General features: G+C 41.2%; 5 protein-coding genes across 10 annotated transcripts; 2 read left to right on the top strand and 3 right to left on the bottom strand.

Annotated features, from left to right (window-relative positions):
- Positions 1-365: 365 nt before the first annotated feature.
- SHROOM1 (shroom family member 1) lies at positions 366-6767 on the bottom strand. Its single transcript, XM_055302758.1, has 7 exons — positions 5778-6767; positions 5645-5685; positions 5209-5418; positions 4438-5010; positions 4208-4334; positions 3838-4110; positions 366-3730 (listed from the first exon to the last, which is right to left on the bottom strand). The coding sequence occupies exons 1-7, from the start codon at positions 6765-6767 to the stop codon at positions 3398-3400; spliced, it is 2547 nt and encodes an 848-aa protein (XP_055158733.1). The 3' UTR covers positions 366-3397.
- A 24635-nt stretch (positions 6768-31402) lies between these two features.
- On the bottom strand, positions 31403-35830 carry GDF9 (growth differentiation factor 9). 5 transcript variants are annotated; one of them, XM_055302816.1, is made up of 3 exons: positions 35557-35830; positions 34280-34593; positions 31403-32727 (listed from the first exon to the last, which is right to left on the bottom strand). In XM_055302816.1, the coding sequence occupies exons 2-3, from the start codon at positions 34410-34412 to the stop codon at positions 31763-31765; spliced, it is 1098 nt and encodes a 365-aa protein (XP_055158791.1). In that variant the 5' UTR covers positions 34413-34593; positions 35557-35830; the 3' UTR covers positions 31403-31762. The 5 variants fall into 5 exon arrangements, with proteins under 5 accessions (XP_055158791.1, XP_055158792.1, XP_055158790.1 ...); XM_055302817.1 differs by having other exon boundaries at positions 34280-34457; XM_055302815.1 differs by having other exon boundaries at positions 35659-35830.
- Positions 35831-36413: 583 nt separating this feature from the next.
- Positions 36414-37984, top strand: LOC129495294 (cytochrome b-c1 complex subunit 8). Its single transcript, XM_055302819.1, has 3 exons — positions 36414-36553; positions 36689-36855; positions 37819-37984. The coding sequence occupies exons 2-3, from the start codon at positions 36702-36704 to the stop codon at positions 37911-37913; spliced, it is 249 nt and encodes an 82-aa protein (XP_055158794.1). The 5' UTR covers positions 36414-36553; positions 36689-36701; the 3' UTR covers positions 37914-37984.
- Positions 37985-43364: 5380 nt separating this feature from the next.
- Positions 43365-44502, top strand: LEAP2 (liver enriched antimicrobial peptide 2). Its single transcript, XM_055302813.1, has 3 exons — positions 43365-43643; positions 43792-43931; positions 44223-44502. The coding sequence occupies exons 1-3, from the start codon at positions 43587-43589 to the stop codon at positions 44257-44259; spliced, it is 234 nt and encodes a 77-aa protein (XP_055158788.1). The 5' UTR covers positions 43365-43586; the 3' UTR covers positions 44260-44502.
- A 627-nt stretch (positions 44503-45129) lies between these two features.
- Positions 45130-138871, bottom strand: AFF4 (ALF transcription elongation factor 4). 2 transcript variants are annotated; one of them, XM_055302812.1, is made up of 22 exons: positions 138713-138871; positions 106798-106889; positions 106201-106327; positions 102946-103740; positions 100498-100542; positions 96873-96959; positions 74939-74975; positions 73340-73385; positions 70977-71031; positions 70487-70524; positions 69944-70106; positions 68371-69288; positions 65183-65271; positions 64344-64584; positions 58921-59015; positions 58261-58324; positions 58010-58146; positions 57678-57749; positions 56465-56558; positions 55629-55672; positions 54152-54372; positions 45130-50918 (listed from the first exon to the last, which is right to left on the bottom strand). In XM_055302812.1, the coding sequence occupies exons 3-22, from the start codon at positions 106321-106323 to the stop codon at positions 50791-50793; spliced, it is 3492 nt and encodes a 1163-aa protein (XP_055158787.1). In that variant the 5' UTR covers positions 106324-106327; positions 106798-106889; positions 138713-138871; the 3' UTR covers positions 45130-50790. The 2 variants fall into 2 exon arrangements, with proteins under 2 accessions (XP_055158787.1, XP_055158786.1); XM_055302811.1 differs by lacking the exon at positions 106798-106889.
- Between the last annotated feature and the right edge of the window lie 5308 nt (positions 138872-144179).

Below are 144179 nucleotides of genomic sequence, written 5' to 3'. Positions count from 1 at the left end.
TATTTGGCCTTTCATAATAGTTTGATAAATAGACTTTTTATTGCTCTCCACATAGCTTTTTGCCTTGAACCTCTGTCCTGGCCTTACCCTTCCAGAACTGCCACACCTCTGGACTTGAACCTGTGAAGCCCAGGTGGTCTCAGTCGTTTCTGTAGGGAAGAGATAAAAAGGAGAAGGTCCCGATGTCTCCTCCGGGGGGGGGGGGGGACCCACCATTTTCCTAGGGGGTAGGTGATGCTGATTTAAGTTTCAACGACAACCGATAAGCACCTGCCCTGCCTGTAGCCAGGATGTGACGGTAACACTGCGGGGTCCTTGAGGGCGTTTGCTTTAGAGCAGTCGCTGGCCCCCACCTCTCCCTCCTCCTGCCCCCACGCTCCCCTTTCACCTCGTCTCCCGGCGGCGCTCGAGCACACGTGACCCACATTGCCACCCAGGCTCCCGATTCACACGTGAACGAACAGCAGCGCGTTTCGCTCCCGCGAGGATCCCTGAGGTTTACAGCAGCCGCTCCGGCAGGTGCGTGGTGCGCGGAACGCGCTGTTCCAGACAGAGCGGGCGCCGTCGAACGCTGCTTCCCTGTTCGGTTTCCAATTGACAGTCTGAAGGTAAAAAGTACCCTAATTAAATCCATATTAGGAGGAGCAGCGGGGGCGGGGCGCGGCGAGCGCGGGAGGCGGCCACGCGGCCGCCCGTTGCCTAGCAACAGCGCCAGCCACAGCCTCCCCTCCGCAAAAACCCGGAGGGCCGCGCGGCGGGCAGCGGGGATGGGGGCGGAATCAACAGGCGGGGGCACCTGTGGCTTTGAGGAGGTGGAGGCAGAAACCCCAACAGAGACCCATGAAACCCTCTTTTCCACCCTGGGAGACTAAGTAAGGCTCTTTTTGATACTGATACTCCAGATCATCGCCCCCGGCTTCCCTCCTCCCCCACTTTTCATTAACCAACAACTTTCCAACGAAGGCCTGGTGGCAAAGGAAGGCAAGCCAGCCTCGCCGTGGCTGGCTGGACAGAATTTGTTTCCAACAGAAGCAAAAAGGCTCACATCGAGTCTTCAGGCCTAACTAGCACTGCTCTGCAGGGAAAGCAAAGCCCCTGGGGTTAGCCCAGAGGGCCTACTGGGCTGGGGAGGAGGCTACGGTGAAGGGTAGGAGCCTTCATCACAAGGAGAACAGTGCCCTCTGCTGGGAGCGTCCTGGAGGGTGGAATTCACCGGGCTTCTGGCACCTGCCCACATAGCACCACCAAGTCTGAGTCTGGAGCCGCCTGGGTGGTTCAGTGGGTTAAGGTCGCCTTCAGGTCAGGTCATGATCTCAGGGTCCTGAAATAGAGCCCCTTACGGGGCTACCCGCTCAGTGGGGAGTCTGCTTCTCCCTCTTCCTCTGCCCCTTCCCATGCGCTCTCTCAGTGCTCTAATACTTAAAAAAAAAAAAAAAATCTTAGTCTATGGCATCAATACTGAACACCTGTGGTGCTCATTCTTGCACTCTGACGTTATAATGGTGTGGAAAGGACATTAAATGGGGCAGGAAGAACACAGAGGCAAGATGAAAGGGTGGGTGCAGGAGGTGTGGCCCTACTCTCCCCATCTGATAAGGACAAGCACAGGAACCTCATAATTCCCCCATGGAAAAACCCAGCACAGAACCAAAGTGCAGTTTAGCAGGACCACAGCAGACAGTGCTCCTCAAGCCCATCCAAGGCTGGAAGTGCTTTGTCCTAACAGCACACAATTTCTATTGGCCTAACTGATGACTGTTGTTTTTCCAAGAATATCACACTGGGAGAACGAGTGTGGCGGGGGAGGCTGTACAGGGCAAAAGGCAGAAATAAGTTTATTCCATCCGGACTATCTCAAAGAGAACTGCCCTGCTAGGCTGAGGACTTTGGAGTGGAGGCCCCGCCCACAGCATTCAAAGGAGAAAAGCAAAAGCATAATGTTAGAACCCGCAACTGCCTCAGCAGGAGTCCCATATGTTTTTTATAAAAAGGCACAATGTTAGCATTGTTCTGTGCTCAATAGTTCGACTGTTGGAACTAATGCTTTTGGTATGAATACAACCATTTAAAATTCCCAACCAGTTGCACTGAGTGACAATACGCATCAGAAAACAAGCCCAGAAGCAGAGATTTCTCACTTTGGGGTCAGTTGGCTTTAAATACACATACACATGCCTTTTAATGTGCCCAACTTCCAAAAATACACTGAACATTTGCATGAACAATGTTCTTGGCCCTGGCCTTTGCAGCTGCAAATACTAAAGCACATTTTCCCATGTATATTTGAGAACTTCACATTGACTCTGTGTACACAGGCCTGATGCACAAACTGAAGGGAGTGTGTGGCCTCTGTTTCATTCCACACCAGCACCTAACTCTCCACTCCCAACCCCAGCTCACCCCCAGCTTAGCCTGTTCGGCCCACAAACAGAGCGGTCTCTCCACACCTCAGCCCCCACATTCTAGATCTCCAGGTCTCTCACGGCTCACCTTCAGCTCCCATGCCCAACAGCCCTCCTCAAGCCTGGTGGATCCAGTGGGGTTTCCAAAGAGAGCTGGATAAACTCACTTTTGATAAGATAATTGTAAGACAAAGTTCCTTCTGAGTCTTGGAATAAATGTCCCTGAATTCGTCAAGGTTTTTAGGCAGTGAAGCTACTGAATCTATTTTGTGTATGGGGATATTCCCTATCCCTTAAGTCTTGAAGGAAAGCAGTTACCCTCACTTCTGCTATTGAGCTTGGAGGCTTGGGTAAAAACCAGCAAAGGAGCAGGAGTCGGCCAATCAGGCCTAGGCTTTTGTGATAGTGATGTGATCACCAGAAGTGCTAGGGATTCCTGGTGGCAGTGGAGCTGGAAGGCCTGGCATCCTCTTGGTCCCTCCTGGTTTCAAGCCTGTATCCCAGTCTTCCTAAGGATTCTCAGACCTGACTGATGTCCGCCAGCAAATCCCTCTTCTGCTCTAGTCAGGCAAGGTTGGTGTCCATTGTCTGTAAACAAGATTCCTTCCCCAAGCTAGGCTCCAGGTGACACACATACTTCCCACATCTATTATTAGTAAGATAGAAAAGAAAAAACTGTTTTGCATAGTAAGTTCAGATGCTCCTCTAATTTGTCTCCTCCTCCCTCCGATCAACCCAGACAGAGCCTCTCTCCTCACAAAAAGGGGGAATACTGTAGTTTTAAAATTCATAAATTAATCACCAAATAATCCACAAGAAATGGGTAAAACCACATGAAAACACTTAGAAGTGTCCTAGGAAGCCCTGGCCTGGGTCTTCCACACTGGCCCTGCCCCATCCCCATTCCTCCGCCTCGCAAAGGGAAAGCACCAGCGTCACCCCCAGTTAGGTGGGTGAGGGGCAGGGGCACTGCTCCCCACTCCCACTGCCTGTCATTAGATGAAGGGTGGCAGGAAGGGCGGTTTATCAGGAAGACAGGCCTCTGGGGGCCAGGCCAGCCTGGGAGGCAGGGGATGAGGGCCAAGGTCGCTCCTGACTGCGTCGAGCTGGTCCTGAAGGAGACGGACCCGCTCATCCAGGCTGCGCTGCTGGGCCAGGACGGCCGCCTTGCCGACCAGCAGGGAGTGATAGGCGCTCAGCTCCTCGGGGGGCAAGGCCTGCACCAGCGCCTCACGCAGGGCCCGTTCGCGCCGCGCCACGTGCTCCTTCAGCTCCTTGGCATCTTCCTGCTGCCGCTGAAGGAGCCCCAGGCGCTGCAGCAGAGAGGCCTGCAGCCAAAGGGAGAGCGTGCCGGTGAGCAGGGCGGTGAGCCGCTGTTCCGGGGATGGTCCCAGACTGAATAGGCCCCTCACCGCCCCACTCCAGCCCCTGTCACCTGCTCGTCTGGGTCGCTGTCTGCACCCGCCCGGGCCAGGGCGCGCCGCACGCGGGCCAGGCGACTGCCCAGCAGCAGCAGCAGGCCAAGCACACGCTCTATGTCGGCCATGAACCTGCTGAACCGCTCTAGGTCACGGGGAGCGCAGGCCTGCCCCACCGCGGCCTCCAGAGCAGCCCCGCGCCTGGCCCAAGCCTGGGCCGCCTGGTGCAGCTGCTCCTGCTCGGCCCGAAGGTTCCGCAGCATCGTTTGGAGGAGGTCGGCTAGCTCCATCTGCAGGGAAGGTGTGGGTACTTAAGGGTGAGGCCAGACCACCTTTCTCAGCCCCTACTCTTGCCCACCCCATCTCCACTAGTCCCTCCACACTCACCTTCTTGGCTTGGATGCTGCTATTTGGATCAGGGAGATGCTCACCACAGGCCTGGTCAGGCACAGAGCGGGTGGTCTGGTTTTCAAACCTTGTCTCCCCCTGAGAAGTTGGCAGGAGCTGGCTGGAGCTAAAGAGACAGAACTTGAGGACAAAGCCACAGCTTCCTGGGCTGTCTTGCCCCAAATTGCAGGGACTTCGAATCCCCTGAGTCCCTGGTGCCCCCAACTCACCTTGGCTCAGGACTACCAGCAGCCTCTTTCCCAGCCTCCTTACAGGCTGGCCTCATTGCAGCCCAGACCTCGGCTAAAGGAATCAGCCCATCTAGCAGGTCCAGGGGTGGCTCTGGGCTGGGACAGGAAGTGAGAGTGTCACTCATAGAGGGATCCAGTCTGGCCAGCTCCTGAACCAGCTCCTCAAGGCGAGGACTGGGCCATGTTGGCCTAGAACCAGGCTGGCCAGTGGCCAAAGCCTCGGCAGTACAGCCAGGAGCACCTGGGGTATTGTTGCTTGGAGGTCCCAGGACATCAACTGGGAGAGGTTTGAGCGGGTCACTCTCTGTAGCTGCAAGTGAGTCAATGGTCAGCAGTCCATTGGTGTGAAAGGTTGCTATGTCACCATTTGCAGTCCCAGAGGGCCTAGAGTATATGGTCCCAGAGACACCCACAGAACCATGTATCCTCTGGTGGCAGTCATCTGCCCTTGCAGTCTCTGGGTGTTCATGGAGGGGATGCTCTGGGGGGACTGTAGCCTGGTCAGCCCTCTGGCCTGAGCCAGTTCCATACCGCTGGTCAGAGACATGGATACTGGAAGTGGAAGAGACACTGAGTCAGAAAAAGCTCTGTCCAAAACCAAGCAGTAGCCTCCAAGGGCCACCTGTCCCCATCCCCACCAGCCAGGCTCCCAGGGTCCAGCTAGGAGAGGGTTCCCTGCCCCTCTAGCATTGGGTTGATATGTGTAGAGAGGAAATGTCTCACTCAGCTTGGAAGCAAGAGGCAACTCACCTGGTTGGGCTTTCTGGGCAGGTATGGGTGTCTAGAGGGGATCTCATTTTGGCCAGGGGGACTTCTTCCAGGAAAACCTCATCATCTGGAAGGGATGGGAGCCGGGTACACCCAATGCATGTCTCTGAGGCCCTCTGTTCACAGTCAGCAGGACTACTTTGGGGATACACTGCAGAAAACACCACTGCAGCTTCCTTCTGAGTCAGGAACCTGTAGGAAGGGACACCTCAGTGACCAGGAAGGGAGCTCTTGGTGCTGCACCAGAGACACAGTGGTGTGGCACTGGGGTGGGGGTGGAGGGCAAGAGGGGATATAGTTGGCAAAAGACAGAATTAGAAGGCTCAAACTGAGAACAGGTGAGAGGCCCTCTCTGTCTTGGGCAAGAACTATGAAAACTGCCTTTGTCGACCACTCCCTGGTGGTCCATGTCTCTCACCTGGCAAGTTGGGTGGGGGTTTCTGCTCCTTGGGGAACAGCCTGGAAAGGCAAATCATTGCTTGAAATGTAGCTCAAGTTTTCATTCTCCCAGATGTCTCCCCCCCCAAGCCCGCAGCCCCTAACTTCCACACCTGGACAATGGGCATGACCCCTCCTGGACCTCCCCAGGGAGCCAAGACTTCCCCTGACGCGCTCTGACTCCGACCGGAGGGCCTATAGGCGTCACCAAGCTTCGCGGACCCCGGTTCTGGGTCCTCTGTGCCTCGGGGCGGCGACTCAGGCAGCCATCTGGTCTGGTGGCCTTGGAATTCCGCCAGCACCCTCCGCTCCTGGGTCCCGGGCCTGGCGATGCCCGAACTGCAGGCGGCCTCACTGGAGCGTTCCCCTGCCGCCCCACCGCCCCGCCCCACGCGATCTAGCTTCCCCGGCTCCGAGAAGCACCACTTCCGCTGCTGGGTGGCGAGGCGCCCCCGGCCCACGTTTGCCCTGGCGGCGGTGGCCCCGGGGCGCGCGGGCTCCACCTCCCCGCCCCCGCCCGCCGGGTGGCTGAGCGAGGCGGAGCGCGGGTGCGCCGCGGGGGGCCGCGCGGGGGCCGCGGGCCGCAGGCGGGCGGGCAGGCTCATGCGGAGCTCCTTGCGCTGGAAGGACGTCTCCCGGAGCACTCGCCGCTGGGCGCCCTGCAGCCGCTGGCGGTAGGCGGCCCGCGAGGCCGGTGGGCTGGGCGGCTCCACGAGCCGCGCCGCCGCCGCCGCCGCCGCCGCCTCCGCCTCGGCCGCCAGCGCAAAGAGCAGCGGGGTGGCCTGCCGGCTGAGCGGCCCCGGCGTGCCCTGGACCTCGGGCGGCCGCGGCCCACTGCGCGCGGCGGCCGCGGGCCGGGGCTGCGCCGAGGTGCGAAGGCTGCCGGCGGGGCCCGGGCCACCCCACACCACGCGCACGTAGTCCCAGTCTAGGTAAGGGAGGAGGTCGGTCCCAGGCGACGGCGTGCGCGGCTCGGGGGCAACGGAGGCCGCGGAGAAGGAGCTGTAGGCCGAGTCGGCGCGCGCGGACAGCCGCCGCAGGTCCAGGCTGCGGGTGGACGAGGCTGGGGAGGCGCGGTCGCCCCCAGGCCCTGGGGCCTCCATGGCTGCGCAGGTGAGTGCTGAGGCGGGCTCCGTGGGGCCTGGAGGCACACAGATGGCGAGGTGCGGGAGGAGCCCCGGGTAAGGCTGGCCCCTCCAACAGGGACAGCCAGGGGCTTACACATCCCCTCCCTGGTCACACGATCTTTAGCGCTGCCGGTCTCCTGGGTCAGGGACGACATAGGTAGGGCTAGCCCCTAGCCTCTGGAGTTTGAGGGTCTAAGCTCTTCCCCTTTGCTTGCAGGGGAGGGGGGGACGGGGTGCACTAGGTGGTGGCTAGCCCATTACCTCCAGAGGCTCTCCAGGAGGCCAGCCCTCGCCTCTACCCTGGCACCTCCCGGAGCGCTGAGAACGTACCCATATTCCTTCCCTCCCCAACCCAGTCCCACCCAGGCAGCTTCCTGGCAGCTTTGTTAGCTTCTCCCTGTGATCTTCCCCCAATAAACAATGGTCAAGAACATTCTGAGATCACAGGGGAGTCAAGAAAGGAAGGAGCAAGACCCAGGTCAGGTGACAGAGGCAGCTTCACAGCCTTCCCCCACCTCTGTGTCAGTTATGTTCCAGGTACATTATATAAATATTTATCTAGATCCTCACAACTACTATCTGCATTTTACAGATGAGGACACTGGAGTTTTAAGGGGGAAATGATTTGCCCAAGGGCACACAGCCTGTAAGAAGCAGAACCCTATCTGGAATTTGGGCCTGCCTCCAAGCTTACTGCAGCCAGAATCAATTTCCTAGAAGCAAACACTGCTGAAAGCTAGTTTACCTCCGTCCCTCAACTGCCAGAAGCCTTCAACAAAACCTAAACTCCACTGTGGGAAATTTATCCCCACCCGCTCTCAAAATACTAGCAGATTCCAAAATAATATGGTCTCTGCTTTGCAGCCTCACCCCCCTGACTTTGTCCTGCTGTTCACACTCCTCCTACTGGGCCCAGCTTAGGGGGCTCCTGACCGTTTGGGATCCCCTACAGTGTTCAGAGCTTCCCTTCCATCCCCACCCCCCAACACAGTACTCATCACCTTGGAGTGTAATTGTTGGCAGGCTTGCGATTCCCTCTTCCCATTCCCACCCCTGAACTTCCTGAGAACAGGCCCTGTACTTACTAATCTCTGTACCCTCAGTGCCTGGCACGTAGTCGATGTTACAGAAATATTTGTTGAGGGGTGCCTGGACGGCTCAGTTGGTTAAGCAGCTGCCTTCAGTTCAGGTCATGATCACAGGATCCTGGGATCCAGCACTTCGTTGGGCTCCCTGCTCAGTGAGGAGCCTGTTTCTCCCCACTTCCCCTGCTTGTGCTTTCTCTGTCAAATAAATAAATAAAATATTAAAAAGAGAGAGAGAGAGAGAGAGAGAGAGAGAGAGAAATATTTGTTGAATAGCAAGGAAAGGAGTAAACTTGCAATGAGTGGATGAGGTGGCTTTGGTGGAGAAGGAAGAGGGCTCCTTTGCTTCCCCACTCTTCTCTCCCTATTCATCTTTTTTCTTTTTCTTTTTTTTTTAAGATTTTATTTATTCATGAGAGACACACACACACACACACAGAGAGAGAGAGAGAGAGGCAGAGACGTAGGCAGAGAGAGAAGCAGGCTCCACACAGGGACCCTGATGTGGGACTTGATCCTGGGACTCCAGGATCATGCCCTGGGTTGAAGGCAGGTACTCAAACGCTGAGCCACCCAGGCATCCCCCTATTCATCTTCTCTGAAGAAGACAGAATGAATGCGGCTGCTGACACTGTAGAGTATCTCATGCATTGTTACTCATGCATTGTTAGGAACCAAAAGAGCAGGCAAGCACAGGTGGAGCAGGACAGGCCAGAAATCAGTACCTCCCCAGGGCCAGGGAGGGAGCAAAGGGAGTAAGGGGAGGAGATGACCTCTAGCCTCTGGACTTCAGTGCTATGTCCATGCATATGGGTATGCATGGGTCAAGGGTGAAAGTAGCTTTGAGTCTTAGGAAGCTGGAGCTCCAATATGGACTATGGGAACTTTGGGAAGTGGGGAGGGCTCACTGTCCCTGAGCTGGCTTGTTGAGGAGTGCAGAGGAGGGCAACTGGCAGCTGGGGTGGGAACTGAAAAGCAGGCTCATTTGAGCCTCCTAAATACTATTTGGAACTCAGGGTCACCCTCTACCCCCTTCCCAAAGGCTGCAGACGCTACAGATTACAGGTCAAGGAAGGTAGGGGAGATTAGTGGTGTGAGGATATGGTGTTTCCCACAAGGGAGAGGCAGTGCCTGCAATATTCTCAAGGAGGGGCTCTCAGCTGATCTAGGACCAGAACGGTGGTGCCGACTTGGAGGTATCTTTATGCCCATCGACACCAGCCCTGCAGGTTGGTCCTCACAGTCAGGTTTGGGGACCTCTCTCCTTTAGGAAACCCACCCTAGACACCCAGGCACTAGCCCTCTCTCTTCCTAGTCTGAGCCCATCTTGGAGCATTGTTTTCCCTGTTCATGCCACCCTTGCCTGCCCATTGTTGGCTTCTTGCCTCTACAGGCACCAGTGATTGTTCACATACGAAGAAGTTTCCTCCAAAAAGGCCTGAAAATTTCTATCTTGGGGACACCTAGATGGCTCAGTGTTTGAGCCTTTGACTCAGAATGTGATTCCGGGTTCCCTGCAGGGAGCCTGCTTCTCCCTCTGCCTGTGTCTCTGCCTCTAAGTATTTACTTATTCATGAGGGACACAGAGAAAGAGAGGCAGAGACACAGGCAGAGGGAGAAGCAGGCTCCCTGCAGGGAGCCTGATGTGGGACTCGATCCTGGGACTCTGGGATCATGCCCCGAGCCAAAGCCAAAGGCTTAACCGCTGAGCCACCCAGGGTTCCAATAAATAAAATCTTTTAAAAAAAAATTTTTTTTTTTGAATCTTGTGAGTTACTGTGTTCACAAAGGATTGAGTTTACCAAAAGAAACAGCTTAATGGATAATAAAACTGTGTGTACATATGTTTGCTTTTTGCCCCTCACTTGTCTTGAGGATACTTCTGCAGTGGTGGCCTCAGTAGGCCAGTAACCCTGCAGGATACTCACATTGTGCCTTCTGCAGAACCTGTTACACTAGGAGGGTGCAACTCCGTTAATGTGTTTTGGGGCCTCAGCACAAAGAGCAAGGAGTCTGCAAATGTATCTGGCTGCAGGGAGCCTCTTGCAGTACAGCTAGCCACTGTGGCTGTGGGTGGCAACACCCCAGAACCCTAACATTAGCCTCAGCTATAGGCTGGGCTGCAGAGCCAGTGCCTACAGAGCACTGAAGTCCAGAGGCTAGAGGTCAAGAAGCTCTTTAGGCCTTTGGCCAAGCCCCACCAAAGCCAGGGAAGCAGCATGGAATCCCTGCCGGAAGAGTGCCAGATTGGGATTGGGCAGTAGAGTGGTGGGGGGAGGTCACATATACTTGTCACCTGAATGAAAGAGCAAGAGAGGAAAAGGAGACAAAGATGACTTCGGTGTTCAGACTGGAGGCCTGGGAGGTAGGGATTCGGGTCCTCAGGAAGGAGGAAGCCGAGATGGGGTCTGGTCCAGGGTCCAGGGCTCATTCAGTCTGGGGCCTATAGGCTTTGCAGTGTTTGTGGCAAGTCTGGGAAGCTGGGAAGTTGCAATGTGGGTCTAGACCTCAGCAGTTTAGACTAGGCAAGCAGGCCCACTCAGGTTTTTAGTGAGAGGTTAATAGATGAGGGCAGCTTCGGGCTGGTAAAGTCACACCCATGCAACGGGGGCAGATGCAGGTAAGATTGCCAGAAAGGCGGGCAACCTCCAATGATGCGCAACGATGGGGAGTGAAAGCATACCCTCTGAAAGGCCACCTCCCGTCACTCCTCCCCGTGGAGAGGTCGTCAGGCCGCCCGGCTCCGCGGTCTCCCCGGGTGGCACGCTCTCTGGGGGGCTCCCGGGGGGGCAAGCGTCCCCGCCGGGCGGGGCTTTGAGCGGGCCGGGCCGCGCTTGGGCGCCGGCACCGCAGGCTGGTCTGGCCAGGCAGGCAGCGGGGAAGCTGCGCGGCTGCCCCGTCCCCCTCCGGCCCTTTCTCCCAGCGCGGTCCGCGCGGACCCGGCAGCCCGCGGCAGCCCGCGTGGCCTCCGCTCCGCGTCGCTGTCGCCCCGAGGTGGTCCCCAGGGCCTCGAGCTCCGCGCTGCCTGCGCCCGCGGGCGGGAGGCGGCGGCCCCGGGCGGACTCGAGCCGAGGCGGGCGACCGCAGGGGGCGGCAGAGTCACGCGGTGCGGCGCGACGGCGGGACCCGCGGACGCCGGGGGAGCCGCTGGCCGCCGGCGGGCGCCTCGCGGGGCCCTTCCCGCCCGGGTCACGGTCGGGGAGGCCTGGACGGGACGCGGGCGGGCGCGGCGCGGGCTCAGGCGCGAGGGCCCCGCCTCCCCCCGCTGCTCGGCGGCCGCGCGGCGGGGAAGCGGACAGAGCCCGCACTGTGCGCCGCCGCGCTCCCCCGGCAGCCCGCCGCCCCGCGGGGGAGCCCCGCACCGGCCCGCGCACGGCCCACCAGGCGCGCGGGCTGCTCCGCGGCGCCCCACCCCCACCCCACCCCACCGCCCCGGCCGCGGGGCTCGCCCCCCCCCCAGGGCGATCCCGCCGCCCGGCCCCGCAGCGCACCTGAACTCCAGCCCGAGACGCGCTCCCGGGCGCCGGCGGCCGCGCGGTGACATCAGCGCCCGGGGCCCGGGCTCCCGACCCCACCTCCCGGCTCCAGCCGCCGCGGGGGAGGTGCCACGTCCGGCCGCGGGGAGGGGAGGGGAGGGGAGGGGGGGAGAGGGGGGAGGGGAGGGGACGGGGCGGTAGCGCCGAGTGGCCGCGCGGCCCCGGGCTGGGGGCGGGGTGGAGGGCGAGGGGGTGGACGCTCGTGCTCCCGCGGGACAGCGGCCTCCGGCTCCGGGCGGGAGAAGCGGGAGAAGAGGAGGATGGGAGGGGCGAGCCCGGCGCTCGCCCGCGCTCCTCCAGGCCGGGCGAGCCTTCAGCTCCCGGGGTGCGCCGGCTGGGGGGCCCCGGGGGTCCGGACGGCCCCCATTCCTTTCCGGTTTGGCGAGTAAGCCTGGGGCTCGTGCCTCTGTTGCCGTCCCTCCTTGACCAACTCTGCCTCCAGGTCCCCCAGTGCCCACACCCTTCCAGCTCTCTGACGCCCACTGTAGACTCTTCTCTCCCATTTTGCCCCCTCGTCTCCTTTCCTGCCCTCCTCCCACTATCCCGCATAGCCGAGGCCCGCGCCCTGAACCCCAGCCCGGGTAGCTGCAGCTATGCACACCCCCTACGGCTGGGACAGCGTTCACTCCAGCCTGGAGCCTGGCTCTCAAGGTCTCTGCCTTTGGGGTTCTCCAGACCTCGGAGAATGCTCTAAAGTCATCTGCCACCGTGCTTTCCTCCCAGCCATGTCCTCAGCTTTCCCTGCCCCGACTTCCCAAACCTCTATCCTCTGAATCCTGGCTCCACCAAGAAATGCTCCATCCCTTGCAGTTCTCCAGTTCCTCTGCCCCCTGGTGTGGGCACCCCTTGCTCTCCCACAGAAGCAGCCTGCATGAGGGTGGGGACTGCAGCCCCCATCCTGGCATCCTTGGATGACAGTTTTTGTTGGTGGCATTAACAGGGACCCAGAACTCAGATGAGGGGTCAAAGCTGCCACTTTCTGGGCACATGGGGAGCCTGGAGAACCCTGTCTGCTTGGGTCTTCTAGGGGTGGAGACAGCAGGCACCTGAGCCTGGCTTCTGCTTGGCGCCCTCCTGTCTCTGCTTCTCCAAACACCACTCCCACTCTGGCATCAGCTTCAGCTGGAGCTGGATCCCTGGGCTCTAAGACAGTGGCTCAGAACCTCTTGGCTTTGAAGGCCCGCTGCGTTTAAGTTCCTGATCCCCCTGGTTGGGCTCAGAGCATTATCACAATAGAGGGAACACAATCCAGCAACCAAAAGCCAATTAAAAAATGCTCACGTTTTGATGTATATTTTCAATTTTATATTGAAAAAAGTATCTTGAAAACCACAATGTGGACACCGTGATCACAGCAATTCTTATTCTCTCAACCTTCCTGCTCCCTTACTTCTCTTACACACTCTACAGAAGCTCCGCCTATCTCCCAGAAGACTGAAATCCTGTCTATCCACTTCTCTCCTGCCTGCTGTCTTCTGAAGAAAAGCAGCCCCCTGACATCTGAAAGTTGACCTGTACTAGGAGCTGAGCTGACATTCATAGTCAAGGCCTTGGTGTTCTCCTGTTGCACATAATCGATTTCATAGGACACCAACGTTACATAAGGCTCCTCGGTAACCCTTTTGTAGTCACAGCGGAACACAGACAACCCATGAACCTTGTCCACATCATAAAAATGACCAAATAGCTTTCTGTCCTGGCTAATATGACTAACTCCAGTTTCTTTACCAACTGTGGCTTTATTTTTGGTTTTAAAGATTTTGTTTATGAGAGACAGAGAGAGAGGCAGAGACATAGGCAGAGGGAGAAGCCGGCTCCCTCTGGGGAGCCTGATGCGGGACTCAATCCCAGGACCCGGGGATCACAACCTGAGTCAAAGGCAGCTGCTCAACCGCCGAGCCACCCAGGTGCTCCCCAACTGTGGCTTTAGCTTCATTCTCATTACTCTTCTTTCTGGATAAGACTTATTGATAAGCCCAGTCATGGACTTACTCGTCCTTCCTGATGGCATCAAACACTGAGAAAGGTCTTGTCTCCAAAGTCACTACACAAGCCCAAATTCTGTAAGTCCTTTCTAATGCCCTCTTACTGACATGCCTGAGCGTTTCCCTTCACTTTGCTCAACTACAGGTGTGTTCCTGGTGGTCTTCAACTGGAGAGCATTAATTTTCCTAGTTCTTATCTAGTGGGTAGAGACCAGGGATGCTGCTAAAAATCCTACAATGCACAGGACAGGTCCCCACAACATAGAATTATATAGCTCAAAATGTCAGTAGTGCTGAGGTACAGAAATGCCGATTTATACCCTTCCTTTCCCTGCCACAGGTGACAATTCAAATGTATTTGGCACGTATCGCCTTGTATTTATTCTAAGGTGTGTATTGTTGCTTTCTTGCTGTGTATGCTTAATGTAAATGACATTATGTTAAAATCTCCAAAACAAAACAAAACAAAAAAAAAAAAACCCTACTAGATCTTTATTATAAAAGTGAAAAGAAGGGGCACCTGGGTGACTCAGTGGGTGAAGCAGACAACTCTTGTCTTCAGCTCAGGTATTGATCTCAGGGTGGTGGGATGGAGCTCCAAGCTCCATGGGGCGTCCCTCACTTTCTCCCTCTACTCCTGCTCTAGCACCTGCACATGCGCTCTCTTATAAAATATTAAATGAAAATATTTTTTTAAAAAGAAGCTCAAAGAATCTTGGGATGGAGGGGAGGAGAAAAAACACTGCAAAGTTCAAGTTCACCTTTAACGGTGATGGCTAGGGAGGAGGGGCTCTGAAGAGGATGGAGACATCCACATATTTATCACATTTTTCTACAGCATAAGAAAACAGATGTCTGTGTCCCTTAGTATCTCAGTATTTTCCCAGGCTGGGGAAAGGTCTTTTTTAAAGAGCCTCCTAGGGGGAATCCCTGGGTGGCGCAGCGGTTTGGCGCCTGCCTTTGGCCCAGGGCGCGATCCTGGAGACCCGGGATCGAATCCCACGTCAGGCTCCCGGTGCATGGAGCCTGCTTCTCCCTCTGCCTGTGTCTCTGCCTCTCTCTTTCTCTGTGATGACTATCATAAATAAATAAATAAAATATAAAAAAAAATAAAGAGTCTCCTAGGTGACAGGGCTTAGTCAGGATTGCAGTGCCAGCCAGGCCTTAGCTCAGGGAACTGATGGGTGGGGGAAGGTGATGGGCCACATTCCACATGGCTTGGCATCTGTAATCTGAACTGTTGAAACATACCTCAGTCACTGACCCCTCACAAGTCTCTGTGGCTGCTTGCTTTGATCCCTGCACCCCTACCTCCTTAGATTTGGTGATGTGATGTGATGTGATGTGACAAGGGTATAAATACTACACCATGTCTTTGCGGCCAGGCACTGTGCTCAATCTGTGCTACTTACCTTTTTAACCAACCCTGTTATTCCTGAGAAGTAGGTATCATTATACAAGTGATGAAACTGAGGTTTGGGGAGATGAAATATCTTGTCAAGGGTCAGGTAGCTCATAAAAAGTAGACGTGGGGTGCCTGGGTGGCTCAATCAATTAAGCAACTGCCTTTGGCTCAGGGTCCTGGGATTGAGCCCCCACGTCCAGGTCTCTGCTCAAATGGGGAGCCTGCTTCTTCCTCTTTCTGTGCCTCCTCCCTGCTCATATGCTGTCTCTCTCTCTCTCTCTCTCTTAAATAAATAAAATCTTTGGATACCTGGGTGGCTCAGCAGTTGAGTGCGTCTGCCTTCAGCTCAGGGTGTGATCCTGGAGTCCCGGGATCGAGTCCCACATCGGGCTCCCTGCATGGAACCTGCTTCTCTCTCTGCCTCTCTCTCTGTGTCTCATGAATAAATAAAATCTTTACAAATAAAAATAATAAAATCTTTAAAAAAGTAGAGGTAAAATTTAATGCCATGATGGCTGGTTTCAAAGGCCATTTTCACATAACCAGCGAAAAGAATTGCAAGATATGGATGTCCATGCATCCTTCCGCCCCATGTAGGAGAGCAGATTTTTGACTTCAGATTGAGCAGGACTAGAAAGTAAATGGGGAAGGTGAGAAATGAGCAGCAGCAAGATCCCAAACAGAATCCCTTCACTCTATGTCCTGAATGGTCTAATATACATCTGGGCTAAATTTCACATAGTTTCCATGGGTTTATTATAAAGGGCTGGTCAAAACTTTTCTTTCAAGAGATAACTTTTCCAGGTGTTCTGGAACTTGATTTTTTTTTTCCTTAAGAGAGAGAGAGGGGTAGTGGGGGAGGTAGATAAGGAGATAAAGAATCCTAATTACAGGTCGCCTGAGTGGCTCAGTGGTTGGGTGTCTGCCTTTGGCTCAGGACATGATACTGGAATCCCGGGATCAAGTCCTGCATCGAGCTCCCTGAGGGGAACCTGCTTCTTCCTCTGCCTGTGTCTCTGCCTCTCTCTCTGTAGTCATCGTGAATAAGTAAATACAATCTTACAAAAAAAAAAAAAAAGTATCTTACTCAGCCTCCACACTTAGCATGGAGCCTGACACCATGCTCCATCTCATAACTCTGAGATCAGGACCTAAGCTGAAATCATGAGTCCAGTGCTTAATCTACAGATATACCCAGGTGCCCCTGCACCTTGATTTTTTAAATTTGAAGTTATATCTTGGAGCTCATTCACTATCTGTACATAGAGCTGTATCATCCTAGAGCTGTATCATCCTATTTTAAAAGGATTTTGTATTATTTATTTATTCATGAGAGACACAGAGAGAGCAGTAGAGACATAGGCAGAGGGAGAAGCAGACTCCCTGCAAGGAGCCCAACGTGGGACTCGATCCCAGGATTCTGGGATCATGCCCTGAGCCAAAGGCAAACACTCAACCACTGAGTCACCCAGGCGTCCCTGTAGCATCCTTTTTGATAAGTGCATAGTTATCCATTACGTGGGCATAAATAAATTGGGTTATTGATGGATATTTAGGTTAACCCTGTATTTTGCTATTAATTATTTTGTATCGAGTACCCCTGATCATATACCTTTGCTGACATTTGTTTGTAGGATAAATTCCTAAAAGATGAATTGGAAATGGATCCTCCCAGCCACCCCAGCTGACACCATACAGATCAGAGAGGAACCAGCCAACCTAGCCTTTCTTCAATTTCTCACCTTCAAAATCACAAGCAAAATAATTGTAAATGTAGTCATTAAGCTTTGGAGTAGTTTGTTATACAGTAAATTTCTATTTGAAATTTACAAATTACATTTGAAAATGTAAATTTTCAAATTTGGTTGATACTGTTAAATTTCTTACAAGGAGGTTGTACCAATTTGCATTTCTATCAATGTAGGAGAGTGACCATTTCCTACATGCTCACTAATAAAGATTATTGTCAAAATTTGATGCCTGCAATCTGAAAGGCAAAAAAATAGTACCTCATTACTTTAGTTTACATTTTTAATAAATGAAAATACACACCATTTTGTACATTTAGAAGCCATTTGTATTCACTTTCTTGATCTGTCAATTCCCTTTACCCATTTTTCTATTTGATTATTGGTCTTTTATTGATTTGTAAGATCTCTTTATATATTAAAGCAATTAACTGTTTTTCTTATGTGTGGCAAATATTTTCCCAAGGCTGTGTCTTTTGACTTTGTGGTGGCAATATACCTGTAATAAATATATAATCCCTTGCTGAATTAAAAGATTTATCTTTCTTTTAGACAGCAGCTACATAGCTGTCTTAATCATTTGAGATAGCCATGTATTGGTTAAAATACAGTAGAGTCTAGAAAGCTTTTGATAAAATCATGTTGCCTATTTTTAAAAATCCAACAAAACATGAATCATTGCTTATACACAAATCTCTACTTAAATTGTAAATGCTCCCTTGCAGCAAGTTTGTTCACTTTCTAATTATGCAGTGAATTCACCACACTTGTTTAAAGATAAGACTTCACAGGAAGATAGCCATGAGATAAAAGCCCCCCTCCTGTGGGGGCTTCTGACAGGTAAGGTCTCTTGACAAGGCTGAGTAGGGACTGTCATGGATTAAACCAAAGTTCCCTTTCAGGTCAGCAGGAATGTTGGGCTGTCACATTCCTATTAAGTTCACATATATCAACTTTTCTCTACAGAGAGTGGGTGACATCTCAACCTCTGTTTGCTCTAACCATAATAATTCAGCTTTTCTCCTCTAGCCTAGCCCAAGCCTCAAGACTGGGACTGTTCCATCTTCCTGGTCTGCTTTTGTTCAGATGTTGCCTACATACCCTTGGACAAGAGAGGATAAATGAGATAGATGGATAGAAGCCTCTCTTCTTTTCCTGCCCAGTGGATCCAGGACAGATGAGTAGTGGTCAATTAAGCATTTCTATTTTGCTCTTCTGGTCTCCTGGGACCCAGAGGAAGTGTCAGCTAAGCTTCATGCTGGTCTTCAAGAATATAAACTCAGGGCGGTTGAACATCTGCCTTTGGCTTGGGTCGTGGTCCCAGGGACCTGGGATTCAGTCCCACATCGGGCTCCCTGCTTGGAGCCTGCTTCTCCCTCTGCCTGTGTCTCTGCCTCTCTGTCTCTCATGAATAAATAAAATACACACACACACACACACACACACACACACTCAATCTCTGAACAAGACCCCCAACAGAATTGCCCAGAAAGGGCAACAGGTGGCTCAAGCTCAGAGATGGCTAAACCACCTCTTCTGTGCTCAGGCCCTGACAAAGCCATGAGATGCTCCCCCAAAAGGCCCTCTCCTAAAAGTGCCCTCTCTTTGAGCTCGATCTCCAAGGTCTCCGCTTGCCAAGAAGTTGCTGGGTCAGCATTTGTAAGGGGAGAGTAATCCAATTCTAGAGCCCTGGTCCCAGAGCTGCACACAAAAGCCGCGTGCTGGACTTGGGCAGGATTGGGTCAGAGCATGCCATGTGCATGTGGGAGAAATTGTGGTCATGGTTGGCTCTGGAAGTGGATCATGCAGCTATTTAACATTCAGGTAGGAAATGTTGATTTTAACTGATGTATCTGACCAGTTACTCACACGAAGGAGACTTCGTTCTAAAACCTATAGGTGCCCATGTCCAGCATCCATCATGTTCCATGCATTTTTAGAACCCTGTCGGGGGTAAATGTGACAACACACACACCCTCTAGTTGGCCGCTCTTTGTACCTCAAGAGAGGATTGAGTTAGAAAAGAAAAACCAAGGTAGGAAGTTACTTTTGACTTTTCTAGCAAATCAGCTAACAAGGTCATGGGGGAATGTACCTATTGATTGGGTACATTCCCAAAGGAATTCTGGGGTTAAATAGCAATGAACAGTAATTGCCTGGAGGAAGCAGAGATGGATTTAGAGGCAGGCTTTTGGCCACCCCTTGGTTTCTCCCCACAAAACAGGGATATGTTCTCCAATTCAGTGCGTCCCAGGTATAGGAAAACCGGGAAGTGGGAAGAAGGGTATGAGCTTACAGCCCGGGAGACTCAATGTGAACGCCAGTCTCTGTATGACCCCGGAGAGACCCCAACCTTCCTGGTCCTCCATTTCCTCATCTGTAAAACAGAGATATGACTGCAGATTTGCTGGGTAAAGATTAAATGAGATTTCATCACATATATTCAGCAGCAGGCTTGCAGCAGGCCATCAGTAAATGACGTCAACTACTATTCCTCACTTCAGCCTCCCCTTTGGGGAATACAATATCACCTAATCCCAGCCTCAATTTTATCTCGAAGGGTGGTTTATGTATCACCAGAGGCTTCCCATGAGTGTTGGTCATGCTATTGGTTGCTTACTACTAAACTTTGGTTACTACTCCCCCCAAACAGGGCTGCAGTGGACAAACACTTCCCTCTTGGGGGAATCCCACATTGTGATGTAAAGACAAGGCCCCTCCTCCAACTCTGAAAGCCTCAGATCAGGCCTGAGACCAGGGCTTGACCAATCTGACATCCCTGCCAGGATTCTCATGTGAGTGGCATAGAGACACAAGGACAAGTGAGAAGCTACCAAAAGTCTGGGGGTACAGTGACATTGGAGGTTAGGACCAGCTGTCTCCTGCTCTTGTTGCCCAGGCTCTTTTGGTTACTGTCCATTTTCATAGTCTGGTCCTCCTGCTTTCTAGTCAATTCTATGAACTACCACACTTCCTTCTAATACATTCCTTTTGTTGAGTGAGTCAGACATAACTGGTTGCTGTTGCTTGAAACTAAGAAGTTTCTGATACGGAGCCAAGACCTCTTTCAACACTGGGATACCAGTGCTAGGCAGGAGGAAATCTAGTCAGACTTGGGTATTGCAAGCTACTCTTTCCCTGGAAGAAGTAACTACCAGGCAACGGAGCAAGAGAGCTCTCGCACAGCTGCTCTGGGGCTAAGGGGAGGCCATCCCAGGCCTTTGATGTGGCTGGAGACCCCTGAGCAAGTCTTACACAACCTCTAAACTACCAACTCAGGAAACAAGATAAAGCAGTGCAGGAGAAACACAAGGCAGGCAAGTTCCTGGTTCAAAGTCACAAACATTCACTACAAAAGTGAAAACAAGATTTCCCTTAACAAACATAAAATCAAAGACGGGAAAATTTCAATGTTTCTTTTTCCTATTCTTGCAAAGAGGGTTGACCTGGATTCTACCTGTTTCTTCATACCAGAATGGACCAAAGGTCCAAGCTGAGGTCAGGCCAAGCTGGGCTTGCCTTTAGACCCAGAATCATAGGCTCCCTCCCATAGCTACTTCCTACAGAGAGCTGGGCATATGTTCAAGTTTCTTCTTTTTGTTCCTCCCCCACTAGCAAACATCCCTAGTGAAGACCCATCTTGACACTGAATTACACAACCCTCGAACAAAGTATCACCTCCTCAGTGAAGCTTCTCCAATATCTCTAGGCAGAGTTCATTGCTCGCTGCCCCATCTAATGCTACACTGTAGAATAGTCATTTGTCTGCCCCATTAGACAGAATATGAACTCTCAAAAGGATGCCTGGCTGTGCCAGATTCAGAACTACTACCAGCACTTGTTGAACAAATGCTTCTAGGAACCCTGATCTGGACAGATAGCTGTGTCATTCCTCCATTCTGTGAGTTCACAGCTGGTAGCAACATCCAAGGATGTAGGTCTTGGTTTCCATGATCTAGTAATTAGCATGTATATGTGTACATGTGTGTACGTGTGCTTCAGGGGAGGTGTGAGGGAATGCCCACACAAGCAGCATTCTAGGTATCAAGTGGCCCTCCAGTGGAAGTGATGGTGTAAAAAGTAATCACTTAATAAGCAAGCAAGTTATTGTGTGTACCAACTGGCTCATAGCTTAAAATTAGAGGCAGGAGACACAAATCCTAGGAGCCAAGAGCCAGAAAGAAAGTCAGCAGCATCCTTCCTGCCACAGAGAGCTGTTTTCAGTAACATGTATCCACTCCAGCATCAGCATCCTTCAGAGGGGCTGCCGGCTATGCTCATGGGCAGACTGGCTGGAAGAATTTGTGTTAGAACTACCAAAAGGAGAAAACACAATGAGAATTACAGAGACCTGAAGGAAATGACCAGTCCAGGATCTAATGTTGCTTTAAAGCCTGTTCTCCCAGTGAGGGCTGGACTCCTAGCCACTCCCCTTGGGCTGGCCAGCAAGGTCTTGGATCATCTGCTTCTTCCACCTCATCTGCTCAGTGGGGGGAATAAGCAGGTATCTACTATTCTTGCTTTGCTTTCTCCTTTTGGTAGTTTTAACAAAAAAATATGACTTACCATACTAGAAGGGGCTAACTTTCCTTTCAGAGTAGATTGCTTTACTCATTTGCTTGGGCATAACAGAAAGATCTGGGACGCTGTGCCAAGGATGGAATCAAGGATTTCCAAGAGCATTCAATAGAATTTCCCAACCCTCTGTTTGATTCTTAGGATTAAATAATCTTTATTAGTGGTGGAAGTAGGTACTATTTCAGTCTCTAAACAATGGTGGTTTCTGGGCGCCTCAGTGGCTCAGTTTTTAAGCATCTGACTTTGGTTCAGGTCATGATCTTAGGGTTCTGGGATGGAGCGTTGGGCTCTGAGCTCAGTGGCGGTTGTCCCTCTTGCCCCCTCCTGTGCTCTCTCTCAAATAAACAGAGTATTAAAAAAACAAAACAAAAACAAAAAAACAATGGTTGTTTCCAAAGACTTAAACATGCCTGCAAAGAATTAAAAATAAAGTCAAACTGCAACCATCTGGTCTCCCTGGAGCAGTGAGTGCTTTATCTAAAGTAAATTTACCTTAATAATACACTTAACGGCTTACAAGTCAACAATAAGACAAATAATCCACCTTTTTTGTTAATAGGCAAAGGATTTGCATAGACATTTCTCCCAAGAAGATATACTAATGGCCAATAAGCACATGAAAAAGATGCTCAATATCAAATATAAATCAAAACCACAATAAGATACCACTTAGCACCCACTAGTATAGTTAGAATCAAAAAGACGTTTATTAAAACGTTGGTAAGAACCTAAAGAAATGGGAACCTTCATGCACTGCTGCTGGGAACGTAAAATGGTGCACCCGTTTTGGAAACAGTTTGTCAGTTTATCAGTTACCCTATGACTGGGCAATTCTACTCTTAGGTATATAACCAACAGAATTGAAAACATTTACATACAAAAACTAGTATGTGTTTATAACAGCATTATTCATAATAGCCAAAAAGTACAAACAACCCAAATGGCCATCAACAGATGAATAAACACAATGTTGTATATTCATACTATGGAGTATTCAACCATAAAAAGTAAGTACTGATACATGGATGAACCTTGAAAAGATTATGCCAAATGGAAAAAGACGAAACAACATATTGTGATTCTATTTATACGTAATGTCCAGAACAGGCAAATCCATAGAGGCAGAAAGCAGAGGGGGGCTGGGAGGAGGGGGATGGGGGAGTATTAATTGGTATGAAGTTTTTGGAAGAGAGGATAGAAAAGTTCTGGAGTTAGATAATGGTGATAGCTGCATAACATTGTGAAAAAACAAAATCACAAATGGTACAGTTTTTAACACTGAATTTTATAGTATGCCAACTTTTCTTTCTGTATGTGTATGTATATACACAGAGATAAATAGAGGATAAATACACATATACACATGGAGTTAACAGTTGTTGCTGACATTGGCCAATACTTGCTCAAGATCTTCATATACAAAACAAGGGTTAGGGGATCCCTGGGTGGCGCAGCGGATTGACGCCTGCCTTTGGCCCAGGGCGCGATCCTGGAGACCCGGGATCGAATCCCACATCGGGCTCCCGGTGCATGGAGCCTGCTTCTCCCTCTGCCTATGTCTCTGCTTCTCTCCCTCTCTCTGTGACTATCATACATAAATAAAAAAAAAAAAATTAAAAAAAAAAAAAAAACAAGGGTTAGCCTCCAAGTGCTCTAACCACTCTGCATTTTGAGTGTTAATGTTTAAAGGAAAAAAAAGGGGGGGGGCACCCGGGTGGCTCAGTCAGTTAAGCAGTTAAGCGGCTGCCTTCAGCTCAGGTCATGGTTTCAGGATCCTGGGATCCAGCCCCATGTGGCTCTCCCTGTTCAGCAAAGAGTCTGCTTCTCCCTCTGCCCCCTGTTCCTACTCTCTTGTTCACGTGCTCTCTTCTTAATAGTCTTTAAAAATAAAAGCAAAAATAAAGTTCACATACTCAACCTCTTTTACTCACTTAGTTCACAGCAGAGATCTGCCCAGAGACCTAAAGCATCTTGCAACCCAGGCGATCTGAGGTTTATCTGTGGGTTACATGTTCTGATATTCATAGGCATGGAAGTCTTAGGACTTTTAAGAAACTACTATTGAGGATCAATTAAAGTCTACTAATTACGTAAAAACGGATCTTTAGCAGTAATACAAAAGCAGCCTGTTTACAAGTATATAGCCTTGGGATGCCTGGGTGGCTCAGCTCAGGGCATGATCCTGGAGTCCCGGGATCGAGTCCCACATCAGGCTCCCTACATGGAGCCTGCTTCTCCCTCTGCATAATAGGAGGGAAGTGTATCAGATTAATAAATATATAATGCAAGTACTTTAGAAGTGTCATGAGCTCTACCTTGGGAAACAATGTCAGTTTGGAGTGCACAGTGAAATCCTATCAGGAAGAGATTGTTGTTCTGTCCAGTAAAAATACTACGAGCCACACATGCAGTTTTAAATAATCTCATAGCCTCATTTAAAATTTAGATGAATTTTTATAATACATATTTAATATATCCAAATAGATCCAACATGTCAAAGTCATCACTTTAACACCTAATCAATATAACATTTAGATATTTTACATCTTTTCATAGTAAGTCTTAAAGAGCTGTTGTATATGTTACATTCACAGCTTGTTTCCATTTTGAGTAGCCTTATCTTAAAAGCTCAATAGTCACATATGGTAATGACTTGGACAGTACAGCTTCAGAGCATCTTAGTTATGGTACTAATAAGAACATCATGCACTGAGAATTTATTTGCTGGACACTGTTCTCAGCTCTTTACACGTATTAACTCATTGAATCCTCCCAACAACCCTATTAAATGGGCACTCTTAGTATCTCCATTTCACTGATAAGGAAGCTGGGTTCAGAGATGTTAGCTCAAGTGCCCCAAGATACAGCAAAGGTGGTTCCAGGGCTTGTGGTTTTCATTCCTCTCTTGCCTAGGTCTACCGTTTCTCTCTACGGTGGGATTTTTTTTTTTAAGATTTTATTTATTCACAGGAGACACAGAGAGACAGAGACATAGGCAGAGGGAGAAGTAGGCTCCTGGCGGAGAGCATGATGGGGAACTCGATTCCAGGACCTGGGGATCAAGACCTGAGCCAAAGGCAGATGCTCAACCACTGAGCCACCCAGGCATCTCTCTCCAGTAGGATCTTGATGAGCGGTCAAAGTGCTGCTCTGCTGGGGATCCCTTTTGCCCCACTTGCCAGTAGAGTTGTTGGAAAAAAAGAGCTGAAAAAGATGAAGCTATGAACCCTTTGGTTCCAGGGAAAGGTCCCTGTGTGCCATCACTTTAGTCCATCTCCAAGAATCTTTCATTGCCACCAGTTGGCTTTAGCCCTTTGTAAGTATTTCACAAACTGACAATGGTCAAGGGCATGAACACAATGACAACTTGTGATCCTGAGCATTTTCTTCTCCAACCATGCAATGATTTGCTAAGTTTACAGCACAAATTTTCCTGGCAAATGACACAATGAAAGTTGGGCACATTAATCTTTATTTTGACTTTAACAAACTGTTTTCCTCTTTTTAAAACATACAAATGAATTCAAATTTTCTACATTGAGGCAAAACTTTCAATTGCTTATTGACAAGTAGACTAGTCTTAATACTATCTAATGAGGTACTTTAAAAAAATCTTAAATATGGCATGCAGTCCACATACTGGATATTCTCCTGCCTTAGAAATAAGTCCACTTTTTTGTATATATTTTTTAAAGTTTTTTTCATTCATGAGAGACACAGAGAGAGAGGCAGAGACACAGGCGGAGGGAGAAGCAGGCTCCATACAGGGAGCCTGATGTGGGACTCCATTCCCAGACTCCAGGACCACGCCCTGGGCCGAAGGCAGGCGCTAAACTGCGGAGCCATCCAGGGATCCCGTAAGTTCACTTTCTTTACCCAAAACTGACCCAACCTCAAGGATGAGGTAGAGAAGTCTAAGGAAGCTACCAAACAGGAACATATAAAAAGTTCTTTGCAGATTACAAAGGGATTAGAGTTTGCTCTAGTTTTCTAATCAATTTTCTCTAAGTTTTGAACAAAGACTTTACATGGGACTTTTCATATGCCTTCATCTCTACTCCCTTCCACTGCCATTAGAGCAAGTGATTACCAAATATACTCCCAGGGACAAAGAATAGGAGAGGAGAGTTTAGAAGATGAGTGTGAATAAATTTGGGGGTAGTAGAGATTGGCTGCAAGAGCCAGCAGCACCCATGAAAAAGGAAACCTAAACCTGCTATGGATGGGGATGTCAACAAGACGCTATCTGAGGTGCAGAGAGAAGCCCGGGAAATATCAGGAAATAAAGATGCTGTATACCATAGCAGGCAATGGTGCCTGCTAGGATGCTGAGTATTGACAGTCTGGAGATACCACAATTAGACTCCAATGTACACTCCCCCACTCCAAGCAGCTAGGTGAACAACTCCACCCCAGTAGAGGAGAATGAAGGTTGATTCTGTGTAAGTATGTAATCAAAGAGGCTCCAGACAAGTCAACTCCAGTTGTGGTGGAGATTGGGCGAAGGCGGGTGGAATCACCATATGGGGATAAGAAGATTAGGTAAAAGCCCATAGTCCCTTGCATTACTGAGGTCTACAACCATCAGCTGCAGTCTGTATTTTGTCCCCTCTTCCTCCCATCAGAAGAAACAGTAATTCTTCTGTGCAGAAGCCTATAGAAACCATTAGAAGCCTCAAATGCACAAGCCTTAAGTTAAAACAATTCCTGCCCTCTCACCCAGATATTCCCACAGCTTTCTAGGGCCTTGGACTTCTAGATGCACAACAGAAGATTTCTTGGGAACACCTCTAACACGAAAGGGAAAGACCAAACACACAGAACTTTTAGTATTTTTTTTTTTTAAGATTTTTGAGAAAGGGTGCAAGCATGCATGAGTGCATGGGCAGAGGGAGAAGCAAACCCCCACTGAGCAGGGAGCCCTGGGATCATGACCTGAGCTGAAGGCAGACCTTAACCGACAGCCACCCAGATGCCCCCAAACCAATAAAACTCTAAGAAATATGAAGAAAACCAAAAGAACCAACAAAAGTTATAATTAAGACACAGCTCATGTGGATGGGAATATGAAGCCAGGGAATGGGAGAAGTTTTATTCTCTTGCGTCATCACATGCACCAGAGTTTCTTCTGTCTAGAAGATTGCAACCCTACAACCTCAGAGGGATGTGCCCAGTAACAAAAATCAAGAACCCACGGAAAAACATGCCAAGTTTTTCACCTCTGAATCCCCATCTCCACTGCCATAATCCAAGTCAGCATCATCTCTCCCTTGGATGCTGACAAGAACCCCCTAAAGCCATTTTCATGCTTCAGACTAGGTTCTGCCAAACAACTGCACATGTGACATAAAGAGTGATCTTTAAAAAAAAAAAAGTGAATCCAACTATTTCCGGTCCCTGATTTAAGATTGTCAGTGGCTTCCTAGCCAATCCCTTTGTGCTGGCTAAACAAGGTCTTTATCATCTATCTGGTCAGTCTGCTCTTCAATCTCCTCTCCTCCCACTCCACTTGGCATTCCACCCTTCCCTCCTCCTTTCCTACTTGCCAGTCACACCCAGTTCTTTTGGTTCTTAGAACATAAGCTCATTCTCACCTCAGTTTGTTCTGCCTAGAAGCTCCTGATGTTTGTATGTTGCCTGTTCCATTCCACTGTAATATAAGCGTCATAGGAACAACTACCATGTTTATCTTATTTACCACTATTAAACCACTTAGAGGAGTACCTAATGTGTGGTATATGGTCAATATGTACTTCCTGAATAAATAAAACTATAAAGGATTCCAAGTTTCAAGGGTAGGACTGAAATGGCAGAAGATGAAAAATTATTCAATCATTAATATAAACATATTAATATAACTAACACCAGGATCTATTAAGACTTTGATGTTGGTCTTCAACCAGTAGGTTTCAATGTGTGTGTGTGTGTGTGTATATATGTGTATATATATATATGTATATATATATATAAAATCTATCAACAATATCCTTGTTGAGATAGCATGCTACAGTTTCACAAGATATTATTGAGAAAACTGGACAAAAGATAAACATGGTATCTCTGGTATTTCTTACTATTGCAGATTTATCTACAATTACCTTAAATTTTAAAGAATTCCAACCTAAAAATACTATTCATTCAGCCTGATTATGTAGTATCACCTCAAAGTATATTCTTCCAAAGAATGTTCTCTGGTGATAAAAGCTCACTTTTGGAATTTAGAGTAATAAAGGAAGTTTCTGTTTCCGGTACGTGATGTATTTTTCCTGCAGCTGAGAACATTAGACTCCGTTCTTAACCACACATAGCACCTGGCCCATAGTCTGTGTTCAATAAATATTTATTCAGTGAGCTATTTCTGAGAAAGCCAAAATGACCGAGGCACAGACTGTGAACTCCTAACAGTGTCTGTCATAGCATTCCAAAGGGAAAGACACCAGCACCAAAGACAGATCTGTATAAAGAACTCTAAACTGTTCACGTAGCACTTCTCAAGCAATGTCTAAAATACTGTTGACTCTTACCCACATATATTACTCAATAGTTACATGCTAGTTGCATTACATATTCAAAAGGGACACAAATACTTGTAGATGACCTAAAAAAAAATCCCATTCTTTAAGTACTGAAATAGCCCTGGTCTAACATATTAGGGCCCTTTCTAAAGATTAATAAATCTGTGCTTTGGGAAAGACAACTGCATCAGGAAGTAATTAAACACACAGCCTACTTGACCTGTCAATTCTGGTCAAGAATGAAGTGTTTGAATCCTCTAGTTGTGTTTTTTTTTCCTTCTATTTAGAGAACAGCTAAAAAAAAAAACATGCTGTTTGATCCATTAAGATTTTATGTAGTTATTCATGAGAGAGAGAGGGGCAGAGACACAGGCAGAGGGAGAAGCAGGCTCCATGCACAGAGCCTGATGTGGGACTCGATCTTTGGATTTCAGGATCACACCCTGAGCTGAAGGCAGACACTTAACCGCTGAGCCACCCAGGTGTCCCGAATAGCATGCTTTTGGCCAGGGTTATTGTGTTCGTTCTGTCAAATAAAATCTTTTTTTTTAAAGTAACAGTGATTTTTTTTTTATTTAAATATTTTTATTTATTTATTCATGAGAGACAGAGACACAGGTAGAGGGAGAAGCAGGCTCCATGCAGGGAACCCCACGTGGGACTTGATCTGGGGACTCCAGGATCAGGCCCTGGGCTGCAGAAGGCACTAAACCGCTGAGCCACCTGGGCTGCCCAGATAAATAAAATCTTAAAAAATGTTTTGGGGACTAACATCCTCTAAAATAATATCTGAAGTATTTTCATTTCACTTCGTTTATCATTGTATAACCTACAATCCTCAAATTACCAATTTAAATGGATTCCTTACAATTTGGATATAAATCAAGTTCTGAACATTTTGCTTTTATCATTTGTATAACCATGATCACTTCCTCCTTTACCCACCCCACCACAGAGTAGCTTTATCCCCACCCCCCCACCTGTCTAAACTGAGTCTAAACCAAGTCCAGTGGCTGCCACCCTTGAACCTAGTTAGTAACACACCAAGTATTCAGTGTAACACAGGAGTTGATTTAAACAGATAAGGAACAGGAAACCCAGAGCTGAAGTAAGACTGGCTCCTGACATGCCCCATTGTTCCTTGGCATACTAAAGCACCCATCCCATTAAGTGACCTCCTATCTCATCTGGACTAAATACCAAAGCTGAATGCATCTCTTTAAGGCACATGTAGCCTCATCCTTGAATTTCCAGATTTCAATCACCATTGTCCTTTCTCATTTCTTTTCTCAAGCAGCAGCTTTTCTAAGAGTAACTAAAGAAAAACAGGTTTCATTTGAAGGCGGTACTTGGGAAGACTAGTGTATATCCTCCTGTGCTGCGCAGAAGAGAATTTTTTCAAGTTTAAATTGAGCAGATTTATCATCCCTTAGTATTAGCACTGTCCCATGAATGAAGAAACTAGATTAACAAGCAACCCCCCCCACCAAAAAAGCCCAAAACAACAGGGAAGCCAAACTTACAGTTCATGCTATCACAACACCATTGTAGCATCTAAATACTATACACAATTAAGTCTCCTTTAGAACTTCCCTCTAAAGATGAACTACTTTTCTGCCCCTAATTTTGGCTTTGACCCTAACACTTAGCATCTATCAGAACTTTTTTTTTTTTCTTCTAAACCTTCAGGTTGCAAACCATAGCCCTACTCAACCACAGAACTAGACCATGAGGAGATCCCTGGGTGGCTCAGTGCCTGCCTTTGGCCCAGGGCATGATCCTGGAGTCCTGGGATCGAGTCCCACATCAGGCTCTCTGCATGGAACCTGCTTCTCCCTCTGCCTGTGTCTCTGCCTCTCTGTCTCATGAATCAAACACAAAACAAAAGAACAGGGGATCCCTGGGCAGCTCAGCAGTTTGGCACCTGCCTTTGGCCTAGGGCGCAATCCTGGGGTCCGGGGATTGAGTCCCACGTTGAGCTCCCGGCATGGAGCCTGCTTCTCCCTCTTCCTGGGTCTCTGTTTATCATGAATAAATAAATCTTTAAAAAAACAAAAAAAACCAACTAGGCCATGAATAAAAAAAAAAATCCCTTTTTTTGGGGGGGGGGATTTTTAAGTTTAGTTTGAATAATGAGGAATACTTTAACATGATACATATTTTATGTGCTCCATTGGAAAACAGCCGTCTTTAAGGGAGACTTAACCTTCAAGTAAGTTCAATTGTATATCGCCACCATTACTCATGCCTTTTTTTTAACACCCTCAAGAATGACAGAGGACCAGACAAAACCCTTGAAACACCATCTCTTAGACTGGCCAGCCTCATTTACGACAGAATAAGGACGCCTTCAGGTTAAACAAGATGGCAAAGTTACTTGGAAACTGAGCCACCTAAAACTTCTCCCCTTGTTTCAGTCTTTTTCCTTCACGTTTTTGAAACAGAATGTATGCACATAAGCAGGGTGAGGAGCCGAGGAGAAACAGATTCCTTTAGCAACTTAGCCACCCAGATGCCCCAGACTCTTTTTAAAAAAAATGTTTTTGAGAGGAAGAAATCATGAGCAGCTAAGAGCACTCCTGTCCATTTATGCAGGCTTGTGACATGTATGGAAGATGGCACCACACCAGGAAACAGAAAAGGAAATTAAAAATTCTATTCCCAGTCACAGCAAGAATACTTAGAATTTAACAATATCAAGTGCAAAACTTACACTCGAAAAGTGCAGAACATTGTTGAGAGCAATGAAAGTCGACCTCAATCAAAAGGAAAAGCTTCCCATGCTCAGGGATTATAAAACTTAACATTGCTAAAATGCTAATACTTCCCAAACTGACAGATTCAACACAATCCCGATCAAAATCCCAGCTGGCTCCTTAGGCAGTAAGCACTAATTACTAAGAAAAGATTATTCACTACTAAGAATGAGAGTGCAGGGTGGTTGGCTGGCTCATTTGGAAGAGCAAGCTACTCTTGATCATGCAGTTCTGAGTTCCAGCCCCATGTTGGCTGAAGAAATTACTCAAATAAAACCTTAAAAAAAAAATTAAAAGTACATCTCGCATTTAGGAGTTACTTTGGTTTGTGTATTAGGGTGTTAGAAATGCTGAAACAGGCATCACTGCATTAATCCTAACTCTTTACCTCTAGGGCTCTCCCAAGGTAGGATTTATTGAAAACCTACATGTAAACCATCATATCCAAGTGGGCCTGTTCTGTAATGTAACCTCATCACTCCCAGGTTAGTTTAATGGCAACACTCCCAAATCCACCTGGAAAAAATTTATGGGGTCAGTGATGGTAGCTGAGGGAAATCTGCAAAAACAAACAAAAAGGAAAAAATGTTCCTTGACTTCCTTCCATGAGGTCAGAGGTTTTAAATACATAAAAGAGAAAATATTCTAAAAATCTTCAACATTGTCATCTTCTTGTACAAATCTGCAAAACAATTTGTTAAAAAAATAGGACAAATGTTGGGGTTTATGTGAGCCACCCTATTTATACGTGCCACCTGAAGAGCTGAAACAGCATATGGTACACCCATCACACTAACAAATGGACATAGGTTATGTGCTTACAGTCCCAATAAATACCTTTCAGGTGGAGAAGCTAGCTTCTCTTTTACTCTAAAAAGACAAAATTAAGCCAAAACTAGCTTATAGGTATGCTTCTCCCTCCCAAAAGACCATTTGAAAGCAATCATTTAAAACAAAAAAGGCACACACACACGGTAAATTTATGCCACAGAGAGGGATTTATTCTTCCAGGAAATAAAACTATAGCACTCTGAACTATTTAGAGCTGCAATTCCATCCAAGATTTATGTTAAGATTTTTCTCTTCACTCAAAAACAAGACTCCAGGAAAAAAAAAAATCGCTCAGGGAAAAAAGTTGAAAGCCCTCCAGAATTATTTTGTTTACATCTGGAAATAAAGGCAGATGTTACCATTTTACACTGACAAGTGCCACACCATGGGTTCATCCACACAGGCTCCTTATACAACTCATACTGCACTTAAAGTGATTTGACACCCAGAACTCTCCCTTGAAGGCACAGATAGGCGCTCAGGACTTCCTCTGCCGAAGAGGCTCAAAAGCTTTAATTTCAAGAAGCCTATGTTAACGACAAGTGCACTTAGTGGCTATCATGTCTTCATATTCTTTGTAAGCAATTGAGCCATCTGGCTCAATGGTCAAAACACTGAGAGGGCTGTATTTGGCAGGTACACACGATGGCCTTGGCACTGACGAGTTGAGCTTCTCATGGATGATGTTCTGCACCATGGTGTGCACTGGTGAGCCATACCGATGTCCAACTGCCCTTGGACAGTCCCCTTTACAGTATCGAGGGTTGTATCTGTGTGGGGCCACGATCCAGTTGTCCCACTTCAGCTGACTAAAGCTCAGCCTGAAGTCGTGGAGCTCACACTCGTGTTGGGGGAAAAGAAAGTGTTTTAAGTATTCACTCAGATTGAAAGAAGCGGGAGCCAGAGGCTTGTTCAGTTCCAAGCTGACGGTGTCCTGACCTCTCCGGTGACGGGAAGATCTTCCACCTTCAGTCGATTCCTCTCCCATGGGACAGGCAGACAGACCTCCCTTCTGGTCAGCCCTCTGTGAAGATCTCCTTTTATAGTGAAGGGAATCCCACCTGTGATGAGCCTGAGCACTTGTGTCATTCAGATATAAAAGCAGGGACGGGGGTACCAGCAGAGTCATATTCCACGGCCCATCATGTGCCACAGGATCCTGCTGCTGGTTTCTCACACAGGTAAAATTTACAGACATGTGAAGACTTCTCTTGTGCGAGGCCACTAGAGGCCGGAGAGCAGTGGTCACATCAACCTCAAACCATTTGTATTTCTTTTTCAATTCAAACTGTGAGTTAAAGGTCAATAAGGATGGAGCTCTCTGGGGGGTCCAGCTAGAAAACTCTGGCTCTTTGATCACCAGGTGGCACAGACATTTAACGGCAGAGGGGAAAGAAATGGAATTGCTGAAAGAGTACAGCAAACCCGACTTCAGTAAGTGTTCAACGGCAGGAACACGATCCAGGTTAAAGAGCAGGTCCACAGGTGGAACAGAGCCTGAGAAGAAAAACAACCTGCCAGTAGTGCTTGCATACAAACACAACATAACAAGCAGTCAAGGCATTTGTCCTTGTCATGTGCTTTCTCCCTTCTCTTTCCCCACTTCCGCCAGCCTTAAAGAGGGGGGGGGGGAGGTGAGTCAGAGAAAATACCTGCTACAGGTACCACGCTAACTGTCAGAATGTCCAACCTAGCTATTTTATCAACAGAAAGTCTGAACGGCTTTGGTGGTGAACAACCATAGAAAATCATTGTTTCCCAATCTCAATCATTGGCTCCAAACCTAGAAGCAGCTAATAAATACTATTTTTCTCCTGGAGAGTCTCTAGAGAGAAAACTCAAACACATTTATTGGTCTTGTTAAGACGACTTTTTAAGCCCTAATGAACAGAATCAACGAAGAACTTAATGGTCTAATTGGGAACACTTGAGAATGATAACAAATGGAGGCTCTAAAGCCACTGTAGTAAGACTTCGAGAAAGGAGAAAGGTTTTTTTTTTTTTTTTTTAAGATTTTGTTTATTCATGAGACAGAAGGGGGGGGGAGAGAGAGACAGAGAGAGAGAGAGACAGAGACACAGACAGACAGACACAGGCAGAGGGAGAAGCAGGCTCCATGAAGGAAGCCTAATGTGGGACTCCATCCCGGATCTCCAGGATCATACCCTGGGCTGAAGGTGGCGCTAAACCACCAAGCCACCTGAGCTGCCCAGGAGAAAGGGTTTAAAACAGCCACAGCTGACCTGTTGGGTTAGAACCGTTTGTGTCAGGGGCACCTGGGTGGCTCAGTGGTTGGGCATCTGCTTTTGGCTCAGGTCAGGATGCCGGGGTCCTGGGATGGAGTCCTGCATCAGGCTCCTCTTCAGAGAGAAGCCTGCTTCTCTCTGCCAGTCTCTCATGCATAAGTGAATAAAATCTTAAAAAAAAAAAAAAAAAGAAAAAAAAAGAAAAACAGTTTTGGTCATGAGCTAGTAAGAATGTAGAGGGATTTTTGTTTTGTTTTGTTTTTTTAAAGCACTGCTCCTTTCTCACATAGGACTCCAAAGTGCTGGGTCAGGTTGATGACTAACACCTGGTTCTTCAGAGGACCTACTGTTCCAAATGCAGACTTCAGTTTTCCTCATAGAAAGCAGTAAAATCCTATTTAACACAATAAATACTTCAGTAGCTAGGAGATGTTTTAGACACAGTTCCAGGTCAACCTGATAGAATGGTAAGAATAAGCCAAGAGAGGTCAAAATACCTGGTTTCTAGTCTGGATTTTGTGACCCTGGATAAGAAGCCAACCTCCAGCCACACTCTGTTCAGCTTTTAGAGCTGTTAAGTCTCTTCTAGCTCTAAAGTTCTACCATAGGAGCCCACCTTATTCCAGGAGAGCATTAGGAAGAAACAGTAAGATCAAGTACCAGATTTGTTGCAATGTGGACACTGAGGATCATGCAAAGTAATATGTAATTCGAGGAGCAAGGCCCAGCTCCTTTCTAATAACTGCAACACAGACAAGTCTATCATCTTCCCGCCACCCGTTAACCAGTCTGCTCCTACACACCTGTCGCCTGGTCCCCAGGAGCCTGCGTGTGCTGGGCACAGGACGTGAAGAGCCGAACAGTGTTGTAGAGAGGACTTCTGTTGGATTTAGGGATCCCCTCCTTGGTAGCATAGGCCTTATAGAGCCTCTTCATGTAGCGCAAAGCTCTAGGTGTGCCACCTTGCCCATCATATAGAACCTTGAAAAGAGGAGAAAGGAAGCCAGATCTGTCTCTTCCATCTGGAGGCCGCAGCAATGACCAAGGTTCAGCCACAGATTCCGACTCAGCTCCAGCTGCAGCCCGAGCTTCTCCTCTCGAAACTTGAGAACCAAGACTAATAGGAAAACACAGCAACGTAAAGCAGAAAAACCAAAGGAAGAAGTTGCTGAGAAGTGCCATGGCCTGGAAGAGCTAGCCAGGGATACATTTCCCCATACCAGTTTTCTTCCTAAAAGCCCGGAAGTGCCTAGGTTGGTCTCTTAAATAAATTTTAGGTGTGGGGGTAGGCTAGGGTTACTTCTGTAATCAACCTCAAGGACGCCTAGCTGAAGACAATTTTTATCAGCTGTGCATCAAACTGCTGATAACGTCCTATTTATCTAATTTGTCCTCATTAGATACAAATGTATCTGTTATTTCGCTTTCCTCTCCCTCTCTCCCTTTTAGAGGCATTTATTTAAAACCTCTTCAGTTATTGTTATGCCAATGGACTAGTTATGCAAGCTGAAAGGCCAACAGAATTGAGAAATGATCATAAAACCACCCATTTTTTTTGAGATTAGGATTCTTAAAAAGTTCCTTAGGTACTTGCTGGGACTTCCAAAGCAAGTGGGAAAGCTAATTATTCATGATGATATGAAGGTCTGTTGCTATGTAATTTATTGGGTTGTTCCCTCTTCCTCTCCCTTCATCCTCATCACCTCCCCCACTGCCAGGTGGTTAGAATACTTACTTACTGCACATTGCTTTGGAGAGTGAGAAAAAAGTCACAACTGACATTAAAACTCCAGAGAGCAGAGAACCGTTGGGTTGCCCAATTCTCAGGGAGCTTCCTATGGATTATGTACTTGGAATCCTGCACTATGTTTTAATAAAGGACATCACTTTTAACCTTGACTCATCTTTAAATGTAAGATCTTGATCCTTTACTTTGGTCCGCACATTCATCTACATAGATTTTGGTTGAAAGATTTGAAGATGTTTGCAGGGTTTTTTGTTTTTTTTTGTTTTTTTTTTTTAAACCTAAATTCTAATTTTTAATTTAACTTGCTAGGGTGTTTTTGTTTTAAGGACTCACACGTTCTTGGAGCTGAGACAAAGCTAGAGCTGATGTTTTAGGAACAGGAGACTGAGCTGTGCCGTGAAAGGCTGACACGAGGGCTTATCCGGGGCCACCCACCCGTAAGGAGGCCGTGCTGGAAGGACGTCAACCCGCATTCACGGCACAAGATTCACGAGCACTCTGTGCGGTGCCTACTAGGGTCATGAAACTGAGGCATGCCTGCGAGTTTTCAGTTCGATTGCGTGCCAAGGCGCCCTGAGCCCCGGCTGGGAGGCAGGGTTCCATAAAACACCTGCCACCTGTTGAGTGACAGCGCGCTCCGACATCATCACACGCGGCGGGCAAGTCACAGACTCCGCGCGTCGCGCAGAGCGGCCGGGCCGGCCGCAGCCCCCCGCAGAGGGCGCTTCCGGAAATCCCGAGGCGGCCGCCGGGGCAGAGGAGAAGCGGGGGCGCACCGCAGCGCGTCGGGGCCGGACTGGCTGCGCGGCTCCGAGGTGGCCTCGGCCCTGCCCCCGCCATTCCTCGGCGGCCCCGGGGGCGCCACCGGGGGAGACGTTTCTACCCAGGCAAGCGCCCGCCCGCCAGAGGCCTGTCGGCCCGAGAAGGCCCCACATCACGTCCGCGCTCCTGGTGCTGGCGTCGCCGCTGTTCTGGAGAACGGAGCCCCTTCAACGCCCGGACTGGAGCGCGGAAGGTCGCGGCCGGAGGTCACTACATCTCTTTGTTCCCCTCGGCCCCGGCCGCTTCCAGCAGGGCAGGAAGCAGAGGGGAAGCGCCCCCGGGCCCCAAAGCCCGCTCCGTACTCCGCGTCCCGCGCCGGCCCCGCCCACTCCCGGGGCCACCGGGCACAACACTTCTCTGCAGAACCGGGAGCAACGGCGCCTCCCCCCGGAGACGGCCGGAAACTGGTATCCCCCGGAAGTGACTTCACGGCCTCCCGGAAGTGACGGACGGACGCCGGCGGTTCCCGCGACGGTGGAGGGCGAAGTGACCCCTGTGTGGGAGTGAGGTGGGTCGCGGGGTCTGGGTGGTCACCAGGGAGGGTGGGGGCGCCGCGGCGGCGGCGGCGGCGGCGGCGGCGGCGGGGGCGGGGGCGGCGCGTGCGGGGGCTGAGGCAGGCGCCCGTCCACCCTTGGTCTTGCAGGGCCGCCGCGACCATGGGCCGCGAGTTTGGGAACCTGACCCGGATGCGGCATGTGATCACCTACAGTTTGTCGCCCTTCGAGCAGCGCGCCTTCCCGCACTACTTCAGCAAAGGCATCCCCAACGTGCTGCGGCGTACGCGGGCGTGCGCCCTTCGCGTCGTGCCCCGTGAGTGCCTTGGCCGGGTCGGGGGATGCTGAGTGACAGCGGAGCCCTCCCTCGGGGAGCCCTGTCCGTGGCGCCGGCGCCCTGCAGCCTGCCCCTCACGCGCGGTTTCTCACTGGAAGCCCTCGCCCTAGTGTATTCTCCCCCCCCGCCCCCCGCCCGTCCTACAAGGGAGCAAACTGAGTCACAGACCAACACTTGGTCCTTTGTGTGGTGCCAGCGTCTCCCTCCGAGGTGGCCACTTCCCTCCGAGGTAGCGATGAACTAACTGTTAGGTGTTAGCGGACAGGGATGGCGGGAGCGCGCGCGCGCGCACACACACACACACACACACACACACACACACAAGCCACAGAAGTGACCACTAGTTGTTAAATGGTGAAGTACAAGTTACCTGAATTATCTCATTATCTCGTTAACGTTTTTTGTGTGCGTGTGTGCAATGGAAGAGAGAGGAAAGGTTGGGTGACAGATTTTCCTGGGCTGGCCCTTTCTTTCGGTCGCCTGTAAAATGGGTGTGTGACGTAACCTTAAAAGATTTGGGCGGCCTGGGTGGCTTGGCGGTTTAGCACCGCCTTCGGCCCTGCGCAGGATCCTGGAGACCCGAGATCCAGTCCCACGTCAGGCTCCCTGCATGGAGCCTGTTTATGCCTCTGCCTCTCTCTCTCATGAATAAATAAAATCCTTTAAAATTTTTTTTTTTTATCCGTGAGACACAGAGAGAGGCAGAGCCACAAGGTAGAGGGAGAAGCAGCTCCCTGCAGGGACTCCATCCTAGGCCTCCTGGATCACCACCTGAGCAAAGGCAGAGGCTCAACCACTGAGCCGCCCCCGTGCCCCAAACCTTCCTCGACCATCTGGTTTCAAAGTGGCTTCTTGGAAGCTAGGGACAGTAGGGTGGAGCGTGCAGTGAGTGGGAAAAGACTGACACCCTGGGCTCACTCCTGTCATTTTTGATTTTTAAAGCGTTCATAGCGTTTTACCTTGTCTACACATGGGGAACCCAGGAGTTTGAGAAATCCAAGAGGAAGAATCCAGCTGCCTATGAAAATGACAAATGAGCCACTCATCTGGATCGTAGTTCCCAGTGTCTGGAAGACTTGAAGAAGTAATAAACTTATTATGGACTGCACTGTTGTGATTTTGCATTTTTGTGAGCAAGTCCTTGGTGTGACTGCTGCTGCTCAAGCTCATGAACTCCCCTTGTCGCAGGAGTCCTGAAAAGTTTGGCTACTCTGTGAGCTGGGTGAAGGATTTGGGCTTAGTGTTTGTTCTATAATCTGCAGGAAATAAGTAGCAGCTACTCCTGCAGCTGGTCACTTGTGGGTGGCATCAGCTTTGCGGTTGGTTCCCAGGGGTCTGCTCCTATAGTAACCATAAGATCCGGTAACTATATTGTAATTACCATGTGTCAGGTACTCAGCCCTTTACACAAATAAGTGCTTTTAAACTTCACAACTGCCTTTGAATTAAGTATCATTGTACTCATTTTGCAGATGAGGACACAACGAGCACAGTGAGAGTAAGTAATTTGAGCTAACGAATGGTAGAGTCTGTTTCTAAAGTTTTGGCTTTTTTAAAGATTTTATCTATTTATTCATGAGACAGAGAGAGGCAGAGACATGGAGAAGCAGGCTCCCTGTGGGAAGACCGATGCGGTTCTCAATCCCAGGACCCCAGGATCACAGCCTGAGCCAAAGGCCTACTCTCACCCACTGAGCCACCTAGGAGCCCTTGAAGTTTTTGCTCCTAAAGCTGTCCTAGACAGGCCTTTCTTAATCTGAGGGGAAGGAAGTCAGCTATAAAGGAGGGGAGAGGTCTCCCCTTGGTCTCTTAAGTTAAACTGCCTGTGTTTGTACCAGGTTGTGCTCATAGTGGGTTTTAGTCACATATGGTCCATGTTTACTCTGGCCCTTTATTGAAAAGTTTACCCTGTTCTAGAGCCTTTGAATTACCTTTTTAGTAGAAAGGTAAACCTTTTTCCATCATCAGGAGATGGTAGAAGTAGGTGTTGGTAGCTTTATACTTCTGGTTCCCTGCTCCATTTCTAGAAACTTCCTCACTTCTGCAGACAACTGCTTGCTGGGCCGGAACAGCAACATTTACAGTGTAGTTAAGTTTCTGTCTGTATCTTTTTTCATATTCTAATGATTATTATCTTTTAGGAACCAGAGTTAAAATACTTCAAAACAAAAAGATGGTGCTATAAATTGCATTGAGGGGCACCTGGGTTGGTCATTCGATTGTGTCTGCCTTCAGCTCAGGTCGTGATCCCTGGGTCCTGGGATCCAGCCCTGCTCTGTGGCTCCCTGCTCAGCCGGGAGTCTGTTTTCTCCCTTTCCTTCTGCCTCCTCACTGCTCATGCTGTCTCTCAATCTTTTTTTTGTTGTTGTCTAAAGATTTTATTTATTCATGAGAGAGAGAGGCAGGGACACAGGCAGAGGGAGAAGCAGACTCCATGTAGGGTGCCCGACGTGGGACTTGATCCCACACCCTGGGCTGAAGACGGCGCTAGACCGCTGAGCCACCCGGCTACCCTCAAATAAAATCTTTAAAAAATTGTATTGATTGGGAGGTAGGATAAAGAACTTCTGAGTTGGGTGACCTTGGGTCCATACCCTTTATCCTGTGCTTCACTATATGATACAAGTAACCTGCATTCCTGAGCTTTGACCTTTTCACAGGTAAGGTAATCTTAAAACCCTAGGGTTGTGGTAATGGTGAAATAAGTGATCTGTAGGTCTGGCAGGCGTCACAAAGGACCGCTATGTGATAAAAACTCCAGCCTCACCCAGCATGGTCTGGCTCTCTTGGGCTCCATCCAAGTTTGTTGCCAGGGTTTACCGCATGTTTGTGTCATAGACTTGAGAGTCCAATGAAGCTGTGGACCTGAAGATGTAAATGTACCACCCATCCTTCACTTAGTTTGAGCAGGTTCAGGCACCAGGGGAGGGCCCTGCCTTGACGGGACATTATTCTTTCTCTCTGATTAGCCCCAAGCTTCGGGGAGATGGCTACCCTCTCCCATCTTGGCTTCATTTTACCCCAAGACTATTCCTGGTTCCTTGGTGCCTTTGGAGATTACAGCTCAAAAGCAAACATACCCTTTCTCAGCTCTGACCAGGCATCGAGTCCAGGTCTGAATCCATTTTCTCCCAGGAGCATGCTGAGAAGACCCTGCTGTAAGCCCTTTTACGTGCTGAGCTGCTTTAGAAGAAAATGGTGAAAGTCAATCCTAAGCCTGTCTCTCACCAAAGGGCTTTGTTCTGAGCTGGGGGGAAGGGGGGGCATGGAGCCTGTGTAGTGGAATAATGAAGTGGGTGGGAGGCTAGAATGTGGGGAGTTGTCCTAGCTTAGTGCTCCTGTACGTGATAGGGGATCTGGGATTATTTCAGGGACCAGTGGATCTGGCAAAATCCATAAAGAAAAAAACATAGGTGAAGTCTCAAGGAAGAAGGGGACCACTGCTGTGGGTCCCAAAGCCTAGAACCCTGCACTTGGAGCCTCCAGGCTTGGGTGTGGCTCCTTTCTCTGCTCCCGGCCACAGCCACTTACTCATTTAGCCCGTTTTGACCTCAGCAGCACCCTGCCCCCAGCAGGGCTTTTATCTCTGGGCTGTACAGGGTGGCAAAGTGAACTTCAGTTTGCCAACCAAGTTCTTGCGACGCAGGCATCGCCTGTGGAGGCCCTGAAGTCTGTGCCAGGTCCAACCAGCAAAAAAGCAAATACACTTTGACCCTTGAAGTTTTACTTGGAAAAGTTTTTCATTTCAGAGTCTTTAATTTTTTATTAGGCATATCCTGCTCAGGGATAGCAAAAAAGTCTCCAGTTACTGCCAAGCCTTTAATGGTCTCCTCTCCACCTGGAATGTGTTTCAAGCTGCTCAGGTAGCTACACCCTCTTCCTCCCATTTCATCCTACGCACTTAACAGCAGAAATCCCTGGGTGTTGTCCTAGAGTTACTAAGCTAGAAGCTATCAAACATGCTTCTCATTTCCTTCCTGTAAATTAATTAGTTGAACACCTAATGTCAGTGCCTGAGAGGCCTCAGATCTACTCCCATGTCGTTGAGAGAACACAAGACTAAAGCTCAAAGGGAAAGGGCTGGCTTGTGGTCAATTAACCTAGACCCCCCCCCCCTTGCCTCTCAGCCAGGCATTCTTTCTCCTATGCCTGAAACTGTTAAAGGCTGCTGAGACCTTTCTGCTGGAGGAAGGTGTATGTAGCTGTGTTTATTCATTCAGCAAAATACTTGACTGTGGAGAGCCCATGAATTCTTCATATTTATTAATTTCAGGAATAGGATTTCACAACTATTCAAGGGCTATGGGATGGCTGTAGACAACTGCTGTTATTTCAGCTAATACTGTCTGGATGCTACTTTGCTTTTAAAGCTTTGATTTTTGCTCCATGTTTTTTATTTTTGAAGATTTTATTATTCACGAAAGACACAGAGAGGCAGAGACACAGGCAGAGGGAGAAGCAGGCTCCATGCCGGGAGCCCGATGTGGGACTCGATCCGGGGTCTCCAGGATCACGCCCTGGGCTGAAGGCAGGCGCTAAACCGCTGAGCCACCCGGGAATCCCCTCCACGTTTAATTTAAAACAATGACAGGTAACATAGACATATGTTGAAATACTTTTCCTAACTGCTTCCTTCCTTGGACAGTAACGGGTTTTTTCTTTTGGGGATTGGGGCGGCATGCAAGATAGAGGCTCAAACCCCAGAGGCTTCCGCAGTGTTGTCACACTTGTGAGAATGAATGGTACTTCTTTCCCCCTATGCATACCATAGCCTCAGGCCCTTTCCTTGGCTGGGGTACTGGCTATATAAATGAACACAGAAGGCTACTTTGGTTTTGCTTGAAGTACAGGAAGGCAGAAAGGATTAAACATGGGGAGAAAGTACCCGTTTGGAACTAGTTTCCAAATGCCATTTGGCATCTCCCTCTCTTAAGAGCAAGCTGGCACTGTGGCCGCAGACCCAGCTGTGTCTAGGACATCACGTTGTTCAGTTTTTTATTTATTTTATTTTTTTAAAGATTTTATTTATTCATGAGAGACGGAGAGAGGCAGAGACACAGGCAAAGGGAGAAGCAGGCTCCATGCAAGGAGCCTGATGTGGGACTCGATCCCAGGTCTCCAGGATCACACCCTGGGCTGCCCCTCAGTCTTTTATCTAATCGGGTTTGTGTTCTTACCCAATGTTCATTAGGTCATCACATATAGCTTCTCCACCCCACAAAGGCTCCTAGTTAAGCCCCTACGTGGGGTGATTGAGCATCCAAGCTCAGGGGTAAAGAGAAAGCAGTTGACTCCTCCTACCTCTCCATGTTCCTTAAGTGCAAGCAGTGGTGTCTGCCTCTGGGCTTGGCTCCGCGGTCCTAATGGACCTGAACCAGGACAGACAGAACTGTGGAGTCATACAGTTCTGAGGTCCACCTTACCAACCTCTTCTCCCTTGACAAGAGGACTGGTGACCATCCTGTTCCACCTTCAATTGTGCCTCATCTCCTCCACTTCACCTTGTGGAACAAGCAGGCTCAAACTAAATATCCAACTTCTGAAAATGATAAGGGCTTTGCGAAGAGGTTATCAGTCAAGCTTTGAGAGAGACACCAGTTAGAGAAATAATCTTGTTACATTTGTCTTGTTGGCTCATTCTTCCAGGTCATAGGAAGATCTGAAGTCCTATAAATCTTCCTGAGAAGTTACACCTTTCCCTCAAATTTATTAAAATGTCCATGTGATTTAATGAGTACCCACACCTCCTCCTGACTTAGGTACATGCACTTTCTTGTTTTAGCAATCTGCAGCACTTCCTACTTAAGTTGATGGATGTTTTGGGCTGTAGTGATTGAAGTTCAGCCCTACGTTAGCTCCCCAAAGCTGCTAGAAGGCTATGCTCCACAGGGGACCCCAGCCAACTACTGGGAGGAGAGCCCATAATCCAAGGATTGCACTGTGACTTGTCACCGTCAAACAATCCCACTGGTTTAGGAGCTCCTTAACTCCTCGTTCACATTTTTAAAAACAAAGAATCCACCAGTACTCTCATTCTATTCACCCACAGTTCAAGTCCCACACCACTCATGATGGCCTTTCCCCTGGGAGAAGGCAGGTAGATCACACTTTGAACTTGCCACAGCTGGGTCCATTCTTCTAGGGAGACGATCTGGAGTAGGTAACTAGCATGACAGGCCATCTATACAAAAGGGGGATCTGCGGCACTGTTCAATCACACTGGGCTGGCGTAACGTCCCACAGAGGGGAGGTTAAGGCCCTATCCAGTTGCCTACAACACAAGAGATTGGTGCTTCTTTCCCAGACAAGGCTGAAAGGGGTCAACCTCATTATGAGAATTCTATTTTGATTACAGTGATCTCACTGAGCTATTTTGGAATCAAAATGTGGCTAGGTGCCTGGTTTCCCTCAGTGGCTTCACGTGGCTTTCAAAGGTAAGAAGGGGGTTGTGCTGACTTTTGGTGAAAGGGTCCAAGCCAGCAACACAATCATCCAAAGTCCAGATGAGGGATCAGTAAATACAACGTGCCTGAAAGGCAAGCCTTGAGCACATTCTTCTGGTAGACATTAACTTATTAAATCGACCCTGATGGCAAATATAAACTTTGCCCCATCTCACTTGGCAACCATAAAAGAAGTGAATTTCAGTCTATAAAAGGAAGTGGGAGCTGCTGCTGGATTTTGGGCTCCAACAACCTCCGACTGTCAAGATGTGGCACCTCAAACTCTTTGCAGTGCTCATGATCTGCTTGCTGCTGTTGAACCAGGTAAGAGATGGATGTGCAAAGACTGTGGTTGGGGGGAGGAGGGGACTCTGCTCTGGAGTCTACAGCCTCCTGGGGGTGATCCTTTTCCCAGGGTGTGTGGGAGGGTGTAGGTTTGCATACCTGAGGCTGATTGGTCTTCGCCCTACAGGTAGATGGCTCCCCCATAATGGAACTGAGTTCAACCAAGAGAAGGCCACGGAGAATGACCCCGTTTTGGAGAGGGGTTTCCCTAAGGCCCATTGGATCCTCCTGCCGGGATGATTCTGAGTGTATCACGAGGCTGTGCAGGTATTCTACAAACCTGAGAGCAGGGCAGAGGAAAGAGCAGCACACACACAGACCTAAGAATAAACTGGGCTGGCGATTGCCTGGGCTTTAGTGGGGAGCTCCATGGCAAATCCCCCAGGACTGCAAAACCAAGAACAGCTCCATACAGATACCACCAGAGTGGTGCTTTTCCTTTCTGCAGTTTGTCCTGAGGCTGGATAGAGGAAACAGAGGAAGGAAATGCACCAGAGGTGGCTGGCTCTGGGCACTGCTAAACCATTGTCTTAAAAACCACCTTTTCTTTTCCTTTAGAAAAAGACGCTGTTCCCTAAGTGTGGCCCAGGAATGATGTCCAACCAGGGGAAAGGAGGACAGCACTTACCTACCACAATGCTCCGTTCTATGGAATATTGATTAACTGCATTTTAGCTGGAGACACTTAAATGAAGCAATCTTGTATTTTTAATATTTAAAGACAGATATGTGCTTTAAACTGGTTTCCGTTTCTTCTTAGAATGTTATGTAGATATGCATTACTAAACTTTGTTAGAGTTTATTTTTCTATGTATACCATTAAATGTCTCAAAATTTTCACAGTCTGGAATTCAAGCTTTTTAGGGGAAAATGATTCATTTTGTATGTTACAGAAAAAGAAAAAAACAAACCCATCATTGCCTAATAGCAGACTTCTCAATCTGCAAAGTACAGTGAAAGTGAACATTTAAGAAACAAAGAACATGACGACAGGCTGAAAGATGAAAGTTTAGTAATAGCCATGTGATCTGCCTTGGCACATTCACAAGCTGTGGCTCTGAATCCTGGCCCTGCGCTGTGTCAGAACTCTTCAGTGAGGTGTCAAAGGTGGGCAGTGTTGGCATGTGCGACCTGATGATGTGCCCGAGTTTGTCTAGGACTAAAGAGAAGGCAGAGAATTGCACAAGAAACCTAGTTTAATAAAAACAATAAAAGCCCAAGCCCCCAAGAACAGCAGAAAAGACTTTTTGAAGATTTCTGCTGGAACAGGGCGAACTGTGATCTATGCAAAAGGACTCATGGCCAGCAAGTTCAGAATTTCTGTAATCAGAAAATGAGAGGTGGACTGGGGGACCAGACTTCTCAAGCACAGTAGCTACCAGCAGACACTAAGATACAAAACAGAAGTTACATGAAAAGGCAAAGTAAGAGTTGAAGAAGTTTAAAGAGCACAGTGTTTATAAACTTTAATACAGAAAATCTATTTGATATTTATTAAACTTAGTTTCTCCAGCTATGGTTTGGCATTATACAAAGCATCTTAATGACACAGTAGAGTTAAAAAGATCTTTACAAATTGAAATGTGATACCCTTGTCTCCAAATATTTTAATTGCCATAAATTTGTTTAAAAATACACATTAAACGCATGTTTGACACTCTAAACTTTCTATAATCTCAATACCACAAAATACATATAATATACTATACAGATGTGGAAAAATCTAGTTAGTATATAATACTTTGCTCACCATTAACAGCTTTATTATGTGAAATGCACATACTTAGAAATCCTAGCTTTTGAGCCCCAAAGTACCTCTGAAATTTTAATGTATTGCAACAAATAAAAATCACAGTATATAATTGAAATTTTGGTTGAAAATGTCAGATGCCTAAATATTTTGGATAAAAGAAATGTAAAACAAAGATTTGGATCATGTACAAAACAAAGGCATCCTATCAGACAGTAACAGTACCTTTCTGCAAAATCAACAAGGCTTTTATTTTATCAGTGACATTACTTCCCCTCCAAAACCCTCCCCAAATATCAAACTGTTATTCACCAAATAATTTTAATTTCAAATAAGATAAAAGGATTCAATAAATATATAAGCATTTCCATCCTCCATATACAAAATTTCTTAAAACCATCAAAACGGAGGCTAGATAGAAATTTCCATAACCACGCTAACCAACCTCACATCTGGTCCTCAAAGGTAGTGCCTTTCCAGGCATTGCCCATTGGGCCAGCTCTGTTGGTGAGCCCTCCCACCCCCCCCAACCCCAGTACTGTTGAACGCTCATGTCAATGATTTGCCAGGTGTGTGCATCAAGTTATAAAATGGGGACACTTCTTGAACAGCAACAACAAACTCAACAGTATGGATAACCATGGCATAGATATGAAAGGCAGCATTTCCAAACAGGTATTTTCCAGAGAGGAACATAGCAGGTAGAAAGTTCCAGTGGTTAAAAGCTGAAAAGAAACCCCACATGGAAGCAGTAACAGGTCAAAACTGCAGACTACTAGAATTTCTGGGTGGGAACTTTTTTCCCCCATGCTCATTTAGAGAGCTTTTTTGTTTGTTTCTTTTTTAAGAATAGCAATTTATGCTTAGCTGAGCAATGGTGGCACGGAGAGGTCAATGCTGACAGTCCCAAAGTCAGCTTCATTACATGATGTTTAGGCTGCTATTTCAGGATGCTTAAACATCTAGAAGACTTGTTTTATTAGACTTAACTCTGATGCTCTTATTCTGTGACCAGATTTCATCGAAAGGAAAAGATTTAGATATTTTTCACTGTTTTTCTAAAGATAGTGACTTCTTTTTAATTAACCATGTGGTTCAAATGAAGAGACTCAGCATCTGCTTTACCTACCGGTAATAACTTACTTCCTGTCACTTGCCAGCTTGGTTCTAGGGTCTAGAAGTCTAAACTGAATTTCTCCATTACTGAGTACAGGAAAGATAAGCACACAAAAAAAATGACCAACTTGGCCTCTTCCTCTGGATACTCCAAATCGTTTGATACTTTTCTCTTTATTTTACTGAATAGCAATCTTAGATGTGCAGCATTTATTTTTGGAAAAAATTCTGCCTCTCCAACACATTAATACATGAAATCAAAATGAAATCTGTGCTCCACATAATTAGAGGATATGGGTGATAGGAGTCTACATGAATGTGAAATGCTTTGCTTCCCAATTTACTTAGCTTAAAAAAAAAAAATCATCACAATCTGCCTAAAACAGTCATTCCCATTAGATGTTCCTGGGACCCAGAGGCAAACTCCTATAATTCAAATACATAATGAGGCCATTCTGTTCAATTAGCAACTGGAAAATGAAAATCCTTCCCACCCTGTAAGAGCCCTATTATACTACAGAAGGGCTCAGATATATTTTAAAAGTTAATTTACTACAAATCATAGTAATTAAGCTTTAACAATCTAAAAGGAATACACATTGCACCCTTGAACATTAATATTCAAGGTGTCAACAAGAAAGTGTCTTAGATCAATTTAATAAATAATGTGGAAATAGTTGCACTAAGCTAAAATACTAAACACACACATTTTTGACAAACTAATTTCATGTTTTCATACATACATACATATATATAAAGTGTGTATGTGTACATAATTTTAAAATCCAAAGCTGCATACCCTCACACCTAGAAGAGCGCACAGCATACCTCTCCGCTACACAATGAGGCATCACCGACTGGAGCGACCACTGGCTGCTCTGGAGCTCCACAGTGCTGCCAGACTCCAGAACTGGAACTTTCATTCAGAACAGGTGCCTTCTGTAGGCTCTTGCTTCACAATGCAAGCTCGCTCAATGAAGATAATTTCCCAAAGTTTCTGTCATTAAATACAAAATGATGCTTGTCTGATTTAGCTGATTAAATCTTTCTTTAATAAAAAGAAACAAACAACAATTAAAAAAACAACAACAGTGAGTCTAGTAAAGCCACAAGTGAATGCAAAGTGCAGCCCAGGTGCCTATGGATCCACCAGGGGGAGAGCTACCCAGAGCGCAGGCATGTGTGGGCACATGCACACGTTACACTACACTGCTTCTGCACCGGAGAATTACGTCAGTGAGGGTCAACCTTCTCCACTCTTCGGCAACTAGAGCCGAAGATTTATCTAAAGTACTTGTTGCTTACAAACTTAGTTCTTGGCTCCTTGCCCAGGAGAAGGTGGCACTGAGGCAAGAACTGGGCTGAGTGTTCCCCAGCCAGACTGCACCCCAGCTGGACAGTGGAAGCTGAATGGCTTGGAGGGGAGGGCCCCCCACAGCCCAGCCCAGGCTGGGCAGAACTGCTCACTGGCTGCCTGGAAAGTCCGATGGTATAGGCTGCTGCCTCCTGGCATACAAGTGTGGTTGGAAAGAGCAGTCAACAGAGTGATTTTTTTTAAATAGTTGCTATTTCTATAATTAACTATATATTAAAGTACAAGTCTCAGACGAAGTAAAGTTTTTAGCCACTTGTCAAATTCAGTTTTAAATGGTTCTAGAACACTGAAGACACCTATTGAGGAAGGAGGAATGGTGGCCTATTAGGGGAATCCAAAGTATGTGCTGGAGCAGATGAAGACACAGACAACTTTTGAGGAGATGGACAGAGGAAGGGGAGTGGTGTTTCCACAGACTATTACATTGAAAATTCAATTATTTAGGATAGGATTCTGACCCATTGCCCATTACCACCGTGGGAAAATCCCTCCACAATGAAAAGCTTGAAAAAATTCATTCCATAAGAATTAACACAGTTTAGAGAGAATTAACTTAGAACAGCACCATAAAACATGCAGGAAATTGTCTTAACAAAAAATCAGTGTGACCCCAGAAACACTCCTGCTGCCTTTCAGGACACACAAGAGATTAGAACACGCTGGAACTCAGAGGTGCCCCACTGGCTGCTGTTGCTGAAAGCATAAAAGCTCGGAGGATACTTTATACATTTCTAAGATATCACTGCAAATTAAGGAATCAGAGTAAGAGCAACCAGAGAAGGACAGGACATACATCTACTTGATTAACAGGGGCAAGTTTCTTACCAAATAACTACCCTAATCACCAAGAAGTTGTCTTCTTAAGGAAAACTGTTCCTAAAACATACTAGTAAGATTAAGTTAGAAAGATTTCAAAGGCAATTTCTCCAAGGGAAAAAGATTAACTTCAGCATAATTTCTAGATTCCAATCCCCAGTGATATGCAAAAACAGCCGGAGGTACAGAACAGTTAAAAAAAAAAAGCTCTGTAAATATGAAGCCACAGGACAAGGAAGGTTCACAAGCTTCAGAAGTAAGTGTACAAAAGACTCAAACACAGAGGATTCACTGCACCACTGGGCCTGGAAGTTCTATCCTTTCTTTCCCATTTCAAGCTTTAGCAACCATCTATGAATAGCAGGGCAATCCTTTTTTTTTTTTTTTTTTTTTCCTGATTGGATTAATTCATTTTTGGAATGGGGAGAAGGACAAACTATTTTTTTGGAGCAGCATTACCCAATCAGACTAAGTCATGTAACCAAAGCATTAACTTTTCTGAAATAATTCCTCTTTATGTGACCCTAAACGAAGATTAAAAAAGAGAATTTAACATTACTACTGCCAAAGACCAACCGTAACAGGTGATCTGGTCCTAGTGTAAAACTTCATCTGTAAACAATCCATAGAGTTTTCATTCAAAGGTAAGATTTAAGGCACACCAGACATGATAGGGGCACATGATCGGGGCATGATCGAGGGTACATTTCTCACCTTTGACTCCTATATGCACCTTACAGGGAAAGGTACTTTGAAATACAACTCCTAACAGAGTTGGCTTCGGCTCTACTCTTGCTCCCCTCCCCTGCCCAAGAGAGCTAACAATGAACCAAATAGGTACTTTCCTAGTGTGAATCTTCTGATATCATCAGAAACATAAATCATTGGTGAGGGCCTTCATAATACAAAAGGAGTCAGTACAAGACAGATTTAAAAGAAGAACTTCATCTCTACCTCAGGCATTACAACCGTAAGTTGTAGAGCAAAAGCACACACAGCAAAGCTCCAGCCCATTCCTGCATTTGTCACTGTATGCTCCCATGAGAGCATCATAATCTAGTGTGGCAAAAACATTTTAAAAATAAGAATTCTGAAGAGAACTTTAACCCTTCAAACATCATCACTGAAAGAGATCAAGGCAGCAACCCTCAGGAGCTGGATCACCCTCCATTCCACAGTAACTTACTCTCTTTCAATTAACCATCAAATTATTAGCAACAACAAAGAACACATGGTTCTAATAAAATCCATGAAGTTCAAGATTGTCCATCTACGAAACCCTTTACAAAATATCCTTCTCCTAGAAAGTTTGCCTGCCCTCTTCTGTAATGCATTAAATGCAAGATATAGTCACCTTGTGATTGCTATAGTGTTATTAACACATTCACAGTTCTTGAAATAATGCATACCAAATCAGACACATTTCATCTTCTATCTGTAGAATGCCAACTTCTCATATTTAAATGATTTTTCATGTGTAGAAGAGTATCCTTAATACTAAGCATAAATTCTGCAATAAAATTGTAGTTAAGATTAAAATAATATCAGGTAGTAGGTGTAGAAAGAACATGTCCATATTTTAGATGAACCCACTCTTACTCTTAGAAGAGCTACCACAAAAAGACATTAGGTAACAAAGCTCCCCAAGTATATAAATAAAAATGCCTACATTAAATTTACGCTAAATTTTCAACAGAGTAAATTTATAGGCAGAAACTACTAAGTTTTAAGCTAGCCCCAATCTGGGAACTTAAAAAAATTAAAATAAATAGAATTTCAATTGATCAGTTATAAATTGCAATTGGAATTTCAATCTTATTACAGATCACCAAAACCATCTTATCAATGTGCTGCAGATTTAAAAACATTTAAATAATTTTTCATATTGGGAATATTAAAGGGCTCAACTGACATCATGGCTTTGGGTCATAAATAACAACACATGAACCAGGGAGGAGAAAACCATTCCTCATTCTTAGTGTCGACTAGGTGGCATGTTATGGCAGTTTTCCTTCGTGATGTGACACAGTGTTGTGGAGAAAATCAGAGGCAACGAGAATGTGTTCAGTTCAAGATATCAACTTGGCATCCTGGCGAAGCCAGTGCAGTCCCTGCCGGGTGTATCGAACTAGGTCTGTCATGATGCTCGCATTAAAGATGAGAGGGCCCATCACTTTATCCAGTTCAGCAAAGAATTCTAGAAAATCAAAAACAGTCATTAAATGATGCACACACTCTCCTGAACCACTGCTTTTAAAGTTTTAGTCCAGATTATAAATAGTAGTCAAATGAAGTAAAAAAACCACTCCCTCCTGCACTATATGATGCCCATCCATATTTCAGAACAAACCATTCCATAGTCTTTTTCAAGTTCTATTATTCCTGTAATCATGAAAGGTTTCAAACAGACTGTATGGTTAGGAATTGTTATATAAAAAATGGAATTGTACTGATGGAAATTATCAATTGCTAGTATGCAGTAAACATTACTAAAGTGGAGACAATGTACTATATTGTACTATTACTCCAAACAGTCTGTGTACTTCTTTTAAAAAAAGATTTTATTTATTTATTCATGAGAGGCACAGAGAGAGAGGCAGAGACATACGCAGAGGGAGGCAGCAGGCTCCCTGCAGGGAGACCTATATGGGACTTGATCCCAGAACCCTGGGATCATTACATGAGCCAAAGGCAGACGCTCAACCACTGAGCCACCCAGGTGCCCCTGTGTACTGTTTTTGTGTAAGAAGTGAGTGGTACAAGAAACGATGAGATTCTTTGTATGTTTCTCCATCCCTAAGAGTTCCTTTATGACAGTCTGTCCCCAAACTTTCTGCTATAATCATATACCGTGCCACACTGATAAATTAAATCCCACATTTTAGAGAGTATAATTTAAAAATGTAAAGGATGGAGATCAAAGGATTCTTCCTATTTGAACAAATATAGGTTGATCTGCACGTGAGGTGGGTGCAAAAGAGGAGGTGGGAACAACAGTATCCTAACATTTGATCCCCATGTAAACTCAGACAGTAAGGAGTTTTTATACATGCAGAGAAAAGGGGGTCATTCTCATGATAAAGACCTCAGCCTACTCAAATAATGCAAGAAGCAATCAAGGAATTGAGGTCTTCTTTATAGAATTCCAGATAATAAATGCAGATGCAGTATCAGAATAGAAAATTCCAATTTCCTTTTTTTTTTTTTTAAGTAGGCTCCAATGTGGAGCTTGAACTCACAACCCTGAAATCAAGAGCTGGATGCTTAACCGGCTGAGCCACCCAGGCATTCTGAAAATTCCTATTTCCTAATGGAATAATTGATGTAGGAAATGACCATCAATGAATGCTAAAACCTAAATTAAGGTTTAATGGGGAATTTTACATCAAATTGATGAGGCTGAAACCACCTGAATTGTATCAGAGGTCGAATCTTACTATCACTAAACAAGAGGTAAGTATTCATTACACGCCTCATAGTATCATATAATTGGCAATCTAGAGGACCACCTATGAAATGTTATTTCAAATAATGAATCTAATCAAATCTCAAGATAAAACTATCAGTATGAAGGAAATAAGGGGGACAGAGGAGAAGCTAAATGATACCATAAGGAAGGAGTCAGTCAAATCACAATATGACTCATTTTCTCCTCAAAATAAATGGCGCAGTGCCCTGTCCCCTCAAACACCAAAAACTGGAGGAAGAAGACAGACTTCGGAGACTGATGAAGGAATGTTTGGATCCTGTTGGAAACACAGAACGGAAAGGGGGGGAAAAAGGTGTATTTGCAACAAGAGGGAAACTGGATGGCAGACCAGGTACGAGAAAGGAATTACTGTTAATTTTGGTGACTGTGTTAAAGGCACAGCAATCACTTTCTTGAAAAATCCTTATCACCCAAGGATGCATACACCTAAGTATATTCAGGTGAAACATCACAATAACTGATATTTGCTTTAAATACTCTGGGGGGCGGGGAGAAAAATATGATTCAGAAAGAAAGAGATGAAACCAGATTACCAAAATGCGTTGCTAAAGCTGAAGTTGAATGAAAGGTGCACGAGGATTGTTATGCTATTATCTTTCCTGTTGTCAACATTTGAAAAGTACCATACAAAAAAGTAAAAATAAAAAAGAATATTTTAAAAAGGAAAAATTAGCCTAGAAAACTGGCATCAAGGAGAAAAATGGAAAATAAAGCAGGAGTGATTTAATTAGAATTTCTGCTTTGTAACTTTTCCTGAGCAATACAGTTTTAGGAAAGTAGAAACAGGATTTTCTGTTAGATGTTGGGGTTCCTCTTCTACCTTTCACTATTTTCCTTCTTTAGGAATAGGAATCTTTCACCTTCATGTGATTACCTGTTTATATTATAAATATTTAAATGCACTCTGTGAAAAAAAAGACACTTGATTTACTAGTATCGTGTTTCTCTACAAAAGATCTACCTGAATAGCTGCCACACACACACACATCTGCTACTAACAATGACGAAAATAAAATGGTGTTTATATAGTACTTTTACCTGGGATCTTCTGTTTACTTATTATTTTAAATTTCAAATCCAGTATAGTTGGGGTGCCCTGGTGGTTAGAAATTGATTTTTTTGTGGTCTCCTTTATCATATAGGTTTTCTAATTCACTTAAAAATCCAATATGATTGGGATCCCTGGGTGGCGCAGTGGTTTAGCGCCGGTCTTTGGCCCAGGGCGCGATCCTGGAGACCCGGGATCGAATCCCACGTCGGGCTCCCGGTGCATGGAGCCTGCTTCTCCCTCTGCCTGTGTCTCTGCCTCTCTCTCTCTCTCTGTGTGACTATCATAAATAAATAAAAATTAAAAAAAAAAAAAAAAAAGCTTTCCTTTAAAAAAAAAAAATCCAATATGATTGTGTTTGGTTTTTTTTTTTTAAGTTTTCTTTATTTAAGTTATCTCTACACCCAACTTAGGGCTTGAACTCACGACCTTGAGACCAAGAGTCACACGCTTCTCTGAATGAGCCAGCCAGGTACCCCTGAATGTGCTTTCCTATATATTAAATATCTCACATATACATAATACAATATTATGTGTCTGCACATAATCCTACGCCTAAGCCAAGTTTACTGTTTACCATCCTAGAGTAGAACATGTATTTTATTACTCTTATAATTGGAATTGCACTTAACGTGCCAGAACAAAGGCATATGTGTCTTAGGGGAAAAGCTATTTTTAAGTTTAGTGTGTGTCACTGGTACAGTGAAAGATAGTTTTTGACTAAATTCAGTACATATAGTATGACCAGTAAAGCAACGATGATTAGGAAACTCTTTATTGCCAACTCTAGACTACATAATAAACCAAATGCAGATCAGACTCTTATTTACGTAGATCATAAAAGTTCCTTTAACAGTTTCATCCTTCAAAGTTTCTCTAGAGACCTTCCTACCTTTCTGCTCTTTAGAAAGCTGTTCAGCTTGGTCCCAAATTTCCGTGGCATAGAGGAAGTTAGATGTAACTTGAACATAGCTGGCTGCCATCTGGTGGATCCTCTGCGGAATGGTCACTGAAGAACCACTTGCTGAAGCACTACTGGCCCCTGAAGAATAATTTCCTGAATTGCCTGGCGACAACTTTGGAGAAACAGGGGAAGGCATCCCAACGGCTTTGCTACACACAGAGAAACAGGAAGCTTATTCATACGAATATGGTGAATAGGATGAAACCAATGTTCTACAGGCTCTTCTTCCATGAAGGCTTTTACAATTTAAAGATTCTTTTAAACCAGAAGAGTTCCCAGAGAAGTACAATTTCTTCTCAGTAAGTACTTATAAGGCTCACTAAAGCCCACAGTGAATCATCACCTCTAGACTCTTTGTTTTAATGAATGGCAACAGCAAAAGAACAAAAGACGACAAAGAAATGACAAGTCACACACCTTGATAGCAGTAGTTCCAAGGCTTAGAAGCTAGATCACCTCACTCCCAGCTCGACACACTTTCCCTCTATTCTGGCATGTAACTAGGTACTTTTCAAGTTGTTTTGTAGCAAGTTGGATGGAATTTGCAATTTAACACAAGAATTGTGGTAGACAGGAACATCTTAATTTGAATTCCATTATTTCCGGTACTTTCCTTGTTTAACCAAGTTACTCAAAGCTGACAAAGAGGTACAGCTTTTTCAATCAACTGCCGTTATCTCAAGCTTCCTGTCAAATATTTCTTAAGAAATACATGCTGAAATCTGACAGGTTCATTTCAGCAGTACTAAAATTTGTGGAAATGTCCAAGGCCATTAAAAAAAAAAAAAAGAAAATGAAACAAAGTTGGGGGGACAAAAATGATTTGTTATGAATAGTTTTTTATCTTCACTTTTAGCACCATAAATTTGGTGAGGAAAATACACAAGGGCAAAGACAGAAAGTCAATTAACATAAAAATAATAACTGAACAGAAAAAAACCACAACCCAAAAGCTGTCATGGTAATTTTCCTCCTTTAGGTGGTGATGTGGGATGGAGGAGAAACCATAACTGCACCACTGTTACTAATTTCTGGCAGTGTCAAGACTTGAGTAAAATAAAGCTCACTGATAAAAACCCGAGTAGCTGTAGAAATTAAACTCTAAGAAGGACTCAAATGCTGTCATAAAAACTCATATTTCTACAAGTGAAATGTCCCCTCTCTACTCCTTCTAAGACTATGTTCATTACCAATATTTTCAACTTAGTAAAAAATAACTTAGTAAAAAATAAACAGAAAAAAAATGAAACTTTAAAAAAATACTTTATTAGAGATGGTTTTCATTTTTTTTTTAAAAAGTGTCACCTTTCCATTTCTGGAAATTGGGCCCTATCCATTTTCCACTTTTACACAAAAACAAGTAATTTTGTCACAAAAAATATTTTAGAGAATAAAATTTACTTACGTTCCCAAGCCAGGTGATGGTGCTTGAGAATTATTGTAAGAATTCTGTGGGAAAATAAAATGTACTTAAATTAAAAACAAACAAACAAAAAAAAAACTACTCCTGAAGAACTATATATATTTAAGAGCAATGGGCTAAACTGCTCTTTAAGAAGCTTTACACATTTAAGAACACAAAGTATAATCATTGAGAGCGAGACAAAGTGTGTGCCTGTGTGTGTAAATGTGCGACAAAGACGTGAGAGCTGGGGGTTCCAGAAGGCTTAAAGCATGCGTAACACTCAGACAAAACCTGAGTCATACTATATGCAAAGGCTGTGAAAGGACGTGACCCATACAGCTTCCCTTGGGCAGAGGTAAGGAACAAGAGACAGAGACCTCGATGGTTTGAGGTCAGGGTAAGAAGTTTATACCTGACATGGCAAAAGCAACAGTAAGTCACTGAAGGGCTCCAACTCAGAACCAGGGGGAGATTTTAAGATTTCTGTGGTGGTGTGAGGAAAAAAACCTAGACATTTTAGGAAACTAATACAACAGTCTAAGGAAGGGTGGTAGTGAAAACAGAAGGCTATCTGCGAAGTAGAAACTAGGTCTCCTGATAGAGATTACATCTACTGAAATATTAGTAAGAGCCCCTGCATATGGCTACACAGATTCCACAATCAGATGTATGTGCACTGAAAAAACATTCTGAGCAATCTCAAACCCATGTGAAAGTTGGTGAACAGTAGCTCCTCTCTCGCGGTGGTAGGCACTCTGAAGAGGCACTCTGGGGCTGGGACAGGAGACTACCAATCTGTTTCCTAGGCCACGGCCCTTCCTCTTTTCCACACTTACCTTCAGGTGCTCTGTCAGTGTCTTTGAGTACTTCAGAGCATTCTCCTTCTTCAGTTTGAACAGCCTCAGATACAGCAAAGACTGGCATCGCAGGCTAGCCAATGGAAAAGGGAGCTTATTTACCAGCACAGCACCAGACTCTGGCCATATCTGCACAGACAACTTTTGTATTGTGCAAGAATACAGGACTGGCTCATGTGAACAGACATAGTATAAAGTCAATGACATTAACCCTCGGGTAAAACTGCAAGATGCGTTTATTATGGTGCACACCCAAAGGAGGGTAAGAGACTCAGGGCTACTCGATTTGCTGACAATAAAAAATAAAAACCTCATCCACAAGACACCAACATGTCATAACATATGCATTAAAAGAAATCACTGAGAAGCAGAATCTCTATGTCAAATTATAAATATCTAAAATTAAACAACAAAAACTAGGAAGCAACTATGCATAGTACATCTCTGATGTGACATATGGGGACCTTACTATGGCTTACAAAAACCTTGCATGGTCACCACTGCCCACCTTTCCCTTCTCTCTGGTCTTCTCTTTCATTCCTCAGTCATTCCCAGTTTCTTTCCACTGTCCAGACCTTGCACATATCCCCCCTACCTGAAGACCAGGTGTCCCTACACTCTACTCTTACAGTTACTATACTTTTCTCTCAAAAGTACTGAATTCATATACTTGTGTGATGACTTAATTTGTGTCTCCTCACACCAGACACTAGATCCCATGACAAAAAAGACTATGTCAGTTTATCCACAGTTACGTTCCCAGTTGCTAAACCCAGTACCAGGTAGAATAAATACTTTTAACAAATGATCTGATAATATCTCCCTGGGACCAAGCCAACAAGCCACATTCTTCACTCTGAACAAGCTCAACATTTGCTCCCTAAGGAAAGGTACTTAACACACTTACGTGTGAATAAGGAGCAAGATATCAAAAGAAGAACCCAGAAAAGGGACACTGGGAGTTCTAGGGTCAGATCCCAATGTTTTTGCCGTGAGCATAATAGATCGGAGCTGACAACAACTAAAATCTTTCAGTAGGAATTTTAACTTATTTTCTACTTTACCCATCAAGAATAGATTCATGCCTGGGTTATGAAAGGTTGATTCAAGAATAACTTTCAGAAGGGCACAAACAGCAAAATTTCCCTGGGAACAGCTGGTCATCTAGCAGAGGCTAGGACACAACACTTACCAAAGTACTGTGAGCCTTTTATCTGCAGCTGTAGCATCAGGTGCCAAGTAATTCTTTAGCTTCATAGTGTATCTGTGAGTTAGAGCAACAAACAAATGATACAAAACACAGTACTTCATCTTGATCTTAGGACTTCCTTAGTCCTCAGAACGTTAGAACCCAACCTAAACAAAGGCAAAAATACCCACTGAAGTATCTGGCTCTCCTTATCCCAGGACAAGAAAGGATTAAGACCCTCCATAGCTTTACTGTATACAGCTCTATCAGCCCCTTCCAAAATGAACCAAAGAAATAATAGTGCCAATGATGGGGCAGCAAGTTTTCCCACTTACTTGATGAGCTCCACTGTCTCTGAATACATAGGGAATGGGGATTTGGATTCCTGAGCATTTTTCTCTAATGCATTCCCACATTCAATGAAAGATACCACAGCATCAAGATAGTATACAGCTTTCTCAAACCTATCAGACTGAAGAAAGGAGAATAAAGGTAATGAGAGATACACTGAGGTACTATGGGAACACAAACAACAAATGAGAATTTAAGTTAATTTGATTAAACAAATGTGAGAATGTTTACATACCAATGCATCTGCATTGTGCTTTAGCTTTTTTGCTTCTTGTAAATAATGGTCTGCTGAATAATTTCTGCAATGTAAATTTTTATAGTAAATAAAAATGGTAAATATTTTCATATTGCTTGTTCATTTTAGTCTTAGCATCCCTCAGTTTTCATGTCCTCAAGTAAAGAAGATGACCTACCACTAAACATTTAGTTCCATGTTTTCTGACAAATGTTTTTATTGGGTTAGGAGCATAACTCCTGTTGGCCAACCGGCAAATTTTCTACCTTAGGAAAAGAGAAATCAAGCTCCCTAGTATTAAATGCTAAGTTGTTTGAAAATTTTGGAATAAATGGAATGTGGGTAAGGGAAATAACCTCTTTACGAAATGGAGGAAAACCTCAACACTGCTCTTCCTTATTTAAGAAAGCCCCCATCTTGAACAGTGGTAGGAGGAGTCAGGTTCTACATGAAGTCATGTTACTCACATCCCCCAGGAGTCATGATGTTCGGTTAAAGGAGCAATACTTGGACTACCGGGTGCCTTTCAAATTAAAATCCAAATGTTCTGGGGATCACAACACAAGTATGAATTCTTCTGGTCACTGACAGGAATTTAAGTGAGTTTCTTATATGCTGACTGGGATGATTTCTTCAATACATAAAAAACATTTCTCTCACCTGTCATCAAAGGCAAGCTTTGTTCTCCGAGGCTTAGAAGCATCAGGAGTTGGTGTAGATGAAGGACAGTTAGAGGAGCTATTTGGAGCCTTTTCCTGACCAAAGAAACATATAACATCAAAAATATAAAATGTTGAATTCGGAGGTGATAAATATTAAACTGAAAATATTTCTTGAATCACTAGTAAAAGGAAACAAAATTCCACTGCCTTTAGTATTTAATTTCCTTGTTACAGAATTTTTAAATTTCAGAATGTAAAAAACCCTTTTAACAGAATGGGTCCATTTTATATAACCAAAAATATTCATTCTAAAATTAGAGGTCTGGGACACCTGGGTGGCTCAGCTGTTGAGTGCCTGCCTTTGGCTCAGGGCGTGATCTCAGATCAGGGATCGAATCCTGTATCGAGCTCCCTGTGAGAAGCCTGCTTCTCCCTGTTTATGTTTCTGCCTTTCTCTCTGTGTCTCTCATGAATAAATAAAATATTTTAAAACAAAAGAAAATACTTTGTCCCTGTTCTCAAAATTTTAATAAATAAAGCTTTCCTTGGTTCATATGTGTGAAATAATAATAATAATGATAATAATAATAGCAGAGATCTACTATGTACCAGACACTGAAACAGACACTATTTAAAAACATAAGGAAGGGGATCCCTGGGTGGCTCAGCGGTTTAGCACCTGCCTTCAGCCCGGGGTGTGATCCTGGAGTCCTGGGATCGAGTCCCACATCGGGCTCCCTGCATGGAGCCTGCTTCTCCCTCTCTGCCTGTGTCTCTGCCTCTCTCTCTCTCTCCCTGGGTCTCTCATGAATAAATAAAATCTTCAAAAAAATAAATAAAAACATAAGGAAGACACAAACCTACTATCACAATAGCAGTACTGCTTAAGACAAAATTTACTGAAAATTACTGGTCAATGAAAACAGCAATAATAAGATCTAACACTTAATCCATGCTTACTGCCTACCTACCTGGCAGTAAGTTAACTGCATACTGGGCACAGTGGTTAAACCCTTCCACAACCCTCTGGAATGCATACTGCTATTGGGACAGAATAAAGAGCAATGCAAAGGAGGGTAACTTACCCAAGTTTAAACAGCTTTTAAGTGGCATTCCTGGAATGTGGCTTTTAAATCCAGGTCTGTCACATTTTAAAAGGCTAGCCACTTTCTTAATCTGTATTCTATCTTCTATCAACATAGCCCTTTATGCAGGGACTGATCCTGTCTTTCCAACTGCTTTCCTATACACATTTTCCCACAAGAAAACACCAGAAATAAGTAGAATTTATCCTATAAATGCATGAATGTTTCAACATTAAAAAACCCAATTAATATATAATTTTACTCCTGTGCTTAAAAATCTGAAAAGGAACCAGGTTGCCATTTCCTTTCCCTTTTTTTTTTTCTTTTTAAAGATTTTATTTATTTATCCATGAGAGACAGAGAGAGACAGAGACACAGGCAGAGGGAAAAGCAGGCCCCTCACAGGGAGCCTGATGCAGGATGCGATCCCAGGACCCCAGGATCATGACCTGAGCTAAAGGTGGTTCAACCACTGAACCACCCAGGTGCCCCTACCATTTCTTTCCTAAATGATAACAGCTTTTCAGTTCTACCCAATGCACCTTACCTCAAGGAATGAAAATAAAGGTCCTGAGATCTGAGAAAATACTAAACTCTTCATGGTAAAGTTTACATGTTTATGCAATGACTTCCTGCATATTATGATGGAATGTAACATTACTAGGCCAGCTTTCCCTCTATGTTTTTTAGGTATTTCCACAAATGCCTAAGTTTAGATTTACTGAAGGAAAACTGAAGTTATTAAGCATACATTTAAAAATTGTCTACGTGTTTTGTTTTGCTTTTTGTCTACGTTTTAACACATTTTATCTAAAAATTATATGCATGGGATATGTAAAAACCACTGTGTGGAGAAGGAGGTTAACTAAAATTACACAGTGGTCATTTCACAATACATACATATATTGAATCATGGTGTGCACCTGAAATTAATGTTGTATGTCCAATATATCTCAATTAAAAAAAAGAACTGGCAGAATTAAAAGAAGAAATAGACAAATCTTGTGTTTGTGGAAAAATGAACAAGAGGACAAGGTGACCAAATATCAGCATAAAGGTTTGAAAACATTATTAATTGAATTACATAGATTCCCTCCCTGTCTATAATATATGCAGAATATACATTCTTTTCTAGCAAATATAGAACATTACAAAATCTACCATCTAAAATACTATACCATCATAAAGCAAATCTTAACAAATTTCAAAAGATGGCTAGCATACAGATTACTTTTCAGCTCCAATGTAATTAAGGTAGAAACATTAATCAGAAGAAAACTAGCAAATCTCAGTAAGTCTGGAAATTGCCCAACATGCTTTTAAATAACTCTTGGGTCAATGATGAAATCACACTGGAAATTAGGAAAGATTTTAAATGGAGTTCTAAAAACACACCAAATCTTCTAGGATGCATGTAAGCAGTAATTAGAGGAAAATATACAGCCTAACCACTTATATTAGAGAAAGAAAAAAAAGGCTTCAAACTAATTTAAAAATTAGGGCTGCCTGGGTGGTTCAGTCATTTAAGCATCTGTCTTCAGCTCAGATCATGATTCCAGCACCAAGCCCTGTATCAGGCTCCCCGCTCACCGGGGAGTCTGCTTCTCCCTTTCCCTCTGCCCCACTCCTGCTCATGCTCTCTCATTCTATTAAATAAAATCTTAAAAATATATATATATATATAATTTTAAAATTAATGAGCTAAGTATCCATCTTTTTAGGAGTCAGTAAATAGAACAGTAGAGCAAAAAGAAAGACTAAGGAAATCATCAAGACAATAAATTAATGAAATAGAAAACAAAAATAAACCATGCAGAATCAACAAAAACAAAGGCTATTTTTTGAAAAGACAAGTAAAACTAATAAGCCACTGATGAGCCTGATCAAGGAAAAAGAGAAATGGCATACAGAGCTAATATTAAGAATAAAAGGAAAAAAAAAAAAAGAATAAAAGGGGAGGGAATATAAGTAGAGATGTTACTGATATCAAGAGCATATAAGAAAAAAAGAGCATAAAAGACTGTAATGAACAACTTTATGCCAACATATTTTGAATATTTGATAATATGACTATGTAGAGAACATAAGATAAAAAGTATATGTGGGATCCCTGGGTGGCACAGCAGTTTAGCGCCTGCCTTTGGCCCAGGGCGTGATCCTGGAGACCCGGGATCGAATCCCACATCAAGCTCCCGGTGCATGGAGGCTGCTTCTCCCTCTGCCTAAGTCTCTGCCTCTCTCTCTTTCTCTGTGACTATCATAAATAAATAAAAATTTAAAAAAAAGTATATGTAATTTTGGTTTTCCATATTACCTAATTTTTCTTTAGTTAAAATAAGAAAAAACATATTTTCCAACTAAATTATAGATTCTTCCTTAATAAACCCATATGTAATTGCCTAAATTGGAAATTGCCAAAACATTAACAACTGTAACAGTTGGGCAGCCCGGGTGGCTCAGCGGTTTAGCGCCTGCCTAAACCCAGGGTGTGATCCTGGAGACCCGGGATTGAGTCCACATCGGGCTCCCTGCATGGAGTCTGCTTCTCCCTCTGCCTGTGTCTCTGCCTCTCTTTCTCTCTCTCTGTCTCTCATGAATAAATAAATAAAATCTTAAAAAAAAATTCTAACAGTTACATGCCCTAAGATGTTGAAATCAAAGTAGTCAGTGCCTATATTTTATATTGTCAATAACAGAGTACCAAATAACTACATTTGATCCAACAAATATTTCCTGATTACCTAGTAAGTTAGACAATGGAGAAAACCCAGAACAAGATACAAATCCCTGCTTTCAAGGACCTGACAAGCCAATAAAGGGACACAGTTTTACCTGTGAGATCGCAAAAGCCAAATGAACAGGTGAGCTCATTTAAAGAATACGTTTAAAAGCGGAGGAGTGGGGGGATGGTGCTTGGGTGATTCAGTGAGGCCTCTGACTCTTGATTTCAGCATGGGGTTATGATCTCTGGGTTGTAGGATTGAGCCCCATAATGGGCTCTGCACTCAGCAGGAAATCTGTTTGAACTTCACTCTCCCCTGCCCCCACTTGGGTACTCTCTCTCTCTCTCAAATAAATAAATCGAGAGAAAGAGAGAAAGAGAGAGAGAGAGAGAGAGAGAGAGAGAGGGAGGGAGGGAGGGAGGGAGGGAGGGAGGGAGGGAGGGAGAGGGAGAAATCCTACAGGTAAAGGATGGAAAACAGAGAAAGCCAATTAGCAAGCAGACACAGAACTAGGATGGTGAAGGAGACCACAAGGACACTTAAGTTCCTTAAGGACACTAGGACTAACTCTCTAAGCTATTAGAGAAGGGTGTCTACCTGGAGAAAAAGCCATCTGTATATCTCAATTTGAGCCACTGTTCATAATTAAAATAAACTCAATTTTAAAGACTTAAACTACCACACTTAATAAGCATGAGTAACTATATTTAATGATCAATTTTTTTCAACTCTCAAAACTTTGCTTACTCAAGTCACAAATAACAACCCAGTGAATTCTTAAAAATCTCTTCTTAAAAATCGGGCAGCCCGGGTGGCTCAGCGGTTTAGCGCCGCCTTCCGCCCAGGGCGTGATCCTGGAGACCCGGGATCGAGTCCCGCGTCGGACTCCCTGCATGGAGCCTGCTTCTCCTTCTGCCTGTGTCTCTGTCTCTCAAGAATAAATAAATAAAATCTTAAAAAAAAAAAAAATCTACGTATTTTCCTAGTTTTGTCAGAGTGTTTGCTCCTGATCAAAACGGTTTAGAAAGTAAAGTAATGCAAATAACCGAGTAAACAAAGTGAGGGTGAGAATCTAATAAAACAGACCCCTGAAAAAGCTTCTGCGATCCAATTCTCCATCCATAAATATGAAGAATATCCCTCTACATTATGATCATGCCCTGGAAATAGTTCCCGTGCTACCTCAGCTAAAGAATTTTCACTGTTTACGAATCTAAGCCAAATTGGTTACTTTCTCAATTTGTGTAATACACTTGCTTGTAAAATCTAATTCTAAAGAATCTGAAGCCAATTTCAAGCCACAGACAACTCGATCCTAACAACTGGAGTAATTTATAAGTAGATCAGTATCAACTACTTTCTTCCAAAACCAACTTTTCCAATTAAGGGTTTCTGTCTTAATTAGTATGCACGTGGCCAGGTGAAACATTGCTTTTACAGTCTCAGACCAACCCCATACATTTATTATCAAGATTATGACATTCTGAGAGCAAAAATGCACAGGTCTATAAATTTAATGAGAGCTTTACAAGACTGTCAAAGCAGTGTCACCTTGGAGAATTCCTGTGGCAATGAGAGTACTTTTCAGAAGGCTCAGAGTCCCAATGCCTCACCTTGACCTCCTTGGAGCTACTGGAGGTCTTCCCCTCAGTCTTCTTCTGCTTGGATGTGGAGGAGCTGTTCCTGCTGCTCGCACTGTTCTCTTTGTTGCTGTTAGCACCGGACTTTAATGATGATGATTGACTAATAGTCCTCTTCCGAGAGCCATGCTCTGGTTTGGGGTCTTTTGAAGGAACGGGCCCAGCAGGAGACGGCAACAAATCCTTTTCTTTTGCAGCACTTTGCTTAGATGACCTGCCAAACCAAACAAATGCCCTCACTTTTCCACCAAATCATATAGGGGTGATAGATTTTTTTTTCTGTTTCTCTTTGCCTGCTCTCAAAACAAGTCTGTTTCTCCCTGAGTATTAGGACACATGGTTTCTACAAAACAAAGTTGAGGGCAGACATCATCTCTGTTTTCCACTCCCTGGCTGTATGTACACCCAGCACCTAAATGCTGGCCTGCCACACAGCAAGTATTCCATAAATCCTGGTTATGTGAATGAGAAGAGGAATGATGAAGATATGAAATTCCTAAGTTGGAAACTGGCCTCTGGACAGATAGAGATAAGTTTGTCATCTAACCAGAAAGTGGTAAAGCTTTACTTGAACTCTTAGCCTCTACTCAATCCTACTTCACTACAAGAAGAAAGGAAGGAGAGACAATGTTAAAAACTTTCTATCCCTGTTAGCTGACAGCAAAAGCTCCTATCTCATTGGTCTATGTAAATGTATACATGCATATGACATACACTTACTGAGAGGAACATTCTCAGAACACATTAGAAAGTACCCAGTGGCAAACAACATACACATTTTAACACACATGTAACATGTTTTGGGGACATACTCTCTGTTGCTGGATGGCTTGTGACCTGCTGAATTCTTGTCCTCTGTTTTGGGTTTCTTGCTGTCATTGGCTCGGTTATCATCTTCGTTCTGGAAAAAAAAAAGAAACTACTAGGTTGATTTTTTATTCATCTAATTTCAGTTTCCAGCATGAGTCACCCTCAAATAATTTATCCCTGATAAGTTTCAGAAAGAAGATAAATGTGAAGTGAAATAATTCATTTAAACAATGTTTAGTAAACTGAGTTTCAAGACTAAGTCTCCTATTTTAGATAAACAGAGCCCAAACACTGAAACACATTTCCTATAATCTTTTCATCCTAATGATTCTGGGGATGAGTGAAATTATACTTAAGATATAATTCACATACAATAAAATCCACTCTTTAAAAGTACACAATTCAATGACTTTTACTATATTCACATAGGTGTACAACCATTACCACAAACAATTCTAGAGCATTTTCATCATCTGTAAGACACCTGGACCCTTCAGCAGGCATTTTCCCATTCCTTCCACCCCTAGACTCTGGTAGTCACCAATCTATGTATTTTGTCCTTTTTAAAAATTTAAAAATTGTTTTTGTATTTTGTCTTTTTGGATCTGCATATGCGAGACATTTCACATATAAATGGAATCACATTTGTGGACTCTTGTCTCTGGTTCTCTTCAGTTAGTATAATATTTTTCAAGTTCATTGATACTGTAGCATGTATCAGGATTTCATTCGTGGTTATAGCTGAATCTATTCCATTGTATGCATATGCTACATTTTATTTATCTATTCATCAGTTAATGACCATATGGGTTGTCTCTACTTTTTGGATAATACAAGTAATACTACTGTGAACATTCACCTGTAAGTTTTTGTGTGGACATGTTTTCATTTCTCTTGGGTATATACCTAAGTGGAATGGAGTGGAATTGCTGTGTCATACAGGTACACTTTTTGAAGAACTGTCAAAACTGTGTTCTAAAGCAGTTAGAATCTGATCTACATATCATTGTATATTCCCATCAGCACTGTAATTAAAAATCTAACTCCTCCATATCTTCACCAATACTTGTTATTGTCATTTTTTATTATAGCCAAGCTTGATGATTCTGAAAAATTCTTTTTGCTGAAACAAAAGCTGTGAGCCATCACTGCCAAAGCTACTTTCTTGATTGATCCTAATTTTTCCTATTGCTTTAAACTTCAGGGCCCAAGAATCTAAAACATTCTGCCATGACAAAAAATCTGTTCTCCTACACAAATTATTAAAAGTAGACACATAAAAACATGAGACAAAAGAATCTACATCACCCTTCATTACCCTTGGGTGAGACTCCTCTCAGTACCATCTGCTTTATCTTCAGGAACTGCCCCTGACAATTTTACCAAAGAGTAAAAAGGACATTCTATGTTGTATTTCTGTATTATATAGAATCTTACAAAGAATATGTAATACCTTTCAAACACAAAAGAACCATTTCTTAATTCTTTAAGAAGTACCTTAGCTTTCTAAAGAGCAGAGTCCATCATATATAAGCTCTCACTTCATGTAATCCTATAAGTTAAATCACATAACCAAGTCCAGCAGTCTGAGGTTGTAGCTTAATAGGGTTAGCAGCCCTGAACTTACTGGTTGAAAAAGTTTCCCCATACTACAATAATGGAAACTCATTCGCTACAGTGCCCAAAGTAGTAAGCTTCAGTTTTCTTGAAATTCAAATTTTTAAAAATCTTCCAATTTTTTAAGTAAAAAAAAAAAAATTATTCTAGTTTGTCAAATATACATCATTGTCTGCACACACTGCACTGTGGTCTTAAGAAGAGGAGGAAAAATCTCCTCCTCACTTCCTTTTAAGAAAATATTTTATTCTTCCTATCCTCTATGAGATCTTCAAGGTCATCTGGGATTGAGGTTTTGCTCTGAGTCCACGTGCTCAATTCCTTGGTATTACACAGTCATATTCACCAGGAGAAATCATACTATTCTTCAATACAAATCATTAAAATTTCACTAGAAATTTAAAAAATTCTCACTAGAGCTGGAAGATCAAGGTGTTTTCCCCAAAGAATCTCCATCTACACATGTGAGTTATTCAGATCTTTTCATCCTCTGTCCATTATCCTCCCAACAGAGACATGTGTGAGTCTTCCCGTCTCCTAAGTCTAAAAAGGCTGATCTTAAATATATACCAAGCTTCACCTCTCAACTCAAATCATTCCAGAAGAATTTAAGGACAAGTGCTGGCCGTGTGTGAGCAAACGTGTTTAGTTCTGAACTTGTAGACATCGGTTTTCAAAAAGGGAAAAAAGATATGTACAGAGGACTAGTGAAGTTCTTAAGGATGTGTCAAAATTGGTGTCAATTTTGAAGCTGCAATTAGTAATTTAAAAAGTGTGACTTGGCCTGGGGTATAAAAGAGAAGAGAGTATTAAAAACTGTGACAACCTGGAAAATATATATCCCAGTGTTTTGTTTTTTGTTTTTTTAATCTTTTTTTTTTTAATTTTATTTATTCATGATAGTCACACAGAGAGAGACAGAGAGGCAGAGACACAGGCAGAGGAAGAAGCAGGCTCCATGCAGAGAGCCTGACGTGGGAGTCGATCCCAGGTCTCCAGGATCACGCCCCGGGCCAAAGGCAGGCGCCAAACCGCTGCGCCACCCAGGGATCCCCTGTTTTGGGTTTTTTAAAGACTTTTTATTTGAGAGAGTGAGAGAGCATGAGCAGAGGGGAGAGGGAGAAGCAGGCTCCCGCTGAGCAGGGAGTCCAACGCAGGGGCTCCTGACCAGGACCCTGAGATCATGACCTGAGCCAAAGACAGATACTTAACCGACTGAGATACCCAGATGCCCCTCAACTAAAGATATTTAAAATCAAAATGTTAAGAGTGTTGTGAAGGCCACTTTGCAATCCCTGCTTTACCCTCACCTCCACCCTGGCCAGCACACACACACTGAAGAGAAGCACTGACTGGCTCATTTCTTACTGGATTAGACAGTAAAGGAGACAGGTCTCGAGGCTCAGGGCTCCGTAAGAGACTGTTCTGTCTGTAGCCTCCCCTGAGTCTTAGGCTCACCCTCTATTTTCTCTCATAGCTATGACTCAATCAGGTATTTTCTGGCTTACTGAGATTTCCATTGCATTTCAGATTCTGATGTTTAAAAACAACACAACAAAAACCCTTTACAAACCTTATGTTTCCTCTTGCCTTTGTTGGAAACTTTTTCTGAGGCTTGTTTCTGAGCCTCTCTTGTGTGCTTTTCTGGCACATTTTTCTTTTCCCCCTTGGGTGGCTCTGTTTCTTTGTAAGGCTTTCCTGGTATTCTGGTCAAAAGATTCAGGTCAATCTTCACAATAAGTGGATACCTGTCATCAGGCTCACTGAGGGGTGAAAGAAGTTCCTTCTCTTCCATAGGAGAGAACATTCGTTGCCGAAAAAAGCTATCTTCTTCCTCCACTGAGGAGGGTTTCACGGGAGTCCTGTTACTCTCAGGGTACTTAGGAGTTTGTGAGGAAGGAGGAAGGCTCTCGCTTTCATCCGAATCTGAGGATGAGGTATCTGTTTCTATGATTTCCCTTGATTTCTGGGAAGATTTACTCGTTGACTTGTATTTCTTCTTCTCTGCAGATGGTCGAGGGGAAGATTTGGACTCCTTTTTGATATTGGGTTTCCTTGAGCCTTTGGTGGCTGCTTTGTGTCTGCTGGAAGGCATGCTGGTAGCCATGTCTACGGGGGTTTCACTTTCTATCTTCAGGCCTCCCCGGGGCTCTTCAGTGGCTGCCTTCTCAGCCTTTTTGGGTTGTTTTTTGCCTACAGTTCTCCTCTGTGTTGTGCTGTCACTCTGTGCAGGGGACTTCTGCCTCCCGCGCCCACTTTCTGATCCCTTTTGTACAGTTTTGGAGTCTCGTCCAGGAGTAGCAGAACTTGTTTCTTTAGGTCCGCCTGGATCAGTATAGCTATTCCCAGTGCCCTGTTCTCGGCCTTCTTTTTTATAGCCTTGAGATGACGGGATGTTACTGTCCACAGAAGAAGCTGGTGACACTTTATGTGGGTTCACTTTATTTAACCAATTATCAAGTTGCCATTTGTTTGTTGGTGGTGGTTCAGGCTGAAAAACAGAGAAATAAGTATGTTTTTTTTCAATACTGAAGCTTTCTCCCTCCTTAACAATCTCAAGGAAGAGAAAAAAAGCACAATGTCTAAGGCCATAAAGGCATTTGTTGTTCCCACTTCTGACTGAACTAAAGCAAAGGGCTGAATATTGACCATCAGAGCTCTCATCACTTGAATAAGAAGTTAAGCTTGATGTTACATATGGCCTTCAAACATTAAAGATTCCTGTCAGGAACCCAGGTTGAAAGGTAAATCACAAATGACAATGGGGGTATACTTAATTCCAGAAAATAAACAAATGATTAGGTACTGATAAGAGATTTTTAACCATATTTTATCAACCTACAGTAAAACTGTATAATTTAATACTCCTTTTTACCACAGTAACTACATAATATAAATTACCATGCTGAGACATAAAAAGAAAGCACAGACTAAAGAAATCCAGTATTTTAGGGACCTGAAATATGACCTCAAGTAATTCCTAATGTAGACTGAACGTTTGCTCAAATAACAAGGAAACTGAGGTACCTAAGTTTTCTCCAAGACACACAGTTCAATTTCTTAACCTTGTTTCCTAATCAGGTCTTAACTGGCCATCAGCAGGGGCTGTGAGAGGCCTATGGAAGGTACCCCTGCCTCCCTCTCACCTCAGGAGATGCACTCTGGGATGGTTCATTTGCCTCACTGTCACTGGAGCTACTTTCACTCTCTGAGTCAGATCCAGAGCTGCTTTCAGATCCACTGTGGCTGCTAGAATCATCCCTGGAGTTATCAGCTCCTTCACTATTATGGTGTGAAGGTTCAGAGTTACTAAAAAGACATAAAACATATAAATGACCAAAAGTTGTTTTACAGCGATAGCAGGAAAACATCCAAATCTGACAATTCATTTAAAATATTTATGGTTTGTTACGCTCTTACAGCTCTATGAATCCAGAACTTCCATTTATAAGTAAAATGCTTCCTTAAAAAGTTTCTAATATGCTGCTCAGCCATTAGCACTTATCTTTTAAAAACAGTTCTCCTGAGGTATAATATACATACCACATTCACCCATGTTAAGTGTACAATTCAATGATTTTTAATTAATTTACAAGATTATACAATTGCCATTCCAACAATATTTACTTTATAAGGTTATTATATTACTACAATGCTCCAAAGAAAACTAAAAATAAAAGGATGCATACCTTCCTGGTGTACTCCTTGGCATTGTCTTATCACAATCCTAAAAATAAAACACGAGAGGAAATCTGTGAACGAATAAGTAGCACTCTATCTGCTTAATGTGAACAATATCTGAACCGCTAAAAGGAACACTAGCAGCTCTAATGTATACATCAATCGTTAGTTTACCTAACACTTAGGACACACCGTTTTTACGTAAAGAATAACTAACTTCCAGGCTAAGTTAATAGTTAGTAGTTCTTCTTGGCAACAATCTTATACTTCAGGAGTACACTCTGATCCATAAGTAGTAAGGAAAAGCCAATTAAAAAAAAAAAAAGCAGGTTTAAAGACAGACCAGAACATGACATTTCACTGTCAGAAGGAACTTAATTTAAGTAATTCATTTTAAATAAATGAATCATAAATGTATCATTCAATTATAATTCTTAAAAAATACAATGCAAATCAATACTGTATGATACTGGCAAACTCATAAAGCAGTAGACACACCTGCTCCCCATCGCTGTCTTCACTGCTGCTTAGTTTTAAGTCATCTTTTAACATACTAAAGGGAAAAGGCAGAAAGAATTAGTATTTTTGTAACAGTTTATTGTGGCACACCACAGTATTAAATATTTACTAATCATTCTAGAAATAATCATGGTGGCAGCAAAGATTTAATTAAAAAACAAGGAAAAGAACCAGTACGTCTTACTCTATCTGGTGTGCTTCACATCCAGAGTAAAAACTGAGAAAGGAGGAAGTGAACATTTCATAAGCTCTCACTTTTCCGTAAGTTAAACATGTAACCTTCTTTTCTAATTTAAATAAGTCACCTTCTACAAACTCTTATACTCAGTTATCTCTATTTTTCTCTAATTGTATCCATACCCATTCATTCATAGTAAAACAAATTACCATACTCATACCCAACAGTCCACTAGAGAGATAAAACTCCTAAAAAGAAGGAAGATAAAATGAAAGTTTCAGCAATTCTCTTTCACTGTTCCTCATGTTCCACAAAGAGATTCATACAACTGAGTAGTTGTGAAAACCAGAACACAAAGTCAAAGCACTGGTTCCTAAATGCCTTGCTTTGAAAGATGACTGCCCTCTGGAGAAGTAATAATTTGGAGTAAGAACCTTATATAAAATAGAAATGAGGGTATCCCTGAGTGGCTTAAGTAGGTTTAGTGCCTGCCTTAGGCCCAGGGCATTGATCCTGGAGTCCCGGGATCGGGTCCCACATCAGGCTCTCTACATGGAGCCTGCTTTTCCCTCTGCCTGTGTCTCTGCCTCTCTCTCTCTCTCTCATAAATAAATAAAATCTTTAAAAAGAAAAATAAGCTCCAGCATCATCTTCCTTGATCAAAGTTCAAATCAATTAAAAAAACACAAATAAATACCATAAACTGATAGTTTCTGAAGTTCATTTTTCAAAGTAAAATTACAGATTTAAATTTTCCTTAAGGCCATAAAATCAACATTAAAATAGAGAACCTGAGTAATGACCCACAAAACACTCCTTGCCTTTTTACAGAAGAGCAAAAATTAATACAAAAACCACTAGAAAAATGTTTAATTTCTCATTACTAGTAGTTCCATTACCTTTCTTCTTAAAATTTCATGACAGTCTCCAATCAGTGGAAAGGAAATCTTCTTTCACTCCAATAACTACTAATAGTTTCCCCTCAAAGCTTAACCTGAATTTCTAAATCTGACCCCAAATTCAGATTATCCCCTAAAAGATCACCTCGAAACAAAGTAACCAGATGATTACAGAATTATGAAAAGTGTTTTAAGGCTGGCCCAGTTAAGTGGGACAGAAAAAAAAGAGTTTTCTTTTGGACAGGGCTTAGTGCATCTCTGTGACTGATATCCTGTAAGGAAATGTACTTACTCTGAATTCTCTCAGCCCTTGTGATTTAATAATGGCAGCTCAATGAACCTGTTCACACATGTGGATATGTCAAAGTTTTTACCAGATTGTTCAAGGTCCTGCATGCTTTTGTTTCCTCAGCAAACCAAAGTGATTCACACATATATGGTAGGCTTTTACCAGTTCTTTGCATATGGATAAATATGATAAATATGAATATAATTTTAATTCTTCAGCAGTGAGAGGGACTTCTTGCATTCACATAAGGTCATTCTCACGCAGTTCTCCCTCTGTTCAGCAGAAGAGGTTATCAGTACAGATTGTGGGTTAGAGCTTAGAAGCTAGCACTGTGACCACAATTTCTTCAGAATTTTTATTTTAATCAAGCGAGTCAACATGTGGTCTCAGGAACTGAGGAGCTCATCCTGTAAGCTGAAATTTATTATTGTCCAATATATTAGCCTAATTACATTTTGATATATATTCCCGCCCGGTTCCACTTTACAGAAGGAGGAAAACTTAAAGAGGGTACAATTATGCTATGCTGACTTAAAATACTATATACAGCAGTTAAATGGAGGGCGTACTAAGAAGAATCCTGTATTTTGGGGTCTTTATTAAAAACAAACTACCAACCTACCTGCAAACACAAATACATCTCTAAGAGATGAGAAAAAACTATAATCTCAGAGGAAGTATAGGCAAACTATGGCCTCCAAGTCAAATATAGACTACTATCTGTTCATAAAGAAGTTTTATGGGAACATAACCACACCCACGGCCTATATTTGCTTTCATACTACCATGGCAGAGCTGACTAGCTGGGAAAAAAACCATCTAAGCCCCTAAAGCCAGTTCATTATCTGGCCCTTTACATAAAAGTTTGCCTACCCCTTCCTTAAAAGATTAAGTACACATATTTAAGTGTGGTGCTAATATGTATGCATTACAGATAGACTTTTAGCAAAACAAACTTATTAAGCAATAAACTTACGATTTAGACTGGTGTCCATTTGAAGTTTTAGAAGAATTGTATCTTTCTAGAACAAAAAGAATGCAAAAATTAACAACTACAATATGGCTATGTAGGTTATAAAATATGTAGCAATATACCCTGGAAGAAATGTAAATCAAAACAATGAGACAGAATTCTTCCCTCCACCAAATTGGCAACACTACAAAGTCCAATAAATATGAGATATGGGTAGAAACAGGCATGCTCAGAAGCTGTTTGTAGGACTATACATTCATACAATCTTTTTGGCAGGCAATCTGGTAATATTATCCTACTGATACTGGAAATGCACGTTATACACTGATGTAAGCAATTATGATGAAAAAAAATGTTTACCTTACAGGAGTTTCTGAAAAAATACATAAACACACACACAGAGACGTTTATCATAGTATGGTTTGTAACAGCAAAAACTGGAAACAAATGTCTATCAGGAGGTACTAAAATTATGGTACATTCATATAATATAACACAACTTTCATGTTAAAAAGAATGAACCAGAATTTTTATACTGATACAGACACAGTTCTAAAATAAATTAAGTGAAGGATGCCTGGGTGGCTTAGTGGTTGAGCACCTGCCTTCAGCTCAGGGTGTAACCCTGGAGTCCTGGGATCGAGTCCCACATGAGGTTCCTTGCAAGCCTGCTTCTCCCTCTGGCTGTACCTCCGCCTCTCTCTCTGTGTCTCCCATGAATGAATAAATAAAATCTTAAGAAATAAAATAAAGTAGAAAACACAGCAATAAACAGTAAGGGTAGTTTATGATCCCATTTACTATTAGTCAGTTATGGGGAGAGGAGGACAGAACTAAAAATGAGACATTCTTAAAACATTTTAAGAGAGAAAATGTATACTTTCTAGCTTATAGCTATTTTCTACATACCAATAATGGCAGGTCACTTTTTCCTACAACTATAGCTTTAAGGCAGAACCAGTGTAAATTTACTTTATTAAAGAAGTTACTACTCTTGGCAAAAAGACCATTTTTTTTGTTACAGAGCTATATGGGGGAAGCCTAGACACCTGCAAGGTTCCTGACCTTACCCCCTAGTCTCTGGTCTCTGTTGAGACCACACTTCAATTCTCTAAGGCTATAGTTTCCTTAAGTTCTTCTCAGAAACCAAAAGACAGAAGATGGACAGTGGACTTTCTTCCCAGATCGAAAGGCCAGGGTAAAAGCAATAAATACAGACATGGGAAGAGAAGAGCTACAGAAAGCTACAACCCCTTCTTGCTTGTTAGTTTAACTCTCAAAGAACCAACTCTTCACAAAGGAGACAGGAAGACAGAAGAATGGCTCTTGGGTTTAAGAGGGGCCCATCAAACTGAATTTATGAATTCTGAACTATTACTTCAAATATTTAATAAAAATTGTTAATTTTGATTGCTAGTGATCTGTAACTCTTCATTTTTTAAGTAAATCAAGATTTGGTTTAACTCATTATTAATCAACAGATACTAAAAACTGGGATAAGGTAAGTGAAGGAATTATGAAAGCAATATATCATGTGAGCCTGAGAAATAAATGCTCAATAAAAAGCTTAACTTGAAAACCAAGAGGAAAAGTAATACTCACTTTGTTCTCCAGGGCCAAAACTGGACTGCTGAGATTCCTAAGAAAAAGGGACATAAAATTATACAGTGGCATTGAGAGAAACGTTCATTAGTGACATATGCTTCAAATTAAACTATTCAATTGCAGCTAATTCAATGAAAGATCCTGTTGAGTTCCTAAGAACACATAAAAGAAAGAACAATGGAAGAATTTCACAATCACATTTGCTCAGCCTCAGTAATCATGTGGTCAACAATTAACTTTCCCAAAGCTCATTACAAAAAGCATCAAGCGGGCAGCCCTGGTGGCTCAGCAGTTTAGTGCTGCCTTCAGCCCAAGGCAGGATCCCAGAGACCCGGGATCGAGTCCCACATCAGGCTTCCTGCATGGAGCCTGCTTCTCCCTCTGCCTGTGTCTCTGCCTCTCTATCTCTTTCTCTCATGAATAAATAAATAAAATCTTAAAAAAAAAAAAAAAGCATCAAGCTACCTAATAGTTCCTCTTTATTATTCATTTCTTTTCAGCAGCACCCATGGTACTCTTATCCTAATTTAGAGCCCTGGGAAAGCAAATGATTTCAATTTAAGATTCTTGGTCTTAAGAAAATGTTGGTCTTAAGAAAACTCTTGGTCTTAAGAAAACTAAAAATAAATAAATAAAAATGAATGAATGAATGAATAGTGCCTGGGTGGCTCAGTTGATTAAGTGTCTGACTCTTGATTTTGGCTCAGGTCATGATCTCAGGGTCGTCAGATAGAGCTCTGTGTTAGGCTCTGCTCTGGGCATGGAGCTTGTTTAAGATTCTCTCTCTTCTGGGCAGCCCCGGTGGCGCAGCGGTTTAGCGCTGCCTGCAGCCCGGGGTGTGATCCCGGGGACCTGGGGTCGAGTCCCGCGTCAGGCTTCCTGCATGGAGCCTGCTTCTCCCTCTGTGCCTGTGTCTCTGCCTCTCTCTTCGCTCTCTCTGAATGAATAAATAAATAAATCTTAAAAAAAAAAAAGATTCTCTTCCTCTCCTCTGCCTGCCTATCCCCACTTAGCTTGCCGGCATGTTCTCTCTAAAATGAACGAACGAATGAATGAATGAATCAATCAATCAACATAAAAACCTACACTAGAAAATAGCTGTACACTACACTAGAAAATAGCTGTACAGCCTATATAGACTCAAAGATACCACTTTCATGAACTAAAAACCTCACATGGTATTCACATGTCATTTTACTACCTTCCTTTTTCCACTCCCAATATCTTATAATTAGCAAATTGAGGAAAAGACTGTCATGTACTTCTTTGTATGCCATGTACTGGTACAGTGTCTAGCACTCAGGAAGCACTAGTAAGAAAGCAAGCCCAAATGTCACTGTCAGTGAAACAAACATGGCTTTCCAAAGTCAACTTTCATGATCACCTGTTTCAAAAGTGCAAATTGTGCATTTTTCTAGGTTAAGTCTGTAGTACACAATGTAGTATTAAAATTACACAAACATCCCTAAAAACCCACTTAAAAATAAGCACAATCTTACTTTAATGATAGAATTATCTGTGAAAGAGAAATCCACATACTATGAATTTTTAAAAATACAGTTTTGCTGTTAACAACAACAACAACAAAAAACAACACTGTAAACCTACATATGTGGTCAATTGATTTTCATCAAGTATGAGAAGAGCATCCAACAAATGGTGCTGGGACAACTGAATAGCCATATGTAAAAGAATGAAGTTGGATGCTTACCTCAGATAGTACTAAAAAAATAACTCAAAATGGGTCAAAGACCTAAATGTAAGAGATAAAACTTCAAAAAACTCTTAGAAGAAAACTTAGAGTCAAACCTTAATGACTTGGCAAAGAACTTATACTTATGATACCAAAAGCATAAAACACAAAAGAAACAAACAGATAAAATGGACTTCAGCAAAATTAAGAACTTCTGTGCTTGAAAGGACACCATTGAGAAAGTGAAAAGACAACCCACAGAATGGGAGAAAATATCTGCAAATCATATATCTGATAAGAGACTACTTACTACAATATATAAAGAGCTCTTACGACTCAATGATAAAAAGACAACCCAATAAAAAATAAGCAAAGGATTTGAATAGGCATTTCTACAAGGAAGATTTACAAATGGTAAATAAGCACATGAAGAGATGTTGTTTGATATCATTTGTCACAGGGAAAATGCAAATCAAACCCATAATGAGATATCATTTCACACCTACTAGGATGATTAGGATCAAAAACACAGATAACAGCAAGTATTGACAAGGATGAAGAGAAAATGAAAACCTAGTGGGAATATAAAGTGGTGCAGCTAGCTTTGGAAAACATTCTGGAAGTCCCTCAAATAGTTAAACATATAGTTACTGTATGACCTCGTAATTCTACTCCTAGCTATATAGCCAAATGAAAAGAAAACATTATGTCCACACAAAAATTTGTACACAAATGTTTACAGCAGCATTATTCACAATAGCCCAAAGCTCAGAACAACTCAAATGTTCATCAGCTGATGAATGTATAAACAAAACGTGATATATAACCATACATGGAAAAGTATTTGGCCACAAAAAAAAAGAAATGAAGTGCTAATGCATGCTACAATGTGGGATAACCTTGAAAACATTAGGCTAAGTGAAAGAATCCAGGTGCAAAAGGCCATTTATGGTTAAGATTCCATTTCTGCAAAAGGTCCAGAAAAAGGAAATCTACAGAAACAAAGAACAGTGGTTTCATAGGGCTGGGAGGGAGACAGAGGGACAGTGGGTAATAGAAGAAGAGGGAGTTTCTCTTTGAGGTGATGAAAATACTCTAAAATTCACTGTTGTGACAGTTCACATACCTATAAATATACTCAAAACCATGTAATTGTACACTTTAAATGGGTGGGAGGCAAGGTATGTGGATTGTATTTCAATCAAACTATTTAAAAAACTGCAAATAGAGCAGTGGCCAAGCTCATGCCTGTGAATTGTGTTAAGGATGCAAATAATCTTCTACTTCCTTGAATTGCTAATTATTTTATATTCATTTACGTGGTAAATGGCCTAAAAGTTAATAGCCCAAACTTTCAATTAATCTCAGACCCCTTTTCCTCACACTTCTGAGAAAAGTCAGTCTGCTGGTCTCCAAATGCTAGTGGATCTGTCTCCAAAACATCTACTAATGAACACCATCTCCTCTCCACCTACACTGCAAAGACTTTTCTGGTCCTCACATTAAAAAAAAAAAAAAGATTTATTTATTTAATTGAGAGAAAGAGAGCACAAGCAGGGCAGAGGGAGAGGGAGAGGCAGACGCCCCACTGAGCAGGAAGCCCGCGATGGGGCTGGATCCCAGGATCCTGGGACCATGGCCCAAGCCAAAGCCACCCAGGCACCCCATCCTCATTTTTTTAAATCTACATAGGCCATCTAGTGGGTGCGTCTTTCTGGCTCTAATCTTTCTCCTTCACTCAACCATAGCCTCTATTTAATCTTTCTAAAGCCCAAATCCTAGTATGAGTTACCATTACTCTTTTTCCATAAAGCCTTCAATGGCTCTTTTTGTTTTTCCTAGGGATGAAACTCAAACTCTTTACATGTTATCCATTCATACATCTAAGAACTGGAAAAAAAGAATAATAAGCAAAAACAGACAAGGGCCTTGTAACTTATGGAACTTAACACTCATCTGAATAATGTCAATGACTATCTCTGCAACTATTCATGCACATAAAGGTAAAATGGTAATTGTGGTAAGTACAAAGAAAGGCAATACATACAGTATATTATATAAGAGCTTATAATTGTGTGTGTGTGAGCGTGTGAGTGAATGTGTGAGTTGAGAGCAAGAGAGGGAGAGACAGACAGACAGATCTAGCCAGGAAGATGAACAAAGGCTTCCCTGAGCAAGTACCATTCATGTTGAGACCTGAAGTGCAGGTAGGAAGTAAACTGGGAAAGATAAGTGTTCAGGGTACAGAGAACAGCACGTGCAAAGCCAGAAAAGATAGGAGCACAACTAGTATATAAAGGACTGAAAGGCAGTCCATGAGAGGAAAAGGTACAGGAGGAAGGGTAGTGAGAAATGAGACTCAAGACTAAAAAGGCTAGATCCTATAGCATGCAGACTTTAGAGATTACATTAAAGAATCTTTATATATATACACACAACCACATCTATTTAATAAAACTGGGGACTTGTGGGAGGGACAGAGAGGAAGGGGGGTTCAGGGGAAGGTTTAACTCATTTTCACATAAGGTAACTTATGTCACAAAGCAACCAGTGCTTCTATGTTAGTGTAAAAAATCTGAACTTCTGGAACATTTGGGTAGCTCACTTGTTTGAGCATTTGACTTTTTTTTTAATTTTTATTTATTTATGATAGTCAGAGAGAGAGAGAGAGAGAAAGAGAGAGAGAGAGAGAGAGAGAGAGAGAGGCAGAGACATAGGCAGAGGGAGAAGCAGGCTCCATGCACCGGGAGCCCGACGTGGGATTCGATCCCGGGTCTCCAGGATCACGCCCTGGGCCAAAGGCGGGCGCCAAACCGCTGCGCCATCCAGGGATCCCGAGCATTTGACTCTTGATTTCAGCTCAGGTCATGATCTCAGAGTTCTGGGATGGAGCTCTGCTTGAGATTCTTTCCCTCTTCCTCTCTCTCCCCTCTGCCCCTCCCCCCCACTCCCTGACTCATGGGTGTGTGAGTGCGCAAGGGCGTGTCCTCTCTCTCAAATAAATAAATAAAATCTTTAAAAAAGATATGAACTTCTATATTAGTGTAAAAGATTCAAGAGTACTATTACTATGTAGGTTCTCCATGAGAAAAAGAGGAGGGTGGAGGATAAATTATTTACATTATACTTGAGAGTTTATATTGTCTCTGTTATCTTTATCTTTCTTTGAGAGATGCACAAAGTAGTAGCTCTTCAAATGTTTTATAACTGGAAAAGAATCTAACAAAAATCATAAATTGAGATTATTAGAAGCCCCTGCACTTTCATCGACCTCTATATAGCTAATTTTATACAATGATTTATTCTAGTATTTGTTTCTTGATTCTTCAGCTACGTTTTCTAAAACTGCCTCAAAGTGGTCCCAGACAAAGAAATGCATTTTAATATATTCTCTCTTTACTAGATTTTACTCATTTTTCACTAGAGCAGAAAGACCAAGTTTTTGGACAAAGGTATAGAACACTGGGAGAAATCTCAAAACAGGTTTTTAATACAACTTACTAAACTTAAATGTTAAAGGACTGAATTGAATTATCACACAACTCAAAATACCAGTGAGTATGAATCATGATGCCCTCATAATTTTGTTAGTATCTCGAGGTACATTATACACTAAAAGCAAGGCTAATGACATATATGCACATTCAAACTACTGTTGATAATCTGGATATTTTCTTTTTTTTAGCTTAGGGCATCCTTGTTTCTACTTTGTACAGTGACAGATAAAGAGCTCATACCAGAAGAAGAAAAATCTCAGCTCTGTCATTTTCTTGATTGCTTAGAAATGCATTTTAGTGTTATTTTCCACTGGGTAATTTCACTGCAGGTCTATCTTTTGAACCACTTGCGCATTTAGTGAAGATTACCTGAATTAAAACCAGTTAAAATAATCTGCAAATCATCTTAACCAAGCCCGTTTAAAACTGTGATATGCTGGAGCCAGTAAGAGCAAATCAATGAGAACAATCAACTATCAACTTTTCCATAATGATAAGACCTAACCTTCTCTTGCAATACTTCAGAAATAAAATGTGACCAGCTGCCACTCAGATCAAGACAAGCAATACTACTTGGATTTTTTTTTCTGAGACTGAAAAATAGAGAATTTGAGAACTGAAAAACAATAAAGTTTCATCCTGTTCCCCCACCACCACCCTCAATCTCTAATACACACAACACTGGAGTATGTATATGCTTTCCACTTTGGAGATCATTGACTTACCATAGTGGTGAGAATAAAGATGGAGAAAAATGAATAGAATTAAAGCACATGAGAATAACGATGGAGAAAAATGAATAGAATTAAAGCACATTCAAGGAGGTAAGATCATTAGGACTTGGTGACAGTTTACTGGATATGAAAGAGAGGTAAGTACTAAAGATAATTCCAACAAGGTTTTCCTAGCTTCACTAAGACAGGGAACAGTAAAAGACAATTATGCTTGTCTTCTCATGCTTTTGGTTGGGAGCTAGCACGGAGAATCACAAATTTTCCCTGGAAGATGTCTCAAAGGACTTGAAACTCAACATCTAAGAACTCTCAACTATGCAGCTGGATATATATATCTGGAATTAAGATAAAAATTTTTATTAAGATAAAAACTTGTGGAACACATTAAGTAAAGAGGAATAGGATACAAAGGACAAAACAATCTAGGTCTAAGCATGGTATGTATAACTACGCATCCACATAAACAGTAATATGTAATTTTTTCATTCTTTTGTATTATTTTATTTCCACAACCAATGTTGGGCAGACTGAAGCAAAACACATTTCATTTGTATTCTATTATAGCATTGAGCACAATGCCTAGAAAAGTTACATTTATTGGTAGAGACAAAGAGGAGAAAAAGGAAAAGTCAGAGAAGCAAAGTAACTCTGGATGAGCAACGTATAGTGGAAGACAAGGAAGAAATAGGTTAAAATAGTATTTAATGCTCATGAGAAGCCAAATGAAGATAAAAAATGAAAAACATTAATTGGATTTACAAAATGTGGTCATAATGAAAATCCTTATGGTGAGGTATCAGGGGTAAAAAGCAAGATCAACCAGACTAGACTGAGGAGTGTCTGAGGAAAGAATAACAAACAGCAATGAGGAACTACTCTTTCAGGAAGTTTAACTCTAGGGAGGAGGACTGGCTAGAGAATCACATGGAATAGTGGGATCTATTTCTTTGTATGTATGTATGATGGTGTTTGTAAATTGGACAGATCAAGGATGTTTAAGTCAATGGCATGGATTCACCAAACCAGCTCTCCAAACATACTCCTAAACTCAATTTCTCACTCACCACAAGCCATATGTGAACTGATCTTTCAGATCTGCTAATGAGTGTGAAATCTTCCTATTGTGCTCCTTATTTTCCCATGTGCTTCTAGCATCTTATAGTTCTTCTAAGCCCAGTTGGTGTCATCATCTTAGGATGCCATCTCCAAATTCTCTACGTATCAAAATTTATTCCCTTCTCCGTCCTCTCAGTGGACTTCGTTCATATGGTTGGCACACCCAGAGAATAAATACCTATTAAAGCTTTGTATAAAGCTATGAACTATATTCACACACAAAGGTATATTCACTGAAAAGTCAGAGTGAGATGGGGTATAAAAAAGCAAAACCCAACTTGTAAAAGCAACCCAATCAAAGTAATGATCACTAAGTAGCTAACTTATGTGTTTCAGAAAAACCAAAAATCTAACCACATTACTTGAGTATTTATATCCAAATTCAGTACACAAACATTTGCTGAACAGCTATATGCGCCAGTAACTATTCTAGGCATTGGCACATACTATCCTAATTGTTTTTTAAAATACCAGTCTTAGTTAGAACAGGGGTAACATCCAAATGACTTAATGCTATACCTCTGAAGCACCTAGAACACCACCAGTTGTTGTTTCAAACATACACTGAATATGTGCAAGGGCAGTTAAAAGCTTTAGTAGGCTTCAAACTGTCACTGGAAAATCTACCAACCTATCTCCCAACTATACCCACCTAATCTGCTTTCCCTCTATGACAGAAAATGACTTAACTGTGCTCTATTCTAAAGTCATTATTCTCTACTTGAGCACTGAATCTCAACTTCTCTTTTGGAGATTTCCTAAAGTTACCCTCTGTTTTTCCCATGTATCATTTGTTTTTCTTTTTTACTAAAACATCATGATCAACATATATACATATTACAGATGTATGTATATATGGTAAAATATTCTTATCTTATGAAAATACTCACCTGACAACATCACTATACCCTTCTTGGCACCATCACATTTCTCTGTTCCCTTTTACAGACAATGCCTCAAAAGAAAATCTTCGTTTACATGTTCACCGTCTCCAGTATCTTTTGTGACTCTGCAATCATTCTTTGGCCCTCAGCTTTCTAATTAAAGTGTATCATCAATAAAGAATACATTGTTAAATATGATACCTGGAACATATTAAGAACTTATTAAGTAAATGTTTGACAAATAACCATCACATTTATAGAGATGAAAGCCATAATGCCAGAGATCAAAAATATGCTAAATGGGATTAACAGCAGATTAGACACTGCAGAAGCAAAGATTACCAAAAGAGAAGATGTAACAGACTACCCTCAAATGAAACAAAAAATAAAAGACTGAAAAAACTGAACAGTTATGAACAAGTTCAAGAGGCCTAATATATATGTAATTGGAGCCCCAAAAGTAAAGGAGAAAAGGGAAAGAGGGAATACAGAAAAATCTCTTGAGAAAATATAAAACATTTTTCCCAAATGTGATAATAACTATAAAACCAAAGTTCTAAGAAGCTAAAAATAACCCCAAGCACAAAAAAGATGAAAAGAACCACACCAAGACATATAAAAACCAAACAGCTTAAAATCAGCGAGACAAAAAAGAATCTTAAAAGCAGCCAGAAGGAAAAAAGACACATTATATACAGAGAAGGGAAAAATGACAATAAATTATGTATCAGACACAACGCAAGCCAGAAGATAGTGGACAACATCTTTAACCTAGAATTCTATTTCTAGTAAAAAATATATCTTAAGAAAAAAGGTCAAGTAAAAATTTCAGACACAAAAGCAGGAAGCATTCATCACAAGCAGACAAGTATTAAAAGATACATTAAAAAGAAGTCCTCCAGGTAGAAGGAAAACACATCAATCAGAAATCTGGATGAACACAAAAAATAAAGAGCCAAAGAAATGGTAATTATATCAAGAAAAACAAAATCTCTCTTCCCCTATTATTTAAATCTCTTCAAAATATAATAGACTGTTTAAATGAAAAACAGTACAAACACTGTGGGGTTTATAACTTAAATGTATGAAACAATAGAACAGATGCTGGGAAGAGAGAAACAGTACAATGTTGAAACAGAAAGGCATGGTATATTACTTGAAGAAGGACTTTGACAAAGACATATTCTATAAGACCTGGAGCAAACATAAAATAAAACAGTTAAATTTAATAAGCCAAAACTATAATGCAAATATAAAGAATACTCAATCCAAAAGAAAGCTAAAGAGGGGGAGGACAGATAGAACAAGTAGATATCAATAGGTAAGATGGTAGATTTAAACCCAGGCACATCAATAACCACATTAAATGTAAATAGCCTAAATAGATGCCCCAAATAAATAAATGCCCCAATAAAAGAGCAGAGTATCAGGCTTGATTTTTTTTTAAAAAAGGCAAATGCCACTTAAAAGAAATGTATTTTAAATGAACATAGATAAGTTAAAAATAAAGAACGGAAAAAGGTATTCAATATGTACACTGATCAAAAGAAAGCTAGGCTGGTTATATTAATATCAGAAAAAGTAAATTTTATAGTAAAGATTATCAACAGGATTAAAAGGGGTCGTTTTCAGAACAGTAAAGTTATTGATTCATCTAGAACTAATAACAATCCCAAATGTTTATGCACCTTAAAAAAAGAACTCCTAGAACTATGAAGATATGAACAAATTCAAAATCATAAATTTAAAATAATTGGCTATTAACTATAATTCTCAATTGATAGAACAAGTAGAATTAAAATGAGTAGGAACATAGAAGACTAATACTATAAACCAACTTGATCTAACCAACACTTACAAAATACTCCACTTACCAAATAGTAAAATACATATTCAAGTGTATACAAAACTTTTACCAAAAACAAAACAAAACAATATTATGGATCATGAAATAAGCTGTAATAAATGTAAAAGGATTCAAGTAACCCAAAGAACATTCTCTGACCACAATGGAATTAAGCCACAAGTGACAAACTATACTCAGTAATAGAAAATAGGTGGAAAATCTCCTAATATCTGAAAACAAAAATGATACTGCAAAACAATCCTCAGAATATAGAAGAAATCAGAAAGTACTTTGAACTGAATAAAAAAGAGAACACACCACATTTCAGAATTTGTGGTATGCAAATAAAACATTTACTAAGAGGAAAATTCATTGCACTAACAGCTTGTATGAGAAAGTAAGAAAGATCTCAAATCAATGACCTTAGCTTCCTATAGACTTTTTTTTTTTTTTTTTTTTTTTTTTTTTAGGGCAGCCCGGGTGGCTCAGAGGTTTAGCACCACCTTCAGCCCAGGGCGTGATCCTGGAGACCTGGGATCCAGTGAGTCCCGTCCCGAGTCAGGCTCCCTGCATGGAGCCTGCTCCTCCCTCTGCCTGTGTCTCTGCTCTCTCTCTCTCTCTCTCTCTCTCTCTGTGTGTCTCTCAAGAATAAATAAATCAAATCTTAAAAAAAAAAAGAAAGAAAAAAAGACTTTTTTTTTTTAAAGAAGTGTAAATTAAACCACATGAAAGCAGAATAAGAAAATAATAAAGATGACAATGGAAATCAATGCAATAAAACCGAAAAACAATGAAGGAACAAAAGCAGTTTTTTAGAAGAGCAAGAAAATTGGAAAACTTCAAGGGGTGCCTGAGTGGTTCAGATGGTTAAGTGTCTAATTCCTGATTTTGGCTCAGTCATGGGAAAGGGGATCAGGCTCTGTTTTCACTGTGGGGTAGTCTGCTTGAGATTCTCTCCCTCTCCCTCTGCCCCTTCCCTATCCCCTCTTTAAAAATAAATAAATAAACCTAAAAAAAAAAAAAAAGAAATGATCGATCAACTGCAATTGCTAGGGCAATTCCATACAGAGACAAGCTTCCTTTTTTTTTTAAGAGGTGGGGGTGAGGGCCAAAGGAAGAGGGAGATAAGTTCAAGCAGGCTCCACACCCAGCACAGAGCCCATAAGAGGGAGGGGAGGTGTTAAACTCAAGACCCTGAGATCATGACCTGAGCTAGAAATCAAGAGTCTGACACTTAACTGACTAGGCTACCCACAAGCCTCCAGAAACAAGCTTTTTAAACAAATGATGATGGAAATGGGTATATTACACAAAAATTTAAACTGACCATATCATGCCACCATATATAAAAATTACCTTAAAATGGATCATGGACCTAAATGTAAAGCCTAATACTATAAAAATAAAAACAAAACGAAACAAAAACACAAGAGAGTGTGGGTTAGGCAAAATTTCTTATACACCAAAAATATGATCTGTAAACAAACTGATGAATTAGACTTCATCAATATTAGCAACTTCTCCTCTTCAAAAGATATAGCTAAGACAATGAAAAGGGAAGCTACTTACTGGGGGCAAAATGTATAAAACCTGTATCCAATAATAGACCTGCCTCCTGAAAATATAAACTCTCAAGCTCAATAAAAAGAGGACAACAATCCAGTAAGAGATGGGCAAATGATTTTAAACAGTGAACCAAAGAAGATACACAAATGACAAGTACATAAAAAGGTGTTCAACCTTATCTGTCATAGAGAAATGCCAATCAAAACCAAATGAAGCACTCTTATGCAACTGCTAAAAGGCCTAAAATTTAAAAAGATTAACGATACCAAACACTTGTAATATGTGATTCAACTGAAACTCTCATCACTAGTAGGAATATAAAATGGTTCAATCACTTTGGAAAACTATATGAGAGTTTCTTAAAAGTTAAATGTACATTCACCCTATACTTGAAGGTATTTACTGATGAAAAATAAAAGCATGTGCCCATACAAAGACTTGTATACAAATATTCACAGTAGCTTTATTTTTTAACTACAAACCAGAAATAGCCCAAATGTCCATCAGTAGGTAAACAGGTAAACTAACTCTGGTATAATTATGAAACCAAATACTACTTAGCAACAAGAAAGAATGATTTAAACATTTGATAAGATGAATGAATCTTAAAACAATTGTGCTGAGGGGCACCTGGGTGGCTCAGTCAGTTGAGCATCTGCCTTTGACTCAGGTCATGACCTCAGGATCCTGGGATCCAGCCCCATATGGGGCTCCTTGCTCAGAGGGAAGTCGGCTTCTGTCCTTCTCTCTCTCCCTCTGCCCCTCCCCAACTCGTGCTCGCTCGCGCTCTCTCTAATAAACAATAATCGTGCTGAGTGAAAGAAACCAACCAAAAAGAGTACATGTATAATCATTCTATTTAGTTTTTGAATTGTACATGTTTAGTGACAGAAATCAAATTAGTGGTTGCCTAGGGATGGAAAGGGCAGAGATTACAAGGAAGAGAACATTACAAAGTATCAAGGAATATTTGGGGTATACCAACAAGAGGAAGGATAAAAAAAATATGAATATTTCAAAAGACACAGAAAAAGCATGTGACAAAGTTCAACATACATACATCCATGATAAAAACCCTCAATAGAGAAGGCTTAGAGGAAACATGCCTCAACATAAAGGCCATATTATGAAAAACCCACAGCAAACATCATCCTCAATGGGGAAATACTGAAAGCTTTTCCCTTAAGATCAGGAACAAGACAAGTCCACTCTTACCATAGTACTAGAAGTCCTAGCCACAGCAATCAGGAAAGAAGAAAAGAAAGAAAAGAAAGAAAAGAAAGAAAGAAAGAAAGAAAGGAAGGAAGAAGAAAGAAAGAAAGAAAGAAAGGAAAGAAAGAAAGAAAGAAAGAAAGAAAAGAAAAGAAAAGAAAAGAAGAAAAAAAGAAAAGAAAAGAAAGAAAAGAAAAGAAAAGAAAAAATATTCAAACTGGTAAGGAAGAAGTCAAACTTTCACTATTTGTGGATGACATTCCATATACAGAAAACCGTAAAGACTGCACCAAAAAACTACTAGGATTAATAAATGAATTCAGTAAGACTGCAGGATACAAAGTCAACATACAGAAATCTGTTGCATTTTTACACACTAATAACAAAGTAGCAGAAGGAAAAATTAAGAAAATCTCATTTACAGTTGCACCAAAAAATAATAAAATACCTAGTAATAAATTGTTTAAAAAAGATTTTATTTATTTATTCATGAGAGACACAGAGAGGGAGAGAGGCAGAGACACAGGCAGAGGGAGAAGCAGGCTCCATGCAGGGAGCCTGATGTGGGACTTGATCCCAGATCCCCAGGATCACGTCCTGGGCCGAAGGCAGATGTTCAACTGTTGAGCCACCCAGGCATCCCCCTAGTAATAAATTTAATCAAAGAGGTAAAGATCTGTACTAGGAAAACTACAAAACGCTAATGAAAGAAATTGAAGAAAACACCAACAAATGGAAAGATAATCCATGCTCATGGATTAATACAAATATTGTTAAAATGTCTATACTATTCAAAGCAATCTAGATTTAACACAATCCTTATCAAAATACCAATAGCATTTTTCACAGAACTAGAACAGATAAGCTGAAATTTGTATGGAACTACAAAAGCCCCTGAGAATAGCAATTTTTTTTAAAAAAAGATTTTATTTATTTATTCATGAGAGACAGAGACAGAGGAGAGAGAGAGAGAGAGAGAGAGAGAGAGAGAGAGAGAGAGGCAGAAAGACAGGCAGAGGGAGAAGCAGGCTCCATGCAGGGAGCCTGACGTGGGACTCAATCCAGGGTCTCCAGGCTGAAGGTAGCAGCGCTAAGCTGCTGAGCCACCCGGGCTGCCCCTTGAATAGTAATCTTAAAAAATAAAACTGGCGGTATCAAAATCCCATATTTCAAGATATACTACACAAAGCTGTAGTAATCAAAACAGTATGGCACTGGCAAAAAGACACACTGATCACATAGATCAATGGAACAGAATAGAGAACCCAGAAATAAACCCATGATTATACAGTCAATTAATCTACAACAAAAAGTGCAAGAATATGCAATGGGGTGGGGGACGCCTGGGTGACTCAGCCAGTTGAGTGTGCAAATCTCTTGGTTTCAGGTCATGATCTCATGAGTTGGGACCAACATTTGGCTCTGTGCTCAGCAGGGAGTCTGCTTGAGAGTGGCTCCATCTGCCCCTCCCTCCACTCATGCAAAAGTTTTCTCTCTAGAATAAATAAATAAATCTTAAAAAAAGAAAAGAAAAGAAGAAAAGACAATCTAATCAACAAATGATGTTGGGAAAACCAGACAGCTACATGTGAAAGAATGAAACTGGACCACTTTCACACCATTTTTATTTTTATTTTATACACAAAAACCAACTCAAAATGGATTAAAAGCCCTAAATGTGAGACTTGAAGCCATAAAAATCCTACAAGAGTGTACAGGCAATAATTTCTCTGACAGTGGCTATAGTAACATTTTTCCAAGTATGTCTCTTAAGGCAAGGGAAACAAAAGTAAAAATAAACTATTAGGACTATTTCAAAATAAAAGGCTTTTACATAGCAAGGAAAACAATAAAACAAAAAGACAACCTACTGAATGGGAGAAAATATATGCAAATGATATATCCAGTAAGGGTTAGTATCCAAAATATATAAACAACTTATACAACATAACACCAAAAAATAAAAAAAAATGGACAAAAGACAAGAACATGTATTTCTTCAAAGAAGACATAGAGTTGGCCCACAGACACATGAAAAGATGTTCAACATCACTCATGAGAGAAATACAAATCAAAACCACAATGAGATCTCACCTCAAGCCTGTCAGAATGGCTAAAATAAAAAATACAAGACACAACAAGCACTGCTGGCAAATGTGGAGGAAAAAGTAACCCTTGTGCACTGCTGGTGGGAATGCAAACTGGTGCAGTCACTCTAGAAAACAGTGTGGAGGTTCTTCAAAAAATTAAAAATAGAACTATTCTATGATACAATAATCACACTACTGGGTATTTACCCAAAGAATATGAAACTACCTGTTCAAAAAGATAATAAGCACCCCTATATGTACTGTAGCATTATTTGCAATTGCCAAATTATGGAAGCAACCCAAGTGTCCATCAATAGATGCATGGATGAAGATGTAGTGTATATATATGCATATATACACATATATGTAAAATAGTTGTGTGTATATATATACACACACACATGTAATATATACATATAATGGAACATTACTCAGCTATACAAAAGAATAAAATCTTGCTATCTGCAACATGGATGTGTCTAGAAAGTATAATGCTAAATGAAACAAGTAAGTCTGAGAAAGACAAAGTACCATATGATTTCACTTAAATGTAGAATTTAAGAAAACAAATAAACAAAAAAAGGAGACAAAAAACCGAGACTCTGAAATCTAGAGAACAGATGGCTACCAGAAGAGAGGTGGGGGGAATGGATGAAATGGTGAAAGCATTTAAGAGTACACTTATCATGATGAGCCATGAGTAATGTACAGAATTGTTTAATCACTATACAGTACACCGGAAACTAATACAGCACTATACTAATTATAGAGGAATTAATTTTTTACAAAATTTTAAGATTTTATTTATTTATCTGAGAGAGAGAGAGAGAGAGAAAGAGCACAAGCAGAGGTCAGGGCAGAGGGACAAAGAGATCCCCACTGAGCAGGAAGCCTGACAGAGGGCTCAATCCCAGGACCCCCGAGATCATGACCTGAGCCAAAGTCAGATGCTTAAGGGACTGAGCCACCTAGGTACCCATCCCCCCAAAAAAAATTTTAAGAGAAATATTTGGAGTAATTGATATGTTAATTGTACTGTCATAATGGGTTTACACAGAAGTCAAAATATCAAATTTAAAACATGTTCTGTTTATTGAATATAATACTCAATAAAGCTACTTAATATACTTGATAGTTTTTTTTCTTTTAAAGATTTTATTCACGAAAGACACAGACTGAGGGGGGCGGGGCGAGACACAGGCAGAGGGAGAAGCAGGCTCCATGCAGGGAGCCTGACGTGGGACTCGATCCCGGGTCTCCAGGATCACACCCTGGGCTGAAGGCGGCGCTAAACCACTTAGCCACCGGGACTGCCCGATAGTTTATTTTTTTAAGGATTTTATTTATTCATGAGAGACACAGAAAGAGAGAGGCAAAGACATAGGGAGAGGGAGAAGCACGCTCCATGCAGGGAGCCTGATGTGGGACTTGATCCTGGGACTCCAGGACTGCGACCGGAGCCAAAGGCAGATGTTCAACCATTGAGCCACCCAAGCGTCCCTATTTGATTGTTTAAAATGTAAGGGATAATAATGTATTGTGTGGTTTATAACTTACAGACAGCAACATGTATGATAAAAGCAGAAAAAATAAAAGGGAAATGAAGTTAAACTGTTACAATTAACCTGTATGCGAAATGATGTATTAAAGTAATTGTACTATGTGATGCTGTAAACCCTAGAGCACGCACACAGACACACACACACACCTGGAGAACTCATACTTCCCTATTTCAAAATTCACTACAAAGCTATAGTACTCCTGACAGTGTGGTAATGCCATAAGGCCAGATACATCGGTGAAAAATAATTCAGAGTACACAAAATACCCCTCACATTTATGGTCAATTTATTTTCCACAAAGGTACCAAGGAGATTCAATGGGATATCACAACCACAATGGTAAACCATGTCACACCCACTGAAACAGCTATAGTCAAAAAGAAGGGTAACAACTCAGCCAGGATTTGAAGAAACTGGAGCTCACATACACTACTGATGGGAATATAAAATGGAACAACTACTTTGGAAAATTATCAGACAGTTCCTCAAAAGATTAAACACAGTTACTATATGACCCAGCAATTCCACCCCTAGGTGGAATAACCAAGAGAACTAAAAACCTACATCTACACGCTAATGTTTACAGCAGCAATTTTCATGATAGCCCCAAACTATATAAGGGAAAGAAGGAGAACTGAGTGGGAAAAATTAGAGAGGGAGACAAGCCATGAGAGACTCCTAACTCTGGAAAACAAAAAAAGGGTTGCAGAAGGGGAGGTGGGTGGGGGGATGGGGTAACTGGGTGATGGGCACTGAGAAGGGCACTTGATGGGGTGAGCACTGGGTCTTATATTCTATGTTGGAAAACTGAATTTAAATTTTAAAAATGTAACAAAAAAAAATAGCCCCAAACTGAAAACAACCCAAATGTCTATCAACTGCTAAACATAAACAAAATGTGATATATCCATACGATGGAATATATTTAGCCATAATATGGAACAAAATACTGATATGTAACATCGTGCTAGTGCTTTGCCCAGTGGCAGTTTCAGAACCAATGAGGTTTATCCGAGGTGCGATTATTGCTAATTAAACACATCATGCTAAAAAAAAATAAAAAATAAAAATAAAATAAAATAAAAACATTATGCTAGATGTAAAAGACCCAGTCACAAAAGACCACATATTGTCTAATTTGATTTATATGAAATGTTCAGAATAGACAAATAAATAGAGATATAATGTAGATTAGTGATTGCTTTAGGGCCAGGGTAGGGGGCTGGAGGACATAAAAAAGTGACTGCTAAATAGTATAGGGTTTCTTTTTGTGGTGATAAAATGTTCTAAGATATTTGTGGTTATGATTACACAACTATGAAAATACTAAAAACCAGTTAACTGTACATTTTAAGTTACTGAACTATATGGTGTATTATACCTCAGCAAAACTATTACCTAAAAAAATTATGAATGGACTTGCATTCATAAGCCAGAACTATGAACTTATGCTCAAAGTCTTCTAATGAACTCAAGCTTTAATTTTGCAGTTAAAAAAAGAGGTATACCTATTAAATAATTCAAGGTAGGATATTAAAAATAATTATTTTATCTGGAACAATCTCAAGAAAGGGAACAAAGAAAATTGTTGAGACAAAGAGAAAACAAACAGCAAATGGTATATTTAAACCCTACAATATAAAAAAAAAAAAACTCCACAAAAAAAAAAAACCCTACAATATCAATTACTACATTAAAAAGAAATGGTTTAAACACTCCAAGATTAAATGCTAGAGATTGGTAAACTGCAAAACCAAGACCCAACAATGCTGCTGCCTATAATAAACTCACTTTAAATATAAAGCCACCAATAGATTAAAAATAAAAGAATAGAAAACGTTAAATTGTGTTAACAGTAAATTAAAAGAAACCTGGAGTGACTATATGAAGATCAAAATTCTAAAGTAGATTTTAGAATATGCATATCAGATATAAAGATGGACATCTCATAATGAAAAAAGGGGATCAATTTATCAGAAAGAAAGCATAATCCTAAAAGTGTACATACCTAATAACAAAACGTCAAAATACATGAATCCCAAATGGCCAAAACTGAGAAAGGAAAACAGAAGAACCCACAAATAGAGGTGCAGATGTCAACACTCTCATTATTTGATAGGACAAACAGAAAGACAGTAAAAAATGTAGACAACTAATTACTCTCAACCAACTTGATCTGATAGACACAGAACATATTCTATCTAGCATACATAAAATACTCACCAAGAAACTTGATTGTGTACTGGCCGTAAAACATTAAAGTACATTTTTAAAAACTGAAATTATACTGTTTACATTCTCTAACAAGAATACAAATAAATCAGAATCAGTAATAAAACAGTATGTGGAAAATCCTCAAATATTTGAAAATGTAACCACATGCTTCTAAATAACCCATGGATCAAGGAGGAAGTCACACCTATGGGTAGGACATACTAAATGGTAATAAGAACACAATATATCACAATCTTGTGAGATACATCTAAAGTAGGGCTCAGAGGCAAACTGATAGTTTTAAATACATAAAACGAGAAATGTTTATGATTAATGACCTACACTTCCATCTGAAGAAGTTAAAAGAAAGTAATGAAACTCACAATAAGCTGAAAGAAAGCAACTGCAATAAAGGAAAAACCAAAGAAATAGCTGAAAAAACTAAAAGATGGTTCTTGGAAATGATCAATAAAAGTAACAAACCTCTAGCTAGACTAATCAAGGAAAATGAAAAAAGAGAAAATACAAATCCCTGATTATCAGGGAGAAAATGACTTTATTAGAGATCCTACACAGATATTAAAAGAATAAGTTTATATTATAAATAACTTTATGTCAATAAATTTGAGTACTTAGATGAAATGAAAAATTACAAGACTAACACAAGGAAAAGAAAATCTGAATAGCTCCATGTCTAAGGAAAAATCTGAACTTATAATTGAATACCTTCTAATAAGGAACACGATGGGCCCAGAAGGCATCACTGTTGGAAGTATATTAAAATGTTCAAGGAAGGATGAAAACTAATTCCACAAACTGTACAGAAAACAGAGATGAAGAGAACATTTCTGTGCTCCTTTTAAAGAGCTACAGCTACCCTGATACCAGAACCAAAGATATTAAAGAAAACCAGAAACAAAATCTCCTACTCCTGCCACCACCACCACACAAACACACATACACACACAGGCATACGATTTGAACTGATACTCAAAAAGAATGGTCAATAAGGTCATAAGAAGAGGTTCAACATAATTAGTTGTCAGGGAACTACAAACTGAAACCAGGATGAGTCACCTTTACATGCCCAGGAAAATGGCTAAAACTAAAAAGACAATACCAAAAGTAGAAAAGGATATAGAATAAATCAAATACTGCTGAGGGATGGGAGTGGAGTGAGGCAGGAGCATGACACAACTGCTTTGAAAAATAGTTTTTAGTGTAGTATAAATTTAACATGAATTCAATATATGACTCAGCAATTCTACTTTTTACCATATAACCCAATATTTATCCTTGAAAAAAAGAAAACTTAAGTCTATACAAAGGCTTGTTTTATAGTCTATTCTTAATAGCCCAAATCTGGAAAAAACCCAAATGTTCATCAACAGGTCATAGATACACAAATTCTGATATTTTCATACAACACAAATAAAAAGAAAACTCGAGTAAAAACGAACAAATTACTGATACATTCATAATCATGGAAGAATTCCAAAAGTATATGCTGAGCAAAAGAATGAAAACATATATATACAATAGGAGTACATATGGTATGGATTCCATTTATATGAAATTCTAGAAAAAGTACAACTTCTCTAGAAATAAAACAGGTCAGTAATTGTGAGGAGCCAATGATGGGGGTGAGAGGTAGAATGCAAAGAAACATGAGGGGACTTTTGGCAGTGATGGAAATATTCTAATTCTTGATTAGGATGGTGGTTACACAGGTGCATATACCTACACACCTGTACATTAAATACATGTGCATTTTTTAGGCACCCATAAGGTTGATTTAAAAAGTAAAAGAATGTGATGGCACACATAGAGGCAGAAAGTTACATGTCTCCCTTACATTATACACAAAAATAAATTGGGCTAAAGATAAACATAGAAAACAAAATTACATTAAAATAAAAAATAAAAGGGTATGCTTATGATCCTGGGGAAGGTAAAACCTTCTTTAACAAGACATTATAAAAAGTAAAAGCTTCACAGGGATCCCTGGGTGGCGCAGCGGTTTGGCGCCTGCCTTTGGCCCAGGGCGCGATCCCGGAGACCCAGGATCGAATCCCACGTCGGGCTCCCAGTGCATGGAGCCTGCTTCTCCCTCTGCCTGTGTCTCTGCCTCTCTCTCTCTGTGACTATCATAAATAAATAAAAATTAAAAAAAAAGTAAAAGCTTCACAGAAGAGAATGATCTACTTGTTTATCAAAATTAAAACCTTCCAGACCATAATACTTAAAAGGCCTCTAATTTGGGAGATGTATTTGTAGCAGCACACAGAAGAAAATATTAGAATCCACAATGCAAACACAAAAACAAATCCTCCGGAAACTCTTTAGGTGAAGGATGCAACCCCAAGGCTGAAGAAACAGGTAAATTTACTCACACAGATGACAAATGTGTAAAGATGACGAACCTCGCTAGCAATCTAGGAAATGAAATGCCATTCCGCACTCAAAAGATTAGTGCTTAAAGTAATAAACGGTGGTGTGCATGTGAGGAATAAGAGGGAATACAAATGGGGAGTGGTGACTGGTACAACTGATACAGAAGAAATTTGAGAATATATATTAAGTATATAGTCTCAATACTCAACAATTCTACTTCTTACTTTACCCAAAAGAAACTCATATGCACACAAGAAGGCATCAAAAAGATACCCACAAAAGCAATGTTTACAGAAATGAAACCTGACAACCTAAATACCAAGGGAAAATAATTGAACTAAGATACACTTATACTATGGATGGAAATAAAGAAGTGAAATACCTCTATATGTAATTAAGATCTTTTTATAATAAAGACACAATAACATGGAATGGTCTCTAAGACCTGTTGCTGATTAAAAAACCAGAACAAAAGATCTGGGCAGAAACAAAGTCAATGAGAGAGTGCTTACATACAATGATCACATACATATGTCTGCAAATCCATGTGGAAAGACTTGCAAAGGTATGTGTGGAAGTTGCTCTGGTAAGATGGAGGAGGCAACACTGGGGAAGGCTATTATTAGGAGTTCTGGTCAAACTCCCACAAGGAGAATATATTCTTGCATGATCCGTGTAAATATAAATTAATGTTCAAGAAAAACACATCTTCTAATTGCAGTCACACTTGGAACTGTTGTTTGCGGAACCTCTTTCCACAGCACATTAGTATGGTTGTTACGTCCAATGGAAAAGGGGTCCTCAGACAAAAGTTTGAGAAGCCCTTACCACCTGCAGCCTAGAACATTGTAACAGGTTGCAATAAACCCTGATGCCTTTTAATTCTCTTCCCAATTGCCTTCAAAGCTTTTTCAAGAACCTCTTAATCCAAGTCACTCTTGATTCCATTATCTTGTTTTATTTTCTTCACAGCAATTACCACTATTTGAACTTATGTATTTATTCACTTATTGTCTGTCTCCCACTAGAAATGGAAATGGCAAGACAATTTTGAATTTATATGATTTCAGTCAAGCCATTTAGAGTTTTCTAACAGTACCAAAGACACATGTTATTTACTTACCTTAGTTGGAAAAGGAAATTTGGAAGGTTCTGTTTTGCATGGTGTATGAATAGCCGTTAGAGGGGGAGGCCATGAATGCGTCATCTCCTGAAACGTAATTATTACAGTTTGTTTTCAACCAGTTCAAGGATAAAAATTACATAGCTAAAAACCAGATTTGTATTATAAATGCTGGTTTCATGATAGCTCCTCCAAAAGTATACATATTTAATCAATAAATATTAATTAAGCACAATTGTGTGCAAGGTACTATGGGGTAGGAAGTAGTCAGATAAGTAATATACCCTCCCTGGCTTCAAGGAGCTTAGAGTTAAGATGATGAAACCTGTGAGTTGTCACAGAAATCAGCCTGTAATCAAATACAAGGTGCACAGTATAATGCTACTGAGGAAGAGCGTGCTGTGAGAACAGGAGGAGGGGATAGTGATAAGAAAAGGAGCTAACATTTTTTGTGGACCTTTAATGGGCCAGATACCGTTTTACATGGCTGTTACTCATTTAGCTCTCACAACGATATTAGGAGGTAGAGACCATTATTACCCTAACTCTATGTGTGATGAAACTGAAGCACAGAAGTTATTTATTAAAGATCACATATTTGTGGACACAAAATTTCATCTAGGAAGTCCGGCTGCAGAGCCCATTCGCTGATAGCAAGTTTTGGTCAGGTGAAGGAAACCAGAAGAGAGATATCGAAAACACATGAGAAGGCAGACAGACAAGCAAGGTCTTAAGTATGATTTCATTCAACACTTTGTTTAATCACATGCCAACTATGTTCAAGTGGAGATCTGGATAAGATCAAAATATATATGTTAGAGGAGCAAAGAGAAAAATCAGATCTAGAATAAGGAGGGAGGGTTTTATTTCTGTCATTTGGTTCAAAGTGAGCCATTAGGTAGACTAAGAAAATACAATAAATTAAAGGTTGTTTAACTTTAGGAATTTACCCTGTGGTTATACCCACGCAGTTATGTAAAGATACATGTTCAAGGGGCCTACACTTAAAAAATGGAAACAACCTAAATATCCATAGCACAGATTAAATAAATTACCAGAAAGCCATACAATGGAACACCAAGCAGATAGTAAAATAAGGGACTTAACTACTGATGTGAAACGATGTCCTCAAAATACTATTAAGTGATAAACAAATCATAGTCCATGTCCTAGTAAATGTTTAAATATGAAAAAATATATATGAAAAAAATCTCTGGTTACCTTTGGGCAACAGAACAACAGAAGGGGAAAGAGACATGGGCACTTGATACAATCTCTACTACTGGAATCTCATAAAACAGCCACCTGCACTGTAATTGCTCTTTCTCTTCTTACAATGCTTTATTTTTTTAATAGCATTTCACTTTCTGAAATATTGCATAATTATTTCCAATATGCAGCAAGAACGTCAGCTCAAAGGTGCAACACTATCATTATCAGTACTTGTATCCAAAGAGCTTGATACATGGCAGGTGCTTCCTTATTAGAAAGCTGCAAATTAACCTTTTTTGTTCTTACAATAAACATATGTCATTTTTAGATTAAAAGTTTTTTCTTTAAGTTCATTATGGAATTCCTAGGAACAGTATTGATTATAAATATCAAGAAAACATGAAAGTAATTTGGGCCTGCAGTTCCTTATGTACTGCATACAGGGAAAGGAAACAAACTCGAACACTCCAGGTTTTCAGTGATGGCATTTTACACCTCAAATACCAAAGTACTTTCAAAGGAAAATCTACTTAACTCCATTAAATTAAATTAAATGACCTACTACATCCAAGGCCATGTGCCAAGCCCTGCATAAATAAAATGTAGAATAAATGGTCAGTATCATCAAAGAGATAATTAAATGCAAGAAAAAGATTCTTCCAGGTATTACAATGCTATACATTCCTGAGGTTTCAGAGAGAAATGATAAACAGTCCGTTACACTTTTTAAATACGTGGCAACTGAGAAATGCATGCTGTATGAGATTCAAAAGAAAAAGTTACTATTTTGATCTGATGGTCTGACACAGGGGAAAGAAGGATTTCACTGGAATTATAAGAAAAAACAGAATCTGTATATGAAGACAAAGGAGAAACCTATTTCACTTAAATTTACTTTAAAAAGGTAAAAGGGAAAGAAAGTGTGTGACAATTTGACAAAAGTGGTGAATCAACAGCAAGAGAGACTGGAATCAATCTGAAAGGTCTACAATGCTGAAGCTGGACACTATTCTATGAGGCTTACAGAATCACTGAAATTTCTAAGGTGGAGATTAACTTAGGATCATAATGGATTAAAGAGAGAATCTGGTAGCAATGCAGAAGACAGATGAGCAAAGCAAGGACTATACAATTCTTGAAGCTCAAGGTGACAAAAATGGAATTAAAGGAATGGTATTTTCAAGGAATATTCAAAGTGCACATGCAGTTATAAGCACAGGAGACACTACGAAGAGAAGGAAGTCTGAGAAATCTGCTTTTAGATACACTAAAGTCTAAAGAAGCAAGGAGAAATGCAAAGGACACACAACTACGAAGCAAAGAAGAGACATAAACTAGAACTCAGAGGGAGGCCAGGAAGGAGAGAAAGACCAAAGAGTTAACAGGTGAAGCCGTTAACAATGGAGGAAAATCAAGACAGAGCAGAAAGAAACTGAGAAAAAAGAACCATATTTAAAAGGTAAGACACAAAGGTTCCCAAAAGGCAGAGAATGAGAGGCAAGAAAGGAAATGGAAATAAAAACAATAAAGCATAACAACAAGCAAGGAAGGAAGAAGAATGAGGTTTCCAGAAGGAAAAACTAAAAATTCGATGAAATAGCAGAAAGAGCAAAGAACTCAAATAAGCCACCACTGAAGGGGAAGATCAGGACCTTAGAGAAACAGCTTCAGCAGAATGACAGAGGTAAATGAGACTATGCTGGGCTGAAGAAAGGAAGGAGGGAATAAAGTGCATAAGTAGCAACAAAAGTAGTCTTTCAGAAGTATCCACAGTGAAATGCAGATATACACACAAAAAACTCAGGAGCTTATGTAAAAACACAAGTAATGTATGACTGACAGTTTTTCACTGCTGAGCCAAAAGCAGTCACTGCCACTCATTAACCCACTGGACTTTTCTCTTTTTCCAACAGACCACTTTTTCTTCTCCCAAAAGAGGAATGCACATTTCGGTCATGTATCAATTTTAAACATTCCATCCAACACTCAAAATGAGCAGTATTCAGAGTAGGTCTTTCATTGTAGGAGTTGACCAGTGTGTACAGATGAATTACAAAGCAAGCTATTTTCAGTGAAATAATTGGACTGGTAATTTACTGATAAGCCTTAGAAAGTATTGTTGTATTTGGTTTCTTTCTCTTTTCAAGGCAAACTATTATGACTGGAACTTGTTTCACTTAAAAATGAAAAACAAACAAAACCAGTTCTTTGAGGGCAGAGAGTACACAAACCAAATGACTCAGAAACTAAGTATGAAAGTAAGCATAACAGCATTATTTTTCATAGATGTAATATGGTTTCACATGTAAGCAATCTGCTGCCCTAGAACCTTTGTGAAATATCAGGGAAAAGAGGGCAAGAATATAGTAGAGTATCATAAACAAAAAAGACCTAAAGTACTAAAACAACTTACTTTAAGAATTTCATCCACACAGCTTACGTCACCAGAAGCAGATGCCTTAAAAGGAAAAGAAATACACGTTAGACTTAGAGTCATTTATTATTTAGATTTTTATCATTTCTTGCACAGTTTCAGCAACATTGTTAGAAAACGAATTAAATTTAAAGACATATTTATGACCCCACAACTCTAAATCACAACACTAATTAGAATCTTTTGACAAATTTCTTTAAATGCAAATTTTTCAAGCTCTAAAAAGGTTTAATCAACAAATATACAGGATTTGAAGAACTTTCTATTATCCAAAAATTTTGAAAAATTTTCTTTCCTTTTTTTAAAAATTTTATCTTTCTTATATTCAGATTAGAAATAAATTTTTAAATGTTATTTTGCAGGTGAGCAATTTGTCAAAAATTCGAGTTTATGACAAAATATACCATGATACTGAAATACATCATTTCACATAAACTAACAAACAGAATAAAACCATTATTATTGAAAGAACACTTGTCTGGAACATGATGGACATTTTACACTACTTTTCTAAAATCACAGAAAAGTTGTTTATTCTAAAGCACAATCAGGGATTAAAGAGCTAGAGTTTGAACATAAGTCTACCTCCAACAATCACAGTTTGAAAAAAGTACAAATAACTACACTTCACTGTTTTCTTGAGAGAAATAATTAGATGACAACTGCCATGAACATGAGTTTCTCAAGGCCACTAGAAAAATGTTTAAATGTTCTCAAAATAGCATTTTACCTATCCTTGATCCCTTCTGCCACTGTTTTAAAAGCTATGAACTGGGGCACCTGGGTGGCTCAGTTGGTTGAGTGCCTGCCTTCCACTTAGGTCATGATTCCAGGGTTCTGGGATTGAGCCCTACATCGGGCTCCTTGCTTTGCAGGGAGCCTATTTCTCCCTCTCCATCTACCTGCTGTTCCCCTGCCTGTGTGTGCACTCTCTCTCTGTCAAATAAGTCAATAAAATCTTTAAAAAAAATAAAAAGCTATGAACTATGATTATCGGTTATAGACACCACTTTTAAGACTTACATTAAAAGATAAAACTTCAACTATTTCACAGTCAATCCTCAATTTCTTTGGTTATTCTGATGCTTTGGTATGCAGTTATAAATACTGTAAATTTCAAACCACCACTATGAATCTAGAGCAGCTGTCTCAAACCCTTAAGTGTAACCAGAGAGAAAGATCATGGCACTGAAAATTATCAATATTACCATCTTGATGGATGCCCCCTCCCAAAATCCCAATATTCCCTACAATGATCCATGGCCCACATCACGCTCATAATTATCCCAATGAGAATACAGAAGATAACTTTTTTATTTTTATTTTTTTCAGAAGATAACTTTTTTAAACAAAAGAAGTCAAGATGGGGCAGCCCGGTGGCACAGTGATTTAGCGCCACCTGCAGCCTGGGGTGTGATCCTGGAGACCCGGGATCGAGTCCCGCATCAGGCTTCGTGCATGGAGCCTGCTTCTCTCTCTGCCTGTGTCTCTGCCTCTCTCTCGCTCTCTCTGAATGAATAAATAAATAAATCTTTAAAAAAAAAAAAAAAAAAGAAGTCAAGATGTATTCTTTTGTATAATCAAAAGGAAGAAATTTAAAGTATTGATTTCAGGGCGGCCCCAGTGGCGCAGCGGTTTAGCGCCGCCTGCAGCCCAGGGCGTGATCCTGGAGACCCTGGATCGAGTCTTACGTCAGGCTCTCTGCATGGAGCCTGCTTCTCCCTCTGCCTGTGTCTCTGCCTCTCTCTCTCTCTGCATCTCTATGAATAAATAAATAAAATCTTTAAAAAAAAAATAAAATAGGGATCCCTGGGTGGCGCAGCGGTTTGGCACCTGCCTTTGGCCCAGGGCGCGATCCTGGAGACCCGGGATCGAATCCCATGTCGGGCTCCCGGTGCATGGAGCCTGCTTCTCCCTCTGCCTGTGTCTCTGCCTCTCTCTCTCTGTGACTATCATAAATAAACAAAAATTAAAAATTAAAATTAAAAAAAATAAAATAAAGTATTGATTTCAAAGATAATGCTTTTATTCAATAACTGATTATCATGTGAATATTTCAAAACAGTGAGTGACGTTTCTTCTATTGTCCAATAGGGGAAGCTAACTGGTCTACTGATCCACTTGGGAGTCAATCCACAAGTCTTTTTTTTAAACTTATATATATCTTATTTAAACAGAGACACAGTTCAAGTTCAAATATAATTTCATAGTCAACTGCTTCACAGAGTCATAATATTAAAGGCTCCAGGGGCGCCTGGGTGGCACAGTTGATCAAGCGTTCAGCTCCTGATTTTAGCTCAGGTCCAGATCTCGAGGTGATGGGAGTCTGCTGGAGGTTGTCTTTCTTTCTCTCTCTCCCTCTCTCCTTCTCTAAAACAAATGTATAAATTAAAAAAGCAAACAAAAAATTCTAAATGTGCGACTTACGTCCAATGGTTGGGAAGGTATTTTCAGCTTGGTGAGATGTGCTTTGCTACTGGGCTTCAGTTCAGTCATGCTGTTGCCATGGGATTGGCTGCTGTAGGGCTCAGAGGACAGCTTTGGTTCCATGGACTCCTGTCCATCCATGGGCCGCACATAGGCAGTGGGTTTCTGTAACATTGAACTGGACTTTGACATCAATGAAGGTGGGAAAGACTGATTTGAGTGCTGCCCACTTGAAAAAGGTACACGGGAAGGAGAATCCCAGTTTGCATCAGGGTCCCGAGGTGATTTCGAACGCTGATGTTCCTTGCTATGGTGATCATTCCCATGAGACCTGGAATGACTAGAGCTCAATGAAGAAACAGCCTGGGGTTTTCCAGGGCTGGAAGAGCGTGATTTGGAGTGTTCTGATCCATGCTGGCTTTTTTTCCGACTACTGCTTCCGCTACTGCTGTACGAGTCACGGTCATGCCTCTGGCCACTACTATTAGTGCCACCACTGCCACCTGCACTGGTCCGCTGGCTACTGTGTCCACTCTGCAAGCCTGAAGACCGTTTCTGAGACTGAGAAGTACTGGGTGCAGGTCCTACTGGAGTCCATTTGCTACTCTGATGAGAGGTCCCATGTCTCTGTTCAAAGAAATTTGGGTTAGATTTTTCATCTGCTGTTGGTGGTACTGTGGGCTTAGGAATTGCAACAAGCTTTGGTATAGATCTGTCTCCTATGAAATCCTTCATTTCATCGTAGTTTCCAAGCATACTCTGAATACGACTTGATAGCTTATCTTCTTTGCTAGTCTACAAAAAAATTGTAAAGTAAAACAATATAATTAGCATAAATGGAAATAATAGATGCTTCTAAACAGACTTTCCTAACTTCAAATTCAAGGAGGCTTTTCAACAGGAGGCCTCATCTTCTATCTTAAGGTTAACATCTCAAAAGCAAATTCCAAATACCTAATTTTTATAGTGAAAAAAATGCAGTGAAAGTGGAAAACATTCATATTTTCATTCATATTCAAGACACAAATATTCTATAGGACACTGAGAAGTATGTACAAGATTCCAAGAGGGGAAAAAATTTCACCAATAAATATACTGAACAGTAATAAAAATCTTTTGAAGAGCAGAGAAGTAATATGCCCTTATGTAGTTAAGTTCTAGGTGAGATTAGCCAACTCTTCATTATTCTGGCCATCTAGGAAAACATTATATTCCTAGAGTTCAATGATATAATTAAAAGGAGAAATGAAATTTTAATTCCTTCTGTTACTATGACCAACTACGTTAATAAAAGTCAATCACAAACTAAGAATGGAAAATCTGGGATCCCTGGGTGGCGCAGCGGTTTAGCGCCTGCCTTTGGCCCAGGGCACGATCCTGGAGACCTGGGATCGAATCCCATGTCGGGCTCCCAGCATGGAGCCTGCTTCTCCCTCTGCCTATGTCTCTGCCTCTCTCTCTCTCTCTCTCTCTGTCTCTCTCTCTCTCTCTGTGACTATCATAAATAAATAAAAATTAAAAAAAAAAGAATGGAAAATCTATTGATAAAGTTTCAAATATTAACTCTATTAATTCTGACCAAGAAACACTCCAAGTTTTGAAGTCAATGGTAGAGACTTTAAGTTTTAAAAATCAGTCTTGGATAATAAAAAACAGTCCAAAATATCTACAACCTTAAGAACTCTTTCACATTCATAAACATGAAAGACACTAAGCTTACTGCTTGCATTAAAGAGGAAATCAAGACAGAACTACTATTTATTTTGAGGTTGGCATGAATTGATAATGACTTTAGATTATTTGAAAAATCAGTCTGACCTCTATTAAACAAGAGAGGAAAATACATAGCAATTTGTAGATAACATCAAGATCAGGAATCAAGAGCAGCCCGGGTGTCTCATGGGTTTAGCGCTGCCTTTAGCCCAGAGCGTGATCCTGGAGACCCGGGATAGAGTCCCATATCAGGCACCCTATCTGGAGCCTGCTTCTCCTCCCTCTGCCTGTGTCTCTACCTGTCTCTCTCTCTCTCATGAATAAATAAATAAAATCTTAAAAAAAAAAAGATCAGGAATCTAATTGATTACAATGTAATAACAAAATAAATGGTAGTATGATTCAAAGATTCTGGACCAAGTTCCTGTTTTGTATTTTTTTTTAATTGCCTTTACTTCCTAATCCCAAACCCTAGGTTTTATGTTACACTCATATAAATGATGTCAGTGTAACTGCCTTTAAATGAAAATCCTTAAAAACTCTAAAAAAATGGCTTTCATAGATCTCATAAATGGCTTCTACAAACACCAAATGTTATAAGGTCTAACACACTCTCAGTCTCACACTGTAAACCAAACATGGTCATTACTGCTGCAATATCATTATACACAGTATAAGCTTTTAAAATGTTAAAGGTAGATCAAATGAAATCCAAAGCCAAATCAAATATTAGAGACATTTGTGGCCACATTAGAGTCATGAGAAGTGATGATACCATTCAGTGTTTTATGTGATCTCAAATCAAGTACAACGATAGTTATAAAAATAATAACTGGTTCACTTCACTGAACATCTGACAACAAGCTCTTAATCTAAAATGGATATGGTTCATTAAGCACATTTTAAAAAGCCATAAATTTAGTATAAAACAGAAAAAGGAACCAGATTGATACTGAAGACACATTTATTCAAACACAGTAGCAGTCGCTGATACTTAATAAACTAAGTAAGCAAATGGCAAGAAATAAGTGAGAAACAAAAGAATCTGACATATTTGTCTTTAATGTTATACACAAAAGAACCTAGGAAACAGCAGATGATACATACCAATCTACAAAATTTTAATTTAATTCAGAAAGGTGAAATGCCTGGGATGCAGAGATTAATGTCTGAGCTAATCTGGACCACATTTTCAAGAATACGAGATAGCAGCAGGGGGAGGGGTGGAGGTTTGGGTTTGAGGCCGACTTCAGTATGCTAACAATACTCAGTTTCCTAATCTGGGTACTGATTATATAAGGTTGTTCATATTGTGAAAATTCTTTCAGCTAAAACACTGGTTTTGTGTACCTTTCTATATGTATGTTATACTCCAATGGCAAGTTTACCCCCCAAAAGTACATTCTTACTTAGAGGAAAAGAAAAATGTTAAATGGCATATATGATAGTAACTCTTTTCTACTATAAAAATCAAGTTTAAACACTTGAAAAGCAAAAATGTCACACTGTTAAGGGAAAAAAACTATTCACAGGACGACTTACAACTTTGTATGGCTCAGCAAAGAGAGGAGAGCTAGGTGGGAAGGCGTCTTCGCCCTGCTGAATTTCCTGATTCCGCCTTTCCCGTTCTTTCATACGCAGCACATTTCGGTCTTCACGGTTCATGTTGCTAAGAAGAGAAATACAATCTTTGTATCACAAAAAGGATAGGAAAAATTAAATGTTCTGTACTCATTTTGTGAGTTTAATGTTTCATTCGAGAGTCCCTTTCGACTTCCAAGTAGTAACAGGCCTTAGTGCTGAAGCTGGGTATTGGTAATTATTTTATCAACTAATATCAATAGTGTCTTGCACAACTATAGAGACAGGAAACACTAGCCCAGAGTATTAGGATCCACCCCATTGAAACACTTAACCTTAGCAATTTCTAAAGTAGTCAAGCTAACTAAAAGTCAGTTAAAACTTATACATTCAGACAGATGTAGTTAAACCCAAATCCTTAATATTTCCTATAAGCCTTTCACGGCTTCCTCTTCAGAAATCTAACTATTCTTTGCCATTAGAGGCACACAAACCCACACCCGCCTACCACTCCCTCCCCCCCAGGGGTCCAGTGCTTTTTCTCTACTTTGCATCTACCTTATCTTGATTTCTTTTTGTCCCAAACACAGCTTCCTTGGTGTCCATCCTTATGGCAGTTTGACCTCAGCTTTGCTGTTGCTCTAGATTCCCTAAAAAACGACATTTCTGCTCTAAATACATTAATATTTCAATTAATACCTCAATAAATGGCAAAACTGAGGCTTTCAGTAATAGAATCTAAAATTAACTTGGGTTAGTAATAGTAGTCAAAATTGTACTGAAAAAGAAAGTCTTTTGGGGTGGAGGGGAAAATGAGGGTGTCATTTCTATGAACATTATAGCATATTGTATTTGTACTAAGAACAAACCAAAGAAGATAGTTTATTTATAGTAGCAGGGACTTATGGTTAGATAATAATAAAAAAGTTGTCAAACCCTGGGATGAGGGATTACCAAGGACTCTGCAACATTCTTCCCTGGAAATAGAGTAAATCATCTGTCTTGGTTTTTTGGGGTTTTTTTTTTAATTATTTTTTTAAATTTTCTTTCTTCCTTCCTTTCTTTCTTTCTTTCTTTTTTTCTTTTCTTTTCTTTTCTTTCTTTCTATTTTTATGATAGTCACAGAGAGAGAGAGAGAGAGGCAGAGACACAGACAGAGGGAGAAGCAGGCTCCATGCACCAGGAGCCCGACATGGGATTCGATCCCAGGTCTCCAGGATCACGCCCTGGGCCAAAGACAGGCGCTAAACCGCTGCGCCACCCAGGGATCCCCTGTCTTGGTTTTGTTTAAAGGGGGGCATAGGGGAAAGTCCTGCTGGAGACCAAAGGGGAAAAACCAGGTTATACTTGTAGAGCATTTCTAGCCTTATGATTCATGAATCAAATCTATCCAGAAAATTAATGTAAATCAAGATTGGAAAGAAACTGTAATTGTACAATCAGAATCAGACAGCAGGGGCGCCTGGGTGGTGCAGTCAGGTGAGCATCTGCCTTCAGTTCAGGTGTTGATCTCGGGGTCCTGGGATTGAGGCCAACGTTGGGCTCCCAGCTCAGTGGGGAGTCTGCTTCACTCTCTCCCTCTGCTCCTCCTCCCTCCCCTTCACCCTGTTTGTGAACTCTCTCTTTCTCAAATAAATAAAATTTTACAACAAACAAAAGAATGGACAGTAAAACCAATATACTCGGAGATTTTTATATGGTAAGAACAGTGCAAGTAAACAGTCAAAAATAAAAATCTGGGCAGCCCTGGTGGCTTAGCGCCGCCTTCAGCTGAGGGTGTGATCCTGGAGACTTGGGATCAAGTCCCATGCAGGCTCCCTGCATGGAGTCTGCTTCTCCCTCTGCCTGCGTCTCTGCCTCTCTCTCTCTCTCTGTGTGTGTCTCTCATGAATAAATAAAATCTTTAAAAAATAAAAATAAAAAAATAAACATCTATCAAAGCAATCTAATATTTAAAAAATATTCTAAGTACTCTAAATGTATATTCAGGTTTTTCAATTTGTCTGTATTCTAAAATAAATTTAGACAAGAATATAAGCTATTTTGAGATACTGAAATAGTATATGCTTTCTTTGGCCTCTCTGGTACAGAACACTATACAGAATCACAAAAATTATTTGATTCTTTTGGGGTACCTGGGAGGCTCAATCTGTTGAGCATCCTAGCTCAGGTCATGATCTTGGGGTTGTGAAATCGGCCCCATATCTGCTTGGGATTCTCTCTTTGCCCCTCCCATCCATCCCCAACCCCACTTCCTCTCTCATTAAGATAAATCTTTTAAAGTATTTTATTCTTTCTTAAGATTTTATTTATTTGACAGAAAGAGAGCGAGAGAGCACAAGCAGGGGGAGCAGAAGAGGAAGAGGGAGAAGCAGAGTCCCGCTGAGCAGGGAACCTGACTGGGGGCTCAATCCCAGGACCCAGGGATCATGACCTGAGCCAAAGGCAGTCATTTAGCCAGCTGAGCCACCCAGGCATCCCTGATTCTTTCTGTAATAAATACTAGAAAACATCTATGTTTTGGTATTCAGAGAGTAAAACCAAAGAACATATATATTATAGTACACTTGAACCAACTAATAAGTGTGTACCACTAACAATCAGGTTTCAGATAGACTCTACAGCTATGGTGCTACTGCATATGAGGTTATTTGTATCCTAAGAGTCTAAAGAGTATGCTAAATATTAATTTCCTTGTATTTCCTAAATTCAATTCCTGAAAAAGAAATGCCTATAATTTAATTAAACCACTAAAATATTCATGCAAGAAACTGTACATTTATTGTAAGAAGAGATATGATTCCCACAATAAAATTCCTCCTACAATTCATAGTGTTTTCTTTTTTAAGCAATGTAAGTCATCTGACTATTTCATTTTAAAAAGACTGCCAAGAAGCAGAACAAAATTAAATGACTGTTTATAAGAACTAATATCCTAGGTATAGCTCTTGTTCTCTAATTTCTTTCTGATGTGTCTTATTTTCACATCTAATTTATCAGATCTCCATTTTTCTCTTGTGTCTTTAAACATGAGTATTTCTGCCTAGGATAAAGTTTCACACAAAGTAATAACTCCAGTAATCAAGTAATCAAACCTGAGTTCCCCTAAAATTAAAATTTAAATGAGTCAATTTGAAGTACACCTGTGTTGTATGGACAAACCTGTTTTATAGCATGTACCTCAGGACATTTACAACTACTACACTGAAAAAGGATTCCATTAAAATTAGCTAACTGCCTCATCAAAGCAAAATCTGTGGGACCACCAGACAAAATAATTTTTAAAAGAATATTAGCAAATAGAAAAGAGAGTTCTCCATCTAAATTTTTTTAATTACTTAAGGTAAACGGTTTTAAGTACCCATGAAGTACTTAAGCTGATACATTTATTACAAATAATATTCTATGGTGTAGCAATTGCATTGCTACAAGAGGAAGCAAGTGAGTAAATATACTGAAATTTTTGGGGATCCAGGCATGTTACTGTGAGAGAAGAGGGGTACAAATATACAAAAGAATAAAGAGAAAAGAACTTTTGGGCATTGGGAACCAGAAGTAGCACTATGAACACATGTTTATATTTTTAAAAATATATCCATAGATCTATCTACTTCCAGAAAGACAGACACAGTCTCCATCTCTGTATACTGAAAGTCTAGGAGCAGCGACATACCAGAAAAAAGAAGCACCCTAAGCATGCAAATTCTGATTTCTATTATCATTTCCTACTAAAGTGAAATAAACTTCTTGGACAAATAGTTCATTCGAGGACTGCAATAGAGGAAGTACAAAAAGGCCTTAAAACATCTTGTTTTAACAGCAAGAAAATGTATAAAAACAGATGGAGATAGCAAAAGGGCACAGGAACCAGCCTGAAGGTGCTCTCACTGGTCAGATTTAGAAACACAAGCATCAAAATAAAGACAAAAATGGAATATAACCAAATGAGTAAAAAAAAGGCTCCCCGAGGGGTTCCTGGCTAGCTCAGTCAGTAGAGTGTGGCTACTCTTGCTCTTGGGGTTGAGTTCAAATCCCATGCTAGGTGTGGAGCCTAGTTAATACACACACACACACACACACACACACACACACAAATACAAATATTTGAGTCCACAGTAAAAATAAAATGAAGAGAGATAAAGCAGGGAGCAAAAGTCCTTCTTTGTAGAAGAATGTCAACTAATAAATGCAGAAGAAATAGAAGAATTAGAAAATCACTTTGTGACCACTAAGAATCATCAATGAAAAAAAAAATCAAAGCTAGAAGTATTGGGCAAAAAGTTGGGGGTAATGGAATCTTCAGTATCACCCCACAAACTGCTAGAAAAAAAATTTTAAAACAGAGAAGTACAATAAACAATATCCTCAATCAACTGATCAGACGTTTCACCACCTAGGTATTCTTCCTGCTAAAAATTTAACCTGAATCTAATCAGGAATAAGCAGACAAACCTTAAGTTTGCAAAACTGGCCTGGACTCTTCAAAAATGCCAGTATCCAAAAAAACAAACAAAAAAAAAAAACAAAACAAAAAGCCAGTATCATGAAAACGAACAAGAGGCTGGGGATTACTTCTATATTCTTCTACATGCAAGGAAAAACGAGTAAGGGCAATAATGTATGATTCACATACTAGATCTGGAGAGGAAAAAAATGGTTGTGAAGGGCATTACAGGGAAACTTGGGGACATCAGAATATGAACAGTATTTCAGATAACTATATCAATGTTTAGTTTTTGAACTATAATAATTATAACTGGTTATGTAGGAGAATGTTCTGGGGGTCTTACAATATACAAAACATACATAGGTGAAATATCATGTCTGCAACTCTCAAATGGTTCGGTAGCCATCTGAATATAGATCTAGTATGTGTAGATAGTGAGTGAGCGATAGAAAAAGAAACAGAATGTGTGTGTGTACACACACACACACACTCGGGGGCAGAGGAAGGAGAGAGAACAGGAGGGACAAAAGACAGGAAGCGAACAGTAGAGCAGCAGCAGCAATTGCAGAAAAAATACTGACAACTGGTATAACCAGATGGAAGGGTATACGGACATATACCATATTATGGGTTTGAAATTTTTTAAAATAAAAGGAGGAAAAGAGTGATAAAAATTTATATAGTAGAGCACTATGGGTACTCTCCAGCAGTTTTCAGCCTTGGGATTTACAATCAAACTATCTCTTCTCTGGGGCTTCAAGTTTTCTCTCATGCCTACCATGTTCAAACTGATCATTCAATTCTAAACTCCTCCTCTACATCACTGTTTATTACATTTAAGAAAGTGAAATATCATTCTTGGCTAGTAGGGCAAACCATCAACATGCCATGCTTCAGTTTCCCTAAAGTAAATAGGCTTGTGAAATTTATCTAAGGCCAAGACTGAATATTTAATATTTATTACGTTTATTAAGTTTACTTATTAACTTAATAAACATGCAAGAAGTACTGATCATATACTTAGCACCAGAGAGAAAACAAGAATTTGTCACAGTAGATATTAAAATTTACTATAAAATCATCATTATCAAAATAGCATGGTAGTGCACAGAAATGAACGAAATTATCTCCAAAACAGAAGCCAGAAATAAACTCAAAGATATATGGGATTTTAATAGTTCACAAATCAAATTCAATGAGAAAAAAAATGTTTTTTTTAAAGATTTACTTATTTATTCATGACAGAGAGAGAGAGAGAGAGAGAGAGAGAGAGAGAGAGAGAGAGAGGCAGAGATACAGGAGGGAGAAGCAGGCTCCATGCCGGGAGCCCAACGTGGGACTCGATCCCGGGACTCCAGGATCGCACCCTGGGCCAAAGGCAGGCGCTAAACCGCTGAGCTACCCAGGGATCCCCGAGAAAAAAAATGTTTTATTTAAAATGTTCTAGGGGTACCTGGCTGGCTCAGTCAGTGGAGCATGCAACTCTTGAGCCCATTGGGATCATGAGCTGGAGCCCCATACTGGGTATAGAGATTACTTTCAAAAAGTAAATAAAAATAATTTGAAAAAAAATAAAATAAAATGTTCTATTTAATAACAACAGTAAAAGCCAAATATTTTTCCTAAAATGAGTCATTAAAACGGTGAAGCAATGTTTCAAACTCAGAAAAAATACACAAATCCTTCAATCCAGGAGCCTCACTTGCAGGGCTATATCCCAAAGGCTATGGCTTATATTGCCATAAGCTATAAAAATATTTACTGAAGCACTGTTGTTAGTGGCAAAACAACTAAAAATAACTACATGACCAAGAAGAGAAAAATAGTTAACAGTTAAACAAGCCAGTTTATTAAAACAAAAGAAGTAGACCTCTGCCCATGAACTTGAAGGGATTTCCATAACTGCTGTTATGTGACAATAAGTAGATGTAACACAATATATATAATATGACTGATCCTTCATTATTTTTTTAAAATATTTTATTTATTTATTCATGAGAACGTGTACACAAAGAGAAAGAGAGGCAGAGACACAAGCAGAGGGAGTGAGCAGGCTCCTCGCAGGGAGCCCGACGTCGAACTCGATCCCAGGTCTCCAGAGTCACAACCTGGGCTGAAGGCAGCACTAAACCACTGAGCCACCTGGGCTGCCCAACTTCATAAGTAGAATTGTTAGGTGCTGAACATATAGATAAGAATTAGATACAACTAACTCAACTAACATCAGAATGTGACAACGAATACTCTGACAAGCTAAACACCAGAAAATTGAATATACAGTTTTCATACACAAGATATAGCATGTCTCCCTACTTAGCTATATCTTCTTTCTTGGTCCTCAATAAATGTTTTGGTTCTGTGAATGTGAATGAAAAATATTCTTCCACTTATGCATTTTTCAAAGAGAAAAACCTAAATGGGTTTGTTTTTCCAAATATAAAAGTATACTCTTTGCTTAAAAACTCTAATATGGTTAATATAAAGTTGAAATCTAAAATCAACAATTTCAATCCCCTGAAATAAGCAATAATGTGGAGTCACATAGTCATATCATGCAAAAAATACTACACAATTCTTATTTCATTTAATACATAATGAAGATAATTCCATATCAATATATATGAATTTTCATTATTTTATTGACTATATAGTATTCATTTAACAGAAACCCCTGATAATTGGGTTATATCCAGAATTTAGTATTATAAACATTACAGTGAATGCTTATATGTGAAATCATTTTAGTTTCAGATAGATTTCTAAGTGTACAATTGCTAAGTCAAAGAGTACATGCTACACACCCTTTTAATATGTATCACCAGACTGCTTTTCAAAAAAACTGTATCAAGGACAACCCCAGCAACAAAATACAAGACTGCCCTTTCTTTAATCATGCCACTCTCAATCCTAGGCATTAGAAATCTTTTTAAATTGTGCCACCAATCCAAGAGGGTAAAAACCCAACTTCATTTGTTTATTTCATTTACTCAACCAATATATGAGCCTATCTACTATCTACTATTGCTCCTGGCACCGTGCCAGGAGCTAGGAATAAAATGGTGGATGACAGAGATAGCTGTTGCCGATCTCACAGTTAATAACTGCATTCTTCCGAATTTCCTGATAATTAGATTGCACATATTTTTAAAAATATTTTATTTATTTATTTATTCATGAGAGAGAGAGAGGCAGAGACACAGGCAGAGGGAGAAGCAGGCCCCATGCAGGGAACCTAACGTGGGACTTGATCCCCGGACTCCAGGATCACAACCTGGGCCAGAGGCAGGCACTAAACTGCTGAGCCACCCAGGGATCCCTGATTGCACATATTTCATGTGTCACTTAGCTATTTATATTTCTTTTTCTGTAAACTATGTATTCACATCTTTTATCCATTTCTCTATTAAAGTGACAGTCTTTTGATTATGTGGTACCTATGCTTTCTCAATTTGTCACATATCTTAACTAAGGAATACCAATTTATTTTTTATTATTATTACTTTTTTTAGGAATACCAATTTAGAATTAAATCTTATACTTAAGTGTGCATTCTAACTTAACTGACTACCTGTTTTCAAATCTTCTGCCTCCTTCTCCAAGACTATTCCCAAACTCTACTGGCAAGCCATGCCTAAACTCTCCTCAATCCCTTCACAGTAAGTAAAGTATATTGCAGTTGTGGAAATTTGTCAGTTATCTCTCCAAGTCTCACAATTTATTTCTTCTGTCTGCCTCTTTCCATTCACCCTGATCTGCAACTGCTCAGCCTCTCTGGAATTTTCCATTCTTTATTTCTGTGAGGTAACTAAATTAATCTAAATAATTTTAAATTCCAATACTACAGATACTGTGCTATCTATATCTTTAATTCTCAGTTATTTGGTATCCAAAAAGACCAAAAATGAGTTCTATTAGGGACAACATGGGATTGGGGTATTTAAGGAAGGAAACAGCTGGCTTTCATTGGCAGCCCCTGCCACCCACTGCAGTTATTACAGAAGTCTCATCCACCCACGACTAGCAGCTCCAGCCAAGTCAAACTGCATTTATAGTAGAACTGGGCAAATTAGAAAGAGGTTACTTCTCAGCCATTTAAATTTCTCTAAAGATCCTTAGGACCTCTTGGGGAAAAAGGCAGGCAATAAGAGAGGGATTAAGAATAGCAATCTCGGGATCCCTGGGTGGCGCAGCGGTTTAGCGCCTGCCTTTGGCCCAGGGCGCAATCCTGGAGACCCGGGATCGAATCCCACATCGGGCTCCCGGTGCATGGAGCCTGCTTCTCCCTCTGCCTATGTCTCTGCCTGTCTCTCTCTCTCTGTGACTATCATAAAAAAAAAAAAAAGAATAGCAATCTCAAGGGATCCCTGGGTGGCTCAGTGGTTTAGCGCCTGCCTTTGGCCCAGGATGTGATCCTGGAGTCCCAGGATCAAGTCCCGCATCGGGCTCCCTGCATGGAGCCTGCTTCTCCCTCTGCCTATGTCTCAGCCTCTCAGCCTGTGTGTGTGTCGTGAATAAATAAATAAAATCTTAAAAAAAAAAAAAGAATAGCAATCTCAGAAGAACATCAAGAATAACTCAATAATATGGTACATGTATGATAACTATCTGCTGGATGAATATTTGGGGGCAAAAGAGAGGTCCTTATTTCTCTGTAATCACCATCAAGAGGCTAGGGTATCAGTTCTCAAGATGACCCTTTATCTCCCAATACACAGTACCTTAAATTGTAGGTGATTCAAGTGGTTTAGCTATAATCATGGATTTATTTGATAATCTAGATGTAGCATGGTATCCTGGCTAATAAACATTCTAAAATATAAAATGTCTAGTAATCAAAAACCAACACAGGCAATTACCTCTTAATTAACAAAGTAATGTAAATTCCATATTTTAACTGAATTATAAACAGGTGAGGCATGTAATTTAGTAGTTGGAACAGGTTAAGGGTACCAGATTTTTTAGTCCTGGTTATATAATATACTAGGTTTGAGTAAGCTCCCTAAATTTCAGTTTTGTCTCTCATAAAATGTCCATACTACTCTGATGATAATGATTAAATGAGAAAAGTATTTCAATGTACTGGGTACTTACGACTACACACGCATAAAGGATAAAACAAAGAATGAAAGGTGACTGCAAACAAGCACAAGAGATCATTTTGGGGTGATGGAAATGTTCTACAAGTAAACTGTGATGATAGCTGCATATTCTATAAAATGATTAAAAATTGCTCAATTGGGGATCCCTGGGTGGCGCAGCGGTTTGGCACCTGCCTTTGGCCCAGGGCGCGATCCTGGAGACCCGGGATCGAATCCCACGTCAGGCTCCCGGTGCATGGAGCCTGCTTCTCCCTCTGCCTGTGTCTCTGCCTCTCTCTCTCTCTCTGTGACTATCATAAAATAAAATAAAATTTTAAAAAAAATTGCTCAATTGTAGGCTTAAAAATGAGGGAATTTTATGAAATTTTATCTCTATAAAGCTGCTTTTAAAAAAAGAATAAACGAATATTAGCTTGAAAAGGATCCTTGATTACTACCATTTGTCAACTGTTCCTCCATCTTCATGGCCTTACGGATGGGCTGAACACCAGTGCATACCCTTAAATAATTCAGGTTCCTCACCTTTTGCTTAAACTGTGTGTTTCCCTATCAGAAACAAATGAGGTCTCATACCATTAAAACAATCAGGTGTTACTCAAGAGATAAAGGATATAAATATGGACAAACATTATAGCCTCTTAGGATTTGAACTTGAAAGTGCAGTATCATCATAAGGAATAAAATCCTCAGAAATGAAAAATTTTTAAAGATTTTATTTATTTGACAGAGAAAAGAGAGCACAAGCAGGGGGAGTGGGAAAGAGAGAACCTGACTCTGTGCTGAACAAGATCCTGGGATCATAACCTGAGCTGAATGAAGGCAGACACAAACAACTGAGCCACCCAGAGCCCTCAGAAATTAACAAAAAAACAATCATACTCTGAAAACTATAAAATCAAGGAAATGAAAGAAGACCAAAATAAATGGAAAGACATCTCATATCATGGAATGGAAGATCTAATTATTGTTAAGATGGATATACTTTCTAAACTCATCTACAGATTCAACACAATCTCCATCAATATCCCAGCTGACTTCTATGCAGAAATTGACAATCTGATCCTAAAATTAGTATGGAAATTCAAAGGGTCATGAACAGCCAAAAAAACCCAAACCAAACCAAAACAAAAAACCGGTCTTGCAAAAGCAAGCTAGAAGATACACACTTTCCAATTTCAAAACGTACTACAAACATATAAATCAAACAGAACCAAGAGCCCAGAAACACACGTTTATAACTGATTTTCCAAAAAAGTGCCAAGGTAAATAATAACACAATGGGAAAAGGACTTAAATATTTCTCCAAAGAACATATAAAAATGGCTAATAAGAAATATAACACTGTATATTATCTACACTGAATTAAATTTTTTAAAAAGAAAAGGAAGAAAAAAATGGCCAGTTAATACGTGAAAAGATGCTCAACATTATTAGTCATTAGGCAAATGCAAATCAAAACCACAATGAGATACCACATAACCACCCATTAGGATGGCTATTTCCAAAAAGTAAGAAATAAATTAATAAATAACTCTTGGTAAGAATGTTGAGAAATTAGAACCCTGTGCATTGCTGGTGGGAATGTAAAATGGTGCAGCTGCAGTGGAAAACACTGTGGTGGTTACTCAAAAAGTGTAACATACAATTTCATGTGATCCAGCAATTACACTCCTACATCTATACCCAAAAGAACTGAAAGCAGGGACTCAGACACTTGGACACTTAATGTTCATAGCAGCACTATCCTCAAGAGTCAATAGGTAGAATTAACCCAAATGCCCATCAAAAGATGAATGGAAAAAACAAAATCCATTCATCCCAAAATGTGGGATATACCTACAATGGAACATTACTGAGCCTTAAAAAAGAATGACATGCTACAACATGTATGAACCTTGAGGATATCATACAAAGTAAAATCAGCCAGTAACAAAAAGACAAATACTATATGATCTCACAAGCATGAAGTGCACAGAAAAAGCAAATTCAGAAAGAGAGAAAGTAGAATTGTGGTTGCCAGGGGCTGGGGATAAGGAGGAATAGAGGACTACATTTAACGAGTATAGAGTTTGTTTGGATGATAAAAAATTCTGTAAACTGATAATGGTAATGGTTACACAACATTGTGAATGTGTTTAATGCCACTGAGCTATACACTTAATATGACTTAAATAAATTGTGTTATATACATTTTACCACAATAAAAAATTACAGTAAGCACACAGTAAAAAATTTTAATGTGCATTCCCAAATGAACCAGAAATTAATCTTCTATAATCTTTCAAAAAACACATTATTAGTTTTATTACATTTTAAATTTAAATAGGCCCCACACTCATGACCCTGAGATCAAGACCTGAGCTGAGATCAAGAGTTGGACATTTAATCAACTAAGCCACTCAGGCACCCTTACATTTTTTTTATTTACAAAAAGTTTAAGTAAAATGTGACCTTTAGGGGATCCCTGGGTGGCTCAGTGGTTTGGCGCCTGCCTTAGGCCCAGGGCATGATCCCGGAGTCCCGGGATTGAATCCCACAACGGGCTCCCTGCATGGAGCCTGCTTCTCCCTCTGCCTGTGTCTCTCCCCAGCCCCCCTCTCTGTCTCTCATGAATAAATAAATAAAATATTTTTTTAAAAATGTGACCTTTAACTTACCTCTTACAAGTGGTGCTCAGAACCTATTACAATGTTTTTTTTTTCAAGTACTGTCTTAGAACAACTAAACTGCTGACAGAGCCATTCCACTACCAGACTATTAAATGATTTAAACTCCAAAAGTCTAAATGAGACTTGAGCTAAGATCACAATCATTTCAGGATTCAGTATATAAGAAATGCTATTAAACTGTAACCTTATCACAATGTATTGTATTAAAACAAAAGCCTCATGAGTACTGAAACCCTTCTTGGCCTCATTTGGTAGGATTTCTCTATCTTGAGAATCTGAAGAATTTAATTCCTGAAAGGCAGAGAAACTAAGATTGTATGCCTGGAGATCAAAGCCACTAGCAATGAAACACCAGGTCCCAAAGCTATTTTGCAGAGAAGGATCTTTGCCCCCGAATCAGTCATGAGACTTCTACAGCCTTTGGGTTTAAAATACTATCATGAAACACATGGAAACAAAGGGAATTCCATACTATTTGTGCTTTGTTCATCATATCTTTATATATTATCTGAATCTCTCATAATCATTTTTCATAGCTCACCCTGAACGAGGCCCTGAAAGTTTCCCAAAATTTCACTATCTTTCACAGATGAATGATCTTTCCTGTTCCTCACAGTATCTTCCTAGGACTCTTTCCCCTAACCTGCATTCCACAAATGACTTTGTCTTACTTGACAAAAACTAAAAATAGAACATTAAATATGAGAGAGAGGGGCACCTGGGTAGCACTGTCAGGTAAGTGCCCGACTCGAGATACCAGCTCAGGTCATGATCTCATGGGTTTTAGGATAGAGCCCTGTGTTGGCTTCCAATCTCTCTTACTCTCCTTCTGCCCCTCCCAGCTTGCCTCTCCCTCTATCAAAAAAAAAAAAAAAGATAAGAGAGAAATCTCATCCATCAGCCATCAACTTTCAAACTACCAATATCTGCATCCATTCTCTTCTTTCCTCTGGTTAAAATAGAGAACTTCTCTTTCCTGTGAAAGAAAAAGTCTGCCCATTTTGTTATCTTCCTCCAGACCTTTAACAGTCCCTGACTTCTCTCTAGCAATTTCAACTTATAACGAATTCTTTCCAGCAGCATTCAAACATATTCTTTAAAAAGAGACTTTTCTGACCCCATCTCTCTCCAGCTACCACTCTCTCTCTTCTCTGTTCTCCTTCATGCCCAAGCTTCTCAAAAGGACTCTTGGTGATTCTCTACTTCCTCTGCAACCATTGATATAAAAAACTACCTGAAGCAATACAGTAAACACTTGTGGTTACCCATGAACCATCTTAGAAAATACAGCATTGCCAACATAGGCAAAGGCTACTCTGTAGCCTCATTGGATTACATCTCCTGTAATCCCTCCACCTTACAAGTGGTAGCTGCTCTTCTGATTTTGGTGATAATCATTCCCATAAATTCATTTATATTTTTATAATTTATGTACATATCCTTAAAGGAGTCACTGAATCGCTTTGCTTGTTTTACTTTTAAAAAAGGGTATATGCTAAAGACCAAGCCTTTTTAATTCCTAGCATTATCTCACTAGGTTATATCCGTGTTGATACATATCGCTATAGTTCATTTATTTTCATTATGTATCCATACAATTTACTTAACCACTCTCCAGTTTCCCTTTTCTGCCATTATAGTGCTGTAATGATCTTTTTTTTTTTTGTGCATTTCTCATTATACCAATGAGTGAGAGTTTTTCTAGGATAGACAACTACAAGTGGAATTGCTAGGGTACAAGACGAGCATCTGCAATTTTAACAGATACAGACAAATTGCTTTCCAAAATGTATCCAACCATATTCAACATTCTATTGTTTCCAACTTCCCAAACTCCACTTTGCCAAGATCATGCACAGTTGTTCTGAATCTCAAAGAAATCAGAATATTCAGCATCAATTAAAAACAAAACTGGGTGGGGATCCCTGGGTGGCTCAGTGGTTGAGCGCCTGCCTTCGGCCCAAGGCATGATCCAGGAGTCCTGGGATTGAGTCATCAGGCTCCCTGCATGGAGCCTGCTTCTCCCTCTGCTTGTGTCTCTGCCTCTCTCTTTGTGTATGTCTCTCATGAATTTAAAAAAAAAAAAAAAAAAAAGGTGATGGTGGTCATTTCTGGCTTTTAGTCCGAAATAAAAATGCAGAAGACATTTAATTTGGTGAATATGTGTTGATGCCATATTTCTCCTTGAAAAGCTTCAATTGGTGTTCCTTCTTTTTTGTGTCCATCTTCTAAAGCACCCTGTTGACATTTTAGTACAGAACCACCAAGTATCTGTTACAAACACCGAATCCTGAAAAGTGATCACACATATTCTTGGCATTAAAAAAATCTTCAAAGACTACATAAGCTGTTCTTCTAGTTTTGAGCGTGTTCCCCACTCAGATGTGACAGAAAGATCCATATTTCCCAAATATCATACATTTCTCCAGCTGTATCTTGTACAGCAAATTCCTTTTTTTTTTTTTAAGATTTTATTCATTTATTCATGAGAAACAGAGAGACAGAGAGGCAGAGACACAGGCAGAGGGAGAAGCAGGCTCCACACAGGAAGTCCAACGTGGGACTCAACCCCGGGTCTCTAGGATCAGGCCCTGGGCTGAAGGCGGCGCTAAACCACTGAGCCACCTGGGCTGTCCGCAAATTCCTTATATATAAAATCCAATTTACTTAGGGGTGTCTGGGTCACTCAGTCGGTTAAGTGTCTGCCTTCGGCTCAGGTCATAGCCCGGAGTCCTGGGATCAAGACCCATGTTGGGTTCCCTGCTCAGTGGGGAGTCTGCTTCTCCCTCTGCCTTTCTCCTCCGCTCATCCTCTGTCTCAAATAAATAAATAAAATCTTTAAAAAAATCCAATTTACTTCAAGTGCAAGTCAAATGTTCACCCTCTTCGTGGGCTGAGGAAGTTACCACAGCAAACACTGGCATTCCTCTGGATACTCAGAAGCTCACTCAACTTGGACTGCCACACAGCATCAAATGCAGGACATAAATATCCAAGCTTGCTCCTTATATACTCCTGGATTCTGTATCTCCAGCCATCCCAGTTTTCCTATCACCTCTGTCTCCTTTCATTCTACCTACCAGACTTCTTGGAAGTTGGTGAAAGAAAGAAAGGAAAGAAAGGAATGAAAGGAAAGAAAGAAAGAAAAAGAAAAGAAAAGAAAAGAAAAGAAAAGGAAAAGAAAAGGAAGAGAAGAGAAGAGGAAAAGGAAAAGGAAAAGGAAAAGGAAAAGAAAAAGAAAAAGAAAAAGAAAAGAAAACAAAGTAGTAGTAGAACTAGTTGTTAGTTGGTACTTCTCTGTGCTCAGCCCTGGGTCTTATTCTGATTCTCCATTCTCTCCCTACAATCTCACTGCTTAAAAAGCTATCTATATACCCTATGCTACGAATACTCAAATACACACCATATCACACTTTTCTCTTTTGAGATAGAGAACCTGTTTGATCGTGTTCTTTGAGGGATCTCAATCTTAATACATCCCAGATTGATTCCCTGACTGGTTTTCCCCTACTGCCAACAACTCCTGGTGCAGTAATCCTCACTGTACCAAACAACTGCTTTTGTTCAATCTTCCTTTTAACCTCTCTCCATCTCCAATCCATAACCATAGCCTACCAAAATATATTTTGGATTTATCTGTTTACTACTTTCTCCACAGCGACTGCTCAAAACAAGTCATCAGTTAATCTACACCTTAAACAAATGCTACAGCCTTCTAATTGGATTCTTGGTTCCCCTGTTCTCTCTCTAATCCATATTTCATACAGCAGCCAAAGTGATCTTTTTAGAACACAAACCAGACTGTGTCACCCAACCCCTGCTTAAAAAATTTTAACAAGCTCTCCATTTACCTTAGGATAAACATTAAGGTCCTTCATATGGCCTACAAAGCAATGACCCGACTTCTACTTGATGTGACTCCTACCTATCTCATCAAATTTATTTTGTATTTTACTACCTTCCCTTCCAAGTTCCCACCAAAGGTTATTTTTATTTTCTTGGCTTCTTGAACTTACAGTGCTCTTTTCAGCTTCAGGAAGTTCATGTAGACAATTCCCTTTTCCTTCATAGTACTTAATCGCAATTAATTACGCTTCTTTTGATGTTCATGAGTATTTCCTCTATTACTAGAGGATAATCAGGGAATGTATGTTGTGTTCTGCAATGCATACCTAGAACATAACCTAGCAGACTAATGAATTTCGTGGTCTGGTTAGAAAGCAGCAGTTATCTCACTTATTACAAAATAATGCCTAAAGATCATGACAGTCTTTACCTAATATCACAAATACCAATATTTCAAAATTGGAATTAATACCCATATTACACTAAAATCAGATACCATCTGCAAAAATGTTAAGTATTCAGTAAATACTTAACATTTGCATTATTTTAGATCAACCAGAATTGAAACACATTTCTTTACTTATCTGTCAATCTATACAACTCTGATTCTATATTTCATTTACTTCCTCTATGAAACTTTTTCTGATAAAGCAAAACTTTATTTCCTCATCTTAAGGCCCACACAATACCACAATCAATGTTTATTCTATCATTAGGCAGCCATTCAATTGTTCATTAACTAATTTGAAACAGTATTTTCCAAACTGATGACTATAAACTTACTCTTTTTATTTTTTTATTTTTTTAAAAGATTTTATTTATTTATTCATAGAGACACACACACAGAGAGAGAGAGGCAGAGACACAGACAGAGGGAGAAGCAGGCTCCATGCAGAGAGCTGGACGTGGGACTCGATCCAGGGTCTCCAGGATCACGCCCCCGGCTGCAGGCGGCGCTAAACCGCTGTGCCACCGGGGCTGCCCCTAAACTTACTCTTTTTAAAACACTAGACAGGATACCTCTCTGGCTCAGTTGGTAGAGACTCTTAATATCAGGGTGATGAATTTAAGCCTTATGCTGGGTGTGGTACCTATTTAAAATTAAAATAAAATAAAATCAGACAATTTCAAACCTTGATTCAAGGATTGTTTATCACATATGCAAATATGCTCACATGTAAGAGTGAGTGTAAGAATAGTATTCCGGGCAGCCCCGGTGGCTCAACGCCGCCTTCGGCCCAGGGTGTAATCCTGGAGACCCAGGATCGAGTCCTACGTCGGGCTCCCAGCATGGAGCCTGCTTCTCCCTCTGCCTGTGTCTCTGCCTCTCTCTCTCTGTCATGAATAAATAAATAAAATCTTAAAAAAAAAAAAAAGAATAGGAGTATTCCTATTATTTGTAACCAGCTGACTGTAGATGTCTCTCTCACTAATTACACTAAATGTTCCTCCTCCCAGTTGTCCTGCAGTTTTACATGCCATGTAGCTATTTCAGAATCAAAACCAAATCAAATATACATCTGGTTACTAATATTTGAGAACTATGTAAACCAAATTTAACTAGTTTAAACATCTCAAAAATTGTTACTACCGAATTCTAAAAGCATATGGACAAATAAGTTGAGAAGTCTATTTTAATCTTTGAAGATGAATAACTGGGTGGAGAGAATGGTTAAAATTGAGAGTTTACAGTTCCTTTTATAAGAAGAAAACAACCTTTTGACTTAGTGTCTCACTTTAAAAGTATGCAAATATCCAAAACCCACAAAGGTCTCTTATTGGAAACTTCTGTAATGTATGCATCGATAATTACTTTATCTTCCTAAAAACAGACCTACTTAACACATTCTTCTGCTTGAAAGTCAGTAGCAACTCCAAGCTCTATGAAAAACCTAAGTCCAAAGTTTTCGTCCCAGGATTTAAAACTATCCACAGTTCAATTCTTAGCCATTTCTATAAAACCTTTAGGGTTTATCTGAAGCTGAAAATAAACTACACGTTCAGATCCAGATCTTTACTCAAACTAGTCTCTCTACTTAGAATGTCCTTCCTTCTCCCCATTTCTAAATACATACATTTCAAAATTTACCACGTTCCTTCAAAAAGCCTCCAAGTTTCCTTTGTCACTAAAATAATTTACTTCTCAAAGCATTTCTTTGTATCTCATCTGGCCCTTATCACTTGCCTTACATTAGGATTATTTATTGTTATTCTATCTGCCTTCCCTAGTCACCTCCTTATTACAAGCCGCTAGAGAGTAAGAATTATAGATATCACTGAACTTACCCTATCTCCCCTCCACTGCTTCATACAGCAGCAAGCATACAACAGATCCTAAAAATACGTGATGAATAAAGGTCGCAGTTGGAGTATTATGCCCCAAGAGTCAGTCAGTGAAAATACTAAAATTTGGGTTTCAGAAGATGATGTCACCCCTCATTTTCTACCCACAGATAGTCTCCCATTTCTTCCCTAAGACTTTTGGTTGTATCTCGTGCCAAGAAGACAGCAGGTCTTCCATTTATTATATTCAATATATTATCAATCCAATAAAAGCATTAATACTGATACTAAATGAATTATCTGTTGCTTTTAAAGCACTTTTTCTGTAAGAGTTTATCTAAAAGTTAAACAACATATGTTCAAGAAAAAAGCATGTACAGAAATGATCAATTTCTATTTTTATTTAAACCCTGTTCTTTCAAATGTTCACCAAATGTAAGTGCTAGACTGTAAAATCTCAGAATCATACTTGGCAAACTAAGAAGGTGTAAAAACTGAATGTTTCAGTCTACAACATCCAGAAAGAAATTATCTGTTCAACAGAACACTATGAGACTGCTTTCATTTGTAGTACCTGAGGAAGCCAAAAGAAAATAGTGTAAGTCCAAATTGCAAAATAAAAGCAATTTTTTTTACCTAAAATTGCACATAATACATTAATCAAAAGTTTAAAAACACTATATAGCAAAGGTTCCTTGGAGTTTACACTAAAAAGGAGTTATCTCAATAATTTCATCATTTGCATATATGAAAGACCGATAATAAAGTACCTGGATTTCTTGAAACATATTTAGTTCCTTACAACACTATAAAAAATGTTGGAGGGAAAATGCTAATGTACTGAATGAAAAAATAATATATTCAAGTCCCAGTCCTAACCACCCTACATTCTGTTAATAAGTTCTATTAAAACATAAACAGGAATATTGCTTTAAGTAGGTTAAGGCCAGGGTGCTTGGGTAGCTCAGTCGGTTAAGCATCTGCTTTCTGCTCAGGATCCCAGGGTCCTGGGATTGAGTCTGACATCAGACTCCTTGCTCAGCAGGGAGTCAGCTTCTCTCTCAGCCCCTCTCCTTAGCTCGTTCTCTTGCTCGTCCTTTCTCTCTCTCAAAAATAAATAACTTAAAAAGAAAGGCTAAAGCCACTTAAGCCTGTTGCTCTTTATTCACTGGAATAGAAACATGAATTATGAGTTATTTATTATGACACAAAGAATATTTACTTTGAGAGATCAAATTTTGGGAAGTCTGGGTGGCTCAGCGGTTGAACATCTGCCTTCAGCTCAAGGCATGATCCCGGAGTTCCAGGATCGAGTCCTATATCGGGCTCCCTGCACGGAGTGTGCTTCTCCCTCTGCCTGTGTCTCTGCCTCTCTCTGTGTCTCTCATGAATAAATAAAATCTTAAAAAAAAATTTAAAAGATCAAATTTTGAGTTATAAAAGTAAACCCACTTCCAAAATATTTCTTTTCTTTTATTTTTTTTTTAATAAAGATTTACTTATTTGGGATCCCTGGGTGGCTCAGGGTTTGGCACTTGCCTTTAGCCAAGGGCGCGGTCCTGGAGTCTCGGGATCGAGTCCCACATCTGGCTCCCGGCATGGAGCCTGCTTCTCCCTCCTCCTGTGTCTCTGCCTCTCTGTGTGTGTGCGTCTATCGTAAGTAAATAAATAAATCTTTAAAAAAAAAAAGATTTACTTATTTGAGAGGGAGAGAACAGTGTGTGTGCACGCACACACGTGGGGAAGGGCAGAGGAAGAGGGAGAGAGTTCCAAGCTGACTCCATGCTGAACAAAGCCAGATGCAGGGCTCGATCTCATGAAACTGAGATCCCAAACTGGCCAAAACAGAGTTGGATGCTTAAAAGACTGTGCCACCCAGGCACCCCTCAAAATAGTTTCTAATTGACTTCTTAACATATTTAAACAGAACTCAGAAGGAATTTTGAAGGCTTTACAATCCTCATTTTAAAACCTATCTCTTCAGGGGCACCTGGGTAGCTCAGTGGTTGAAAGTCTGCCTTTGGCTCAAATTGTGATCTCGGGGTCCTAGGATCAAGTCCCACATTGGGTTCCCGCAGAGAGCCTACTTCTCCCTCTGACTTTGTCTCTGCCTCTCTCTGTGTGTCTCTCATAAATAAACAAAATCTTTAAAAAGGGCAGCCCCAGTGGCTTAGCGGTTTAGCGCTGCCTTCAGCCCAATGTGTGATCCTGGAGACCCGGGATCAGTCCCATGTCAGGCTCCCTGAATGGAGCTTGCTTCTCCCTCTGCCTGTATCTCTGCCTCCTTCTTTCTCTCTCTAATAAATAAAAAAAAATCTTAAGAAAAAAAAAAAAACAACCTATCTCTTCAGTAAAAGTATCCCTCATCTCCAAGATTTGGTTGCAGCTAGTTTGACTAGAGAAAAATGGTAAGGAAAAGTAGGAAAGGAAGAAAGGGAGGGAGGTTAGTTCTAAGCAGAAAGAACAAGTGCAACTGCCCAGGAGAGAGAGCACAACACATCCAGGAAAAGAGGTAGATCAAGTATAGTTGGAAAATAGGGTTGGAGGAGTGCAAAATAAAAGATAAGACTGGAGAGATACATAGGATCAGACTAGACCTGTCGGGTTTGTTTCTATATCTGAAAGATATAAAGATATCTTTTCAAAGAAAATGAAATCTCCTAGATCTTGGATGAGGATTTTATTATGTTAATAATAGTAAAATAAAAATTAGGTATGAACTCATTATGTTTATAGCTCTTATACAGAACAAACTTTAAAAATAAAATACAAATTTAAACTAACATTAATGTAACATTATATTGTTTTGCAGAAACTAGAGCAATGATGTATTCAACCCTGGAAATACAGTCTCAGGTCGGGTTCAATATTATTAAACCTCTTCTATAACATGACTTCAATAATACTAATGCAGTAAATACTTATATATGTTATACTAAATGAACTTAATAACTGCAAATGTTTATTTCCCAGATTAGAGAAATACAACCATATACTAACATACCAGGTAGCAGTCCTTCAATTTCAATTTTAAAGAAGATTCACTTGTGGCAATCTATCTTGTCCATATGTGGTTTAGTACCTTACTGAAATCTACACTAAATATGTGTCTAGTATAATCACTGCTGAGGTTTGGAACAAAACACTGAGACTGCAAACTGTTTCATATTGATTAATTACATAGATAGGGTCCACCAGATACATTTCACAGTGAAAACATGAGGTTAAGTACTATGCCAGGGTTCTTTTGGGTTTGGCCTGCCTATATTAACAACCCACCATGACATGATCCAGTTTTACTCACCATCCTTCCTTGTCTGAGCCACAGCGAAATCATTAGTATAATGCATTATAACTTGGCACAAAAACAATAACAAACAAAATCTAAACACAGCAACAAACTCCCAAGGGAGTAGCTGGTTACAAAGCAGTACTTCAGAAGTTACAAAAAACTTATTAATGTTGAAGAATCCCTAGGTAGAGGAATACTACAGAAAATGAAACACTACTAAGAAGTTTCAAGAAGAGAAATGACAAAATCAGATTTGTAATTTAGAGGGAAAGAGTGCTATGATACAGGGTGGAGTAGATTATTTTACTAGAGGTAAGGAAGCTAACAAGAAGGCTGTTGGAATATCAAGGTGAGAATCGAAAGTCTGAATTTAGGAAGTAATACTAGGAATGTAGATAATGTAGAGAAAGGGTTTAGATTCAAAGATGTTAAGGAAGGAGAATCTTGGGGCCAGCCAGATGTGAGAAGTAAAACAAAGGAATCAAGAACAACTTGTAGGTTTCTTGAAAAGGCAAGGACAGTGGTGTGTTCCCCAAAGCAGGCAAAGTGGAGGATTTGGGGGTTGGGGATTGAGAAGCACTTGAACTAGAGCTAATTTCTACATGATGAACACTTACAGAAACTATCTAATCAGCTTCTAGCCTTACATCTCCTCCAGCTTTTCTGTAAAATTCTTGCCCCTATCCACCTCACCTTTAGGGTACAACTGAAGGGTTCCAAAGTCTGAATCCCTGACTAAAAAAGCTAAGCCAATGTCCAGATCACATCTGTTTTATACATATATGTGTATGTGTGTGTGTATATATGTAAAAGATTTATTTATTTGAGAGAGAGAGAACACAAGCGTGCCTGTGTGAGGGCATAGCAACAGGGAGAGAAGAATCCCAAGTAGACTCTCCACTGAGCGTGGAGCCCAATGCAGCTGATCCTACAACCCTGAGACCACAACCTGAGCCGAAACCAAGAGTTCGATGCATGAAATACTGAGCCACCCAGGTACCCCTAAATATTTTTAATTTATTTATATCTATTCATATACATATACACACACACACATTCTACAATCAAAAAACCCTAACTACCACCACAGTAAATAGGGACTAACTATTGAATCCTGAAACAATCCTCAAACCAAAGTATCTACCACAGGCATGCTAAGACAGGAGCTGACAAACATTTTTAAAGCCACATTGTAAATATTTTAGGCTTTGAGGCCCTATAGTCACAACTACTCTACTCTGTCATAGGAATAGCAAAAGAGCTACAAACAATACAGACACAAATGGGTGTGTCATCTGTGTTCCAATAAAACTTTATTTATGGACACTGAAATGTGAGTTTCCTATCATTTTCACAGGCCACAAAATACTATAATTTTTTCCCACCATTTAAAAATGTAAAAACTGGGCAGCCCAGATGGCTCAGTGCTTTAGCGCTGCCTTCAGTCCAGGGTGTGATCCTGGAGATCCGGGATCGAGTCCCACGTCGGGCTCCCTGCTTCTCCCTCTGCCTATGTCTCTGCCTGTGTGTGTCTCTCATGAATAAATAAATAAAATCTTTAAAAATAAAACAATGTAAAAACCAGGGCAGCCCAGGTGGCTCAGTGGTTTAGCACCGCCTTCAGCCCAGGGCATGATCCTGGAGACCCGGGATCGAGTCCCAGGTTGGGCTCCCTGCATGAAGCCTGCTTCTCCCTCTGCCTGTGTCTCTGCCTCTCTCTCCCTCTCTCTCTCTCTGTCTCTCATGAATAAATAAAATCTTTATAAAAAAAAAATAAATAAAATTTAAAAATAAAAATGTAAAAACCATTTTCAGCTCACAGGTCATACAAAAGGCAACACTGGGCCTAACCATATTTTACTGATCCTTGTGCTAAGGCAACACAGAACTGCCTTCCCATAAAACACCTTCCAGATGTCTTCAGTGTTAACCTTAATAGCCAAGAAAAATAATCCTAGTTGACAGAAATGAAAATCTTCATTTGGCTTACCAAAGAACTCACTCCATTTGCAAGGAAGTAGGACAGCAAATGAAGGCCCATGTAACTGGCTGGTTTTGCCATTTACCTTACACTGCACTTGCCCAGCAAGATATGGTATAAATTTTGGAACCATGGTACCTTCCTCCCTCCTTTCCTCCCCTCCTAAGAGTTTTAGTTTTGTCTGTTGTCTTTTTCTTCAACAACTGTATACTAGGTCAGGAATGATTAAATTTAGTATTTAGCCCACAATTTTCAGACACTGACAAAGCATATCTAGGCCCAATTAACAAAGGATCTCACCTTTCAAATCTGGACTCAGAGAACAATGACCTCTAGATGTGTTAGCCAGATAGAATTTGCATTGTCTCCATTGAAGAGATGAGAGTAATTTGCTGGTATATACAGATAGTCAGATTATGTTTAAAAAATACTAAATATATATGTAAGAAAAAGTAGGACTGTGTATGTACTAAACAGCCATGGGATAAATGAGGGGGACAACTACGTTTTAGTGTCCTTTACTCCACTTCACTCTGAAATGTTGCAGTTAGAGCATGTTATTACGGCGTAGCCCCCTAACCAAAGTTATGGGCCAGAGATGGACATGTAACTTAATGAGTCCTTTTCCTGGAAGTGGGACTGAGAATCATGGCAGTCTTTTTCTGATAGCAAAAGATGTAAAATTTATAACTCAAAAGACATTAGTAAGTGTTAAAGTTGGTCTGTAGCAAAGGAGAACTGAACACACAAGGAGCATCTAATGAGCAATAAAGAGATACTCCTAACCACATTCGCAGGCTCTGGATCCACCTGTTCCTGAGTACTACCCATCCTCCTATGGGTTGATTGCCGTTCTGAGAATTCACTGGATACCTGATACATTCTCAATAAATTCTTTTTTGCTTCTATATGTCACTCTCCTAACTAAGACAAAGGGCCTACTGAGTAATCTTTTTTTTTTTTTTAAAACAACTTTTTATTTATTTTTAAGATTTTATTTATTTATTCATAGAGATGCAGAGAGAGAGAGGCAGAGACACAGGCAGAGGGAGAAGCAGGCTCCATGCAGAGAGCCTGACGTGGGACTCGATCCAGGGTCCCCAGATCATGCCGTGGGCTGCAGGCGGCGCTAAACCGCTGCACCACCAGGCCTGCCCCCTACTGAGTAATCTAACGGGAGGTATTCAGATGAATGAAAGAGTTCCAGTTCCCACAAACAGAGATGGTGACTGAAGCAACATAAATGGATAAGACCATCCAGAAGAGGGGTACCTGGGTGGCTCAGTGGTTGAGCGTCTGCCTTTGGCTCAGGTTGTGATTCTGGGGTCCTGGGATCAAGTCCCGCATCAGGCTCCCCACAGGGAGCCTGCTTCTCTCTCTGCCTATGTCTCTATCTCTATGTGTCTCTCATGAATAAATAAATTTTTAAAAAAATCATCCAGAAGACTGAAAATAGAATGCCAAGGCTAAAATCCAGAACTATCAATACAAAGGGATTAGTAGAATAGTCTGCAAAAAAAAAGCAACTGGTAGGCAGAAAGGCAGAAAAGGGACAGTCATAAAAATCAAGGAAGAAAATAGCAGGAAGGAAATGGTTAACAAAAACAAGTAGAAGGCACCTGGGTGGCAGAGGTGATTAAAGAGTTATGCATCTGCCTTCAGCTCAGGTGGGGATCCCAATACCATGGGACCCTGGGACCAAGCCCCAAATTGGGCTTCCTGCTCAGCAGTCAGCTTCTCCCTCTACCTCCCCATCCCTGCTCATGCTCTCTCCCCCTCTCTCAAATAAATAAATGAATAAATAAATAAATAAATAAATAAATAAATCTTTTTTAAAATTTATAAAAGTAGAGAAAGAGGTAAAGGAGTAAGCAATGACTATACAATTTGGAAATACAGAAGTCACAGGTGGCCTTGGTAATAACAATTTCACTGGCAGGATGAGAAACCAGGCTGAAGGTTTAAGAGTGTAGAGGAAGTACACAACACCACCCATGAAGTAATCTTGCAATTAAAAAAAGAAAAAAGAAAAAAGAATTCAAGCCTCAGGGTGCCTGGCTGGTTCAGTTAGTAGAGCATGTGACTCTTGATTTCAGGGTCGTGAATTCGAGCCCCATATTGAGCACAGAGTTTACTTAAAAATTCAAGCCTCCGGGATCCCTGAGTGGCTCAGCGGTTTAGCACCTGCCTTCGGCCCAGGGCGTGATTCTGGAATCCTTGGATCGAGTCCCACATCAGGCTCCCTGCATGGAGCCTGCTTCTCCCTCTGCCTGTGTCTCTGCCTCTCTCTCTTTCTCTGTGTGTCTCTCATGAATAAATAAATAAAATATTTAAAAAAATTCAAGCCTCAATCAGATCAAGCTTCTAGATATAACTACTAATAGGAGAAAAAAGGGACTGAGGAACATAGTACATGAAACCACAAGGATGCAATCAGCACAGTCTAGACTGAGAATTCTCATAGAGCAAAGATGTGGCCTCTTTAACAACAAATTGTATAGGACTAAGGATAAGAACAAAAAGATATCACGAAGGCAAAAGAAACAAAAGCAAAAATGAACTACTGGGACTTCATCAAGATAAGAAGCTTTTGCAAAGCAAAGGATACCGTCAACAAAACTCAAAGACAACCTACAGAATGGGAGAAGATATTTGCAGATGACCTATCAGGTAAAGGGCTAGTTTCCAAGATCTATAAAGAACTTACTAAACTCAACACCAAAGAAACAAACAGTCCAATCATGAAATGGGCAAAAGACATGAAGAGAAATCTCACAGAGGAAGACATAGACATGGCCAACATGCACATGAGAAAATGCTCTGCATCACTTGCCAGCAGGGAAATACAAATCAAAACCTCAATGAGATACCACCTCACACCAGTGAGAATGGGGAAAATTAACAAGGCAGGAAACCACAAATGTTGGAGAGGATGCGGAGAAAAGGGAACCCTCTTACACTGTTGGTGGGAATGTGAACTGGTGCAGCCACTCTGGAAAACTGTGTGGAGGTTCCTCAAAAAGTTAAAAATAGACCTGCCCTAAGAACCAGCAATTGCACTGTTGGGGATTTACCCCAAAGACTCAGATGCAATGAAACGCCGGGACACCTGCACCCCGATGTTTCTAGCAGCCATGTCCACAATAGCCAAACTGTGGAAGGAGCCTCGGTGTCCATCGAAAGATGAATGGATAAAGAAGATGTGGTCTATGTATACAATGGAATATTACTCAGCCATTAGAAACGACAAATACCCACCATTTGCTTCGAAGTGGATGGAACTGGAGGGTATTATGCTGAGTGAAGGAAGTTAATCAGAGAAGGACAAACATTGTTCTCATTCATTTGGGGAATATAAATAATAGTGAAAGGGAATAGAAGGGAAGGGAGAAGAAATGTGTGGGAAATATCAGAAAGGGAGACAGAACATAAAGACTCCTAACTCTGGGAAACGAACTAGGGGTGGTGGAAGGGGAGGAGGGTGGGGGTGAATGGGTGATGGGCACTGAGGGGGGCACTTGACGGGATGAGCACTGGGTGTTATTCTGTATGTTGGTAAATTGAACAAAATAAATTTATTATAAAAAAATAATAAAATTTAATTTAATTTTTAAAAAATCCTGAAAAAAAAAAAGAACAAAAAGATATGATCTCTATTTGGATCCTATTTCAAACAAACTGTTAAACAAAAATTGTAATCAGGGAAATTTGCACACTGACTAGATACATGTTGATACTAAGAAATTGGTATTAATTTCTTCAGTGAAAGATTAGAGTATCATTTTAATCCTTATTTTTTTTTAGAAATACATACTAAAATAGTATTATACAGTCTTTATTTTACTAGTTATGTCTTCCCTGATACACTATGTTAGATGTCACCCAGCAGGCTATAGTCCATAGTTAACAAAACAAGAAAGATACAAAGTGATGGAAAGATTCAAAGAAGGTAGATGTTAAGGGGAGTAAGGAGGGGAGTCAAGCAAAGCTTTAGGAAGACAATGGTACTTGAACTGAGTTTTAAAAGACGGTGACGGGGATCCCTGGGTGGCGCAGCGGTTTGGCGCCTGCCTTTGGCCCAGGGCGCGATCCTGGAGACCCCAGATCGAATCCCACGTCAGGCTCCCGGTGCATGGAGCCTGCTTCTCCCTCTGCCTGTGTCTCTGCCCCTCTCTCTCTCTGTGACTATCATAAATAAAAGATTAAAAAAAAAAATTTAAAAAAAAAAAAAAAATAAAAGACGGTGACGGGCATTGAGGGGAGCACTTGATGGGATGAGCACTGGGTTATATGCTGTATGTTGACAAATTTAACTCCAATAAAAAAGAAATTTTAAAAAAAGGCAATAAATAAATAAATAAAAGACAATGAAACTTTAACATGTAGAGAACAAGAGAGGAAAAGTGATAGTCCAGATGGAAGAAATAGAAGCAACTGCAAAAGGGTGGGAAGGCCTGTCAATCCAGAGCATTGGCCTATACTCACCTCTCCATAAAACTATCACTACCATAATAATGACAAGAAAAGTCAAAGTTAAAAATTATTTAACAGGGCAGCCCGGGTTGCTCAGCGGTTTGGCGCTGCCTTCAGTCCAGGGCGTGATCCTGGAGACCCGGGATCAAGTCCCACATCGGGCTCCCTGTGTGGAGCCTGCTTCTCCTTCTGCCTGTGTGTGTGTGTGTGTGTCTCATGAGTAAATTAAAAAAAAAAAAAAAGTTATTTAACAAAATCAAGAGACCCATTCAGCCCTAAAGCAGCCCCAGGAAATGTAGTCCCAGGACAGATCATGACACTACCTGGTAGTAAAACCATACTGGCTTTCCAGGGCAATCTATTCACATGAATCTCTCATTTTCCCTGCCACACACACATAACTTTGGAAAAACAATGCATTAGGTTCTTTTACTCATCCTAGGAAATAATCAAAAAAATTAGTTTAAAATGGTACCCAATAATAAGCTCTGTCTACTTACCCAAAAGCTCCCACCATGGTTCACTGATACTCCAAAAGAGGCACAGCTACATGAAATGCCTTCCTTCAGAATATTCTTCAGGTTACAGATTTTAAATAAAGTATAGCTGATGAAGCAGATAGACTTTATTTTTTTTTTTTTTTGGTTGTTATCTACTGATTCTGTTTTTTTTTTATTCTACTGTAGTTAACATACAATGCTGTATTAGTTTCAAGTATACAATATAGTGATTCAACAGTTCCATACATTATGCAGGTGCTCATCTAGACAACTGTAATCCTCTTGCACAGTACCATGTGCAAGTGCACTATATGTTAACTATATGGGAATTTTTTTTTTTTTTTAAAGACAAGCACATTCCTAATCCCCTTCACCTATTTCACCCATTCCTGCCACCCACCTCCCCACTGGTAACCGTCTGTTTATTCTCTAGAGTTAGTCTGTTTTCTGGTTTGTCTCTCTTCTTTTCTCTTTGTTTTGTTTCTTAAATTTCATATATTAGTGAAATCAGATGGTATTTGTCTTTCTCTGACTTACTTCACTTAGCATTCATTATACTCTCTAGCTCCAACCATGTTGCAAATGACAAGATTGGATTCTTTTTATGGCTGAGTAATACTCCATTGTGTGTGTACATACATACACACACAGATACTCATATCCTCTTTATCCATTCATCTATCAATGGATACTTGGGCTGCTTCCACAGTTTGGCTATTGCAAATAATACTGCAATAAACACAGAAGTGTATATATCCCTCTGAATTAGTGTTTTCATATTCTTTGGGTAAATACCCAGTGGTACGATTACTGAATTGCAGGATGGTTCCATTTTTTAATTTTTTGAGGAAATACTGTTTTCCACAGTGGCTATACCAGTTTGCATTCCCACCAACAGTGAACAAGGGTTCCTTCTCATCATCACCAACGCTTGTTGTTTCTTGAGTTTTAGATTTTAGCCATTTGAAGAAGGTAGATTTTAAATCATTTTTTCTTTCAAAAACAGAATTAATAAGTAGTCCCAATGTTAAAATGTTTTTGGAATATTTTGGAAGTGAATTCAGTGGTTCTAATATTTTCTGTTCACCAAGACCATTAAAATTCTTATAACATGATGCCAGTGAAAATGTACATCAAGACAAACAGGAATGCAGATGATCAGCCAAAACTCAGTAACTGTCATGTTTATTACATCCTCTTCCATGTACTAGAGTATCACTTCAAACAACCATGATGAGTATTAAAACTTACTACAAGTTGGGGTACTTAAAGCAAAGGAAAAAGCAGCAAAGCGAGGTTAGCTTTAAGCAGTCTTTAATCACCGACTACACCTTATTTCACAATAACTGAAATGGGGACACACCCTCCCAGAAATCAAATATAATCGTCTCCACTTATCAGAGGAAATGAAAAAGGAAATGAGTAAAATAAAGTGAGGATTGGAAGTTTAAAAGCTGGGAAACCTTTACATTACATTGGAAAGTTAAAAAAATTTTTTTGAGTATAGTTGACACAAGGAAAGTTTTAATATTAAGATACTTAGAGAATAGAGATAAAATTAAAAAAATAAAACCTAAGTCATCAACTTTTATAATACACACAGCACTTCTAGATCATTGTCCACGTGTGTCTTCAATACTTGCAAGAACACCTCTTTGATTTTATGAAAAATACTACAAAGAGAAGGCCTCATACATTTTGGACTCCATTCTAAATCAGCAGTAGATGGCCACAAAAGAAGAAATACCTGTTTTCTTTGTTCCTCTCAGGTACACATAAAGCCATGACATTTACCTTAACTCTTCAAAAAAGGTAAGATAAAAAACTTTTAGAAGGCTTCATCTTCTGTCATCTTCTGCAGCTGACAGTCACTTTTTCCCCTGTAATACTGACCACTTGCTCATACAGTTTTCTTTAGAATACCCTCCTATGAAATCTTAGGTTGGATATCACACTCAAATTCAATCTAATAGCTGTGTTAAATACTGGGGGGATCCGAAGATATAAATATAGTTATTGTTCTAAACATACTACAACCGACCTATAAGAAAATTACAACACAAGAGAATGTATCAACTGTTACAAAAGGCATACAATAACTCAGGAACACAGGGAATGTTATTTCATCTCACAAGTAGAAAGTGAACATGAATGAAAATATCCTATCTTTAGGAATTCATAATCACAGAGCTTCACCAAAGCACCGTACACCCCAAAACTGTAGAGCACTTTCCAATTTACACAGACAGTAAAGATTAGGCCATTCACAGACATCCTATCTTGTCCCCATTTGACACAAAATTTTATTTAAAATAAAATCTGCCTACCGTTCCTGCAGAGCTAACAAAAACCAAAGTCATTAGCAGGCAAGCCACCACAAACTGAATGAAACTGCTGATATTAAAAATGAATAAATAAAAAATTATCGAGTCCAAGTAAAGTGACTCTAAAAGACAATTGAAAATGACTTTTTTTTTTTTGATGTTTAGAGAACCAAAGACGCCGTGATGAACAAGGAAAACCAACACAAGAAATTTAAAGAAGCCAGCTTTGTTAAAAAAAAAAACCAAGTGGCCACTTGCCAATACTTCTTTATGCACATATGACCAAAGATGATTCCAAGCAGATTCGGAGGCCACAAAGCCTCTTTATCAAATGCCTAATTAAGAAAATTCTCATAAATATTCCAATTTCGATGTCACAGTAGAGTTGAATAACAAAAGCACTTTTCAAAGCTTTTGCAGAATCAATATGGAAACAAAGCTTTGAGCTTTTCATACCCGAGTCCCCAAAAATCAACACCTATTTTAAACGTCACATTTACAAACATCTTATTCACGGGCACGGAGAGCTTAGATTCCGTCAAGACAAATACCGGTCCCTGAAAAAGGTACCGGCCCTAATTTAAAATTTCCACAAGGCCATCAGGAAAGAGATCGCACAATTCTGAATTGCAACTGACTACGAGAACCGTAAATCGAACTCTTCGTCTTAGTTTAACTCCACACACGAGCATTTCAGATTAGTACTTCCAACTTCCTATAGATGCTATCCATTGTGAGAGAAAAGGCAGTAAGGACACTCCTCAAAGTCCTATACCCCATGATCCATCCTCAAAGAGTGGAAGGGAACAGCAAAGTGGAAGGAACAAAGCACTGACGTCAATTACGAGATTAACCCCGGGCACAGGCAGCTGGAGGAAAGGCCTAAACATCAATATCCAAACTGGAGCTATTGGGATAACTAGCTAACAGACCGATGGCGAAGTTGGGAGGAGGGAGGGAGGGTACTCAAGTATTACAACCCCCCCCCCTCCACGTTCCCATTTTTAGTTAATCCCCTTCGCTACACGAAGGTGGAAATTTTTCCTTTTTTTTTTTTTTTTTTTTTTTTTTTTGCAGAGAAGGTGGGGGTGGGGGGGGGAGAGAGACGTGCGCAGGATCGCGAGAAGGAAAGCGAGAACTAGTTGGGTAATGATAGCCAGCATCTAGGCCTATTTTCTCTTTAACTAGAAATAACTTCCAATTGAGGAGGGTATTAAAAAGTAACAAATCAGTCGACGGCATTTCTGCGGGCAGGAATGGACTGCGAAACGAAAGCGGAAAGGAGAAACGGCCAAAAGGAGGATTTCTGGGAATTTCGGTTAGGATGGGTTAGCCTTATTTATTATCATTATTTATTTTATTATTATTATTTTTTTTTTGTCGAGGGCGGGGGCAGGGGGGAGGTGAAACGAGCAGAAGAGAAGCGAAGCCGGATGGAGCAGCCCCGGCCTGGAAGGTCTCCCAGAACCGCAGGCGGACCCGGTTCTCCCGTCGCCCCCGCCCCCACCCGGCGGCCAGGCCCGGCCCGGCCCTCAGTCAGTTCCGTCGGCCCCTCTCACCTCCGATCGCTGCTCCGCTAGGCCCGAACCATCTCCCAGCTGCGGCAGCGGCGGCGCCGGGCCTGCACCTTCACGGGACGCGCATTCGAGCCCGCCCGGGAAGGGGGGTGGGGTGGCGGCGGCGACAGGCTGCCAAGGGCGAGGGGCTCCGGGCGGCGGCGGCGGCGGCGGCGGCGGCGGCGGCGGCGGCGGCTCGGGAGGTCTGGAAAGGCGCAGGCGGGGGCGGCGGCGACGCGCCTTACACGGAACAGGCGGAGGTCCCGCCCCGCTCCATGACGGTCGGGCCCAGCCCGGGACGGCCGACTGAGGCGGCAGGGGCGGGCCGACGAGGACCTGGCACCGGGATCCCCGCCCCGTCCGCGGGAGGCGGCGGCGGCGACGGCGGCTCGACCCCCGCAGCCAGGACTGGGACTGACGCAGCGGCCGTGCCACCCATGTGACCGGGGCCGGGCGGGGGCGAGGCGTCACGTGACGACGCCGCGCCCCGCCCCGCCCCGCCCCTCCCCTCCAGGAGAGCGGGGGCCTGCGGGGGCCGGCGGGCCTGCAGCGACGGGAGGCGACACCGGGGTGGTGACGTGCGCGGCTGGCGGGCCGGACCCTCCCGGGCGGGAGCACCGGCCCCGTTGGGCCCAGGCCCGAGCTCCGGGCGCGGCGGCCGCGCAGGGCGAGGCGGGGCGGTCGGGCAGGACCCAGCCTGCAGATCGCGACGCGCGCCCCCTCCCGTGCACGTAGCCGCTACCGAGGTTCGGAAGGGCGGGGACGGGCGGGGACGGGCGGGGACGGGCCGAGCCGGATCTACCAGTTCTGGGGCTCAGGGGACGGAGGTCAGGCGGCCGGCCCCTGGCCGGGGGCTGGCGGAGCCCGACGGCCCCGGACCGGCTTCCCGGGGGCTAAGGTCCGTGCCCGCAGTCCGGCAGCCCTCAACAGGTCGGCCGGGGAAGGAAGGCTCCGGCGGGGACTCGCCGCAGGACGGTGCTTAGAACCTCACTTGAACTTCACCCAGGAAGCCTCGCCAGCCCTCGTTCGTCATCCGAACGTTTTCTGCCACTAACACTGTTCCTTAGGATATCATTTCAACACTCCTCCCTCGTCTCCTAACATCCTTACAGTCAGGACAAGCTGTAATTTAATTGAGAGTAAAATAATAGTTACAGACCAGACGGAATTTTCAAAGGGTCTCATAGAACCCAGTTTGGTAACTGCAGAGAGTCTACCTCTGGCTCATTATTTGAAAGACATTTTGTGATCTCCTGCCTCTTACCGGTTTTCTTTGTGTGAAAAGGCCTCAGGAAGCTGTGTGTTGTTTTGTTTGACTTTCTGTTGATTTTGAAAAAAGCATTTTAGAGATTGCTTTTGATAAGATTCAAGGTTTTTTTTTTCTTTTTAACATTTTATTTATTCATGAAAGATATACAGAGACATAGGCAGAGGGAAAGGCAGGCTCCCTGTGCGGAGCCTGATGCAGGACTGGATCCCAGGACCCTGGGATCACTACCTGAGCTGACGGCATGCTCAACCACTCAGCCCCCCAGGCGCCCGGTTTAAGGTTTTCTTTCTTTTCTTTTCTTTTCTTTTCTTTTCTTTTCTTTTCTTTTCTTTTCTTTTTTTTTTCTTTTCTTTCTTTTCTTTCGGTTTAAGGTTTTCGAGGAGCTTTGTGATAAACTATCATAAGGAATGTGCATATTGAAAATGTTTTTATCAGCCCTGACTAGTAATTCACCAGCATCAATAGAAGTTTTTGTTTTTGTTTTGTTTTTTTTCTTTTTAAAAATCTGAACTGGAGCTCCTGGGTGACTCAGTCGATTAGGCGTCTGCCTTTGGCTCAGGTCATGATCCCAGACTCGTGGGATCAAGTCCCACATGGGGCTCCCTCCCGGAGCCTGCTTCTCCCTCTCCCTTTGGGCTTCTCTCTCCCTCTTTCAAATAAATAAAATCGTAAAGAAAAAATTCTGAACTGACCACCTATTATTGTTTAAGCTTCACTATTCAAATAGATCTTATCTATATCTGTATATACATGAGGAAATGTATAAATGCAAAATTCAAAAAGGACTACGACAAGATTGAAAAATAATTCCTGCTCCCATCCCTACCCTTCAACTTCGGTAGTCTTGGAGGCAATCATTTAGCATTTTCTAATGTATCCCTCCCAAGATATGTTATAAATAAACACGAAAATATGCTTATGCCTCTTTTTTACAGGAAAGATAATGTACTACATATACTGTTAAGGTCCTTTTCTTGTTTAAAATATCCTGGAATCCTTCCTTATTGGTGTGGGACAGCAAGTAAATGGCTGAGAAAGAATTCTTGAGATGTTTTCAGTGCAAAAAACGTGCTTTAATTGTAGCATGAGGACGGGACCTGTGGACAGAGGGAGCTGCACTTTTACTGTATGAAGCCAGTGGTGATATGTGTAGAGCTCAAGGGGGAGGGGATGTGCAGGAAGTATTAGATACCAAATGTCTTCCTCGAATTTCTACTCATAAAACTAGTTTTGGAAGATTTCTCTGGTGCTTATCATTCAGCTCGATATTAACTTTTGGTGAGATTTACAGGGAGTCATGAGACCCCTTAAGAATGTAGCAGCCAGCCCATGTTTGATCCTTATCGAAACTGCAGGGTATAGGTCACCTCTCTGGGCTAAAGGTGAACATTCTTTTCTGCTGCTATACATCATCACATATCATTACATAAAGAACTGCTTCATTCTTCCTACTGGCAGTATATGGTGCTTTCCATTATATGCAAGTACCACAGTTGTTTTATTAGTCAATCCCCTATAGGTGGACATATAGGTTGTAGCCAAGCCTATACTATCACAAACTAAGCAGCAACTGAAACTAATTACAGCATACAATGGGCAACTATTCCAATAAATCCTTAGACTGGAACCTTTAGATCAAAAGGTATTTTTAATTTTGATAGATATTGCCAAATTTTCCTCCATAGTAGTTGAGCCAATTTTACTTGCTTTCTTTAAAATTTTGCCTAGAAAGAAGTAAAAGAAAGATTATCCCTTTATACAATAATTGAAGAAGTACTAAGATGCAAACTGATATTTAATAAACTGTACAAGAAGATTCCCTTTCTTATTTTGGAATACATGTTATTTGGTTAACCAAATGATAATATGCTTTTTGTTCTGTAAAGGATCATAATAACCTTCCAATACAAAGTGAGGACCTTACTTAAAAACCAATAAAGGGGGACTGAGGATAAAAAATGGGAGACTTCTTTGGCAATATACTGCAAAAAAGAATTTCCTTCCTGGGATGCCTGGGTGGCTCAGCAGTTCAGCATCTGCCTTTAGCTCAGGGTGTGATTGAGTCCTGCATTGGGCTCCCTGCAGAGCCTGCTTCTCCCTCTGCCTATGTCTCTGCCTCTCTGTGTCTCTCATGAATAAATAAATAAAATCTTTAAAAAAAGAAAAGAGGGCAGCCCGAGTGGCTCACCCGTTTGGTGCTGCCTTCGGCCCGGGGTGTGATCCTGGAGACCCGGGATCGAGTCCCACATCGGTCGGGCTCCCTGCATGGAACCTGCTTCTCCCTCTGCCTGTATCTCTGTCTCTCTCTCATAAATAAATAATAAATAAATAATCTTTAAAAAGAAAAAGAAAAAATAAATAAAAAGAATTTCCTTCTCTTTCAGCAATAAGAGAAAAAAATTCCTAGAATTATTTTTCGATAGGTAACATTTTAATACTCTATCATTGTATTTAATCAGATGCATCCATTTTTAAAAAGTGAATTTTCTGGCTCTATTTTTATATTCCAGAATGTACATCAACTGCACAGAATGGAGAAATAGTAGAAAATACCAAACATATAGCTATAAGAGAAAAAAAAACTCAAAGAAATTATACGATTATTTTATTTATGTGGAAGATTTTAACAAAGTATTCAACATATATTGTTCAGTAGCAATTCTGAGTAGAGTTCTGTTTTTTTTTTAATTTTTAAAAAATTTTTAGAGAGGGAGAGGGGCAGAGGAAGAGAGAATCTTACGCAGGCTCCATGCCCAGTGCAGATTCTGCTTGAGATTCTTTCCCCTCCTCCTTTTCCTTCCCCCACTGTTTCTCCCCCTGCTTACACATGCTCTCTTTTTCTCTAAAATGAATAAATCTTTAAAAGAAAAAAAAAGTATAAAAACACTTTAAGAATGGAGTTTTGTTTGTGGGAAAATTCAACTTCTTTATAAATATGAGTATTTAAATCAACTGTTCATTCTTGAGTGAAACTTCTTTGGCTTTCAAGTAACTTTTGTTTCATTTCATTTATTAAATTAATAAAATTATACTATTCTCTTATTATCTTTTTAATATCTGTGGAATATGTAGTAACGTCATCTTTCTCATTCCTGATACTAGTAATTTGTACCTTCTCTGTTTTTATCCTGAGCATTCTGGCTAGAGGTTTATCAATTTGACTAATCTTGTAGGATCATCTTTTGGATTTATTGACTCTTGTTTGTCCGTTTTCTATTTCATTGATCTCTGCTCTGATCTTAATTATTTCTTTTCTCCTGCTTATTTTGTGATTTTTTTTCTTTTTCCTACTTTTTAAAGATGCAAGCTGAAATCATGGTATTTGAGAACTTTCTTTTTTCCTAATACTTAATGCTACAAATTTCCCCTAGGGACTGCTTTAGAGGCATCTCACAAATACTGGTATGTTTTGCTTTCATCTTTGGTTAGTTAAAAATACTTCCTAATTTTCCTTTTGAGTTCTTTGATCTATGGGTTGTATAGAAGTGTAATTCAGGGGTGCCTGAGGGCTCAGTTGGTTAAGCTTCTGACTTGGGCTGAGATAATGATCTCAGGGTTCTGGGATAAAGCCCTGCATAGGGCTTCCTGCTGGGTGAGGAACGTGTTTCTTCCTTTCCCTCTGCCCATTCCTCCGCTCCTGTCTCTTTCTCTCTCAAATAAATAAATAAAATATATTTTTTTAAAGTGTAGTATTCAGTTTCCATGACCTGGGATATTTTCTAAAAATACTTCTGTTATTGATTTCTAGTTTAATTCCACTATGGTGGTGAGGCCTGGGTGGTTCAGCGGCTGAGTGTCTGCCTTGGGCTCAGGGGGTGATCCCACAGTCCCCAGATTGAGTCTCACATCAGGCTCTCTGCATGTAGCCTGCTTCTACCTCTACCTGTGTCTCAGCCTCTCTGTGTCTCAAATAAATAAATAAAATCTTAAAAAAATAATTTCACTATGGTCATATATGCTTTGTATATACCTTGCATGACTTAAATACTTATCTATTTTTTAAGACTTGACTTATGATCAGGAATATGGGCTACCTTGGTAAATATATCTTAGTAAATGTTCTGAGCGCACTTTGAAAAGATGGTATATTCTGCTATTATTGGGTAGTGTTCTATAAATGCTAATTATACCAAATTGAGTTGTTTGTTTTCCTTATCCTTCCTGGTTTTGCATGTGCTTGTTTTATCAATTATTGAGTAT

This window comes from Nyctereutes procyonoides, unplaced genomic scaffold (genome assembly GCF_905146905.1).
Source record: "Nyctereutes procyonoides isolate TBG_1078 unplaced genomic scaffold, NYPRO_anot_genome, whole genome shotgun sequence".
Taxonomy (NCBI): Eukaryota; Metazoa; Chordata; class Mammalia; order Carnivora; family Canidae; genus Nyctereutes; species Nyctereutes procyonoides.
The sequence above is the reverse complement of the archived record's forward strand: the minus strand, read 5'-3'. Positions and strand labels throughout refer to the sequence as shown.

Bases quoted from the DNA above. Each gene is read 5' to 3' on its own strand.
- SHROOM1 (XM_055302758.1), bottom strand. From the start codon at position 6,767: ATGGAGGCCCCAGGGCCTGGGGGCGACCGCGCCTCCCCAGCCTCGTCC. The intron at 5,011-5,208 runs GTGAGTTGCCTC...TTCCACTTCCAG, and splicing joins TGCCCAGAAAGCCCAACCAG to TATCCATGTCTCTGACCAGC. The intron at 3,731-3,837 runs GTGACAGGGGCT...CTTTGGCTGCAG, and splicing joins ACAGCGACCCAGACGAGCAG to GCCTCTCTGCTGCAGCGCCT.
- GDF9 (XM_055302814.1), bottom strand. From the start codon at position 34,658: ATGGCACTTCTCAGCAACTTCTTCCTTTGGTTTTTCTGCTTTACGTTG. The intron at 32,728-34,279 runs GTGTGTAGGAGC...TTTTCTTCTCAG, and splicing joins TCCTGGGGACCAGGCGACAG to GCTCTGTTCCACCTGTGGAC.
- LOC129495294 (XM_055302819.1), top strand. From the start codon at position 36,702: ATGGGCCGCGAGTTTGGGAACCTGACCCGGATGCGGCATGTGATCACC. The intron at 36,856-37,818 runs GTGAGTGCCTTG...TGATTTTTAAAG, and splicing joins CGCCCTTCGCGTCGTGCCCC to CGTTCATAGCGTTTTACCTT.
- LEAP2 (XM_055302813.1), top strand. From the start codon at position 43,587: ATGTGGCACCTCAAACTCTTTGCAGTGCTCATGATCTGCTTGCTGCTG. The intron at 43,644-43,791 runs GTAAGAGATGGA...TTCGCCCTACAG, and splicing joins GCTTGCTGCTGTTGAACCAG to GTAGATGGCTCCCCCATAAT. The intron at 43,932-44,222 runs GTATTCTACAAA...CTTTTCCTTTAG, and splicing joins TGTATCACGAGGCTGTGCAG to AAAAAGACGCTGTTCCCTAA.
- AFF4 (XM_055302812.1), bottom strand. From the start codon at position 106,323: ATGAACCGTGAAGACCGAAATGTGCTGCGTATGAAAGAACGGGAAAGG. The intron at 96,960-100,497 runs GTAAGTTGTTTT...ATTACGTTTCAG, and splicing joins GTGTGGATGAAATTCTTAAA to GAGATGACGCATTCATGGCC. The intron at 70,525-70,976 runs GTGTGTCTACTG...TTTTATTTTTAG, and splicing joins AAGACAGCGATGGGGAGCAG to GATTGTGATAAGACAATGCC.